The sequence below is a fragment of the Eleutherodactylus coqui genome, chromosome 9 (assembly GCF_035609145.1).
Source record: "Eleutherodactylus coqui strain aEleCoq1 chromosome 9, aEleCoq1.hap1, whole genome shotgun sequence".
Taxonomy (NCBI): Eukaryota; Metazoa; Chordata; class Amphibia; order Anura; family Eleutherodactylidae; genus Eleutherodactylus; species Eleutherodactylus coqui.
Window position 1 is genome coordinate 17,910,079 of NC_089845.1, and position 144,179 is coordinate 18,054,257.

Consider the following 144,179-nt stretch of genomic DNA (forward strand, 5'->3'; position numbering starts at 1 on the left):
TGATCTGATGCATTGGAATCCAATGCATCAGATGGTAGTGTATATTGGCTCTTAAAACGGCGGCCGATACACGTTCGTGTGAATAAAGCCTTAAGCAGCATGCTCTGTTTTGGGCCGCACCCGATACCCGCGTAATTTTGCGGGGGATTGAAAACACTGGCACTAAGTAAGCAGCACGGCCTTTTAAATCATGGCGCAGGTCTGTCCCACTCTGATGTGAACAGACCTCGGCAGCGCCACAAATACATTAAAGTGCGCAGATACGCACAATGTTCACGTTTTTGCACTCATGCCTGTGTGAGTCCGCCCTTACATGGCGTTTCACACATCTCCTAGTGTATTTTGTGCGCTTTTGCACATCCTCGTTGACTTCTATGTGGACTTTTGCTGTGCAAATACAGCATGGGGTGGGTATTTTCGTGACCAAATAACGCAGGTAAATATGTGGATGTGACAAAGCCATTGTCTATTTTCTGCGTATTGCGTGTGCAAATACGCTCGTGTGATGCCGGCCTTAGTAAAAACATTCTACAGTTAAGGTCTCATTCACACAAGCGTGCAAAAAATTGCATCTTCAAAACGTCAGATTGGCGACCTTTTCAGTTGCCTATTTTTCACGCTGCGTCAAAATATACATTTTGCCCTATCTACTGACGAAAATCACTGGAGGCTCCCATGAACTCCTACGGTGGCTGAAAAAAAGGGAGGGCGTGTATCTGCGTCCAGCGCTCATAAACGAAGTCATTACGAAAGTTTCTGCTGACCGACAGAATTCCACGTTGCAGTGTCTTTGTCCTGTGATTACCCCCATGTGAATGGACGAGAAAACGTTAACCTTGGGACTTCATCGCTGCTATTTTCCATTGATGTGATTTTCGGCTGCGACACGGCCGGCGTAGAAACGCATTGCCCGCGGTAATGCCTGCAGTTCTGTCCCTAGTATTATATATTGTACTCTGTAATACAGCCAGGACATCGATGTTTAGTAAATCAGCTCAGGGTTAAAATGAGAAAGTAAGGTTTTTTTCATCCACTAAATACTGTAAAAAGGGCGAATATACGAGCGTGCGGATATCACGCCGTATCTACCAGGACAATACAGTCAGAACAGTTAAACGCTTTTATTCTGCAGATCCAGATAAACGGTGTCAGCTCCTTCCATCTACACCTCCAGGGATGAAAAGAAGCCGCTTTTCTCTTTTAGATGGTTTATAGCATTATTTTGAACATTCAGTGCCCCCTGGTGGTTAAATGCGTGCAACTAACTATATTATATTTTCCATTTACTAACACCGTCTATGTGATAACACGAACAGTTTGGATAAAGTTCTGCTTATGTCATTCACAAAAAATAATAATCTTCTGCAATTAATTACCAAATCATATTTATGGCATTTCACCCAAATGTGTGTAAGGTGGAACGCTAGTGACACATCTTTTGATGACTCTCACCCTAGCCAGTCCGAGAACATGCAACTATTGTATGAACCGTTTTTTTTATACCTACAGAACCTTATTCCTTGGGAGCTTCAAATTTAATGTAGTACGTACATTCAGAAATGTGTATAAACACTAATCAAAAACAATCCCTCCGCTAGAAGTTGTCGGAATCAAATGTCACTTTCTCTGTGTGATTGTAACATTGATATAAGTGATTACAATATCAGAGCAAAAGGAGAATTAATTGTGGAGAACCGACCCCTTGTAGGGAGGCTCTAGTACCCTGTTGTAGCACCTCTGGTTTGGATACAAGATATAATAGGGGCAGGCATGGAGGCTTGAGTACCCTATAGGGCCGCCTCTAGCTTGGATAGAAGATGTGATACGGGTGGTATAGAAGCTATTGTACCCTGGTGTACCATCTCTAGCTTGGATACAAGATATAATAAGGGCAGGCATGGAGGCTCTTGTACCCTGTTGGGCCGCCTCTAGCTTGGATACAAGATGTGATACGGCCGGGCATGGAGGCTCTAGTACCCTGTTGTACCACCTCTTGCTTGGATACAAGATGTGATACAGGTAGACATGGAGGCTCTAGTACCCTGTTGTACTGCCTTTAGCTTGGATACAAGATGTGATATGGGCAGGCATGGAGGCTCTAGTACCCTGCTGTACCGCCTCTAGCTTTGATACAAGATGTGATATGGGTGGGTATGGAGGCTCTAGTACCCTGCTGTACCGCCTCTAGCTTGGATACAAGATATAATAAGGGCAGGCATGGAGGCTCTAGTACCCTGTTGGGCCGCCTCTAGCTTGGATACAAGATGTGATATGGGTGGTATAGAGGCTCTTGTACCCTGTTGGGCCGCCTCTAGATTGGATACAAGATGTGATATGGGTGATATAGAGGCTCTTGTACCCTGTTGGGCCACCTCTCACTTGGATACAAAATGTGATACAGGTAGACATGGAGGCTCTAGTACCCTGTTGTACCGCCTCTAGCTTGGATACAAGATATAATAAGGGCAGGCATGGAGGCTCTAGTACCCTGTTGGGACGCCTCTAGCTTGGATACAAGATGTGATACGGGTGGGCGTGGAGACTCTAGTACCCTGTTGTACTGCCTCTAGCTTGAATACAAGATGTGATATGGGTGGGCATGGAGGCATACAGGTTTAATTAAACTGAGCCATGAGGGGCACTATTACTAAATAGGGCCAAATGGGGCATTATGACATCTATATAACTTGGATGCATGTTGTGATATGGGAGGGCATGGAGGGATACAGGTTCTGTATCGCATTCTGTGGCATGTTGCTCCACATTTGCTGAAACTGGGCCTTTAGATTGCGCAAACTTGTTGGCTGTTGAAGTTGGTGTCCCAGATGGTCCCATACATGTTCTATTGGTGACAAATATGATGACTGGGCATCTACAGAAGTGTGACAATGTTGTGGTGGTTTCCTGTGACCCCCTTGTGTGTGTGGCCGAGCATTATTCTGCTGCTTCTTGGAAGCCACCATGAGAGGAACATATGTGTCTGCAGGATGTCCTGAACATATCGCTGAGCTGTCATTGTCCCTTGTACCATTACTAGGGGTGACTGACTGTTGTATGCGATGGCCCCCCAGACCATTACACCAACAGGGGGCAGTGTGCCGCTCCACAGCAAAGGCAGGATTGAGGCGCTCACCCCAAGGTCTCTAGACATGGACATAGCCATCGTTAGTGCCCAAACTAAACTTGGATTTGTTGCTGAAGACAACTCAGTTCAACTTCGTAGTGTTTAGTTTTGTCATTCGCAACACCACTACAAATGGAGATGGCAGTGGGTGACAAAAGCAGTACATGTGATGGGCTCCAAGCACCTGGAAAGTGTTCCAACAAACAGAGAGGCCTGTAATAATGGTGCCACCTGTTTTTTTGGAAGGCAGACAACAAAATAGTTGGAGATGCTCATACTTGTCGAATGATCGGAAAATTCTCTCTACTGGTAGTCTGTTTAGGTCATCCTGAACTCGGTCGCCTTGTGCGCCCTCACACATCAACTGGTCCCAATATCGTCTAACAGTCTGGTAAGAACAGCCAGGTAACATAGTATGTTAGGCTGAATGAAGACAATGTCCACCTAGTTCAGCCTGTTTCGGATCCTCCACCCCACCTTGTTGATCCAAAGGAAGGCAAAAAAAAAAAACAACGAGGCAAAAGCCAATTTAGCTCCTTTGGAGAAAAAAGTTCCTTCCCAGCTCCATAATGGCAGTCAGAATAATCCCTGAATCAACTTTTGACTTTTACCTGACTCCAAGACCCAGAACAACCACCCCACTGGTCACCTAATGTCTATATCCTGTAATATCATAGCGCTTTACAAAGACGTCTAGTCCGCTCCTAAAATCCTTTACTGATTTTGCCATCACCACATCCTCAGGCGGAAAGTTCCGCAGTTTCACTGCTCTTACAGTAAAGAACCCCCTTCTACTGTATGTTAATGATGAAACTTGCTTTCTTCTAGACGTAGTGGATGCCCTCTTGTTACCATCAAAGTTCTGGGTATAAACAGATCATGGGAGAGATCCTTGTATCGTCCCCTCATGTATTTATACATAGTTATCTGATCGCCCCTTAACCGTCTTTTTTCCAGGGTAAATAATCCCAGGTTTGATAGCCTCTCTGGGTATTCCAGTCCCTTCATTCCATGTATTAATTCAGTTGCCTTTCTTTAAACCCCGTCCAGCACTGTAGCATCTTTCTCCAGAACTGTACACAGTATTCCATGTGAGGCCTGACTAGTGTCTTATATAGTGGGAGGATAATGTTCTCGCCCCTCGCCCCTATACCTCTTTTAATGCACCCCAAGACTCTATTAGCTTTTGCAGCAGCTGACTGGCATTGGTTACTCCAGTTTAGTCTACAATCCACTAGTACCCCCAGGTCGTTTTCCATATCACTTTTCCCTAGCAGTACCCCATTTAGTGTATATTTGTGACATTTGTTCCTCCTGCACATGTGTATAACCTTACATTTATCAACATTGAACTACATTTGCCATTTTTCTACCCAAGCCCCCAGCTTATCTAGGTCCGTTTGTAGCCATGCAATGTCCTCCGTTGTATTAATTACCATGTATAATTTAGTATCATCTGCAAATATTGATATTTTACTGTGCAGCCCCTTTATCAGGTCTTTGATAAATATATTGAACAGAATGGGGCCTAGTACCAAACCCTGTGGCCCCCACTAGCGATGGTGGACCAATCAGAGTGTGAACCGTTTATTACCACCCTCTGCTTTCTATCTCTGAGCCAGTTCTTTACCCAGATACACACGTTTTCACCCAGTCTGAGCTATCTCATTTTATGTATCAGCCTCTTATGCGGCACGGTGTCAAATGCTTTAGAGAAGTCCAGATATACAAGATCAATAGACTCTCCCAGGTCCAGCTTAGAGCTTACTTCATCGTAGAAGCTGATCAGATTGGTCTGACATGATTGACCCTTCATGAACTCTTGCTGGTGAGGGGTTATACCATTGTTTTCCTTGAGGTATTCTAGGATGGCATCTCTCAGAAACCCCTAAAATATTTTTCTATTTGTTGAAGTGAGACTTACCGGCCTGTAGTTACCAGGCTCTCTTTTAGACGCCTTTTTGTATATTGGTACCACACTGGCAATGGGCCAATCTAGTGGTACAACCCCAGTCTCAATGGTGTCCCTAAATATAAGAAAAAGCGGTCTAGCTATCACATCACCCTTAGATTCCTTGGGTGTATTTCATCTGGGCCCGGCGATTTATCAATTTTAATCCTTCTTAACTGGCACTGCACTTCCTCCTGTGTTAGGTATGCAATATTGAGTGCAGGGTTAATTTTATTCCCCTGCATCTCGTGTGACATTTCTTTTTCATTCGTGAATACACATTAAAAAAACTATTTAATAGATTTGCCTCCCCCCCACATTGTCTTCTAGGGTTTCTCCTGCATTATTTGTTAGCGGGACAGTGTTTTCAGTGCAAATCCTTTTACTGTTTATATAATTGAAGAATAGTTTAGGGTTATTTTTGCTCTATTTGGCGATCAGTCTTTTTGCCTCCTCCTTGGCAGTTTTGATATTTTCCTTACATAATTAGTTTTTTTCCCTGTACGATTTTAGCGCTTCTTCGCTGCCTTCTTGTTTTAGTAATTTAAACACCTTCTTTTTTTCGTTTATTGCCTCTCTTACAGTCTTGTCGAGCCACATTGGTTTCTTTCTACTTGTAGTTCTTTTCTTTTTAAAGGGAATGAACTGCTAATTTTTAAACTTTTCCCATTTGATGTCTGTACTGATATTTTTGAGGATGTTGTCCCAATTAACCCTTTCCAATCCATTTATTTTTTCTCATCCATTCTCCCCAGCTCCAAATAAATTGGAGCTGGGGAGAATGGATGAGAAAAAATACATTTTCCCTGCACCCTCCTAAACTGACAGAGTTCAGGAGGGTGCAGGTGGTCACTATACCGTGGGGGGAAAGTGGAAGTAATACTTCTGCATTCTCCCTTCTGCCTCCTGGCTCGGCGATCATGTGACCACTCGGGTCAGGTGGCACCCAGCGGTCACATGATCGCCAGGCAGAATGCGGAAGTAATACTTCCGCATTCTCCCTTCGGCCTACTGACTCGGCGTTCATGTGACCGCTGGGGGTCAGGTAACACCGGTGGTCACATGATCGCCGTCCGGAATCGATCTACATTACATAGTGCTAATTGAGCGCTATGTAATGTGTAAAGGAGAAGGCAGAACGGGTTAAAAATCCTTTCTGCCTTCTCCTTGGGGGTCCTTGATGAGTATCAGTGCAGGAGTGCATCTGCACCCGATGTGTCTGATGATCGAGTGCAGATGCACTCCTGCACTGCAGTGTCGGGCCTGTCCCGACATCGGAGCTGTGGAGGGAAATGATGATGTCGGGGCAGGCCCGACATTGGATTGGAAAGGGTTAAAGTTACCGATAGCAGTTCTGAGCTGATCAAATTTAGCTTTACTAAAGTTTAGTTTTCTTTTGTTGCTCCCTGATGAGGCTTCTTATTGAATCAGAGCTAGAATTTAATTATATTGTGGTCACTATTTCCCAAGTGTCCCTCAACCTGCACCCCCATTATTCAGTCAATAATGGTGGGGGACAATTCATTGATACAACCAACCAGCTTCTCACATCCCAATAATGTGCCCCTCTCAGACTCTGGTAATGGGGTGAAATCTGTATATCTGTCTGAGATGGAACTGCATGCTGAGTTTTTCAGCCAAAAGAACAACTCCTTCTAGCGGCAGGATTGTTTTTAGATCATCAGTATATGGCCACTTTCGCAGAGGCGACAAAATCACATGATTTTCTCGCAATGCGACAGTGCTACAAATCACATGTATGTGAAGCCCATGCTTTCCAAAGGGTTCTTTCACATAAGCGGTGTTTTGTCGGCTGTGACATTGCGAGGAAAAAAAAAATTTGTAGCATGCCCTATAGAGCCGCGATTTGCGATGTTTTGTAGCCAGTGTTTCCATATGGAGCCTTCCTTTGTGTTGCATCGCACGAAAATGCGGTTTTAATGTGGTGTGATGCAACTTTAACAGTAGGAAGTCCTACATTTTGTCCCTAAAATAAGTCCTAGCTGTATTAAAAAAAAGCCAAAACAATACATTACCTAACAGGTGCTGTCCGCTCGACCGCACTTCTCCTGAAGGTCCGGCACACTTGTCTATAGTCTTCAGCCAGCGCTTCAAGGTCAGAGGTTTCAAAAAGTGCGGGGTTGGATTGGTATACAAGCGCCGTCGCTCAGCCAATCACTGCAGCACTTAATGACCCAATCACAGACATCGCAGATAAAATATCTTTAAAAAAAAAATTTACGTATTTTCTGCCACTGCGGCGTCCCAGCTTAGGTGAGCCAGCTGCGGGGTAGACTACGGGCACAAAGCAAGATGGTGGTCATGGGTGGCTCTGCAATCACTCTCCATAAAATGGTCATGACGGGACCTCGCTGGGTTGTGTGCAAGTGAGGTTTAGCTTGATTTGGAACTTAACTCAACCAATGTCAAGGGGTTTTGTCACGGGTGAAGCCAGTAGCTTTAGGTGGTGAACTCTTGGAAGGTGAGGCAAAAATAACTGAGACGAGTCCACAGTCTTTCTGTTGCAAACCAAAGGTACACAGTTTACTAACGGTCTCTTTTAAGAGCAAATGTGTGAGGCAAAGCAAATAAAGGTGTTCTTGTTTTTACATTGGACACTACGCTGAATTTAGTATTTTCCAAGGACAGTTAACAGAGTTATCTTCAACGCACTTTCTCTATGTTCATAATTATTTGTCACCAGGATCCCCGTCAGTCCCAGTTATGTGCAGGTGGGGCTCAGTGGATTGCCATGAGATCTGTGTCTGTGATGGAGGCTGGGGTGAGGCTATGCTTTATCTGTTTTTTCAGCATAACAGGGCCCCATAACACTCATTCTTACTGTAGTAGGATCCCAACCTATTCTCCTATACACTGCACTGGTATTGAGACGTATCATGCATTTTCTTCCTTCCGACTATGACTTTCCTTCTCCTCATGCGACTGTACTTCTCCTCATTCTCCCTCTGACTGACTTCTCGCTCAAACTGCTCTGATTGAAAAACTGTGTAACTCCTCCCCATATCCCGACTTGCACTGCTCTCCTTTCCTGAGCTTGGATCCCCTCTGCCATTCAATAATCTAGGTACAAGTAACCAATCAGGAGACAGTCGTTGCCGGGCAGATTAGGATGTTGTCTGTGAGGAAGGGGAAATTAGGGTATTTCTGACAGATTACCCCAGAAATGTCTCCTAAGGAGTATATAAACAGGTTTTAAGAACTAGTGTCTCTGTGACATCCTGTAGGACCTTCCAGGCCACTACAATGCCATCTTCTGACCGCCATAACTTTTTTATTTTTCCATCAATATAGTTCTGTGAGGGCTCGTTTTTTGCAGGACATCCTGCAATTTCTATTCGTATCATTTTGGAGTTTTTGTGACTTTTTCATTGTTTTTTATAAATTGGAGATTATATACATTTATAAATTGGAGATTGCGTGACCAAAAATGCACGATTCTGGCGTTGCGTATTTTTCTGATGACTTTCACGTGCGGGATAAATAATGCGATGCTTTGATAGATTGGACTTTTATGGATGCAAAGATAACAAATATGTTTTTAATGATTTTATTTTTTCTTAATATTGATATGTGAATTTTTTTAAAGTTTTTATTTCATTTATTTTTCCAATAATCAGAAAAAAACTTTAACTTAGTTTTACATTTTTATTTTTGTCCCCACAGGATATCTCATCATTTGATCGATCATACAGTATGATATATTACCCCAGTATTATATTGTATCGCATTTTAACAATCAGTGTATGAAGGCTTGCCACAGGCACTTGATAATGGGCATTCATTCATGGCCACCCTGGTGGTCTTTCGAAGGTCCCTGGCGGCCATGGCAACTGAATGGCATTTTGCAATCGCATCACTGGGGCCATACTGGATCTCTGAACAATGATCGGGGCATTTGGAAGGTTAACCGTCACAATTGGCAACGGCGCTGACTGTGGCTGTTGCAGGTGGGTGTCGGCTATCATGGACAGCCGGCACCCACCTTGTATGTATTCGGATTGGCCCGCGATTCTACTCCGCCCGCGATTCTACTCCATGTAAATCCCGCACACCCAGGACATGAACGTAAGCCTTCTAGTGTTAAAGGATTAATTCACATGGGTGATTTCTCTTTTGCAGCGCTACTGCGAGATAGAAATATTGTAACATGTTGTTTTTGAGAATTGCCCATTCTTCCTTGTGAGATGCATGTAGATGCTATTTTTTTTTCTACTATTGAAACAACATGCAATTTTCACAAGCATGAAAATCATGTGTAAAAATCACATATACCACAATGCGTTTTACTCGCAAAACACATCACAGTCGCATAGAACATAAGTTTGAGTGTAACATCAGTTCGAGTGCAACATCCGAGTAACGGGCCCCAGCCTAAAAGACAGCAGGGTAGAGTTTGGAACTTGTCACGGTGGCTCTACCGTCTCCCACCCGGAGAGTAATCGGTGACACATCCAAGGGGCCGAGGGCAGGGTATTAAACAGGGGAACCCAATGATGAATTACCTTAGTCCTTTATGTCACCCGTGACGCCACTGCTTCTTCTCTTGCGGGGGATTCCTAGCTGGTGGAGTAAACCCTCTCTCGCGCAGCTTCCATGGGGGAATTACTAGTTGGCAGAGTAAATCCACACACACGGGTACTTTTTAAGAGACAGCCTCCAGAAACAGACAGGCGACTGGTCATTTTATTAGAACATTGGTTAACAGAACTCTTTACATCTGGCAGCACTTTCACAACAACTTCACTAGTGGTGTGACAGGGAGAACTCATGGGTAGACAGGAGAAACCACTGGTTATCTGTAGGTCCTGGGCCCAGTAACACACTTTCCTTTTTTTCCATCTCTACGGGTACACACTCACTGTTGGTGGTAGACATGCTGGAGGGCGATTTCTCACTCGCTCTCTTTTGGCTGTGTACTCTTGAGGGTAGTAGTCCCCAAGCAGCCGTAAGGCCATTCTCTTGGCTTCTTCTATTCTGTGTCTGTGGGTGAAAGGTACCCACAGACAGCTGCCTTGCACTCCTCTAGCAAGTCAAGGCCAGTACAGAACTGGACTCACTGAACTCAACTCAGCAACTCTCCAGAACTCTCTCTCACACACTTTGCTTCCACGTACATATCACAAGTTCACATGACAAACAAACAGATACATTTTCCAGACAGTCAACTCACATACCACACCGCTAACTCTTTCAGTGCTGCAGCTATGCAATATACATCATTCATGCAACACAGAAGACACTGACATTACATAGACAAATGCATGCATACAGTTATGGAGGGGCCCCGTTGTTCTGGGCCACTACACGAGTTTCTCAGACGAATATCACACTCGTCCTTGTGAATGCACCCCAAGTGAATGCACCCTTATTATGGCTTAAATAGCCCATAATAAGCTGAAATTTGCTAAATGGTTCCAATTGTAGTATTAATCCTGCAAAAAAATCTGTATGATTGAGGCTCTAGGTCTGTTGGTTTAAAGGATATTTACACAACATTAAAATCTTGTTACTAGGCGCTAGCTGGTAAATTAAAGCCTGGGAAAATTTATGCAGTAATGTATCAGGAGATAGTCGAGGTCTGGTACACAATATGGTGGTGCAGCACAGAGAGTTTAAGTAGTAGAGTAGTCAGGAGATAGCCAAGATCTGCTGCACAAGATGGTGGTGCAGCACAGAGGGTTTAAGTAGTAGAGTAGTCAGGAGATAGCCAAGGTCTGGTACACAAGATGGTGGTGCAGCACAGAGGGTTTAAGTAGTAGAGTAGTCAGGAGATAGCCAAGGTCTGGTACACAAGATGGTGGTGCAGCACAGAGGGTTTAAGCAGTAACATATTCAAGAGAGAGCCATAATCTAGTACACAATATGGCAGTGCAGCACAGAGGGTTTAAGCAGTAGAGTAGGCAGGAGATAGCCAAGGTCTGGTTCACAAGATGGTGATGCAGCACAGAGGGTTTAAGCAGTAACAGTCAGGAGATAGCCACGGTCTGGTACACAAGATGGCGGTGCAGCACAGAGGGTTTAACTAGTAGAGCAGTCAGGAGATAGCCAAGGTCGGGTACGCAAGATGGCGGTGCAGCACAGAGGGTTCAAGCAGTAACATAGTCAGGAGATAGCCAAGGTCTGGTACACAAGATGGTGGTCGAGCACAGAGGGTTTAAGCAGTAGAGTAGTCAGGAGATAGTCAAGGTCTGGTACACAAGATGGTGGTGGAGCACAGAGGGTTTAAGCAGTAGAGTAGTCGGGAGATAGCTAAGGTCTGGTACACAAGATGGCGGTGCAGCACAGAGGGTCTAATCAGTAGAGTAGTCAGGAGATAGCCGAGGTGTGGTAATACAGGAGGGTGATCTAATTGTAGTGAGGCAGCTTGCTTGAAGGCGCAATAAACATGCAAGGAGGGAGGGGTGGGAACAGGGCAGGTTTATATAGTGTTCCCAATCATGGCAGGCTGGAGCCAATTCAGGAGCAAAAAACTGGAGCATGGTTTGGACAGCGGAACTGTTTAACAGGCTGGACAGCTCATTAGGAAAGCCGGTTGCTTGGGGAACAGGAGACCCCAGGTTCGAGTCCTGACAATGAAAATCAACTACAGGATATGCTCAATGTGCTCCCTGTTTCGAAACGCTAAGGCTATTCTCTTTTCCACATGACCTGGCAGAAGGATGCTGGATGTAGAATCCCAGCAGCTACCAATGTGAGTGAAAGTAGCAGAGAGAATGGTGAGAGTCCTACTGATGTGTACATTGGTACTAGTGAGCAGTTGCATATTTTGCGTAGTTCAGGCATATATGGAAATGGCCTGCATCTACATGGGCCTTGCTTCTGCCTCGTTAAAGAAACTGCAAAATGATTTTTGAGGTGTTATGCCGGATGTTTTAAACAATGTTTGGTTTCTAGTGCTTTAAAAGGATGGTACACAGTGTTATGATGACACGTTTAATTATAGCAAACCCTCCTATAGAGTGATATAAGAAAAAAAATATTTTATTTGTATAGCACCAACTTATTCGGCAGTGCTTTCATTCACCACTCACTACGTCTCTGAACTTGTTTCTCTAGCGGTATTCTTGCTGTGAAGGGGAGTGTGTGATACCATCAGCCAACTCCTTAACGCAGGATACGACCTGAGCTCAATTCCCAAGAGGGGATACTTCCCATGGCAATTGGCAAAAGGCCTGAGGCTTGGCTCAGGAAGCAGCAGCGGAGCCACCTGCTCACACGTCCTCCTCTAACGACTACATCCCTATTCTCCCTACTCTACACAACTACCTCCACCCCCAAGGTTTGAGAGACAGACACAGCAACACCATTAAGAATGGTGACACCAGCAAGAACACAGTACATAAACCACAACACACACAAAGACAATACTGAGGTAGACAAACACCACTTAGAGGTACCCCAATTCTGAGCCACTACACAGACACCTATATAATGCTAGTTATGGTGGGTCCTGCATTGTATCGAATGTTTCCTATTTGTTCTACCCACTGAGTTCTTACACTTTAGTTCTGCTTCTCTTTTAATGACCTACCTGACCAACATTGATGCCTTTGCTTCTAATATATTCTTAGTTTGATTCCCAGCTTTCTCTTGCTAAGGTGAGTTTTCCTACATCAGTTTTATTAATTTTGCACTGCGGTCTACGGAGCTGCAGAGTAGCAAGACCCAAAGAGAAATGGCAGAAAGTGGAGCTGTATCTTCTCTGCCATTTATATCGTTTAATCAGATTACAAGAGACCCAAGTTCAAGAAAGATAGAGTCTTATAGACACAATCAGGATTTGTATGAGCATCACTGTATACTGTTATTACTTTTGTATCAATTGTAGCAGAGTGAGAGGAGAGGTCAGGGATGTGAGCTATGTGTCATGAAGGTTGCTGTCCTCCATAATGTAGGCCCGGGTCACTCCTACTCCAGTCTGGAGTTTACACCTGAGACACCTTTTGGATTTTAACCCCTTCCCACTCCAGGGCGTAAGTTTACATCCTGGCAGCGGGGTACTTCCCGCAACAAGGCGTAACCTTACGTCCTGGAGATAGCACAAGATTACTTATGATCTCGCGCTATCCTGCAGCGGGAGCCGGCTGTCAGTCATAGCCAGCCTCCCGCTGCCCCCACTGTTAACCCCTTCCCTGCCGCGATAAATGTAGATCGCGGCATGGGAGTGGCTCACAGAGGTAGCGGGCTCCCTCTGTGACGTCACCGGGCTCTCGCGATATAATTGCAGAGAGCCCGGCTGGTTGCTATGGCAACAGGATACCAGACACTGGTATCCTGTATTGCCATAGCCTGTGATCGCTGTATAAGCGATCACAGCGATCATCAGTGCTGCACTGTAAGTCCCCCAGAGGGACACAAATGGTGTATAAAAAAAAAGAAAAGAAAAATGAATTAAAAAAAATGTGAAAAAAAGTAAAAAACCCCTTTTTTAATGCTTTTTCTCATATTAGCATAAAAAAAGGTAAAAAAATAATTAAACGCCCACATATTTAGTATTGCCAAGTCTGTAACAACGCGTACAATAAGCTACACATGCTTTTGACTGTGCAGGGAAAAAAGCGTTAAAAAAAACGCTAAAAACTGAGGCAAAATGCAAATTTTTAGCATTTTGCGTCCCTAAAAACGCAATAAAAGTGATCAAAAATGCCGTATGTACCCCAAAATGGTACCAATAAAAACTACAGCTCAGCTCGCAAAAAATAAGCCCTCATAGAGCTCCGTACATAGAAAAATAATAAAGTTACAGGACTTTAAATGCAGCGATTTAGAAAAAAAAAAAGATTTCCAAAAAAAGGGTTTTTATTGCAGAAAAGTGGAAAAACCTAAAAAAAAATGTAAGAATTTTGGTATCGATGTAATCGTACCAGCCTGCAGAAAAAATGGATTGTGTTATTTATTCTGCATGATTAACGCTATAAAAAAAAATCTATGGCAGAATTCATGCGTTTTCTCTCCCTGCTATCATATAAAAAATAAAAGTTTTGCAATATAGTCTGTGCCCAAAAATGGCGCTGATGAAAACTACAGTTCACCACGCAAAAAACAAGCCCTTATACGGCCGCATCGACAGAAAAATAAAAAAGTTATGACTTTTGAAATATGGAGAAGAAAATCCGCCAAAAATCGTTGCATCCTTAAGCCCAAAATAGGCCATGTCCTTAAGGGGTTAAAAAGGTGACAGGCTATAGAGGAGGGAGTGGGTGAGCGTGAGTTCAAGACTTACTCTTGAGGAAAGCTTTATGGAACCTGTCCTTGATAAAAGGTGTCTGGAACCTATCTTTGGGAAAACTGGGTGAGAGCTACTACTCCTGCTATTGCTACAACTACTGTTACTGCTAATGGTGTAAAGGGCATTTAAGTTCTTTTGTTTCCTAAAGACAAACCGTTTGTTCCTTTATTTTTTTAGTTCATGTGAATAAACCAACATGATTGGACTATTACTGTTTACCTGGTGATTAATCCTCAAACTACTACATATGGTGGAGGATGCGGGTAGGAAATGACCCGCTAGTAGATGTCCTGGGCTTGAACAGTAGTAAGGTTGCATACAAACCCTGCAAGCATGGAGGAGCTGATGAAGCAGCTGGTACAGATGTCTGCACAGCAGCAGGACACAAACCAACTCCTTATAAAATAGATGGCGATACTGTCTGAGACTGTTAAGGCTAAAGAGACTGTAGCTCTTCCCTGTCAAAATGCCAGTCTGGATGTACTGAAGTTAGTGAGAGGGTTGTTACAGAAAATGACCCCCGAAGACGATGTGGAAGCCTTCATGATGATTTTTGAGAGAGTGGTGGAATGGAAGAACTTGCCCTCAGAGCGGTAGGTAGAGGTATTAGCCCCGTAGTTAACTGGGGAGCCTCGGAGAGCACACTCTGATTTAACCCAGCAGGACGCAAGAGAGTACAGTAGGTTGAAAGTGGAAATCTTTGCTCGTCTAGGAGTAAGCATGGCGGTCAGAGCTCAATGGGTCCACAGCGGGAGATACAGCCAGGATATGCCTCCAAGATTCCTGTTACACCTGGTTCAGAAATGGGGTCTTCCTCACCTGCACAGATGGTGGAAGCAGTGGTGATTGTCCGATTTGTGGAGACCATGCCCAGGTCCTTGTACTGTTGGGTTGCCTAGGGGGATCCACGAAATGCAGATAAATTGGTGGGCCTGGTGGAGAGGTAAATCAAGTTAGGGGAGACATCTGCTGCTGTGGGACCCACTTGCTGTGGCGCTAACCCCAGGGCAGATACCCAGAAGAAAGAGTTAAGGTCCAACATGGGTTGCAAGACTAGGAACCCAGGTGGATCAGAGTCCACCGTGTGAAGCCAAGCAGTCCCGCTTGTCTGCTGGGAGTGTCATGCACCAGGACATATTGCAGCCCACTGTTCTGCACATACCGAGCCAATGGAGTGCATGTATAGCCGTTGCTGCTTGTTATTTGCGCATATCATGTGTAGTACTGTTCCTTCCAGAGAACTGCAACCTCAGATATGTCATGTGACCATGAATAGTGTCAAATAGGGTCACCTTGATAACTGCCTCCCTCCCTTATGTGCTAGTTCCTGAAGAGCAGTAGGGGGTGGTGTGTATTCATGGGGATATGAAAGGCTATCCAGTTGCCCAGGTATTAATAAGCACTGAATGTGGGGTTAGCCTACATGAAGTTGGGATGGTAAGAAAGTTACCTCATCTGGCAATAATTGCGAGAGACTTTCCCTTGTTCTGGGACATGTGGGCTAAAGTGTCATGTCCCAGTGGTCAGGACTGTACTGCAGGACCTAGCAATGTTGCTTCTGACAACCCCGGTTATAACTAATGAATTTTCTTTTGTAGGGTTGACTGGAAATGAGGCTGAGGAATTAGGACTGAAATACCTGATTTTTAGGTGACTCGGGGTAATTTTGGGTCTGCAAAAGCTAGCGACCCCATCTTAAAAAACTGCTTTGGAAAATGTGTCTATATTGAATGGTGTCCCATAAGATCCGGGGCGGAGTATCATTTTCATCTCAAAAATGTGAGACGAGGTAGTGGTACATATTCTGGTACTTGGTTGCTGTAGACGCATGGTGTTAGACATGGTCTACTCACTTGTGTTGGGAGGTCATTTGGGCGCAGGAACGCATCCTGCAGATTTTTTTTTGGCCAGGATGTTATAAGGAAATAACGGAGTTTTGCCAGTCTTTTCCCACCTGCCAGGTGACTTCCCTGGTCTCCCAATTTAAAATCCCATTGGCTCTATTGCCCGTAATTAAAGTACAGTTTCAGCGTGTTGCCATGGATCTCATGGGCCTCCTAGTAAAGGGGTCATTAAGTAGTAGTATTAAGGCCCATTGAGATAACACAGCAGCTGTTTACTACTGAACGGCTGCTGTTTAAATTGAACCATGAGTGATGAGCTCGTTGTTTATGCAGCATAAAGGTTTAGCGATAAAGTTCATCGTTCCGTTTAAACAGTGGTCGTTAACGGCCGCTGTGTTATCTCAATGGAGAGGGGTGGGGGAGCGAGAGGAGAGAAATCTCCTGCACTGCCCCGCCCCCTGCTGGCCACTCTGTGAGCGAGACAGCTCTGCTAGCTCCCATGCAACAGCATGGGAGCGAGGAAACACAGGGACGAGTGTTGGGCATCATTTGCCCGACATTCGTCCTGTGTAAATGGACCTTTAGTAGTAGACGACTATGTAACCAGGTATCCAGAAGTGGATCCTCTGAGAAATACTTCATTTAAATGTATTGTAAAGGAATTGTTTCACATGTTTACCCGAACGGGTCTTCCTAAAGAGATAATGACCGATCAAGACACACTGTTTTTATCTAAAGTTATAAAAGAACTGTGTAAACTACTGGAAATTAAGCAATTATGTACCTCTGGCTATCACCCCCAGACAGATGGGCCAGTGGAAAGATTCAGCAAAACACTCAAAAGTATGTTGAAAAAAGTAGTAGAGAAGGATGTTCGGGTCTGAGACTGTCTACTACACTACCTACTGTTTTCCAATAGAGAAGTTTCTCCAGCGTCCACTGGGTTCTTGCCATTTGAGTTACTGTATGCGTGCCAACCCTGTGGAATACTTGATATAGCAATGGAAACATGGGAAAATGATGCAACATAAGTGTTATTGAGCATGTGGCACAAATGCAAGAAAGGTTTACCAAGGTTATGCCCATAGTGAAAGAGCAACTCTTTAGGGCACAAGAAAATCAGGCCAGCATATACAATAGGTCAGCCAAAATCAGACAGTTCAGTCTGGGGGGACAGGTACTTGTTCTGCTAGCACAGTAGAGAGTAAATTCCTTGCCAAGTGGCAAAGACCATATGAAATTCTGGAATAAGTTGGGGAAGTCAACTATAAAGTACACCAAGCAGGTAAAATACAGCTGTATCACATCCATTTATTAAAATCATGAAGGAGCGAGTCACTCCTGACTCTACTTGCTTGGTAGGGGAGTTAAGGAGTGGCATCCAGGACGTAACAATAGAAGAGACACTATTAAAATCTCTGGAAAGCTGTTATCCGTATGTTATCCATATTGGGTTGAAAGGTACCCTTGCTACTTTTCAGAGAGCAATAGATAGAATATTAATTTCCCAGAAATACGCAGCGGCATGCCTATATAATATTGTCATATTTAGCTGGGATTGGGAGAGCCACCTGGGTAAAGTTCAGGCTGTGTTGAACTTGCTCAGAATGGTTGGGTTCACGATAACCCCCCCAAAAAGCGCCGTGGGCATGGAGGAGGGCAAATATCTGGGCTATATAGTAGGAAGGGGGTTGATCAAACCCCAAAACAATAAAGGTGAAGCAATACAGAACTGGCTACGTCCTCTAATCAAAAAACAAGTGAGAGCTTTCTTAGGGATGGTGGGCTATTACAGATGCTTTGTCCCTAATTTTGCCACGATGGCAACCCCACTAACTGAGCTCACAAAGGGGAAAAAAAGGTCGGTCCTGGCTCAATCACCAGAGGTTGAACAGGCTTTCACGGAACTAGGAGTTCATAGTTCAGACTGACGTGTCGGATGTAGGCTCAGGAGCTGTCATGTCCCAGGAAGTTAATGGAGAAGAGCATCCTGTGATGTTTTTAAGCCGGAAGCTTAGTCCCTATGAGAAAAATTAGGTCATCATTGAGAAAGGGGGATTAGCAGTAAAATGGGCACTGGACTCACTGAGATATTATCTTCTGGGAAGGAAGTTCAAGCTAGTCTCCGCTCATGCCCCCCTGAAATGAATGAGCAAGAAAAAAAAACAAGAATAAGGTGGTTTTTAACATTACAGGAGTTTGAGTTCTACGAAGAGCATAGGCCAGGGGAACTACATGGCAGTAAAGATGCTCTGCTAAGGATCCATTGTTCAGTTGCCGCTGGTGCCCTGTTACTCCCCTGGCTTGGGGTGGGGATGGGGGGGGGGGGTAGGTAGCAGGGTGAGAGCATAGGCCAGGGTCACTTCCACTCCAGTCCAGAGTTTTCACCTGAGCTCAGGCACCTTTTGGATTTTGAAAAGGAGACAGGCTGCAGAGGGGGTATGGAAGGGGGAGTGTGAGCTCAAGACTCTCTTGAGGAAAGTTGTGTTGAACCTATCTTTGGGAAAGTTGGGTGAGAGCCACTACTCCTGCTACAGCTAGAGCTACTGTTACTGCTAATGGTGTGAAGGACATGGTATTTTTTTGTTTGCTGGAGACAAACAGTTTATTCCTTTATTTTTTTGTCCATGTGATATACTGACCATAAATGTCTCAGATGGGAATACTCTTGTGTCCCTTGGAAGTGGTTCAGAATGGCAATGTGGCCCTCGGACCAGAAAATGTTTTGCATTCCTGTTCTAAATAGTCAACTGACCTGATAAACCTGACCCATGTCAACCTGTATTACCAAATTAAATGGGTTGTCCAGAGGTTAAAAAAAAAAAAGCAGTACTCCACTTTGCAATAAACCGACTGAGTGTAGACGCTCCGGTGGCCCATGCCAATGTGTGTTAACTGGCTGTATTACAATGTGGCCACTGCAGGGAATCCGTGGCCTCAGCGATCCCACGCTGTAGTTACTGGCATCGCCACTGAACTGATGGGGAACGTAAGAGCTAAGTACTATTATTTTTATAACCTTTAGTACATTTGCTTCTTCTTTTTTACCACTTTGAGACTCCTTATGGAAGCACGCCAGGCTACAGTATACCAGTCAGAATATGTATATATTATAGCAAGAGCTCCAGACATGTCCTTCACGTTTAACATTTTATTAAAGAAGTGCTAAAGTACTGGACATTCAGTACATCTTATTTCATTACCAAAATTATTGACAAATGTACAAAACTTAACTTACATTTTTTGGGAGATATTTCAGTCGATATATTACATGAATGTAAACAGTCCCGGGGAGAAATTGACATAAATACAATATATTGGGGAAATCTTTTAAAACCTCCATTAAAAGTTGAATATCTTAAATTAGTTAACTGTCATTAATAGCATCTGATATTGGCATTTGGCACACGTCAGTGACACGTCCCGTGAAATCCCATGCGGTTAAGCCTGCTTTCTTTGCAAGACATGCCACCGAATAAAAACAGTAAGAGTTCCTATAAAAAGGGAGAATATTAGTATTATTACGCTTGATATCTAGCTACTCAAGGTATCAGTGGGACACCAGAAAGTAATATAAGACCAAACATTGGTAATAGAAAGGTACTAAACACAGTGTTATGTTTTTTTTTCCTTTTTTTTTATACTTTTTAAAGTTTTTGAAGTGAGAATTTATAAATTATGAAACAATATTTTCCTTGCAAAGTTAATTGCAATTGTGTATATCTGAAACAAGGTGTAAAGATGTCACATGGTATAAAAATATATATTATTTTTGGACTTACAAGTCCTTCAAATCCAAGAAACATTGTGTCTTTCTTACAACAGTAGAATTTTCTTTATACATATTGACCAAATAAAGCTGATCCAAGATTCTCTCCGGTTACAGCGCCATCCGTGTCGATTGAATCAGTCGTTTTGAACTTCCGTTTTTATATTTTGCTATTAATGAAGTCCTTAAAGAAAATGGATCCAGATAGTGTGGGGCTTGGAGCCCTGCATAAAATCTCTCAATTCTCTCTTTGCTATCACAATGATGCATTGTTATCCTTGGCACCGTACATTTCGGCAAGCTTTTTAAACCGAGGACCCCAGTCATTGAGATAGTCATAGCTCTGCTCCGAGTCTGTACTGAATGACTGTAATGAGCTCAAAGACTGAGCCACCGATCCTTCGCCTTCAAACATATATGTTTGAAGAGAGTCAAATGGAGGCGCACAGACATCTGTATCGGCTTCGTAGAGCTTAGCCAACATGTAGCTGTGTACATTATTGTCCATGGCACACGTCTGAGGCACATAACGGGACAGGCTCTCAATCTCTGGCTGCATGTCCTGTCTACTTTTTCCAACATGTGCCTCCCTTGAACTCCATAGGGTTGCAATATCAAATGCTTCAGTGTCTTCTTCTCCCCCTCCTTCATCGTCGTACCTAACAATGTTTTCATGAACGTTGTCCTCCTCATCGATGGTGTACGGCTGCTTCCTCTGTCTTCTCATGGATAAGATAAGTAGGATCAGGACTAGAAAAAAAAAAAAAAAAACTTGATATATAACTGATATATAATAATAAGTGACAATAAATCCAGTGTAACCATTACAAATCATAAGGTTCTGCCACGGCATTAACTCCTTAGTCTCCTGCAACACATTTTCTTTGTATTTCATTGTGGCATTACACAAGCCATAACTTTATTTTTACACTTTCAAAGCCGTATCAAAGTTTTTTTTGTGGGACGAATGGCAAAGCCTACAAATTCTTGAACCTCCTTTGAATACTGCTATAGAATTCTGCCACAATTATAAATATTTGCTGATGTTTTTGCCTCCGGATGGAGTGGATCTTTTGTGGATGTTTTGTAATACCACTGAAACTTGTTGAGACGTCCTTTATCTGAATCAACCTGGGGATTTGCATTACTCTGACCGACCTGAGAGCTCTGGTTGCTCCACACCGTTGGTACTACTGATCTTCGTGATCTGCCTGGATCTGAGCGGGTGAGCTTTACCTAACACCATTCTCTCCCCCTGGATGTGTGAGTGCTACCATTACTACTGCTTCTCATCTGAATCCATCGGTTAATGTTTTGCCTTTTGAGTTAGTAACGTTTCCTTCCTTCAGTGACATTTTTTAAATGTTTTTGTACATTGATCTATTGCCCCTTTATGGGTTTAATAATGAAGAGGCGGCTTTCCTACAGGAGTTTACCGGTGGGGATCTTCTGGGCATACCTGTCCCATAGGATATTTAGGATTTCCTTGTATTTAGTGTGACACCACTGAACGCCGCACCCCCGGTGAGTCCTTATACTGAACACTTTTACACTTTTTTTCCTAAGTTGTTGGTGCCACTTAGTCTCCATTCTCACCTTTGTTTCACATGAGTGGCACAAGATAACCAACTTTAAAAAATATATTATTTGCTTTACTCTGTCAGCTGTTGGGGTAGCAAAGATTTCATTCTTTCAAAGTTGGTCATCTTGTGTCACTCGGCATAACTCAAAACTGTTGAAAAGGGAAGACTGATCTAAGGCTTCACTTGTACCATTGAGTTATGTGAAGTTTGATGAAGCAGCTGATGCTGTAAGTACGGTAGGTCTTAGGTTGTTTTCAGATGAGCTAATAATTGTTTGAATGAGCGAGTGATGTCGTCATTAACTTGTTCGTTCTCGTTCAACCTGTTTAGAATAGCAGATACATTGTTGGCTTGTTCAAAGGAGCTTCGTTCAGGCTTTCACATTTGCTGTAAAAGCGAATTAGTAGGATTGAATGAGCGCTGTTTAAACTGAACGAGCCAACAATTGCTACTGCCACCAATCCTTGACTATTCTGGGATCCCTCCCCAGCAGGGGTGTCAAACTCATTGTCATCAAGGGCCACATCATCTTTACGGTTGCCTTCAAAGAGCCGAATATAATTGTAAGACTGTATAGTAAGGGCTGGTTCACATATTTGCACAGTGTATTATGTGCACATTTGTTTTGTGCATAATGCACAATGAATAGAACTAGAGATGAGCGAACCTACTTGGCCACGCCCCTTTTCCGCCTGAGCGCCGCGATTTTCGAGTACTTCCGTACTCGGGCGAAAAGATTCGGGGGGGCGCCGTGGGTGAGTGGGGGGTTGCAGCGGGGAGTAGGGGGGAGAGGGAGAGAGAGAGGGCTCCCCCCGTTCCCCGCTGCTACCCCCCGCTCCGCCACGCCTCCCCCCCCGAATCTTTTCACCCGAGTACGGAAGTACTCGAAAATCGCGGTGCTCGATCGAGTAATTACTCGAAACGAGTATATTCGCTCATCTCTAAATAGAACCCATTGAAGTCAATAGGTTCGTTCACCTGAATGCATTTTTCCTGCAGATTCCGGCTGAGCAAAAAAATAGCAGCATGCTTTATTTTCCTGCACATTTGTGTAGCAAAAGTCCCCATAGAGGTCGATGGGGATGTGCAAATGCGCACAAAATATGCTAGATGTATGAAACACCGCTTAATTTTACAGGAAAAAGAACTCAGACTAATTAGCCATTTCAATTGGTGCATATTTTTTGACCATGCGCAAATAACATGTCTTGCAGGCGCCAAAAATACAGTAAAATACAAAAAAGCATGCAGAAAAGCATATTTCATTCTGCAAAAGTTATACACTCATGCGTGCACAAATACGCATACGTTCATGTGACTCAGGCCTAAGGATACATCCACATGGGTCAGCGTGATATCGGGCTTGCCAATGTGAGATTTTCACAGCCATGTGAAGTCTTTTTTGATGTAGCAATACCGCTATAGCCCCATTTATTGGATGGCAGCATTCCTGCAAGTCAATGTTAGACTTTTTGAACAAGCCTTGTAACAATGACTGGGGATTGTAAGCCAAAGCCAATATAGCCATGCACAGCAGCTGTTTTTGGGTTGTTTGCCTCTCATCAGTGTGAAGTAGGTTTCCGGCTTGGCTAGTGAGAGTCCTATAGACGTGGGTCAGGAAGGGTATGGTTTCTCCTTAGGTGAGTGAGGAGACTTATAAGGCCATTCATGCTCCTCTGGGAAATATGCAAATAAGAAGCTGGAACAATGCTTTTACAGCGCCACCTATTTTGACAGTGAAAGAGAATTGCCTTCCATATAAACACAAGACTGCTAAACAGCTGTACGGTAGTGGGGAGCGGGATATTGGAGGGTAATGACAGTCGCACCCACATTCTCCGCTTTGGAGTAGTCTAAAGGCTTCTATTATCCTTCCCCTTGTATGTATAATCGGGTGTTATTACAGGGAGCACCTTATTGGTATTCTGCATCCGGCTTTACACTGTATAAATTATATATCTCTGGTCCATTGATAATCACAGCTAGATACTAAAATGCTTTCTGCACTTTTCCGACGTGGCGTTGAGGTTCAGCGCACGTGAAATGCACCGACTGCAGGGACCAGCAGGGCCGGAGGGTCTGCATTGTGCATGTAATTATAAAGCACACAGTCCTGAAATGGTGAATTACAAAGGCCCCACTTCCATCCAATGCAGATCTGCAGAGAATATCAGACAGTACAATCACCTGCTGACAGCTCATTTACATGCAGGAGCAGAGGATGCGAGCCCACAGACTGCACATCCTGATCCAGCAGCTGCCTCCGAGCGCTAATAAGACCCACGGATGTCATGAAACTAATAGGACAATAAAGCCATCTGACAGCTCCGCTTCCAGCGGCATCTATTAGAAAGTGCGCATTCATGTTGCTGTACGGCAGCATCGCCCTTAAATATAGTATAAATGCCCCCTAAGGCCAGCTCCACCGTGGCGTAAGCACATTTGTGCTGTTGATGCGCATCGGGTGTCACAGATTTTCACACGCAACTGTGTTTTTGTGGAACTTCATGCATGTGCAAATTGTGCGCTCACAAAAAAACCTGCAGTCACAGTCCCATACATTAAGGGGTATTGCGAGACGTATATGTGCTGTGCAGGGCGTACGATCGCGGGCTATTGCACCCGGATCAGCGCATTTTACTGTACTTTTTTATTGTGCTGCCGGGACCATTCACATCTGCGAGATTCCAGTGGCGCCACGTTTGGGTAAGTGGGACAGCCTACTTAGTAGGCAGGTCAGCTGACTGGGTAGGCGGGTTAGCTGACCTAGTAAGCCCAGGTAGAATCTCTTAACCCCTCCAAATCGCGCAGCTCCGTGTGTGATTTCATACAGACGGGGGCCTTTAGTGCGCAATTGTGCCCAAAAATAGAGCATGTTGTGTTTTTCCCCCGTCCTCATAACACACGTCAAGGAACCCATTGAAGTTAATGTGTTCTACTTACAGGACATTGCAGGTGCAAAATACGCGCACAAAAAATATCCCGGCCTGTTCTATCTTGGCACGTAGCACGTGTGCATACACCCCATGATGGGCGGCCCACAGCAAAGACGCAATGTCAATGCCCACTTGCTGCGCCTGTGCCACTTGTAGGTGGCATGATGCGAATTACGGTCATGTGAGCCCGACCTCCATTTCGTATGTTCTACTCCCCTGCAAAAATGCGCCAGGAAATTGAACCTGCTGCATATTTTTTGGCGTGACGGGATTGCGCATGCAGAATATGCGCTTCTGAACATACCCATTGAAATCAGTGGGTTCTATTCCCTGTGTATCGCGCGAATCCGGTCGTTTAATTTGGTCTAAGGCTTGTGTCACACACAGTCTTTTTTCTAACGTGCTATGGGTTTTTTCCCCCGCATTGTTGCATTCTTCTGTTGCATTTTTCCCAACTTCTGCTGAAGTTGTTTGGGTCCACAGAGATTTTCATACTCTGGGCACGGTGCTTATTTTTCTGGTGAATAGGACTCATTGAATAGGACCCACGTTCACATGCGCGGATTTTGCGTGTGCAATTTCGTTGCACAAAAAAGTAAGCAGCATGGTCATTTGCGCAGGAGCTAGAACATATAATTAGCCATTTTAAGTTTCCTTTGTATTCACTGTATATTTGCGCCGGCCCATTCACCGGCCCGTTGCGGTGCCTATTATACATCCCAGTAGGCTGCGTATTTTTCACTTGATTGCACATTGCATGAAAAAAATATTCTCATTTGAACTAACCTCTTGAAATCAATGGGCGCTCTTCACTGCGCACTATACACGCAAAAGTTGCGAACGTAATACGCGGCACAAATACACCCGTGTGAACGAGCCCTGAGGCTTAAAGTTTGAGGCATTTTCTTTCAGCAGAGAACGCAGCGGCCACATGTAAGGCGGAGCCCACACGAGCGTATCTGACAGCGTGCAGGCTTACGCTCGCAGTACGCAGCTAGCACACAATGACAGCGTGTCATCCATAGTCATGTACTATCTTGGTGTGTATGCGCACGTAAAATGCGTCACGATAGAACATGCTCCGCTTTTTCTTGCACATGTATTTTGCGGAAGTGGCAGCAGGGTCACCTATGGCGGATTGGTAGAGATTATTACGTGTGCAGAATACATTGTACCTACATGCTCGTGTGAGCCCGACCAAAGCTGCAGGTCAGTATGCTTTTTATATAGAACCAAAGCATCCCATTTCTGTCCTAAAAATGGCGCAGGTCTGACCGGAGCCTTACACAGGCAGAAGGTGTTAGGATAACAGACCAATAAATCAATCTTACCTAGTAATACAAAAATGCAGGCGAGGATGGCAATCAGCGCGCCCCTGCTGAGGCTTATGGGTAAGGTGTACGGTTCAGCGCTACAAGACATGATATCACCATCCTCATCGCAGCTGCAGACCTGGATGGTCAGAGTGCCGGTGCTGCTCAGCATTGGTTGCCCGTTGTCCGCTATTAAGATTGGGATGTAAAACATGCTCTGTTCACTCTGCTTGAAGCCAGATTTCCGGGCCAAGATCCAGGCTGTGTTATCTATCAGACATAAAGACAGCGCAACAATTATTACATCACTGTAGATTCCAGTAATTACTCTTATTCCTCATTCACACAAAGTAGAATAATTTTGAGAGCCTATTTTGTGTTCTGGAAAGACCGTTAGGAAGTGTAGGGGCCAGTGGATGTGTGAGGGCACTCACACAAGGTGACCGGCTCAGGACGCCCCCTACAGACCATCAGTAGAGAGGAGTGTCTGACCAGACTGTTAGGAAGTGTAGGGGCCAGTGGATGTGTGAGGGCACACAAGGTGACCAGGCTCAGGACGCCCTCAGCAGACCACCAGTCTAACAAGCATGGGCAGCTCCAACTGTTTCGTTGTCTACCATCCAGAGACAGGTGGTGCCATCGTTATACCTCTGTGTCTGTCTAAACCATTTTCAGGCGCTTGACACCCATCATGTGTTCTGCCTTTTAAATCCATTATTGCAATTGCGTTGAGAACGATGAAACTGGACGCTACGGAATAGAACAGGAATACTATATGGAACCAGTACGCCTCCAGATTCAATATGGAGTCAATTTGTCTCTATGCCCGCTTGTATCGCATCTTGAATCCAAGCTAGAGGTGGCCCAACCGGGTATTTACTAGAGCCTTGCATATCATATCTTGCACCCAAGCTAGGGGCGGTCAAACGGGGTACTACAGCCTGCATATCCACCTGTCAAACAGAAAAAAGTGGAGTGCAGCTCAACCTTGTTAGTGAAGAAGTGTGGATATACTCTTGGTGCACGTTCCTCAGCAATGGATCCGGACTCGTAGATCCTCAGACCAAGCAGGAGAATTTCAAAAGGAGGACCAGCACACTGGATAACTTTACTTAGGAAATTCTTCTTTTATTCCCCAGTATAAGAGCATAAAAAGACTGCGACGTTTCGACCTCACATACTAGGTCTTTTATGCTCTTATACTGGGGAATAAAAGAAGAATTTCCTAAGTAAAGTTATCCAGTGTGCTGGTCCTCCTTTTGAAACTCTCCTGCATATCCACCTGTATCATATCTTCCATCCAAGCTAGAAGCTAGAAGTGGTAGAACAGGGTACTAGAGCCTCCATGCCCACCAGTATCACATCTTGTATAGAAGCTAGATGTGGTACAACAGGGTACTAGAGCCTCCATGCCCACCAGTATCACATCTTGTATAGAAGCTAGATGTGGTACAACAGGGTACTAGAGCCTCCATGCCCACCAGTATCACATCTTGTATCCAAGCAAGAGGCCGTACAACAGAGTACTAGAGCCTCCATGCCCGCCTGTGTTGCATCTGGTGTCCAAGCTAGAGGCGCGACAACAGGGTACTAGAGCCTCCATGCCCGCCTGTGTTGCATCTGGTGTCCAAGCTAGAGGCGCGACAACAGGGTACTAGAGCCTCCATGCCCGCCTGTGTTGCATCTGGTGTCCAAGCTAGAGGCGCGACAACAGGGTACTAGAGCCTCTATGCCCGTCCATATCACATCTTGTATCCAAGCTAGAGGCAGTACAACAGGGTACTAGAGCCTCCATGCCTGCCCATATCACATCTTGTATCCAAGCTAGAGGCAGTACAACAGGGTACTAGAGCCTCTATGCCCTCCAGTATTACTTCTTGTATCCAAGCTAGAGACGGTACAACAGAGTACTAGAGCTTCCACGGCTGCCTGTATCACATCTGGTGTCTAAGCCAGAGGCGTGACAACAGGGTACTAGAGCCTCCATACCCACCGTATCCCATCTTATATCCAAGCTAGAGGCAGTACAACAGGGTGCTAGAGCCTACATGCCCTCCAGTATCGCATATTGTATCAAAGCTAGAGGGGGTGTAACAGGGTACTAGAGCCTCCATGCCCACTTGTATCACATTTTGTATCCAAGATAGAGGTGGTACAACAGGGCACTAGCGCCTCCATGCCTGCCTGTATCACATCTGGTGTCCAAGCTAGAGGCAGTACAGCAGGGTACTAGAGCCTCCATGCCCGCTCCTATCACATCTTGTATCCAAGCTAGAGGTGGTACAACAAGGTACTAGAGCCTCCATGGCTGCCAGTATCACATCTTGTATACAAGCTAGAGGCGGTACAACAGAGTACTAGAGCCTCCATGCCCACCAGTATCACATCTTGTATCCAAGCTAGAGGCGGTACAACAGGGTACTAGAGCCTCCATGCCCCCTGTATCACATCTTGTATACAAGCTAGAGGCGGTACAACAAGGTACTAGAGCCTCCATGGCTGCCAGTATCACATCTTGTATACAAGCTAAGGGCGGTACAACAGGGTACTAGAGCCTCCATGCCCCCATATCACATCTTGTATCCAAGCTAGAGGTGGTACAACAGGGTACTAAAGCCTGCCTACAAGGGGTCAGTTCTCCACAATAAATGATCTATTTGCTCTGATATTGTAATCACTTAAGGCCCATTTAGACACAACGATTATCGCTCAAAAGATGTTGCTCAAGGGACTTTTGAGCGATCATCGTTGTCTCATATGCAGCGCAAGATGATTGTTCAAGATGAGCGTTCACCTTGCACTGCCAGCGGAGGATGCAGAAGACAAGCGGGGTGTTTTCTGCACGGAGCGCCCGGCTGTTATACAGCAGAGCGCTCTGTGCCGGGTATAGAGAACAGAGCTGGACCGTTGTGTTCTTCATACCCCGCCTGTCTTCAGGGAGCGGGATACAGCTGAAACAATAGTATTAGCTGTATCCTGCTGTAAATTCCTGATAACTGATCGCTGATCTTCCAGCACGCTGAAAGACAACCATGAGCGACGGGAGAACGAAAACTGCAAGATGTCAGTGCAGTTACACACAACGATTATCGCTCAAAAGATGGATTTTGAGCGATAATCGTTGTGTCTAAACGGGCCTTTACTTTTATAATGTTATAATCACACAAAGAAAGTATGATTCCATTCTAACATCGTTTGGGAGAGGGATCGTCTTTGACAATGAGCGTATTATTGTGTGTCACATCTAGGTAGATACATCAATAGATAGATAGAAAGGTTACCTTGATTATCCCTCAAAGTGAAATTTGGATTATTAGCAGCCTCAGGAGCCAGGCTGTAGTAGATGTGTTGGCCTTCCGGTGGATCATCTTGGTCTACTGCGCTCACAGTCTGAATCAGCTGAAATACAAGTAGAACATAAAACCAGTAAAATAATCCGATCCATTCTGAAAACGTGAAATAAATAAGAAACGGTGTGACTATAAAACATGTAAAGGACCAGCAGCCCCACAGTGAGATAATGTACTTGTATCTATCCGAGGACGTAGGAGGAGATAAGCTCATTCAGTTCCGCTCTAGTTTGAAGTCTGTGATCTTTCAGGACAGGCCGATGTCAGTTGTTGCTTTAGAGGAGCAACTTAGCATCTAGTTTTATTGTTATTGTTTCTATCTTTATCCTTTTTAGTTAGAACGACTCTCGGACACTTGTTCTGGATCGGCACTCTCTGCGCGGTTCTGTTTTGTACGGCTGCTTTCAGTTCGATTATTTGCATGTTGGTGTCAGCTCTTATAGTATCAAGTCAGCGCGTTCTTTGGCGGATGGGCCTTCTTTAGCCGCTGACCACTCCAAGCACTGTCGATGTTTCTAATGGATTCGCTCTCATTACGTGGCCGGAGTATAAGAGTCTCTGTTTCGTAATTTTGCCTTTAAATGACAACTTTGGTCTGATGCGGTCTAGAACGGTTTTCTTTGTTATCTTGGCGATCCTCCAGTACAAAACTTCGAAGGCATCAATCTTCCTTTGGTCCGTTTTCTTCAGTGTCCAACTTTCATAGCTGTTTTGATTGGGAAGATGACTGTGTTGAGTATCCGGCATTCTTTACTTTTGGTTGAACGTAGTTTTCGGCCTAATTCCTTCCTTGTCTGCCATGTTTATAATCTTATTAGATTCACATAGTCTGCATGGATTGTCATGCAGCCAAACAACACAGGCTGTCAGATAATGTCCAAGTTTATTGGCAAATGTTATGATTTTGAGCCATAGAATATTACTATGCTTGGCTAATTATTTTTTTCTGCCTTTCTACTAAACTGGAGGCCCTTAAAGGAAAACACTAACATTTTACAATATTCCACTGTTTAGGCCAAAATATAAATAAATATAGAACTTTGTACATGTTGGTTTTATCATTTACCATCTTTAATCCTGTGATATTAGATTGACTGTTCAGACAGAAAGGTAACTGTAGAATTGTGCAGGAGTCCTGTGACCAGACAGCAGTACATTTTTGGAGGTCAGGTGACTGTAGCACACGTAGGGCGCCTTCACATAGGACAGAAAACCGCACGATTTTCTCACGATGCGAGAGTGAGTGAAAACGCATGATTATGAAACCAATGATTTTCAATGGTTTTATTCCGATTTGCGATGCTTTCACTCCTGCGATGCTGCGTGAAAAAAAAAAGCAGCATGTCTTATATTTTTGCGATATCGCCCATTGTTTTCAAGGGGGTCGACAGCAGCAGCGCCGGCCCCCTTGCAAACTATGGGAGAACATTGCGATCTCCTGTCGTGGATGTGACAGCTGCGATGGGAGATTATATCAGCCCTGCAGTGATGCAAGGCTGTCTCCATGTGAAACCACCCTTCATCTGGGGGTGTTCAGAAAAATTGAGCGGGCGATATCGGGCCGTGATTCAAATGCGTAATTGCCCACAACTCAGCGCTGTGGTTTTGCGTAACAAATAATTTTTTTTTAAGTGCGTATTACCATAATTTACTGTACTTTTTGTGCTCACAGGGCATGTATTTTTCTGCATGGAACACTGCCATGCTCCGATTTCAATGGCTATTTAGCCTAACGAGTTCCAGATGTGTGTTTTTTTCCGCATAGACTTATGCTGTTTTCCACACATCTGTTTACGTATTGTGTGCGCATTTGCACACCCCGTAGACTTTTATGGGGACAAAAGTGGAGCATGCTGTTACTTTTTTTCTGTGCAAAAAAAAAGTGAGAACGAACCTATTGAAATCAATGGGTTCTATTCTCTGCATATTGAGCATGCAAATGTTGTGCATGCAAATACATCTGCAAAGACGCCCATATGGAGGAGCCCTTAGACCACTTTCAGGCACACATAATTTTACTCTATATTTGCCATGATGTTGGGTAGTGGTGATATGCAGCTTATAAAAAGCCAGTAGTTGGCGCACTGATAGTAGTCTGTGGTGCAGAGAGAACTCCTTGATGCTGAGGATAGCTGAAATTGCCCAAGTGTACTGTCTTGGCAGTTGGAGATGAGTTCAGACTCCTTGGGTTGTGAGTATTTGTTAGATGGAGATTGGAGTCTCCGTGCGGAGAACCAAAGTAGGGTCAGTGGGTGGAGGACGGAAGCTCCCCACAAGGGATAAGGAAAGTGTAGTCTATAGATGTGTTTGTGCCTTTAAAGACTTGCTTGAGGACTATGAATTGTGACTAGCTACACTCGTTACATGGTACCCCTCTTGAGGATGGCACAGTGAAATTTCATGGGCTCAGCAAGGTTGAACAGCAATTTACTGAGGATCAGGTAATGAACATACTGTACAGCTACTTTTGTAACAGGACAGATTCCTAAAATATAGCTTTTATTAAATCCTTTGAAATTATGGCTCCAAAAATAAACAAATAAACATATGACTACCCCCTCCCCCACATTATGTCCAGTCTTATTGGCTAATAAATGCCACAAGATTTATACACCTGAATATGTGTATATACAGAGATACAATAGTCCCCAAATCAGTGATCAGAACTCATCAATGAGGGTCTTTTATCAGTGGTAAATAGATCCAAGATGTGAGCTTCCTACTAAATGGCAGTTTGGGGTCTGTGGGAGTTCACCACATAACCATATACCTCCATAACCTATAAACGTTGTATGAATCAAACTTTCTAGGTCCTTCATGAATCCATTTACAATGTGCAGGTGGTATAAGCACTGGTATATTGAATTCCCCGGAGGGATAAGCACTCAACCTGGATAGTGTCTGGTAGTGGTAGCCAGAAATCAGTTTATGTGGGGTCCTGGCTCTTTGGAGCTGGGCCCAATCCAGAGGAGCCGTATATCACCCACATCTACGGTCCAACCTTAATGATGGTTAGTGTCGGCTCATAGATGATTATTAGCATCTAATAATATGCATCAGAACCAAAAAATGGAGAGGCAGTTAGGTCAAAGAATTGACCAGAGTGCCCTCAGATTCTGATGTTGTAATTGGTAATAGAATTTGAAAACTGCTGTTGTAGTAGTTGGTTCAAGAGTTTATTTATATGGTTTGGTTCTATTCTTTTGAAGACATTGGCTCATGGATAGGTTTGACGCGTTTCTGTCAATTTGGGCGACCCATCAGGAACCTAACCTCACTCCCATGGCTTCGTTACAACACCACAAATTGAGTGCTGCAACTAATAAAGTGAAAATTTCTCAAAAACTACAGAACAGCTACATATAACAGATAGAAGGCTGCAATAAGTGTGCCTGTCATTACCATAAAAATAATGACTGATTCTCTTTAAGCCCTGCCCCTGAGGACCTAAGACATGTACTAAGTTGGCTGATAAGTGCCATTCATAAGGCTCTTGGTTGCCATGACAACCCAATGGCACTCTGCGATCAAGTTGCAGGGATACTGATAGGAGTATCTGTCAAACCCCTTAGATGCCATTTCAATATTGACCACAGCACCATGCTACGAGTACATGTAATTGGAGTTATTTCCGATCCAGGCTGTTGCATCACAATTTTGGCTGTGATACACAACTGACACCCACTGCATACTCTCCCTGCAGTATCCACCATGTTAGGAAATAATAAAGGGAAATCGCATTCGGCTGATACGGCATGTGATTAAAGGGGTTTTCCAAGCAGTGCCGACCGTCAGTGCCAGGAAATACTGGGGTTGCAGTGAAAGCTGCTGCTCCAACCCCTGTGTAGTGGATGGAGCAGCTCTCATTTAAATTCATGGGAGCTTCGCCTGCAATTACCAGTGCCGAATCACTACACATGGGTCGGAGCAACAGCTTCCATTCCCACTTAGGGAATAGCCCGCCACCGACAGCGAGCGCAGCCTGGAAAACTCCTTTAACCCTTTCCAATCCACTGTCGGGGCTGCCCCGACATCATCATTTTCCTCTATAGCTCCGATGTCGGGGCAGACCCGACATGCTGTTTCCTCCCACGCTCTGCTGACAGAGGCCACCCGACACACTTATGTGAATAAGTGAGATGCAAACAGCACTGAACAGCGCTAGATTTTTCATTTACTGAAAGCCAGATGTTCCTTCTCCTCTGCCCTGCTGCCCTGTATTCTCCGACATACAGGAGGGGAGAAAGAACATTGAGTGCAGTCAGTAAATGAAGAGCCCAGCGCTTATCAGTGATGATAGTGAATGTCCGAATGTGCTTCCCTCCCCCTTTCTGCTGCCGGAGAACACCCGACACACTTTTATGTGAATAAGTGAGCTGGAAAGAGCACTGGACAGCGCTCCATTCTGCATTTACTGAGTGACCCCGTTTCCAGCTCACTTACTAACATAAAAGTGTGTCGGGTGTTCTCCGGCAGCAGAGAGGGGGAGGGAAGCACATTCGAGCATTCACTATCAGCACTGATAAGCGCTGGGCTCTTCATTTACTGACTGCACTCATGTTCTTTCTCCCCTCCTGTATGTCGGAGAATACAGGGCAGCAGGGCAGAGGAGAAGGAACATCTGGCTTTCAGTAAATGAAGAATCCAGCGCTGATCAGTGCTGTTTGCAGCTCGCTTATTCACATAATAGTGAGCAAAAGAGATGAGAAAGTGGGAAGGAGAGAAACCACCTTTTAGGGCTCCTGCACACTAGCGAAAATTCCGCGGCGGAATTTCCGCCCCTGGAAGCTGCCATAGGATTGCGTTAACAAACGCAATCCTAGGCAGACGGCCGCGATTTGGCAGCGCGGCAAACAAATCGCGGCATGCTCTATTTCTGTGCAGGGCTCGCAGAGCCCCGCATAGAAACGTCACTCACCGGCCGCCGGCCCCGCTCTGTGCATGCGCCGGCTGCCCAGCAGCTGGCACATGAGAGAGCCGGGGCCGCGGGAGAGGTGAGTGCCCGCGCTGCTCTCTGCAGACACTCGGGTCCCGCTGCGAGAATTCTCGCAGCCGGATCCGACCCGGCCGTCTGCAGGCGGCTTTACTGTGAAACATGTACTAGGAAGCCTGGACTTCATCCTGCAATGTGTTTCAAAAAGTATCACGCGCTAAAAAATTATAAGTCAAAATAAATAAAAACCTTTTAATTTATCTAAAAGTGCTAATAAAATCATTAGGTAATTTATTTGTGTGGTTTTCTATGTTGTTCCAAGTAATCCACCAACCTCTTTCCCGCACAAAATAAATTGGAGCTGGGAAAAATGAGCGTGGCAAAAAAATTGGATTGGAAAGGGTTAATACAAGTGCCTATTTATTACACAAGCAGTCAATTATAAGGGCACTATGTAATATTTAATTGGTTGGGATTGGAGCAGAAGAGGAACTGAGGCTTATGGTTGGGAGACTCTTCTCAAAAAGGCCAACCCCTAAAGCAGATCTCTCCGGTGACAGTTCCCTCTCACCACTCATATATTTTCTACTGTTATAAAAAACAACAACAATAAGTATCAATAGAAGGCATAGCTGGACCTTCAATACGGTTTTTGTGTTCTTACCTGCCCCGTCTTCGCGTTTTCACACATGAATGTCTCAAAAAATTTGGTGAAGACTGGAGCATTGTCATTAACATCTAGTATTCTTATTGTAACAGGAACACTTCCAACTTGTGCAGGATTATCTGAAGGGTTAAATAAGGGGGCACACTTTGAATATTTTTGCTATTACTGTATATCTATATATATTCAGCATTTATTCTCCTTTCTTCTTACATTCTATGCATACTTAAAAAGGTTTTTCGACATGTGTAAAATTGGTGAGGTGTGTGTAAAATGAAAACCACACATACTCACCTCCCGCTATGCGCTGTTACTCCGCCTCCACTCCTCTGTTTACATTGGTGGCAGTGTTCACATGGGTTGTTTACCCACTTGACTGCTGCAGCTAATGAACAGCTGGCAGGGACTTCATCAGCGAGATTCCATAAACCTGCCTTGGGGATTCTACATTAGAACCCATGTGACAGGTTTACGGGATGCCACCAGGCCGGGCGACGTCGCCCGTCAGATCCTGCATAAGCTTCACATGGGACAATGATCAGATGAACAAACATTCAGGAATGACCTCAAGCATGTGCTGTGTATGTGTGTGTGTATATATATATAATATATTGTGTATATACACTAGTTAGGAGTATTTATAGCACTAATGTTTCTGTTGGTGCAATACACCAGTTATAATGCAATATGGTGAATGACATCACATGTAACTCAGTGAAGGACCCGTGATTACGGTGGGAGTTGGTCAAAAAGATCGAAGGACCTGTGATAACATCACCATCATGTGATCAGGGGCGGAGCATGTACAGTAACTCACTCAGTCACTCACTCACGGACAAGTGGTCGTTAGTATTTTAAGATATATATATACACACACACACACACACACATACAGTGGATATAAAAAGTCTACATGCCCATGTTTAGTGGAGTCTTCTGTCTACGATGAACACACTGCAGCAAAAATGATAACTTTATTCTATGGGTCGGTATGATTACTATGATACCATATTTATGTAGTTTTTTTTCTTTGCTACTTTTAAAATCTGAAATATCTTTGGAAAAAAATGTTATTATTTTCTGCCGCCTTCTTCTGACAGCCAAGACCCTTTTTTCTGTCGATATAGTTGTATGAGGGCTCGTTTTTTTGTGTGGGACGTCTGGTAGCTTTTATTGGTATCATTTTGACAGCTTTTTATCACAGAACATTTTATTACCTTCTTGGAGACGGATTGACCAAAAAAGCACAATTGTGTGTTTTTTTTCTTCTGACGATGTTCACTGTGCAAGGTAAATAATGCGTTGCTTAGATGGATCAGACTTTTATGTATGCAGCAATACCAAATATGTGTTTAGGTTTTTTTTACTTAGATTTTGTTATTATAAATATGGCCAGAGGGGTTTTAAACCTTTATTACCTTTTATTTTTTTAATAATTAATAAAACTTTTTCCAACTGATTTTTACATATTTTTTTTTGTTATTAGGGGGACAATAACATGCGATGGTTTGATCGTTTTCTGCAGTATGATGTAATACCATAGTATTACATTATACCACAATTTGCAATGGCAGCCCTGGGGGCTTTCAGAAGGTCCCATCTGCCATGGCAGTCGAATGGCACCCCATAATCTCATCGTGGACATTTAAACACCGATCGGGGCATTTAAATGCCACTGTCAGAATTGATAGCGGCATTTAAAGGGTTAACACCTGTGATCAGCAGTGCTGTTGATTGGAACTGTTGCGAGCTAGGGTTGACTGTAAGAAACAGCTGGCACACACATTTTATGGAACATGATCAACCCCCAATGCCCCTCCATACAAACCCCGAACCTCAATGAAGTAAATAGTCGTCCTGGATTGTTAAGGGGTTATTGACTACTGCGGTCTCAGAATTATTCAACCCTACAATTAGAATTCCAATTACAAATTAGGTATCTCAAGCACACCTGATGCAACTAATCAAGGGCTTCAGCATAGGTATAACTTGAAGCTCCTGGGCCCCAATGCAAAATCTGCAACGGGGCCCCAAACTATAATGCTTTAGTCATAGTACTGGACTCCCTATATGGAGAGGAGATGTCGTAAGGGCCCCCTTAGGCTCTTGCACCTGGGTGCAACCGCATTCCCTATAGTTACGCTCCTGGCTTCAGGACTTCAGATAAAACACATCAAATTTACATCCCATTCCAGCACTATCTCGCCTCCTCAGTAGCTGCACTACTACAGTATCCACAATGTCAATGTACATTACTTTTTGGGCATAACATTAGTAAAATAATGCCAAATGCGCAGAGATAATTTCTAATATTTATGTGTAAATTTTACTTACTCATCTCCATTGCTAAAATTGTGATATTATGCCAAGAGACTTCTTCCCTATCTAGAGGCCTTGCTGTCATCAGTGCTCCTGTGGTAATATCAACATAGAAATATCTGCCAGGATCGCTGTTTCGGTCAATGGAATACCTGCAGGAAAAAAAACAAAAATAGCATCAGGAACATAAAGGGGGCTACTGACCGATAATGAAGAGGAATGTTCTCTCTTGTGTGTGTGCAGTGCATGGGACACATCATGACAGCTAGTCTACACCCGTCTGCTCAGGGAAGACTGACAATTACATATAGAGCATTGAAAAATACTGTTAAGCTGTCACTTGAAATTGAGTTGCTTTATTCTTTTGCTCAGATTTAAATGTTGTGAGCCACTTGTGATTTCCATTTATAAATAGTTGTTATGCAGTAAGGACGGCTTCACACAAAGGGTTTTGTGGCAGACGAAGCCAGAAATGGGTCCAGCAGGAAGGAGAACAGTAAGGTCTTCCTTTATATTTCTCATTCCTTTTAAACCCACTTCTGGCTTTAACAAAAAAAAAACTGGATAAAAAAACTTCATGTAAAGGCGCTTCAAAAACCTGAGTGTCTAACCGCTCTAAGGGAATGTTTACATGGCGGAGTCCGTCGTGAATTCTTCCTGCTCGGAATTAGCTTGTAAAACTGCGAAGGAAATTTGCAGCTATTCTGATGTGTTTTTTCTCTGTGGATCTGCATGCGGGTTCAGTCCTGTCAATGGGAAATTTCCGATGCATTTTTGCACAGATGGGCATGAAGAAATGGTGTCACTTCTTTCTGTGAACTGGCGCAGAGACGTGTCAGAAATTCCACAGGCGGATTTTGCCCATTGGCACGACTAAATCCTTGTACATTAGTTCTACAGGTGGATTCTGGGTGGAAAAGTCCGTGGTGAAAGCCGCTGTGTGAATATACCCTAAGAGTACACTATGTTCACACAGGTCAGAATTAGCTGCTGAAAATCCACAGCATTTACACTGCAAGCAGTGTGGATGACATTAGAGATGAGCGAGTGTACTCGGCCACGCCCCCTTTTCGCCCGAGTACCGCGATTTTCGAGTACTTCCGTACTCGGGCGAAAAGATTCGGGGGGCACCGTGGATGAGTGGGGGGTTGCAGCGGGGAGTGGGGGGGAGAGGGAGAGAGAGAGGGCTCCCCCCTGTTCCCCGCTGCTACCCCTCGCGCCACCACGCCTCCCCCCGCCCCCCCGGCACCCCCCGAATCTTTTCACCCGAGTACTGAAGTACTCGAAAATCGCGGTGCTTGATCGAGTAATTACTTGAAACGAGTAGGTTCGCTCATCCCTAGATGACATTTAAAAAAAATTCAGTCCACATGCAGAAAATCTGTAGAGTAAGTTGACGTCCTCTGTGGATTTTAAATCCACAGGATGTCCATTAGCAGTGCAAATTTTCACCACAGATTTCACTCCTTAAAATGAGGAGGTGAAATCCGTGGAGAATCTGTACCAAAATTTGCATTTAAATCTGTACCATGTGATGTGGATTCTTTCCACTGTGGATTTACTGCTGCAGAACATCCGTCAAAAATCTACAATTAACTTGAAGTGGGGTCTGTAAATGAAAATAGTTTTTTGCTTGCGCATAGTAGCCGGGCTAGTGCAGATACTGTGGGGTCTAGCATACTATCCTAAGCTTGCGTCCCCTCAGAAGTGCCCATTTGCCCCTAAATCCACAAATCAGTCTAAGATATTTGACATGCTCTTAGGGCCTGAACTGTAGATCAAGTTAGCAGTAGAGAAGAGACTTCCATACACATATAATAGGAAGTTATAACATGTCTTAATATACATGTATTTGAAATTCTTCCCATCTACCTTTCATCTAGCAGCCACAGATTAGTTCTGTGTAATCCATCCAAGGACTAACTGATTAAAACTAAATATGGGGTCAGTTATGTGAACGGCAGCCATACGAAATGTGACCCCTGACATTCAGTTACTCAACAGGTAAGTAGTAGAGATGAGCGAGCATACTCGCTAAGGCAAACTATTCGTACGAGTAGTGCCTTATTCGAGTACCTGCCCACTCGTCTCTAAAGATTCGGGTGCCGGTGAGAGGTGAGTTGCGGGAGTGAGCAGGGAGGAGCGGGGGTGGGGGTGGGAAGAGAGATTCCCCCCACCACGTTCCTCCCCGCTCTCCCCCGCAGCTCCCCCGCAGAAGAGTATTAAATATTTGAGATTTTGAGATTTTAATAATATTTGAACTATTTAAAAATGTAAAAAACTTTCTAAAATTTTTTTGAAGTAACCAAACATTAAAGAGAAAATGTAAACTGGAAAACCTGTTCAAATTAAAGAACTTAAAATATTTCAGACGGGAAAAACGACCCTGCTCCTGAGTGAGTCATTTCAGACGGAAATGCCAAGAAGGTTCAAGTTGCACCGCTGACTTCCGGCTTCCTCACGCGTATGTCCATATTATAGTACTGTACAAGCTCCAAGTACGGGGCTGTAGTAGGGAACATACGGACCTCTCTGTAGGCATATTGTGTTTTTTCCCCTCACAAATTCTGTGTAAATCACGCCATGTTTCATTGAACGTTGTATTTTGGAGGTGTTCTTCCCTAGATGAAAATCTCCAACATGCAGGCCGGTATGGACACCGTACAGCTGCGCAGAGCTCTGTGACAATGGGTGGTATTCCATTTCCTTTTTAATAAAAAAACTGAAGCAAACTGGAATTTTTTGCTCTCAGCTTGTGTTCAGATTGACTATGTTCCATTTGCTTTCATTTTTTCTGAATGGAGAAAAGTATGAAAACTGCAATTTTATTGTTCCTATCCCAAAAAAAAAACGGAAAGTGATCAGAAAGCACTTCAAAGCAAACCAATAGGTGACTTTAAGGCCTTTTTAGATACGATTTTCGCTCAAAAATCGCTCAGACGCCGTCTTTTGAGCGATAATCGTTTTGTCTAACTGCACTGACATCGTACACTTTTCATTAAGCCGTCACTGATCTTTCAGCATTCTGAAAGACAATGATCAGTTATCAGGAATTCACAGTGGGATACAGCTGATACTATTGTTTCAGCTGTATCCCGCTCCCTGAAGACATCGGGGTATGAAGAGCACAGCTGTCCAGCTGTGTTCTTCATGCCCCGCTCGAAGCACTCGGCTGTATAACAGCCGGGCACTTTGAGCGGGGAACAGCTGGATGCAGAAGGCAAGCAGCCCCGCTTCCCTTCTGCATCCCCTGCTCGGAGCGCTGTAAAAAAAAAGCACACAGCGATTATCGCTCAAAAAACGCTCAAAAGATTTTTTGAGCAAAGATTGTTGTCTAAACCAGGCTTTAGAGGGAGATGGAGGGGGAGGGAAGAGAAGAGAAGTAAAGCCCTGGGAAGAGGAGGGGGAGGGAGAAGCCCAGCCACCACCCACCAGCCAGGAGTGGGCATTGTCTGCATTGTGCTGGCTTGGAGGAAAATGATGGCCATAAAAGTTGTTCAAACTGGTCATGCATGCTCCATAGGCGACGGATGAAAGATCTCTCTGAGAACATTCTTTCACCAGAAGATTGATCATATACAAAAATGAAAGATCTTTTGTCCGACTGCTGGATGAAAAATTCAAGCAGAGCCAACCTATTTCCGGACAATGGTGGTTTTTAATCTGTCATATAAAATGATCGTTTGTCGTTAAATTTAATTTGACTCACAACCATTTTAGTTGAAATCGTGCATTTCCATCTACTTGAGTCTTATGTCTATGGGGACCCTCAGCCTACTGTACATGGATCTGCATAAGGTCTAAAGATATGCATCAAAATAGTAATGGTTTTCAATTCCTATGTGTCTCCCACGGTAGTACAGAATGTTGATGACTATGACATCATTACAACATAGAGCCTCCATCTTGCATCTCTTCATACAGCAAAACTCTTCTCGATTCCTTAGAAGCTGGCCAGTTACCCATCAGAAATGAATGCCAGAGTTTGATTTGTTAGGAATCTCTTGCCTGTTCTTTCAACACATTCTTATTTTCTTGTCATTTGAAGGTCAGATCAGCATTAAAGAGGTCGTCCGAGTTATAGCTTATCTGTAAAAGTCCTTCTGCATCCACTAGAATAACAAAAAGGCTTATGCTCCCCTCTCCCGGTGCTTGCGCCTGTGTTTGTTTACAGCTTACAGTCCTGCCTGGTTTACTGGACATCACAGTCACTGCAGCCCAAACTAGAGCCCAGTGATCAGGCGAGGAGCTCTGTTATTGGCTGTGGTGTCTACGACCTCCCATAAACTGACGGGGGCAGCCTGTAAAGAGGGGAGACCTGGAGCAACACCGCAGGACATGGCGGGAGTGGGGAAAGGCGAGCATATCACTATTTGTTATTTTACTGTATGCAGAAGGGTTTTACAGGTTAGCTACAACTTGGACAAACTTTGACGATTCTGATCCTTGTGCTGGATTACTCACTAATGTTAGGCTTCTCAGGTGATACCTGAGTTCTGAATTCTCTAATAAGAAGCAGGCTTGGAGCTTTCATTACTCCCCATCCTCAGGCCACAGGACAAGTCTTACATTCTATATAAAAGTCGGGTTCTAAAACTTTAGCTGTTACGTTTGATGCACTTTTTCTGTGTAAACAGAGTGAAACTTTTCCCTAGAATTGCCGGTATTGATGTGAATGAGCTACAGACCAGTCCACAGAGTGCGCTGTGTGGGTAACACTTACATCCAGGATTCGTTGTCCTCTGCTGTCATGTAATCAGGTTTTTAGAAAAAAAGATATCTCAGAAAACTCTTAAGGGCGGCTTCAGACAAGCGTATGCGCAAATCCCTGGCCTCAGCGCAACGTATTTGCACAGTGAGGGTGGCTTCAGATGGGCGCAAAATATACGTGAGCAATACGCAGACAATAGAAACCAATGCGCTTGTTCTCTATCTCTACCTTTCTGCATATTTGCGCACCCCATCGAAGTCTATGCGAGGTGCGCAATCTATCGTGCAATTCCGTGAAAAAGAGAACACATTTGGAACGCTTTATGCTAAATAACCTTGTAAATCAGGATGGAGGAGTGTCCCGCGCCCATATGAACAGTCCCTGTGTGCGCAAAAAAGAGCAGTAAAATACGCTGACACTCATGTAAAAGTGCCTTGTTAACTGCCAAATACATTGTGCTGAAATGCGCATATTAAAGCACAGGATCATCTGAAGCCGTCCTGAACGAGGCTTTTTTTTGCGCCAGTGCCTGCGTACTTTACGGTACATATTTGCGCCGGCATGGCATGTTCACATGTTCCCCCACCCTGATTTATATGGCTATAGAGCCTAATAAGGTCCCGGTGTGTGCTTTTCCCGGTGGTTCTGCGCATTTCCTTGTGTATTGTTCTTTACATGCACTTTTTGCATTTGTCTGAAGCCGCCCCAAGTACTGCTATATTATTTCCCGATCACTTCACAGTGAAATATAATTTTTTTGCAATAAATATTTTGTACCTTTTTTGTTTCTCTTAAGTGCAACCGCTTCTTGTCTCCAAGGTGCACCAACAGTCCAGAAAAACATGGTCCATCCATGAAACGTGCTAAACTAGCGTCTAGCGATGCATCACGTGACCACATCATATACATCACCTGATGCCCTCTAGTGGTGCAATAATTCAGGGCTGAATTGAAGGAGGTTGCGCCACAAGAGGCCATCATGTGACTCCATTGTTAAACCATATATTCAGAGCCGGGGTGTGGAGGGGAGCAGAACACAATGATAGTTGTAACTAAGTTTAACGACATTTAGTGCATTCCAAAAAACTGTGACACTGAACGATTTCTTGCCCTTTAATAACTTTTCAATCGCTTTTGTTGTGTTAAAGGGGTTTTGTCATTAGAACAAAACCCCATCCCCTAGGTCGGCCATGTGTAAACTACAAAACAAGGGTATACTCATCTCTCCTGGAGTCCTGGAATGCAGCTGACAGTTGCCACCGGTAGTCGGCGGTGACTTTCCGGTAGTTGGGTGGTGGAAATACGTGACCTTTGCAGCCAATCAGAGGCTGCAGTGTCACCGTTGTCACTCCTGGCATCAGCGCTCATATCCTGGGTGCCATGATGCCAGGAGTTTGGGGACCTGATGCTGCTGCCTCTGGCTGCAACGGGCATGTGCTTCCTTCGTACAACTACCCAGAAGTCTCCGTCGAATACCGTGGTGACTGTCAGCTGCATCCCGAGACTCCAGGAGAGATGAGTGTGCCCTCGTTTTTTATTTTACTAATGACAAAACCCCTTTAAGGTAAGATAACATGCTGTAATAAGTTACTACCGGAGCTTCGGGTTAAACGTTGCTATATCTGGATTGCCTACAGGTTTAATGAGCCCATGTTGGACACTGCTGTCATGTCACATGATGCTTTCTTGCAGCGCGACCTCTTACCGTCCAACACGGAATCCTTAGAGTAGGACGTGATCCTGCAATATGTGGCCTGAGCATACCTTGGGCCGAAGGCCGGAACACCACTAGACGTCATGTGACTGCTCATGTCAATAATGTGTATCTTCCCTATGGATGATGCAGTCACATGATGCCCTTGTAAAGATGATTTAGGATATTTAGGCCACCTAAAGCAACGGCAAATATGCACCAAGTACACAGTAGACAATTTTGCAGATTTAGTGTGGAAATAGTTCAGATTTGGGCAAGTTTTTAAAGGTGGATGAGCTGCAGGATTTAACTCTAGTATTGCAAGGATTGGATTCGGCAGCATACACAGACTTGCTGTGGATTTAGAATCGGCAGCATTTTTCAAAAATACTGTGCATTCGTTATGGAAACCTTCCACACTATTTTAAACCCCCCTCCATGTACTGTAAATGCTGCGGACTTTATGCAGCGATTCTACCTTTGGAAATTTTGTAACATTTCCAGCCTGTGTGAAGGGGCCACAATGGGCAGAATATCCTTTTCTGGACTGCGGGTGGACGTTGGACACAGGATATGGGTGCACTAAAGACAATCATATTTCACTTGTAGGCAGTTTTGGTCTTCTTGACCAGGCCCTATTTTTGAAATCGGACATGTGTCACTTAATGTGGTAATCTAAACAGAGAGAAAGATTCCCCTTCTTGTGTGCACCGAAACAACTTCCCTCCCTCTTAAAGCAATACACAACATATAACTTGTATAGCACCTGAATACATAGGGGCAAGTAATATATTTGTAGGGGAAACCCAGAGGACACGCCCTTACAAGACGGCCAACAAACATGTATGATATTAGTGTTTTTTCGTTACATACCTGATTGAGTTATTGGTTGCATCCGGGTCCCGAGCGGACACAATCTGTATTGTTGTACCAATGTCTACATTTTCAGAGACTTCCACAAAGTAATGACTAGATTCAAATACAGGAGGCTCGTCCACATCTTCAACACTAATGTGCACGGTTGTCGTATCACGGAATGGACCCAGGTTAAAAAAACGTACTTCGATGTGTGGGTTTGAACCTTCAATTTTCAGTGTGTAGCTTTTCTTGCTTTCAAAGTCCAAAGGCTGAAAAAAGAATATTGTCCTATAAGAGCGCAGTCTATTCTACAGGGTAATAGAAGATAAAACGGACATTAACATAAACTGCTATACTTTGGCGCATTTTATTTGCTAACATACATACACATTTTACACTGAGCTGCCTCCCTGGAAACACTTGTTGAAAAAGCTCAAAGAAGGATATAAAAGAATATAAATCTTTTTTAGTTAGAACCCGTTCCCGTACTTTATTTTAGCATAAATATACTAATTAAAAAAAACAAAAAAAAACTATAAATGTTAAAAATCATTTTTTTTAGCTTCTTACACCCAATAAAACTAAAAAATCTAGAAAAAAAAGTCAGTGAAAAAGAGATTTTTAAAAAATTGCCCCATATGTCACGGAAAAAAAAACGCAGCAAAAATAATTTTGGTAGCTAAAGGAAACAAAATCCGACAGTAAAACCGCCACATGGGTAAAATCCCTAAAGAGTGTCTGGTCCTTTAGGTGCAAAACAGCCTGGTCCTTAAGGGGTTAAGGTAACTCCCGCAGCGGTAACGTGCTCGCTCCCTAGCTACCCCCCAGTGGAAGAGATAGTAGAGCCCCGTGACAAGGCCTTTCTCTAACCTGGGTCTCCTCTGCTATGGGCCTGCTCCTTGACGCTGCAGCACCCACGTGATGTGCATGCGACTACAATGTGATATCCGTCCCGCCCGTGGACCGGCGGCCTAACAGAATATATGTTTAGAAAACCTGATACATTGTAGCTGCATTTGTTTGTATAAGTGGACAATGTTATTCTTCAATAAAACGAGTACATTTTTACTGTACGCCTCTGTATGTACAGCATAGATGACAACACTATTCCATACAGCTAAAAGGTAGTATAAAGTAAAACAAACCCTTTTCACTGCGCTACAATGGATCAGCCTCTCGATGACGAGAAACGGAAGTTACCTTCTGCGCCTGATTGGCGTCCCATCCCGGCGGTTCCGAACAGATGTCTCCTATGTACACTAATGATATGGTATGTCCTCTATACTATTTATAGCAGGGTTGTAATGATACTGTATGCTTGACAAAGGCGTCAGACACCGAAACGCGTTGCATGTACCTTGCTGTCTTTTAAATAGAGGTAATGTATTGCCTCTTATTTTCCTTTTTATGTAAATAAATTTTGATCTAATTTATCATAAAATCTACCTCCTGTTTTGAACTTCGAGGCTGATCCTTTGCAGCGCAGTGAAAAAGTTTTTTTTTACTTTATACTATTATTTATACCCGTTTTTTGTGCCAAAACCTGGGGTATCCCCTAAAAACTGCAGCTCTCCAAGAATTTGGATAAGTGGAAGAAACCTCTAAAGATACCATCTTTAAGCCTTCCTGGACTCGAGGTGCAGGCGGGACATTCATGCAGATGTTCCGCCCAGCACCCGGTTGAGCTAGATTTCCTATATTTTTGGTGTTCGCGCATGACGTGTGAGGCGCTCTCCCTGATTTTTTTGATACAGCTTAAAGGAAGATATACAATGTTTAAGAGCTCAGTAGATGCCAAAAGGGCATTATTTTGGCATCCCCCTGTTACATGGGACACTATGGATATGCTTGGTGCATTTGTTAGGAACTTTACCCAATGCATACATCAGACAGTAGACTTCAAGCCTCTTCATTATAAGGCAGTCATTACATGTGAAGTCTTTATTTTACCAGTGATACAATTGATGGAAATGTTAGCACTGCACTCTTCGTACCATATTATAAGTCCTGTTAAAAATCATGAAAATCAAACTTCCAAATGACCCCAAAAGAAAACGTGGTTTAACCACTTCCTTCAAGAGGGCCTGCAGTGTATGCAACAGGCCTGGGAGCGGAGCATGCTCCATAACTACAGGTGTCGGCTGTCTTTGATAATGGACTCCTGACTGCAGCGGCTATGATCAGATATAGCTCTGGTTGTAGCTGTTAATCATTTAGATGCCGCTATCAATTTTCACAGAAGCATTTGAAAGGCCCAACAGAGAGAGGAGACTCCCTCTGTTTCCTCAACGGCCTCCCAGCAATGAGATCGCAGTGTGCTACTTGGATATTATGGCAGCCTGGGGCCAGGTGACGGACTTCAGGTCTTCAAGCCTGCCATGCATTTCTGTCTATTAAGCCGTGCCTATGACATGGCTTAATGCCTGCAGAAATACAAGACAATGCTGATGTATTGCAGTATATAAGCGATCAAAATCATTGTTTGTTCAAGTCCCCTATTAACTAGAACTAAAAAAAGTGAAATAACATATCAACATAGTATGCTAGGCTGAAAAAAGACAATGTCCATGAAGTTCAGCCTGTTTCCATTTCCCCTTGTTAATCCATAGGAAGAAAAAAAAAAACCAAATGAGGCAGACTGCAATTTATAACAGCAGTCAGAATAATCCCTGGATGTGTTAATTATTACAAAAATTAATATAAAAAATTAAAAATAACCCCCTTTTCCTATTCTTAACAAAAAACAAACCAAAAAAAACAACTATTTGGCATTGCAGGGTCTGTAACAGTTTAATCCATAAAATAACTCCCTATTTATTCCCTATAGTGGATGCCATCAGAGGAAAAAATATACAGGATTGTGTTTTTAGTCATCCTGCCTCCAAGAAAAAAAATGTAATAAAGAAGCAATCAAAAGTTGTATGTTGGCCAAAATTGTACCAACAGGGATATTCCCCAAGTAACAAGACTACTACAACAACAAAAAAAACTATGAATTTGGACACGATCGTACTGACCCTCAGTATAAAGTAAACATGACACTTTTGTTGTACCGGGTAGTCCGTAAAAATAAGACCGCCTCCAAAACAGCGAAAAATTGTGTTTTTTTTCCTTTCCACGCCCCACCTTTTAACCCATTAAAGACCAAGCAACGTAAATTTATGGAATTAAAGCCTCTGCTCCTGCAATCAAGCAGGATCAGGTCGGGTTGTCAGCTGTTAGTAACAGCTGAGGACCCGAAGGAGAAGGAAGAAGCAGATTTTAACTACTTTCTGCCTTTTCCTTTCCCGGGTACATAGCGCTCAATGAGCACTATGTACTAAAAAGTGAAAGTGGAAACGTTTCTTTCACTACACGAGCTGGCAGTCGCATGACCGCCGAGTGTCCCTTTTACACGATAGCTTCAGGGACCTAGCAGACCCTGATTAGCTCTGTCAGTGACTATTGTTTTCCATAGGGGCTCCTATGGATGCTCCAGCTACAGTGGGAAAGTGTAAAAAAAAAGACAATGTGAATGACTCCCAGAGGTCCTACAAGACATCATGGGGGACACAGATGGTAAAAACGACCTCAACCAAAACCGTTGCCATATGCACCCTGTAATCCAAAGCTATAGATATTATATATCAAAACATCCGGAATGAAATGAGGAACCCATTCCCATGCTTTATGTTAGTGTAAATGTAATAATTAAAAAAAATATATATGCAAATGTTAAAACATTTTTTTAAGCTTTTCATCCCAAATAAAACTAAAAAATGAAAACAAAGTCAGTGTGAAAAAATATTAAAATCCCTAAAGTGTGTCTGGTCCTTTAGGTACAGACCAGCCCCGTTCTTCAGGAGTTAAATTATTTTGGTATGTTGCACTACACTTTAAGTAGTCTTCTGAAAAACATAACTTGTCCCACAAAGAACAAGCCCTCTGATGGCTTCGGTGACACAAAAATGAAGATCAGATTTTTTGAAAGCGGGGTTGAAAGACCAGAAGTGGCTCGGGAGTGAAGGGGTTAAGCACGACAGTCATAATTAGACTATTTTTATAGCATTTTTTTTTTACATAATTCACTTTTAAATATTCTCAGTGTGATCCGCCTGTGTGATGTACGGCTTCAAGCTGTCGGTGTCAGCCAGTTTGTGGCTCGCTCTTGCAGAACAATATACATGTCTGTGCTTTTACTGTTGGCTAATGTGGGACAATTTATTAGTATCTGTGGAGTGACGGCCCGATCACACAATACTTTACTTACTTTTATACTTTATGCACAAGCAATTCTCCATCTGCCTTATCTAAGACAGCTTTGTCTAAGCATAATTAGCATTTATGGATCTTCAAGCTCCAATTAAAACAACACAAGTTTTATTGGTTTATAAATAATCCATCCTCTTTTTTTATTGTTCTTTATAGTGGAATAGAGTGAAAAATGTGCGGTGAGCGAATGCAGCTATTGATGGAGGCAGTCAAATGGGCCAATTCATTTCCAGAATCTCTCCGCTCAGATACACCGCAGGATGGAAGCCTTACAGGAAATATTATGTCAATAGCATTCTGCTTCCTCATTACAGGTCTGCCTACTTTATGTGAAATAACAGAATGCGAAGCAAATACAAAGTAGGCTGAACTTGTGTCTTATGGAGGATGCATAGGGCCAATTCTGGTGAGCCACTTTACAGATGGCGTTTTTAGATTTAGTGCTGTTCTTCATCTCACGTTTCTGTCTTCTATGCAGTATTGGGACTCTAGCAGTGGACATGGCATTTGTGGTTGACACTAACATAAGGTCATCTGATCTGTTATAAGGGGGCAACTCAAATATAAACCTGTGAAAAATGTAATGGGCTTATTCTATATATACCACGGAGGTGGGGCATAAGTAACGAGAAAAACGCAAGAAACTCCAGCACACAAAGAGTCCGTCTCAAAAGGGTGTCTAGAATTTGGTCAAATGAAGAAAACAGGTACTTATCTTAGAGAGAGGTCTGATGGACACCCAGACTCTTATAGGCCAAGGATGCAGTGGAGGAAGACCTTGTTTGGTTTCCCATAAATTATTGGATCAGGGCCAAGAGTTATTTATTTAATGACAAGCAATAAACAATCATACGGGGACAGTGCGACGCATTTCGGGGTATCGGTCTACTTTCTAAAGCACAAAAAATTAGAATGACTAAGAGGTAATATATAGAGAGAAGAAGTTGCATAGAAGATGGCCCTAATTGTGTATGCAAGATCAGTGTGGGCTTTTGCAAGAAACATGGTGCCCCGGCGTGCATTTCAGTGGAGAGAAGCCAGCATCAGTCATGTGTTCCAACAACTGGATGTGACCGTAATGCCGTGCTGAGAGCACATCCCCCCCATGTGCAGTTCAATGACATGATTCATGTCACATACCGGAAGTGGACACAACCATGCTATGAAAACTTTATATGTACTTGAGGCCTTAGTCACATGGGTGTAAATACGCGCGTATATACGTGCATAAAAACCCACGGGCGTATATACACGCGTAAAAACGTACCTACAAAAGATAGAACATATTGGTGGCAATGGACATGGTCACGCGTTTTTTTTACGCGCGTATATACGCGCGTAATTTACGCCCCGTGTGACTAAGGCCTTAATATGAAGAAGACAAACAATGCACTCAAAACAAAAGACAGTCTAAAGGGCATTATAAAAACTTAATACAAAAGAAAGTAGAAATGAAAACAGCCAAAATCTAAGGGGATTTTTAGGCAAATCATAAAAATAGTAAATTGGGTTGGGGTTTTTACATAGCTATAAAAATAGCTATAAACGAGGTTTAAATAAGAATAAAAGTAAAAATAAAAGGAGTTGTATATGAAAAGGTGTCATGTATGAAAAGGAACCCATGCACTAAAAGTAAGCATATAGATAGTATAATAAACAGTATAAATACAGTGAAATAAGATAAAATCAAATGAATTAAAACAAATTTGCCAGGAGAGATCAGGAAAGGAACCACTGAAAATGTATAAAATGTAAAACCTTTAAAAAATGTATTTTAAAAGTGTGTAAGAATTGTATAGACATATTTTAGTATATAAGACCTATAAAACACAATTAGGAGTAATCAGAATTAATAAAGTATAAAACTATAAAAGATGGAAAATAAAAATGGTAAAATAAAAGGCTGGGGAAATAAAAAAAAATTACTTAAAAAAAAATCAAAAAAAGGGGGAAGAGGGCTGCACGTGTTGTCCTGCTAGAGCCTCATTCAGACCATTGGGTACAAGTGTATCAATATGAAATATCCAGTACATTTCTTCGTATAGTATAGTTCGTAGATGTGTGAACCGACCTTGTGCATCTTCTTCCAAAGGCTTATTCACTGGCGAGAATTTTGCTTGAGTTTTGTGCGTTGCGAGAAGCACAAAACTCACAGGAATATGAACTCCATTATTTTGAATGGACTTCTCCCCATGACCAACACTTTTCCTCGCAGCATGTTCTATCCTTGGGCATTCCTGCGTAATACCTCGCTATGTTATGTGCATGTGAGTGCAACACAATGTTTCCCATTAAAATCAATAGGAAACAACTGCGATCCCTAGACATGCCTGAAACGCGCCTAAGGATCGCAATTTCACAGAAGCGATGCGAGCAGTTTCGGAATTAAAAATGGCTCGCATCGGCATAAAAAATGTATGTTGGCAAGTGCAATATTGGGCCGTGTTCCTTGTTCGGATATCGCGCTCGCCCGTATGAATGTGGCCTAAAGGTGTGATTCGCATCAGGGAGGCATCCATATTGTGGACACTAGAGAAGTATTTTGACGCACACTATGTTTTAAAAAGATATTCTGAATATTTGCACAGTGTTTATTAGCTCTGGCTCTTAGATTTGGCATTGCGATCACATCAGATCATTAGAATGCACGCCCAATGGTGGCGACTTTTCTCGCTAAAACGCACCTCGGGCACCATGTTTCTCTCAAAAGCACACGCTAATTTTACGTACACAATTACAGCCATCTCCCATGCAACTACTTCTCTGTATATATTATCTCTGTCATTATAATTGTATGTGCTTGAGAATAGAGAACGCTTCTCCGAAACGCGTTGCACTGTCCCCATAGGATTGCTTATTGTTTTCTATTAAATCAATAATTCTCTAAAACATAAGTGGACCTGATTTAGTAATTCCTGGGAAACCAAACAAGATCTTACTTCACTGTATTCTTGGCTTAAGCGAGGGTCCAGGGAGCCCATCAGACCCACCTTTCAAGTTAGTACTGGGCCTTTTTTTCATTTGACCAAATTCTAGACACCCTTTTGAGCTTGACTCCTTGAGCGCTGGAGTTTCTTGTGCTTTTCTTGCTACTTATATATCTGCGGAACCGAGATCTCTAGAATCTTCTTGGACTCTTCCTGTTGCGCTGTCTTACTGATGGTTTACCGGCAGGTTAGGCCGCCCACGCCAGGTAAGTCCTTTCTGGTTTATTTTTTGGATCCTACTCTCTCTCTTCCAAACCCCTGAGGCGTTGTCCATCTTTTATCTGAGGTGGGACAAACGCTAATTGAAAGCATGAGATACGTCACCACGTATGTTACATTTCTTGTTACGTCTATGCACAAAGAGTAAAGTGGAGTAATCACAAGCTAACCTATGAACCTCAGACTGGTATTTCATGCTATAGGAAGTAGTGCAGTATACGGTGTATGACTGGTATCACAAGGTGGTTGTAACATAAAATGTTCTTGCTGCTCATAAAGTTTTGCTTTATTTAGTATCTTTGAATAATTTACCTCTCAGTAAACTATTGTGACAAGTGACTTTCCTCTGGAGTTCTCGTTAGCGTGTTAGTGTAATTTCTATAAAATTTATATTCACCATATGGAGGATGTTGTCAGTCATTGAAAAGGTGCTAAAGTACAAATAAAAAGTTGCCACTTTCCATTAGCATCTTGCTGGATATGCAGACCCACAAACATAAGTACGAGTGACACTTGCTATTTAGGGACACACATACTAATAAGCTGAATGTTGGAAGTATGCAAATTGTTCTAGAAAAGACTTAATGGTAGGAAAGGACTCAAAGATCAGTCCATGAGTAGAGATCTGTTCCTAAGGCAGGCCTCACGCCAGCGCATGCGTATTCGCATGCACATGCGTGTATGTGCATGAGCATAGATTTTTTCAGGAATGAAGACTGCTTTTTTTGCGCGCACATTGGCAGATTTTACTGTACTTTTTGCACCCACAAGACATGCTAATTTGCGCGTGGCAAACAAAGATGCACCAATTGAAATGGCTAATTAGTCTTAATGAGTTACAGATGTTCTTTTTCCTGCTCAATTATGGAGTGTTTCACACATCTCCTTGCGTACTATTGCGTACCTTTGCTCACCCCCATTGACCCCCGCTCAGCCTCCATTCACTACTGTGCCACCATTCAGTCAGCGATGCTCATTCCTGGACAACAGGAACTATTATCGCTTGGCCTTCAGGGCGGATCCAGATGAACGTGGTTTTGTCCCCTTATGATCACAGCCGTATAACGGGACAAAACAAAACCACTGATCCCTATGACATTTCAGTGGTTTTGGTTTAACCACCTCTTTCGTGGCTGTGATTTGTACGGCTGGGAAAAGATTGGGCCTGTCCTGTTTGAGGAAGTGGGACATGGTTAGGTAATTTATTAAAGAAACCTCAACTTTTCCAGGCTTCACTCATTGAAAGTTCAAGACTTCATGTCTAGTTGTAAACTACTGACGGCCTATTCTCATAATAGGTTATAAGTAGTAAATCTACAAGGCTCAGTCACCTTTGACCCACACCAATGAATTGTTTTACCAGGCCTGTGTCCTTATACGAGTTGATTGCTGCAGGAAGCAAACAGCTCTGTTCTTACTGCAGTGGCCCAGCATGGTACTGCAGATACATTTCTCATTCACTTCAATGGGAATTTTGCCTGCAATACCAAGCCTTGCCACTGCAGTGGAAATAGAGCTGTCTGCTTCCTGCAGTAATCAGCTCAGCACACTGGCACAGTAAACAGGTGATCAATGGGTTCTCTTACAAAGGACCTTGGGCAATCTTCTATTGTTGATCTATCCGAAGGATACCCCCATAACATTTCCACATGCAGAATTGAATATTTGAAGTAGTCATGAAGACGTAGGATTATGCTTTATCCAGTGGATATCTTATCTAATCAATAACACACTGACCAATCCATTCACCTCTGATAGTTATATTAAACTATACTATATTCTTTCAATCTCATCTTCTTTTTCTCCATTTTATCTCTTGACCTCTACTTCATTGGTTGTCATTGCCAAAGAACTGTCAAATCTCTAAGAATGTCAGCATAAACTTATACTTGATGAGATGCCTCCTAAGTTTGTTGAATGATGGATCATTATCATTAAATGAATTACCAACTGCTCTGGATGGGTCTGTACTCGCGGCCCGCTGGTGAAGTGCCTCACTAAATAGGAACATTTTCTCATTATCCATTAGCGAGGGACAGTTGGGTTGACCTTGAATAAAATCTAGTTCATACTGTTTCCAAATCTGCTTGTATACACAAGCGCTGCCTGCTTTCATGAAAGTAAGGATTACCTTTTTTACTGTGATAACTCCAACTTGATACGTTGGGTCTGTCGAAACATCAAACATGTCAGATCCATCTCCATCTAAAATGGTGTATTTCATTTCTGCATTCTCTCCTTCATCTAGGTCCATGGCCAAAACTCTACCAACAGTGGAGTTTACAGGAGAAGATTCCAAGACGTTCATTTGATAATGTTCTGATTGAGAGAAGAGAGAAAAAGAAAATGAGAATGAGAGAAAGTGGAGAAAGAAGGTGAAGAGAGAGACGGAGGAAAAAAAGAAAAGAGAGCAAGGAAGGAAAAGGGTGAAATAGAGGGCGAGAGAAAAAGAAAACAAGAACGAGAGAGAGTGGAGAAAGAAGGTGAAGGGAGACGGAGGAAAAAAAGAAAAGAGAGCGAGGAAGGAAAAAGTGAAATAGAGGGTGAGAGAAAAAGAAAATGAGAAGAGGACAGAGAGAGGAGCGAATGAGAAAACAAGAGATAGAGTGCGGGTGGGGAGAGAAGAGAGAGAAAGAAAATGAGAACGAGAGAAAGTGGAGAAAGAAGGTGAAGAGAGAGATGGGGGAAAAAAAGAAAAGAGAGCGAGGAAGGAAAAAAGTGAAACAGAGGGTGAGAGAGAGTGGAGAAAGAAGGTGAAGAGAGAGATGGAAGAAAAAAAGAAGGTGAAGAGCGAGATGGAGAAAAAAGTGAAATGGAGGGCGAGAGAAAAAGAAAACGAGAAGAGGACAGAGAGAGGAGCGAAAGAGAAAACATTAGAGAGAGCGCCGGTGGGGAGAGAAGAGAGAGAACGGAAGGAAGGATTAAAAATAATTGCATAAGAAACACAGATCTTATCAGATGATTCACTAAACGGTGCGTTTACACCAAACGATATATCACTTAAACGAGCAAATGACGTTAGAGTTTTCTCGGGCATTTTGTTCATACCGGCAGATACATCGTTGGCTCGTTCAAAGGAGAAACCGTTCAGTCATTCACATGTGCTGCACAAGTGACTGAGAACAACCCAACGGTCGGTATTTAAACTGAGCGATCCGCGAACGAGCAACGAGGATTTTTACTCCTGCAGAAAATGAACGATGAACGAAAAGCAAACGACTTATCATTCGTCATCCCATCATTGGCTGCATTTACACAGAACAATTATTGTTCATTAGAGATGAGCGAACCTACTCGGCCACGCCCCTTTTTCACCCGAGCGCCGCGATTTTTGAGTACTTCCGTACTCAGGCGAAAAGATTCGGGGGGCGCCGTGGGTGAGTGGGGGGTTGCAGCGGGGAGTGGGGGGGAGAGGGAGAGAGAGAGGGCTCCCCCCTGTTCCCCGCTGCTACCCCCCACTCCGCCACGCCTCCCCCCGAATCTTTTCACCCGAGTACGGAACTACTCGAAAATCACGGTGCTCGATCGAGTAATTACTCGAAACGAGTATATTCGCTCATCTCTATTGTTCATACTTAAAGGGGTTTTCCGGCACTAAGCTATAGAATAGGTCATCAGTAGTTGATCGGTAAAGGTCTGCTGCAGATGAGGATCCCTGACCATCAACGGATTGGAGAGGCCATGGTGCATGGGTGAGCCCTGTGGCCTCTTCTCACGCCTATGATGTCACGTTCATCAGCCTAAGAGCGGCTCGTCCTCTTGAAGTGAATCGAACTCAACCATTATGTGGTGCTGTGCCTGGTAGAGAGAGAAGTGAGCGGTGGAACCCTGATAATTAACTATTGATGACCTATCTTGAAGACAGTTTAGTGCTGGAAGACACTTTTAAACCTCATCTAATTAGACAGTACTTAATAAGGATCACTATGATATGTCAATGTATTGAATGGAACTATGCCCCATGGCCGTCATCTACTGGCTGCAGCTGGACAGCAGCTACTACGGGCTGAGGGGGACCCAGCACCTCCTTGCAGCTTATTGTTGCAAGCCCTTCTAACAAGAGACTATCCACAGGCATGTGTACTTGCTGCATGCATCCTTGTGCACTATCTGGGCGTGTATTTGCATGTAATACGGGCCAAGATAGAAAATGCCACAATTTTTTTTTGCACAGGTACATCCACAAAATAAAGTGGCCCAATACAAATCAATGGACTATTGGCATCGTGTGTTGCATGCAGGAAAATTGTGTACCTAGCACACAATGCCAATACGCCCATGTGAGACCGGCCCAATTCAGTGGGGTCTGTGAGGTGCGGGCGCTGTCATACCGGGGATCTACTCCGCATCATGGTGTCCATATAGAAGAGAACAAAACTTTTTATTGTACTTTTCCCACAAACTGATTTTTGTCAAGAAGAGTTGATGAAGATGCCAGACCCCGCTCTCTGCAATCTGTTCGACTCAAAAACAAAAACACTTATTTCTCTTAATATAAGAGAGATTTCAGGAAGGAATTGAACCGCATAACAGAACTTTGGAATTTCTTCTTGATACTGAAGCCTTATGTCAGTGTGTTAACTTGGCACTTGATGCGCCTGCTTAGAAACAAGTCATGGAAGAGCCGATGATACAAGCCGATGATGGCGATAATACACTTACTTTGAGGGAATCTGGGTGGATTGTCATTCACATCGCTGAGAGTGATATTAACTGTGGTCGTTCCAGCTAATCCCCCCAGCTGTCCACCCATGTCTTTGGCCTGGATAATCACTTCATAATACTCTCTTGCTTCTCTGTCTTCATAATACTCTCTTGCTTCTCTGTCCATGTTTGTTAAAGCTGTTCTAATTATGCCTGGAGGAGAAAAATAATTTTGCTTACACAATATATTACATGGAAAAAGTTAGTTTAAGCTTTTAAATGAAAAAAGTGCGTTTTTTAAATGGGCGAAGATATTGTAGTAATGTCCTGCAGAAACACTATTGATATCCTTCCATATGGCAGTAAGTATGTCATTTAGAACGGCAGAGGTAATTGTCCAGATGCTAAAACTACCCAATCAATGTAATTTCTCTACTACATCCAATTAAGCAACTCAAAAGTGCTGTATATACTTAAGTAGCACCATAGAGTCATAAGGACATTTCACATCATTTTGCAACGTAACGATCAGCTCTGTAATGACAGACTAGCTGGATGTCGGCAAACTTCAACTTCACTTTATTGTTGCAATGTTGTACGAGTAACAGGTAAATTCTTTGCAAGAAAATAACTAATTTGGACCAGCAATACCAGCTGTGGCCAACAGGTGGCAGCAATACTTCTTGAAAGAACTGTGGATGCAAGTTGGCCCATACAATTAGTGCTTGACTGAGTTGCTTGATTTTGCACTGCAGCTACTGAGATGCATTTGCTCTTCCTGAAAAGACTATCATGAGCCTGACCTCTTCATAGGATATTTCCCCAAAGATCACGGTTTTTTGGGATGTCTGCTTTCGTTTTGTATAAGAACATTAAACTAGTTTCTATGTTGACATCTTGGACTGTGGAGAATTTCAATTAGATTGCTCCACAGTACGATGAGAGCAGAATGTCTGAGTGCTGAAGCGCATTTGCCTGAAAGATATGGATGGCACAAACACAAATGCCGTTGTAGAATTACAAATGGCGCAAAACAACAACATAAAATCGCAGTTCCCACTTTAATTATTTGTGGACTATTTTTGCATCGTAAAAAGGGAATATATTAGAAAAAGTTATGAAAGAACTTCTGTAGTTTCACTTTTTTTTTTACGCAGCATGCTTCTATAGTTTCAGAAGCGTACGTGGGGCGGTGAGCGCTACAAAAACACGAACGTTTTAAAATCAACATGATTTCTAGTCAACCGGTATGAGGAGAGTGTTAAATATTTCATTTTACCCAGCAACAAGACTTTGAGCGCTGTATGACGTTATCGGGGGATGCAATAGCGCCATCATCTTGAGGAACTAAGATCTCTGTGCAGTTAAGAAAAAGTGTACTAAAATCAGCGTGCGTTGTGTGAGGTGTCGTCTGATTCGTCTCAGTGAGTTCTAGAAGTATCCCGTGAAAATAAAGCAAATTGTTGGAAAAGGATGTGGAACTCATGGATGGGGATGGGGATCTCTCTGGTGATGATGATGATGAGGCTCTGGTGCCGTTATCACGAACGTACAAGAGAAGCGGCGATTACAATAGGATTTGGTGTCATTTAGTTTAGAATTAAAGGGGTTGTCTCGCGGCAGCAAGTGGGGTTATACACTTCTGTACGGCCATATTAATGCACTTTGTAATGTACATCGTGCATTAATTATGAGCCATACAGAAGTTATTCACTTACCTGCTCCGTTGCTGGCGTTCCCGTCGCCATGGATCCGTCTAAATTCGCTGTCTTCTGGCATTTTTAGACGCGCTTGTGCAGTCCGGACTTCTGCCTGGTGAATGGGGCCGCTCGTGCCGGAGAGCTGGTCCCGCGTCGTCATCGTAGCTCCGCCCCGTCACGTGTGCCGATTCCAGCCAATCAGGAGGCTGGAATCGGCAATGGACCGCACAGAGCCCACGGTGCACCATGGGAGAAGACCCGCGGTGCATCGTGGGTGAAGATCCCAGCGGCCATCTTGGAGAAGGAAGAAAGAAGTCGTCGCAGAGCGGGGATTCGGGTAAGTAATATATATATATTTTTTTTTAACCCATCCCTTGGGTTTGTCTCGCACCGAACAGGGGGCCTATTGAAAAAAAAAAAAAACGTTTCGGCGCGAGACAACCCCTTTAAGAAATAAAATGTCCAACCTCTACTGAGGAGACAATTTACCTTGACAATACCCATCACGGGGTTCGTACTCTACGCCCGTAAAACTGCTTACTGCTTTCTGATGCGTGCGGTAAAAATACCGGCCCCTGACAACGGAGTGTTTGCATGCATACTTCCATATAGAATAGAGGCCTATACAAACATAGCAAACATTAACTTGACATTTATTACGTTATGATAACTAGTTAAAAGGGTTGTCCGAGATAAAAAAAGGTATTTTTTTCAGAAAGGGGTCCCCCGGTGTACACATAATTAGCAGCTCATACTCCCCTCTCCCTGCTCCCCGCTGTCCCTCACTCTGTATCTTACAGACTGCAGTCAGCCTGTGACATCCCATAATAATTGCTAAGTTTAAGCCACTTCTAGATGGCAATCGTCACTGTGCCCCATGGTATATGTGATGGCTTGGAGATGTCTTGGCCCCTTCTCCTGACTGACACCTTCCAACAATCAGACCCCTTTGATGTTCTGTAAGTTCTTGATGGACCAACTAAGAAAATGTCAGAAAAATCCTCCTAGAAGAGCCGAACTTTATATAGGGGAATCAGAATCCCTGTAAGTCATGGCAGCGCAGTGCTGACTACTATCTAACATGAGTCTAAATGTGATTCTGAACACAACCACATCCCCAAATATAAGAGGGTGCTTACATTTAAGCCTCCTGCACACGGGCGGGCCAGATTCTGCATGCGGAACACTACAGCGTACTCTGGCCCTGGCAGCAGTGGCATCCGCATGTGCCTGCTGTCTTTTTCTTTTTTCTGTACTGCGGATGGTCCACACAACTCGGACATGCGCAGTACAGATTTTTTTTCTTAAACTCCTCCCTTTCCCACAGAATCCGCAGCCGGACGGCTTCCATTGACTTCAATGGAGGCTGCTTCTTCTCACAAAAACATCGCTGCCGCTTGCAATTTTCTTGCACATTTTTCTTGCGATTCATCACATTGCACGAACAACGAAGGCTCCATAGGGAAACATGGGCAATGAAAAAGAGCAAAACACAAAGGCAGGACATCTATGTCTAGGCTGAGGATTTAGAGCTTTGTACAATGGTGAAGATCCATCTCATGGCGGATTCCATCGTGTGTTCATGTGCAACAATTGTACTTCATAATGCAAGGGGACAGCGGCACAATTTGCACATAGGTAGCCACTGGATAGAGATGAAGAGACACTATATCGACATAGCGAGTTCCAGCCTGGCCTCTGTCCATGGATGTCTCTTCTGGATGCCAAATAACAACATTGTGTCAGGATCAGTGGATGCGGATCCGCTGTGCCATACGTTGGTTTGACTTTGCGCCTGATCTAGAATCGACCCCTGACGAACCTTGACCTTCACTTTTTCACCCCAACAGTTGGATCAGGTCTTCGCTGTGGGGTCCCCAGGCCATTATGCTGGAAGTGGTCCCAGGTACGTGGCTGCTGAGTATGTGAACAGCGGCGCAGAGAGAGAATGATGGGAGACCAGAGCGCGGCGCCTACCACGGACAGGTAGAGTGCACACTGCAGTCAACAGCAGGGATGGGTAAAAGAAGATGGCAGCAGAGATTGTGATTCACAAAACACTGTTTATATTTACAAGATCCAATATATCAAAATTCAAAACTTGTGACTGTTTCTAAAAGTTAATAAAAAAGTCTAGTACAACAGGGTACTAGAGCCTCCAAGCAGCCCGTATTACATCTTGCATCCAAGCTAGAGGCGATACAACATGGTACTAGAGCCTCCGTGCAGCCTGTATCACATCTTGTATCCAAGCTAGATGCGGTACAACAGGGTACTAGAGCCTCCGTGCAGCCTGTATCACATCTTGTATCCAAGCTAGAGGTGGTACAACAGGGTACTAGAGCCTCCAAGCAGCCCGTATTACATCTTGCATCCAAGCTAGAGGCGATACAACATGGTACTAGAGCCTCCGTGCAGCCTGTATCACATCTTGTATCCAAGCTGGATGCGGTACAACAGGGTACTAGAGCCTCCAAGCAGCCCGTATTACATCTTGTATCCAAGCTAGAGGCGATACAACATGGTACTAGAGCCTCCATCACATCTTGTATCCAAGCTAGAGGCGGTACAACAGGGTACTAGAGCCTCCGTGCAGCCCGTATTACATCTTGTATCCAAGCTAGAGGCGGTACAACAGGGTACTAGAGCCTCCATGCCCCCGTATTACATCTTGTATCCAAGTTAAATGCGATACAACAGGGTACTAGAGCCTACCTACAGGGGGTCAGTTCTCCACAATAAATAATCTATTTGCTCTAATATTGGAATCACTTACTCATATCAATGTTACAATCACACAGAGAAAGTTCCATTTGATTCCGACAGCTTCATAGAATCATAGAATGGTAGAGTTGGAAGGGACCTCCTGGGTCATCTGGTCCAACCCCCTGCTCAATGCAGGATTCACCAAATCATCCCACGCAGATATTTGTCCATCCTCTGAACCTTCTCTTGAAGGAGAACTCACCACCTCCCATGGCAACCTGTTCCACTCATTGATCACCCTCACTGTCTAATATGTAATCTGTGTCTCCTCCCTCTCTAAGTTTCATTCCATTGCTTCTAGTCTTTCCTTGTGCAGACGAGAATAGGGCTTCTATTCTCTAGGGAAGGGATTGTTTTTGACAATCAGTGTGCTCACACCTCCCCAGTAGGACAATGGGGTTGGAGTTTTCTTGTTTAGTCCTGTTGTAAGCAACTACATTCTCCTCTGGGTCTTCGCTACCTGTAGAAAGTCCACCATGCATGTAAAATGTTGGGCTTTATAATGTTAATTTTTGTCCAAAGCTTTTTCTGCTGGCAATTATCCTATGTCTATGGGAGAAAAATAAAAAAAAGCCTTTACTATAGGGTCAGTGAACACTCAATGGAGTACCCAAGCAATAAGGTAGTCATGTTCCAAAAAATGATTGAAATCACGTGCGCCTGATTGGTTGGGCTGTTTAATTAAGCGGGCTTTTCGTTCTATCACAATAATGCGCTGGACAGGAAGCGTTGTTTCCATGGTACCTGAGAACAGATGTTGTTCATGCTCTGTAAGGATACGAAGCGTCAGTGATACATAATGATACAGAAGAGAGGTCTCCGCTCGTGAAGGATTTTCAGTGCACGGCTTAGAGAATAAGTGCCTAGCACAAATATGTGCGCCATTTTAAAATTCACACCTCTTAAAACAACCAGCTTCTCCATGTTTTCCATTTATCATACTAATAGCACTGCAAAGCTGCGGCCATGGAGAAGGCGCCGCTCCAAAAGCAATAGACAAGAGCTTTACAGCCGGGTGACATCTCCGGAGATTTGTCAAAATCCCAAGTCAAAAATCAGACAATTTATGTGTATGAAATACGAATGGCCTCTCAATGCGGACTAAATGACATGACTAAAGTTCCATCCACAAGGCGCTGATCTTGAAGAAGTGCTTGTCAACGTAAGCAGATTTTATATATAAAGTGTCATATCAATGCAGAGATAATCTTTAGTTTAGCACTGAGCATTCCTATTTGTGTAACCAATGGCAAGCAGTCCGCATGCTGGTGAGATAAGGAATGGAAGCAATAATAAAACCTGGTAGAAATTCTTATCAAGATGTTTTATATGGCAGTATATGTTAGCGAGCAATAGTCAGCCAAATGTCAGTAGGGATCTAAGGGAAAATCCTGGAATCTTCAGTACAGAAAAAAAACCATGTTCCTTTCACACGTTAATCATTGAGAAACTGTCCGCTCTAAAACTTTTTCGAAATGTCACCAAAAGTTATGAATTTGCAACTTCTATCAAAGGTTTTGTCCGCCAACAAACTGGAGTACAACTTATGAATTCAAACTTGAAATGGAAGCAAATGGCACTCGCCAAATGGATAAGAAAAACGTTTGACCGCATTTTCTGTATGGTAATCAACAGTGCTCTGCCATTATAAAAATATCCTAAATCTATGAAGTGGAGAGAACAGGCAGCACTGGATCATAGCAAATTCCAAAGCACTACTTTATTCCATAGCTAAAGCGCAGGAGTAAAATTGAGGACGTGGTTCTGGAATAAAGTACTGCTACGGAATGGGATATTGTCGAGTGCCACCTGTTCATTCTACTTTGTCAACTTATGAATTACTTTGATATTGAATGTCTTGCTGGGCTTTTGAGCCTGTGAATATTTGATAAGCTAAATACACCAGGATTCTGGCCTGAATTGGCGCCAAAAAACTGGTTTACATGCCTTGCACTACATTTTTTATGTCTTTAGGCTGGCGTCATATGAGTGTATATGTACTGGCGCGTGCAAGAACGCAGTGTTTTTGTGCAAAGAATGATGCTTTTTTGCGTGTGCATCGGCATATTTGACCATACTTTTTCTGTGCCTGAGACTGGGTGAGGCTCTAGTATAATGTGTGTTCTCTGTGCAAGCATTGGATAAGATAATTGCCAATTTCAGCATTTAAAAATTGTATATGTTTCCAACAAGCCCAAGATAATGAAACTGCTAGCTTTAGCATTTATTAATTGTATATGTTCAGGGGCGTAGCTAGAGGCTCATGGGCCCGGGTGCAAAAGTTTAGCTTGGGGCCCCCTTCCAGACCTGTCCACCCACCACTCCTTTTCACAGCTACTCCTTGTATATCACTTTTAGCTACATTACTGTTTTTTTTTTAATGACCCATCAATGGATCATTAGTAATCAGGGGTTTTAGATTTTTAAAACATCCAGAACACAAGCATCAAGGCAGGCTCTGCTTCCCCAAGAAAAAAATAATTATATATACACATACAGGCACACATACATTGGGGACAGCATAAGCTAACTTTTATAACATGTTAGGGCTCATGTCCACGACCAGGTTTTCACCACGTATTATGCACACGTGGTAATCCCAGCATGCTCTCTCTCTCTGCGTACCAAGTAACGTGAGCCCTGTACACTTGTATCGATACACTGCCCATAGACATTACATTAAAAGATTCACACTAAGCAGATGTGCAGTGACTTACACAAAGCCGTATGTGGTCCTGCCGGAAGCGTGCATGGCTGGGAATGTGAGTGATTGCTGTGGCTCCCGCGGACAGTGATGTAGGTGCTTCGAGCTGTGGGGCTGTGGCATTGAGCCCTTAGTCACCAATACAGCGGCTCGGTTCTAGCATACCTCTAATAGTGAAGTCAGGTGCCGGCTCGCAGAACCCCCCTCACCCACCCCCACTCCCCATCACACAGAACCCCCCTCACTCACCCCCACTCCCCATCACACAGAACCCCCCTCACTCACCCCCACTCCCCATCACACAGAACACCCCTCGTCCCCCCCCACTCCCCATCACACAGAACACCCCTCGTTCCCCCCCACTCCCCATCACACAGAACACCCCTCACTCACCCCCACTCCCCATCACACAGAACCCCCCTCACTCACCCTCACTCCCCATCACACAGAACACCCCTCGTCCCCCCCTACTCCCCATCACACAGAACACCCCTCACTCACCCCCACTCCCCATCACACACAGAACCCCCCTCACTCACCCCCACTCCCCATCACACAGAACCCCCCTCGTCCCCCCCACTCCCCATCACACAGAACACCCCTCACTCACCCCCACTCCCCATCACACAGAACCCCCCTCACTCACCCCAACTCCCTATCACACAGAACACCCCTCGTCCCCCCCACTCCCATCACACACAGAACCCCCCTCACTCACCCCCACTCCCCATCACACAGAACCCCCCTCACTCACCCCCACTCCCCATCACACAGAACCCCCCCTCACTCACCCCCACTCCCCATCACACAGAACCCCCCTCACTCACCCCCACTCCCCATCACACAGAACCCCCCTCACTCACCCCCACTCCCCATCACACAGAACCCCCCTCACTCACCCCAACTCCCCATCACACAGAACACCCCTCGTCCCCCCCACTCCCCATCACACAGAACACCCCTCATTTCCCCCACTCACCATCACACACAGAACACCCCTCACTCACCCCCCTCCCCATCACACAGAACCCCCCTCACTCACCCCCACTCCCCATCACACAGAACCCCCCTCACTCACCCCCACTCCCCATCACACAGAACCCCCCTCACTCACCCCAACTCCCCATCACACAGAACACCCCTCGTCCCCCCCACTCCCCATCACACAGAACACCCCTCGTTTCCCCCACTCACAATCACACACAGAACACCCCTCACTCACCCCCCTCACTCACCCCCACTCCCCATCACACAGAACCCCCCTCACTCACCCCCACTCCCCATCACACAGAACCCCCCTCACTCACCCCAACTCCCCATCACACAGAACACCCCTCGTCCCCCCCACTCCCCATCACACAGAACACCCCTCGTTTCCCCCACTCACCATCACACACAGAACACCCCTCACTCCCCCCCCTCCCCCCTCTTAATCATACCGAGGACGTTCCCTCTCACTGACTGCACTTACTTTCACTATGGTCTCTGCGCAGGCAGGCAGCCTCTCCTGCACATCGGTGCTTCCTCCCAGGACCTCCGCTCAGACTCCTCCCCTCTGATGATCTCAGTGCTGGAGAACCAGATGGGGGAGGAGTCTGAGCGGAGGTCCTGGGAGGAAGCACCGATGTGCAGGAGAGGCTGCCTGCCTGCGCAGAGACCATAGTGAAAGTAAGTGCAGTCAGTCAGTGTCGTGGAAAGTAAGCCCCGTGGGCCCCCAGGGGCTCAGGGGCTGGGTCGCAACCGCACCCCCAGCACCCCCCTATATGTACGCCAGTGTATATGTTTACAATTACTGAGTGTCAGGGCTCGAACCTAGGAGCTCCTGTGTTCCAGGCAGCAGCTCTACGTGTTGAGCGATCCAGCCCTTTAACAAGCTCCCCTGCTAACCTTTGTTCCTGTCCCTTGTTCCTAGCTCTTATACAGTCCATGTTTCCTTGATTGCTCCACCCTCTTTCCCGAAATGCACACCCTATATAACCTGGTTCAGCACATCCCATCCTTGCATAATTATTGTGCTCACAAGCCTGTAGTCAAGCTCCGCCACCTGCCTGCTCCTCCATACTGCAAATGGATAAACTTTTGTACCTACCTCTGGCTTCCCCTGACTATGCTACCTGTCTGCTCCTTTGTACCACAACCAATACTACCTGTTTACTGACATCCCCTGACTATGCTACCTGTCTGCTCCTTTGTAATGCACTGCAGCCAATACTACCTGTGTATCGACCTCTGGCTTTATCCTGACTATGCTACTTGTCTGCTCCTTTGTACCACAACCGATACTACCTGTGTACCAACCTCTAGCTTTACCCTGACTACGCTACCTGTCTGCTCCTTTGTACCACACTGCAGCCAATACTATCTGTGTACCGACCTCTGGCTTCACCCTGACTATGCTACTTGTCTGCTCCTTTGTACCGCAACCGATACTACCTGTGTACCGACCCCTGGCTTCCCCCTGACTACGCTACCTGTCTGCTCCTTTGTACCACACTGCAGCCAATACTATCTGTGTACCGACCTCTGGCTTCACCCTGACTATGCTACTTGTCTGCTCCTTTGTACCGCAACCGATACTACCTGTGTACCGACCCCTGGCTTCCCCCTGACTACGCTACTTGTCTACTCCTTTGTACGGCAACCGATACTACCTGTGTACCAACCACTGTCTTCACCCTGACTATGCTACCTGTCTGCTTCTTTGTACCGCAACCGATACTACCAGTGTACCAACCTCTGGCTTCCCCCTGACCACACTACCAACCCATACTGGTTGCAACAAGAGGCTCCAAACCTGCACTTGATCATGACACTGAGATAATATAACTACTAACTTTAGCATTTAGCAATTTTCTATGTTCACATGGAAGTTTGAGATAATGTAACTGACACGTCAACTGTAGCTTTTAGAATAATTTGATGGCTATTGCTGAGTTGGGAAACCCAACTCAACTGTCATACGATGATTGGATGCCCGGCGGGCGGTGTCGGCTCATGATCAGCTGGTGCTACAGTGTTTTCTATATATATTTTTTACTCAATAAAGAGCTTTCAAAGGGCAAGGGAATCGGAAAAACGCCACTTGTCTGTTGCACACTGTATTCTTCTTCGATGCATCGTCGAATTTGGCATACCTGACTGATGAGGCCACAATACCCTTTAAGTATCACCTAAATGAAGTGATTACTCCAACACTGGCGTCTACTTATTTTATAAGTCAGGGAAGGTTTATACAGGGCAGTCACTTAGAAACTTCCAGTACAGTATAATGCTGTATAGCTCCATCTAGTTAATGACATCCCATGACACAGGTGAGTGCTGGGGAAATACAATAATGAAAGAAAATAAAGTTCCTTTTATGCAATCTGCCAGCAGGATGAGACACATTCTATAATTCCCCTCTACGCTGCACATCTAATGAGGACGTGATGTAATAATCCCTGAGACATCTGCAATAAATGTTCATGTTTTAGGCAAATAAACATTTCTGAGTGTTCCTCCTCATAAAATATCCTGATCAGTCTATGCAGCTCAATCTTCTACCTCTTGAAGGTGATATAACCCAATGTCTGGCAAAAAGTGAAATCCATTAGATTTGAAAAAAATAAAACTTTTTTTTCTACATCTATTTATTTTGTTTCTATAACTCTAACATATTCTGCCGTTCTGTACATGGATGATCACCAAGTCCTATGCCTACATTTTACTCTCTCCCACACTAAGGCCAACTAACCTATCGGCAACAGGTGTGGGAGGAAACCCATAGAAAATCCAGAGCAGCTCCATGCAGGTATTACCCGTGGCCAGACTTAAACCCCAAGCGGTAACACTCCACAGCAATATTATACTGATATTACAGAAGTTTCTTAGGTTAACTCTTTAGGAGTCTTGCTAAAACTTTTGCAACTGGCAGTTTTCTGAAAAGTACATTCTGGAAGTTGATGCACTTCTGTCAATCTTAAACTAATGATGATCAGACAGATTATTTATAGAATCAAAACAGAGACTTGGAAATAGATTGTAAGAGAGAAGTGGGACTTAGATAATTACAGGGACAAGACTGCCAGTAGGATGCATCGCCAGGAAAGTAATTAGAGTAGAGAAGGAGGGAGAAACAATAGTGAAGAATAGAGTAAATGATATGGAAATCTTTGATGATAAAGGGAGAAGAGGCATTATGTGAGGAGTGGGCCCTGCATTCTAGTGGGGGCATACACTAGACGAGGTAAAGATTGTAGTAGGTTAGAATTAAATCACAACCCGACCATCAGCATACTTAAGGAACCAAAAAAGGGAGAATAACCGAAGTCTATAGAGACGTACTTAACGGAAGTCTGCAGAGAATACTTAAACAATAAACACGATAAAAGGCCAAAGACTGGAGATGCGTGGGATGTGCTCATGAGATAAGTAGTTTAATAATACTATTCATGAAAGCACAAAGCAGAGAGTCCTCAACTAAAATGCACTTATTCATTTCATGTGCAGATTTTTATATGGGAAGTTATTGGGCCTTCTGACTGGCAGAATGAAGAGTTATTATGGGAAGAGGTGGCTTAATTGAGCAATATCCAACCTAGTGCGATGAGTATGAATGTGGAAGGCAGGCCTTATATGTGCTCATCCAGCTATTGTTGAAGACTATCGAGAGGGACGGAATATGCTACTTCTGCTCCACTGCTGAGTCCCTTTGGGGAATTAGGGCCCCTAGCTCTCAGTAATACTGGATGGGGAAGGGGGGGATAGATTGAGATTGGACAACAACTTAACTTACTTTTTTAAAAACCTGTTATATTGGGCTTCAATTGCATGTGTGTTGTGCGCATGTTTGGCATAGTACTGTACTTTTTGCGCATGCAAGACCAGTTCACACACGCGATTGACACACACTTTTCGTGGTTTTAATGGCTAGACACTCCCTTTTCTTGGATTTCATTTCTATTTAAAGCCTAATGAGCTCCAGATGTGTTCTTTTCCTGCATTTTGTGCAGTGCTCCATAGACTTCTATGGGACTTTGGCTCCGCAAATCGCAGGAAAATAGAGTAGGTCCAACTTTACTGCGTGCGCAAAATGCACTTATGGGATCAAACCCATTAAAGTTAATAGGTTCTACACTCTGTGTTTAGCGCGCAGATTTTAGTATGCACAAATACCGGTGTAAACACAGTCATGGGAATAAGCCCTAAGACTTAGTTTTTAGCAAGAAAAAATATTGCTAAAAAGTTCCTATACTCCAGGGTTGGGAGAAAGCAACAGTACCAGACCCCCTGACTACTTGCTTATTGTTTGGGCAGAGCATTCATAGAGCATTCTGCCCAGCGCAGGAAACAAGAGCTGTCATGACTCGTGCCTGACTGCCTGGAACTGCCATCTTACTTCACTGGCACTCCGTTTATTAAAACACTATCCAGACTCCCTGTCACTATCAGCCAACAAGAAGCATCTCCTGGAGGTACCTACCCCATTGGAGGTCTCCTGCTGCCCTTCTTGGGCGAGCCATCAGTGTAGCATCTGATCCTCCTCCCTGGATTTCTCAACAGCAGCCCAAAGGAAGTGAAGCTTCCCAACCCCAAGGTGAACCGTTCCATGGCGTTCCTTCTCTTTGGTTGTCTCTTTCACAAACTCCAGAAACAATGGGTGAACTTGGAAATAGAGCTAATCTGACCCCACATCCACATCCACCTGCAGTGGGTGTGAAGGGGGTGTGAGTCAGACCTGCCCCCTGATTGGCTCAGCGCTGAGCCAATCAGAGGCAGGTCTCACTCACACCCATTCAGTGGGTGTGAAGGGGGTGTGAGTCAGACCTGCCCCCTGATTGGCTCAGCGCTGAGCCAATCAGGGGGCAGGTCTGACTCACACCCCCTTCACACCCACTGCAGGACGGCCACGCGGAACTCCGGCTGCCGGGAGCAGGTCAGTATATATATATTTTTTAGTTTAACACTTTTCTGGATGAATTGCAGGGAAGGGCTTATATATTTAAGCCCTTCCCGACAATTCATCCCACACTCGCCCGCAGCGCATTGCTTTCAATGGAGCGGGCTGTATTGCCGGCTCCATTGAATGCAATGCGCTGGACAGCTCCGCCCGATTTTCGGGCACCGGTCACACGATTTGCGGATGCGCATCCGTCATGCGATCTGCAAATCGCGCGAAAAAACGCCCGTCTGACTAAGGCCTTAGTCAGACAGGCGTTTTTCGCACGATTTGCGCATGCGTCCGGCGAATTTTTATCGGACACATGAGCGCTTTTTATGCGCTTGTCCGATAAATTACAGAACAGAAATTGCAGATCGCACCTATCTGCGATTCCTGTTCTCTTCTGTATATGCGCTCAATGGGGCCGGCGGCAGCAGCGCCGACCCCATTGAGAACTTATAGAAGAGAAATCATTCTTCTCTGCCACAGCTGTAACAGCTGTGGCAGAGAAGAACGATGTTAGCCCATTGAATTCAATGGAGCCAGCAATACAGCCGACTAAATATATAAGCCCTTCCCTGCAATTCATCCCGCGATCGTCGGCAGCCCATTGCTTTCAATGGAGTCGGCTGTATTGCTGGCTCCATTGAATTCAATGGGCTAACATCGTTCTTCTCTGCCACAGCTGTTACTGCTGCGGCAGAGAAGAACGATCTTTATGCTGACAGTGCGGAGGGGGGGGGGGCCCACTCTTGCCGCTATTGTGGCTTAATAGTGGGACCTGTGAACTTGAGATGCAGCCCAACATGTAACCCCTCGCCTGCCCTATCCGTTGCTGTGTCGTTCCCATCACTTTCTTGAATTGCCCCGATTTTCACAAATGGAAACCTTAGCGAGCATCGGCGATATACAAAAATGCCCGGGTCGCCCATTGACTTCAATGGGGTTCGTTACTCGAAACGAACCCTCGAGCATCGCGAAAATTTCGTCCTGAGTAACGAGCACCCGAGCATTTTGGTGCTCGCTCATCTCTATGTACGATAAATAAAATATTTTAATTGTCTGGTTTATTAGGAATGTGTTAATACCTATAATATGTTGCTTTTTAAAAATTTTCTTTGATATTTTATCTATTTAGAAATTGATTTTTTGTTTGGGAAAAATGCATATTTATTTAAACTGGATTTTTTTCTGCTTAAATTAAGCTATTTTTTAGTCCCTCAAGGCGACTTAAGATGTGATTCTTCAATCGCTTCAATAGTGCACTGCATTACTTATGTAGTGCATTCTATTAAGCCTACGACAGCAGCCTATTAGACTCTACCAGAGGCGCAGTCTAATAGTCTGAGCTACATAGCAGACATATAGGCCTTTGTCAGACCTCCAGCTTCCCTGGGGACCCATTGATAACTTTCAATCACACTGTGAGTTGCCAATGAGTTACACAAGGACCCCCCTATCCCTGTCATCTGCCTAAATGCTGCAATTGCCATGGGTTAAACTGCCAGGATCTGATGTTTCTCCACATCTGGTGGTTAGAGCAGGAGCCTGGCTGTCAGTAGTCATCTAAGCCACCACCTTAAACATATGTATGTGCAAGTTAAAAAGCCCATTAATGAGGTCAGTAAAAAGGTGTATTGGCTGTCACTAAGGGGTTAGGGTAGTCATGCCCTCTAAATGACTACGTAGCCATATTATCCATTTTACTAGTTAACAGTTTTAGTAGTCCTTTATCAGCCTTGATTTAGGAACTTTTCTACAGCGATCCAAAGGTAAAGAGCAAGTGACAGCTAATGATGTAATGTAATCAGCAGGCTCCTATAATATCCACTGAATTAGAATTGCCGGAGATGTGGAGGATGACAGAAGACATTATTGAACACAGACGGCATTGCTTCTGCTTGCTACAGTTCCTATAAATCTACTTATTTATCTATTTTATCACACTAAAGAGATCCAATTAACTTATATAGCAAAGTTGGCAGTTCTGCAAAATGTAGTCCTCATTTATTACCATGAGTGTGATCTCATAGATGACTGTTGCAACTACTTTGAACTACAAGAGGCCCATTGGTGGTTTTAAAATGAAACGGCCTATAAAACTGCATCCAAGTATTAAATAGCTGGTCCAGCAATTATAAGTTGGAACAGAAACAACCTTTGATTTCAAGGCATATAATAGGATATATAGATTTTCTGTCAATCGATTTACATTTGATTAGGGGACAGGACATTTAGTGTTATTTGTCTGTTGGGTTTTATTGAAGTTTTGTATTTGGTCTCTGGAGTAAAATCAGACAATCATGAACTATATATATATATATATCTCACGTTTTAACGATTTAAAGGCTATGGGTAGTGAGTTTATAAAAAGAGTCATCTTTACCATCAAGACGTCAAGAACTAAAATTAGGAGTTCCTGCCATAGGTGAACATATGTAGCATACTTATTTGGCACAACATAAATGCAGTCTTCCATTATACAATGTGAGACCTCAGACCCCATACAGAATCCCTTCACCAATCTCATCAATTGGCTTATAGCTTTCACTTTCGTAAATATTGCACTAACTTAAAGGGTTTATCCCAACTATTGTCCAGTGAATTAGACTTGCTATTTCCACCATCTTTCTAACATACTAGTTATTAGTAGTATTTAAAGTACCAGTGTTTCTGGTGGCGCAATACACCACTTATAATATAAATATATAGTGAATGACATCCCCACATATAATTCACTGAAGGACTTGGATGATGGATGATGGTTGGAGTTGGTCAAAATATTGAAGGACCTGTAATGACGTCACAGTCATGTGATCAGGGGCGGAGCATGTAACTCACACACAGTCACTCACAGACAAGTGGTCATTAGTACTTTGACTACGTAGTAATTATTAGGAAATTATAGTACCACTGTTTCTGGTGGCGCAATGCACCACACAGCTCTGCTATATGTACGTCACACACAGAGCACTGCTACATGTACATCACATACAGCTCTGCTACATACATTCCTCATCCCATACAAGAGGGATGACAAAAAGCACAGCACTCGGGATGAAGAACCTGTGATGATCTCACCGTTATTCTCCACCCCTGATCACATGACAGTGACGTCATTACAGGTCCTTCGTCCTAATTGAGTGAGTTACATGATCTGCCCCTGATCGCATGACAGGGACATCATCACAGGTACTTTATCCCTGGGCAGATTACAGGTGGACTACATTGCCTACAAACCCACTGCGGTCTCAGGTGCCGGACAGCAACCATTTGCTTACAGGACCTGTATTGACATCCCCATCATGTAATTCACTCACTGGGAATGAAGGTCTTGTGATGACATTATTGTCATGTGATCAGGGGCGGGGCATATAACTCACTCACGGACGGACAGGTGGTCATTAGTATTTTGTTTGCATATCCCATAGTGTGTAGATTCCGAGATAGAACCTGTGATTATGTTATTCTACCCAATAGGTTTTTGGGAATTCCACTGGTGTCCAATTTACTGAAATAAACCTTTTTCCTCTGGCCAGGGCAATGTACAGCTTGTCACTAGTGACAGCACTCATGTACAAGGATCATGCTAATCTTTTTGCACGCATGTGCAGTCTCAACCAGACACAGTGCATTCATATAAACATGTGCAGGCAAGCAGTAATTAAGCCTATACTGGAGTTTAAATATGGTCATTTTGGGCTTAGTGGATGGTATTCAGGAAAGAAAGGGGATGGAGTGTCCCCCCCCCCACACTCCAGTGCTGGCTGAAAAACCAGTGCTAGTAATGACCTCTGATGAAAGTGTAAGTGACACGGCCAGAGCTGCAGGACACCATAAATCAGGCTAGCAACAGTGATACCGAGAAAGACCAGTGGGATGAATAAAACACAATGGAAGGTACTTGTGAACATTTGGTACAGTGTGTGACACAATGACAGGCCCTAATAAAATACCAATTTGGAGTAAGTCAACTACTTTAATGAAAAGGCACATAGCCATGAACTTCAACTGGTCTATCAAGTCTAATATAGGAAAATGTTATATAGAAATACATAGAGATGATCTCTTTGCTGGTTTAGAAAAATTCTCATTTATCCATCTGTCTACCATAGATGCAATGTTTCAGCGCTCACACTAGGGCCATTCAAAAGCTTGAGGGCTGACACATTGCATCTATGGGCGAAAAAATACACAGATTATTACCAGCCTTGGATGTGCTGTGTGGTAGTGAAGTACTAAAAGGACCTTCATCGTGGTCATGGTGCTGGCACTCCTCTAACTTGTCACAGTGCTGCGTATATGTCTATCTATCTATCTATCTATCTATCTATCTATCTATCTATCTATCTATCTATCCCATATCTATCTATCTATCTATCCCATATCTATCTATCTATCTATCTATCTATCTATCTATCTATCTATCTATCTATCTATCTATCTGTCTCCTATCTATCTATCGCATATCTATCTATCTATCTATCTATCTATCTATCTATCTATCTGTCTCCTATCTATCTATCGCATATCTATCTATCTATCTATCTATCTATCTATCTATCTATCTATCTATCTATCTATCTATCTATCTATCCATCCATCTATCTATCCATCTCGTATCGGTCCATCTCGTAGCTATCTATCTTGTATCTGTCCGTTTATCTATCTCTCTATCTATCTCATATCTATCTATCTCTCTCCTATCAATCTATCTCATACTTATCTATCTAATATCTATTCATCTTGTATCTATGCATCTATCATGTATCTCTCTCATATCTATCTATCTTGTATCTATCTATCTCGTATCTATCTATATATCTATCTATCGTACCTATCTATCTATCTTGTATCTATCTGGCTATCACATATCCATCTAGCTATCTATTGATCTTGTATCTGTCGATCTCGTATCTATCTAATTCTATCTATTTATCTTGTATCTATCTATCTATCTATCTATCTATCTATCTATCTATCTATCTCATATCTATCTATCTATCTCATATCTATCTATCTATCTATCTCTATCTATCATCTATTTATCTCTATCTATCATCTATTTATCTATCTCATATCTATCTATCTATCTATCTATCTATCTCATATCTATCTATCATCTATTTATCTATCTCACATCTATCTCATATCATCTATCTATTTTGTATTTATCTCATATCTATCATGTATTTATCTCATATCTATCCATCTCATATCTATCTATCTATCTATCTATCTATCTATCTATCTATCTATCTATCTATCTATCTATCTATCTCCTATCTATCTATCTCCTATCTATCTATCTATCTATCTATCTATCTATCTATCTATCTATCTATCTATCTATCTATCTCATATCTATCTATTTTGTATTTATTTCATATCTATCTATCTATCTATCTATCTATCTATCTATCTATCTATCTATCTATCTATCTATCTATCTATCTAGTATGAGACTGGATAAATTTGGTGTGATTATGGAAATGTAACCACGTCTTCTTTAGATCAATAACACAATATCACAATCTGTCTAAACAAGCAGTGAAGTTCCTTCAGTGTCGCCATGTAAATCTAGCAACCTCAGTAATTACCTGTTTTAGAGTCCACAGAAAAATATGGCTGTCCTTGCAAAATACTGTACACAACCCTTGCACTGCTTCCATAAGTAGGATCATCTGCATCGGCTGCTGACACCTGGATAATAGAGGTACCTGACAAAAATAGAAAACATTGACCTTATTTAAATTAAGAGCTGAAAATCTAATTTAGCCTCTTCAATAAAAGTAAAAAAAAACTTCCAAACTTTCCATAATGACAGCAGCACTAAGTGTTTAACCACCTGTCAGTGGAAGATTAATTGCCAGACGCATCCTCCATTCCATTAATGTACCCTAACAATATAATGAAGAAACCATTTTTAGAGATAAGCCACAGAAGGCTATTAATGCTGCTCTGTCCTCATATTGGATAGTTGACATGTGATGACTGCTTTAACCAATTGTTTTCTGGGCTAAGAAAATCTTTAGTTCTACTCTTTATATATTATGCACGTAAATAATCTGCATTATCATAAGGATAGAAAAATCCACAGCAAATCCAACATCAGTTTTTGTCGTAAATCCACAGAAAATCCGCAGCAAAATCCATGTTACACATGCAGATTTGGCTGCAGGAAGGGTATTGTTTCTACTTAGGGAGAGCACCTAGAAGGTATGTAGGAGGACTTATAAGGCCATACATGCTCCTCTGGGAAATATGCAAATGGTAAGATGGAACAATACCTCTGCAGTGCCACCTATTGGAAAGCAGCATTCCTGCAAGTCAACATCAGACTTTTCAAACAAGCCTTATAACGATGACTGAGAATTGGATATGTGGAACAGCTGCCTGTGCATGGTTATTCTGGCTTTGGCTCACAAATCATTGTAATAAGGCTTGTTTAAAAAGTCTGACATTGACATGTAGGAATGCTGCCTTCCAATAGGTGGCGCTGCAGATATACTGTGGATTATACAGAGGATTTCCCCCATTTACAGTATGTGCAAATCCACACAGAAAATCCATAGTATTTCCATTATATGTGCATTTATCATAGGATTCCACATATATCAGTCAAATATATTCTTGAAAGCGTTACTCTCAGGCCTCTTTCACATGATCGTATGTGTTTTTACGTTCGGCCGTATGTGCTAAAAAAATCACGTGAATGAAGAATAGCCACGATCATGTCCTGATCTTTAGCCGTGTATTTTCTGCCATTCACATGGCAAGACCTATCTTTGGATGCAGCGTATAAAATAGTCGACTGAAAACAGACGCCAGAGTTCTATTTTTGACAGCGCAATTTTTTTTACGCAGCAAAAAATCGCTCATCTGAATGAATACAATAGAATCCAGAGCTTCAGATGGTCACAATTTTTGCCCAATTTCTGGATGCAGCTAAATAGCTGCGTATATGCGGTCATGTGAATAAGGCCTTAGGGCTAGTACCGATATTGCATACAGACCTAAACTATAGATTGCAGTATGTGCCACAGAAAAGTGCTTTCCAATCATTAATTCACCCATACTACATTCATGATACCGTGTTTTCCAGAAAATAAGACCCTGTGTTATATTCATTTTTGCCCCAAAAGAGGCACTAGGTTTTATTATACTTACCTAGCAGGCTCGTGCCAGGTGCCTTCCTCTGCTCTCCACAGCTCCAACACGCTTCCCCTAGTCCTCGACCACTCATACAACATCACTTCCCAGTTATGGGATTCATAAACCCCGTCTCCAGCAAGCGATAGCTGTGATTGGTTCTTTGACTTCTACTCAGCCAATCAGTGCTAGATTAACCAATTCGATGGCTCTGATTGGTTCTTCAACCACTGCTCAGCCAATCAATGCAGCGCTGGATAAACCAATCAACAGCCATAACGTTGTAGAGGCGGAATTTATAAATTGGCTGAGCCACAGCCAATCACAGCCATCACATTGGTTCACATCTAGCACTGCATTGGTTGGCTGAGCAGCTGTCAAAGAACCAATCACAGCCATTGCTTCCTAGAAGTTTGATTTATGAATTCCGTAACCAGGAAGTGGTGATGTACGAGCGACTGAGGACTGTGTGAACTGTGCCGAACCTTTAGAGAGCAGTGTGAGGGACCTAGACCGAGCCTGCTGGGTAATGTATTCTTTTTTTAAAATGTAGTGTAACTAGGGCTTATTTTCAGGGTAGGGGTTATATTGCAAGCCTCTTTTAAAATTAGGCTAGGGCTTATTTTTGGGGTAGGTCTTATTTTCAGGGACACGTGGTAGTTACCAGGTTTTACCTATGCAAGGAATAATAACCAAGCAATTGTTCCCTTATTACCAGGATGTAAGTTAGTGGCTTTAAAGTTCCTATGGCTTTTGGCAAGCCTTTCAGTAAGTTATAGATTGCTTTACAACACACTATAGTTGACTTCACATATACTGTTGGAATCAGTAGACCTTCATGGTGATATGGGTAGACTAAGATGAATCCAGGTCCCCAGGCATTAAGGATCACCTTGGGACCCATCTAATATACCATGCCAGGGTTGGATGGGCCTATCCGTTTTCCAGTGGATCCTGTTTTGGGACAGACACAATTATGTTCTGCTAGAACAGAACCATAAAGATCCAGAGCAATTAAAGATTACTTTGAAATTAATCACTTACCTCTATGGTCTATTTTTCATGGTCTGAATCTCAAACAAACGATTAGATCTTATAGGGAACACGTCCTCTATGTGAAATGGTGACTGCCAAGCTTACAATGCAATTAAAGGGAACCTGTCACCATAATCTTGGACAGGTATACAGAACAAACGCACTTTGAAGTTTGACTCAGAATGGAGTTCTCGAGTCAAAGAGGCGGGCCGCACCGGCGTCTCCATGCCCTGTCATGTAGACAGAAAAACTCTCTTCCTACTTGTTGGCACCCTGCATGCTGCAGGTGGGAAGGGGCAGGCCGCCTCTTTGACCCGAGAACTCCATTCCGAGTCAAACTTTAAAGTGTGTTTAATATGAAAGACTCACTGTTCACATGGGGGCACAGTATTTACTCCCTGTGGTTTGGGCAGCAGATGACTGGTTCCCTTTAAAAGTAGATGTTCATATCCTGCATAGCTGTAGAGTGGCACTTAGTAATTCTGTAACTGCTGACTTACAGGAAAACTTATCCAACAATTGAGATACTCCGAAACACTAATATTCTGTAGTGTACATAATGATGCAGTGATAACAGTAGATTGCTCTAAGGCCTTAGTCAGACGAGCGTTCTTCGCACGATTTGCGCATGCGCATGCATCCAGCGATTTTATAAAACCATTGCTTTGCAATGGTATCGGACACATGAGCGCTTTTTATGCGCTCGTTTGATAAATTACAGAACAGAAATCGCAGATCGCACCTATCTGCGATCTGCGATTCCTGTTCTCTTCTCTATATGCGCTCAATGGGGCCGGCGGCAGCAGCGCCGACCCCATTGAGAACATATTCTAGACAAATCATTCTTCTCTGCCACAGCTGTAACAGCTGTGGCAGAGAAGAACGATGTTTGCCCATTGAATTCAATGGAGCGGCAATACAGCAGGTTCCACTGAAAGCAATGGGCTGCCGGCGATCGCGGGATGAATTGTCGGGAAGGGCTTAAATATATAAGCCCTTCCCTGCAATTCATCCAGAAATGTGTAAAAATAAAAAAAAATTATATACTCACCTTGTCCCGGCAGACGGAGTTCAGCACGGCCGGCTGGCAGTGGGTGTGAGTGAGAGCTGCCCCTGATTTGTCCCTGCACTGAGCCGCGCTGAGCTCCGTCTGCCGGGACAAGGTGAGTATATATATTTTTTTTATTTTTACACATTTCTGGATGAATTGCAGGGAAGGGCTTATATATTTAAGCCCTTCCCGACAATTCATCGTGAGATTGCCGGCAGCGCATTGCTTTCAATGGAGCCAGCTGTATTGCCGGCTCCATTGAATTCAATGCGCTGGACAGCTCCGGCCCGTTTCTATTGAAACGTAGCTAGGAGCAGTTTTTTGGGGCGATTTTTCGGCCCCGGTCACACGATTTGCGAATGCGCATCTGTCATGTGATCCGCAAATCGTGGCAAAAAACGCCCGTGTGACTAAGGCCTCAAGGAGAAGGAATGGTGCGATAAGTATTGTCAGAAATGTCTAGTCTTCTCATGTCTATTTTTTGGGAAATTGTTAAAGGGTTAGAGTTAGGGTATAGGGTTAGAAAAACATGGCAACTTTTTTCCAAGCACAACGCCACCCTTGTCTATAGAGTTGTGTGTGGTATTGCTGCTCAGCTCTGTTGAATTAATTGGAGCTGAGCTGCGATACCAGACACAACCCACGGACAAGGGTCGCAATGTGTTTAGAAAAAAAAAAAACAGCCATGTTTTTGTATCCCAGGACAACCCCTTTAAGTCCTATTTTAAATGAAAATAAGGAACGTGCTTAGACCAGGGTTCCCCAACTCCAGTCCTCAGGGACCCCCAACACGGCATGTTTTCAGGATATCCTCAGTGAAGCACAGGTGATGTAATTATTGTTGCTGCCTCAGACATTGCCAGAGCGGTTCTTACTATAGGATATCCTGAAAACATGACCTGCTGGGGGGCGCTGAGGACTGGAGTTGGGAAACACTAGTTTAAAGGCATGGGAATAAGGTAGAACCCCGAGAAAGAGACTATTGTGCTATAAAGAAACTATTGGATCTTTGCTTTCTACAGAGAGCATCAATGTTTTACCATATTCTTGTGTTCATTCTAAAATAGAACCCTTATAACAATATTATATTTATCAGCGCAAGAAAATCTTTTGATATTGGCAAAGAAAAATGTATCTGCAGAGTAAATGGTGCTATAGGAAGATGATGATATCATCAGAGCAACCTGCCGGAAGACAAAGCAAAGCCATGGTGGTCTAATCCCCTGTGCAATCAGATGCATTACTCTTGCAATAGCAATTACCACAAAGTACCATTATGCAGCTGTCTGTGGTGTAATTATTGCACCCTCATATGAAATAAATGGGATTTTTTTAGCCTTGCAAACCATCTCAGCATGTATATGCCTTATGTGATGGAGCGGATGCGTCTCTAACATCTCTAAGTGTCCGTACCTGTTAATATATCACAAAGACTAAAGATATATAGGCTTTAATCACAGAATTCTAAGAAATGAAAAAACATATAAGAGGTACAGAATAGAACATCGAAGATGCCATAACACTGTATAGGCCATTTCTTACCAACTGGTGACATCTCTGGTACAGAAGCGGTGTAGGGTCCATCAAGGAACTTTGGCTCGTTGTCATTTATGTCTTGGATTTTAATAATGAATTCAGACTCTGGCTCCATGGGTCGGTTAGTCCTTCTATCCAGAGCCTGGGCCCTGAGGGTATACTGAGCCCGCTCTTCCCTATCCAGTCTTTGTATAGCGTGGATGTCACCTGTTGTATCATCAATTGTGAACATGGTTCCTGCCCCGTCACCAGTGAGGATGTATTTTATTGAGCCATCTCCTTCGTCCATATCTGAATGAAGCTATGAAAGAAGTGACAAACATATATAGTCAAAATGTGTATGTCACTTAATTATATGTCATTGCTATGAAGACCAGCATCTGACCATGTACAAGCAATTGAGTTCATTCTCTGTTGCATCTTTTGACTTGTAGTGTAGAGGGTACAGTTTTTAGTTGCATAGCAAGTCCTGGCATGCCTAACGATGAGAAGTTTTCTAGATTTACTAATATAATCGTCGATCCATAGTCTATCAATGTGTCATTGGTTCAGCTCCTGGTACCGCCACTATCAGCAGAAAGAATGAGCCAGGCTCCTTTACCCAACTGGCTGATATGTTGGCTCAATGGGCATACAGGGTTTTACAGTTTCTATTGAGTTTTATACTAGCTCCATAAATTCATATGCCATAAGCTCCTCCTAGTGAAAACTGCAGACAGAAGTAGGAGATTCAAAGCTCTATCACAGAAAATCAGAGCAACAGATTGTACATTTTGGTATGTAGGGCCCATCCTGAGTTCTATCATGGAGCGAAAGAGGCCTATCCTCACCTACTCAGTTATATACAGGGGAGGTAAATACCCACTGACTAAGGGCAATACATTTTACCTACATTTATGTACTGGAACAAACTGTCAGTTGTGCTGCTACTTATGTGTTTAGTTCACAGATCATTATCAAGAATGGATACAATTGTATCCACGTCTCAGCTGACAACAACAATACTGCATATATAATGGATAGATTTTCTAAGTAGTGAGAAATTGAAACATTATAGGTATGGCCAGGACAATACTTGCTTAGCAGTGCTCCATCACTTGGGGTCCCCACTGATTGCCAGGCCTGCTATCAGTGCTAATAGCACTGGAAGCAGATATCACTGTCAACATTGCAGTGCCTAGCATAGGTACTACAGGCCCAGAAACTCAATGGGGATGTGGCTACAGTACCAACTCGGACTGCTGTAATACGGACAGCACTGTCTGCACAACCTCTTTAGGAATACTAGGAAACTTCAGAACTGTTTATCGCGCAGTCATTAAGCCCTACTTACATAAACCAGAGGGCGGCTTTAATATTATAATTTAAACAGGGAGAAAAATAGACAGCAAACTGGCTTAAGACTTCCATACAGAGAAAGTAATTGTAAAATAGATATTTTGCAGAGCTTGTTTTTTAGACAATGGAAAAACACATTTCTTGAACATTTTTCATGTATTTTTCACTAACAGTGTATTCTAGACATACTCCCACCTAAAAAGCATGGGAGGAATTTGGCACATTCCCTGAAGTCTGTGAACATAATTATTGCAAAATATAGGATTGTCCATATAATTAAATAGAAAAACACATAAAGTGAATAGATTCTCACAAAAAGCCGAAAAAACAAATAAAAACAAGAACATTAATAGTAATAATACATTATAATTATTAATAAAGCCGGTAATAAGTCATAAAACTAAAATTATATCATTTACATAGTCAGAAGCCCCCTAATAATAGTAATAAACATCTTAAAGGTAGAAAACAAGAACATTAGCTAAAACTTCCATTAACCCATTAACCTTTAAACATGTAATATGTGAAAATCATATATCTTGATTTTTTTCCGAAGCGTGTGATACTGTGCCGCATGAATGGTTGGTATATAAAGGAATGTGTGTGAGGCTTCATTCACACGAGCGCATATACGGCGTGTTTTTATGGCCGACCGATATACTCGACTATCTGAGGCATTAATTTCCAATGCATTCGTTCACAGGAGCGAATATATGGTGCGTAAAAACGTTTTACCGTAAGAAATGGAACATACGCGACCGATATATATGACGGCGACGGATATATGGTGGGTAAAAAGATAGTTCTGGAACTATCTTTTGACCAATATACAGTGGTGGCTCCCATGGACTCCTATGGGAGCTGGGAAAAAAGCGAGGGGAGGTAGTTTAGCAGCGTCCAACGCTGCGAAAAGCTTACAGGTGCCTCTATTTAGGCATTTGAAGGCATGCCGGGGATTTGGGCAGAGCGAGGGTTTTCCAGGGTGCGATGTATATTTTAGCTAAAAGCAACGCTCACAATTGTGTGAATGGACGAGAAAACACTAATTCTCTGCCCGTGATCACGGAAAAATGTCAATTCATGCGACTTTACAGTGCGGACGGGAAGACGTAAAAACGCATTAGTGTGAAAGAGCCCTAAGTAGGTAAATAAGTGGCTCAGTGATAGAAAGCAGAGGGGCCTTTTAATGGTCCTCTCATTGGATTATTGTTACTAGTGTGGTACGCCAGGGGGCAGTATTGTACCCTATTCTTTTTAATAGATTTATTAGTGACCTGGTAGAAGGATTGTACAGTAAAATATCAACATTTGCAGACGATACAAAACTATGTAAAGTAATTTTAATTAACTGTAAACTAGAGATGAGCGAGCGTACTCGTTAAGGCAAATTACTCGAACAAGTATCGCCATTTTCGAGTACATGTCTGCTCGTCCGAAAAGATTCTGGGGCCGGTGGGGGTGAGTTGCGGGAGTGAGCACGGGGGAGTGGGGGGAGAGAGAGATCTCCCCCCCATTCCCCTCTGCCGCCCCCTGCCAGCCTCCGAATCTTTTCGGGCAAGCAGGCATGTACTCGAGAATGGGGATACTCGCTCGAATAATTTCCCTTAACGAGTACGCTCGCTCATCTCTACTGTAAACCTAACTTGAGCAATCAGTGTCAGGCAGTTGCTGCAAAGGCAAATAGGGCCATGAGGTGCATCAGAAGAGGCTAGGGGCGCATTACAAGAACTTTGTTCTTCCTCTTTAGAAGTCACTGGTCAAACCACACATGGAGTATTGTGGACAGTTTTGGGCACTGGTACTCAAGAAGGACAAATCAGAGCTTGAGTGGGTACAAAGGCGGGCAACCAAAGTAATAAATGGGAGGGTTCGACTACAATACCCAGAGAGGCTATCAAAATTGGGGTTATTTATTGTAGAAAAAAGATGGCTGCGAGGCGACCCAATAACCATGTATAAATATATCAGGGGACAAAACGGAGACCTTTTACTGTGATTTGTTTATATACAGGACTGTGACTGTAGCAACGGGGCAGCGGAGCGCCCTCTAAGTCTAGAACAGGGTTATTCAATTAGTTTTTGTTAAGGCCCACTTACCTGGGTCTGCCGTCAGGCAAAGGTTTAGGAAACTCTACATGAAAGTTTAATTTGATTCTAACAACTCCTTCTGGGTGCTTGATTTGTTTGACAATGGGTGTACAATACATACTAGGGGCACTACAAGGGAAATGTATGCCAGGCCATTGCTGCCCCTGGCAATGCCAGCTGATCACTGAGGTTTAATCAAGCTGGATGCACAGCGATCATCTGATCGCCAAGTTGGCCTCCATTGTAAAATGCTCATCTTTTTGAGATCTCCTCCTTAACTATGTGGAAGGGAAGTCAGACGTGGGATTGCCACGTTATACTGTCCAGTCTGAGGTGCGTACCCTGAGCAGCGCTCGAGCAAAAATATAGAAAGAGCTTTTATAAACTCTAAAAGGAAGAAAATAGTGATTTCTTCCATATGTGCAGTAGGCATCGTACAGAATCTGTCGCGGACAGTAAAGACCGCATCACGTACGCCACTGCGCCGGAACAAAGCAACAGGTGCAGCGATATTGGCTGTTCTAATAAACGACTCCTGTGTCAGTTCTTTCTGCTGGCATTTGGAGTAGTCACTTGAAATTGCCCAGAGAACAATGCATCCTTCTGTAGTGTGTGGCTTATTAAGTGAAGGTTTTAATTAGCAACTTGTAGTGATTAAGATCCGATTCTAAACAACTCACTAAAAAAAGCAAAGCAGAATTTTTTCATTAATTTATGCGCTCAGGAAAAAAAAAATCTGCTTTCACAAAGTAAACCAACAAATTAATCCTTCTCTGTTGGAAACATCTTCATTATTACAAGAGGAACTGCACTGACATTCCACTAGTTGGAAATTACCATGGTAGTAATTAGCAACTGTCATATACAAATAGCCTGGAACTATAGTTACTGCTGCATACCTTAACACATTGTGGAGCCTATGAAGAGGACATTATAATTGCATCATTAAATTTAGAAATGACTGTGTATATGATATACTATCCTGCCCAAAGTAATTGCACACCTCAACAAGAATCAAAAGTGGTATTTATTTACATATGTTAATACCTAGTGGGGCGTCCTTAATGATATGACATACTTTCTACTTACATCTGATACACTTTAGCTCATATTTCCCTCCATTCATCCTCCAAATGTCTGGCAAGATCTCTCAAAGTAAAGCATCGGCCTGTCTACAATGGTGCAAGAAGCGATATCATTGGAGGGTTGAGCAATGGAAAAATGTTCTATGTAGTGAGGAATCATGCTTCTCCATCTCCAGATTCGATAGACATACCTGGGTGTGGAGGACGCCTGGGGAAAGCCTTTTGCCGAGTGTCTTGTGCCAACAGTTAAGTACAACAGAGGTTCTGATATGATCTGGGGATGTTTTACACAGCATGGTCTCGGTTCGTTGGTTGTAGTGGCAAGAACCATGAAAACTCACCAGGCATTTGCAAGACATATGGAGGGAAATACCAACAGAGGTATATCAGATGTCAGTAGGAAGTATGCCAGGAAGAGTATCTGATGTTATAAATAGTGATGCGTGATTAGTGGAATTAAAGGCAATGGGAATAAAAATCAGATTCACTAATTTGCCCTTCAGAAGGTGTCCAATGAAGCTAAAGCCCCCTAAATTGCATGGGAATACAGCCACACATTTAGAGAACACTTTGTTCCTCCCACAAAATGGTTAAAGCGGTGTACATGGGTGTAAGGGTCAATCATAGCACAGGAGTGTCACTGAAAACAATAGAAGGCCTATATAGGGTCTTGTAGATCAAAAATTGTGCCAAGGGAGACAGCAGGTATGATGTTTGCTATAAAAGCAATGTCATGAATTTGAAGAGAACACCCAAGCACAGGCCTGCTCCAAGGAAACGCTCTAGAGCGATCAGCAATTATGTTAAACAAGACAGCAGGTGTGATGCTTGTTTTAAAAACAATGACATACATCTTCAAAGGACAAATCCTGCCAAGTGAACAGCCAGGCATGGGCCTCCTCCTCCATCAAAGAAAACCAGTAGAGCTGCCAAAAATTGGTATTTCCAAGGGAGCAGCAGGTGGGGGTCTTGTTTTAAAAGCAATGTTTCAAATTTTGCATAGGACAAATTCTACCAAGTGAACAAAACAGCCAAGCACGGGCCTTCTCCAAGGAAAAGATGTAGAGCTACAGCTGTGTCCAGCAGGCGGAGGCAACATGGCAGAAGCAGGGAAGGAGACAAGTAGCAGTTGCACCACCAACAGCAGCAACAGCACCTTGAGGGCAGAATGCACTCCTCATGGGTACATAAGAGCTGTAGCTCTGTATTTCAGAATGGCTGGGGTTAGGCCACCTGAACACAGCAGAGCCGGATTCTGCATGTGGAATCCCGCAGTGGAATCCGGCCCTGACCATGGCCGGCGACCCTGCGTACCTGTCAGTCGTCTTCTTTTTCTGTACTGCGGATAGTCCGGACGGCTCGCCGTCAGACACGTGCAGTACAGATTTTCCCATGCCTTTTGCTAGGTGATGACGTGGAATCTGCAACCTTTCCACAATGTTAATTGTGGAAGAGACGTGGGCCGGATGGCTTCCATTGATTTCAGCAAAAGCAGTCTGTGCTAGATCCGCTCAAAAATAGAGCATGCTGTGATTTTTCCTCCGTGAGCGGAAATCACAATTAATGTCCGCTCGTGAGCAGGAGGAACCACTTTTCTATTTGACTGTATTTGCTGAGATTCTGCAATCCAAATCCGCCAGTGTGCAGGCGGCCTTATTGATAGAAGCTATTTGCATAGCTTCCTCCCCTACCTCTGGACCTATATTATCCCCCTCCTCATCTTCCTCTTCCATACTTCTCCCAAGGGTGGAGAAACAAATTGAAAAAACCTCCCCTTTCTTGCTTGAAGCCACCCTCCCTGCGGTGTTGAGTAATGACCAGACAGTTGGGAGATTGGTATCCCTTCCACCTCCTCCCCTTGTGACACAATTTGCTGTTTCCCTGTTTGAGATTCTTTTTATTCATATTAACCAAAAACCAACCAACAAGTAACTGGGTGGCAATCCCTCAGTGACACAATATGTAAGAAGGGAAGGCCATGGAGTATAGATCGCATCTTTGTAAACTGTCCCTGTTTTCTGCAGTAAGTCTTAGGCCTCATGTCCACGGGCAAAAGAAGAATTAAAATCCGCAGCGGATTTTAACTCTTCTCCTGCCCGCGGATCCGCACCCCATAGGGATGCATTGACCCCCCGCGGGTAGATAAATATCCGCGGATGGTCAATAAAAGGGAATGAAAAAAAAATGGAGCATGAAAAAAAAAGGACATGCTCCATTTTCGTGCGGGTCTCCCGTGGGGACGGCTCCCGCCGGCTTCTATTGAATCCTATGGAAGCCGTCCGGATCCGCGGGAAACCTAAAATAAGAATAACTTACGCGCAGCGGACCGGGAAGTTCTTCTCTTCTTCATGGCTGGAACTTATTTCTTCGGCCAGGCGGATGTGCCCGGCGCATGCACGCGGCACGCAGCCGGCGTGCCGAGTACATCCCCCAGCCGAAGAAAGAAGATCCGGCCGTGAAGAAGAGAAGACCTTCCCGGCCCACTGCGGGTAAGTTAATTCTTATTTTAAGCGCTCATGTCCGCTGGGCAGGAGGGACCCGCTACGGATTCTCCATGGAGAATTCGTAGCAGGCCTGATTTTCCCCGTGGACATGAGGCCTTAAACAGGACAGCGCCTTTATAAATTCGGATGGCCAGTGCAATGCTACAATGTAGATCCTGGAGAATCTTTTACTTCCACATGGAATCTACAAACATGGAGAGCAGCATATAAGAAAGAGCCCCCAAATTAATGATACAATGGGGTAAAGTAATAGGTTAGAATACATGTATGTGCCCATTTTAACACTGCATGAGTGCATATATCTCTTCTAACCTGTTTTGTGCAGTGTAACTTAATTCCCCAATCCCCACTGCTGGCTGCATAAGGCCTGCAAATATTTTGCAGTGGTTGGAGTCACGACTTTGAGCATCTGAGGCCACAGAGAACTGCAATAATCCCCATACCAAAGCATAGTTTGTCTGTCTGCTCTGCTGCTATATACAGTAACAGCAGCAGGAATATACCCTCTTCAGAATATAGCGATATATATTCCATCTGGTCCAGAGTACATGGCTTAGGGCCTTTTTACTTGGAGCGAATATTGTTTAAAATATTGTTGGATTGTATGAATTTGAACGCTAACCGCTCAGTGTAAACATGGCCGACGAGTGAACGACAAACGAGAATTCATCAGCTTCTCATTCGTCATTCATGCATGCATAAAAACCATTGTTCGATTGTTTACACATTGTTGCGTGTAAACAGTGATTTTTTTTAGGCATTCACACTCACGTCTCAAGTCCCAATCTTCAGCCGCATATTTTCTGCCGATCACTCGGGCGCCTGCTTCATATCGGCAAAAAATATCACTGTAACGCAAAATCTTTCGGTTGGCAGAAATCCTCAGAATAATTTCTAAGCCTTTTCAGCTCCCTTATGGGTCTATGGGAGCCTCCTGCGTGTCTCGGTCAAAGATAGAGCAAGACATGTCTTTGGTTGCAGTGTAAAAAAAATCGGCAACTGAAAAGGCCGTCGATGTTGTATTTTTGACGGCGCAATTTTTTTGCGTGCCTAAAAGTCACTCATCTGAATGAATAGATTAAAAAAATCCAATGCTTTAGATGGTCGCAATTTTTGGATGCATCTAAATAGCTGAGCATATGGGGTCGTGTGAATAAGGTCTTAGGCTAAGCTCACAGTCAAGATATAGGTCTGTGAATCACGGACCGATTTCGCGTTTGCCATCATGTGAATGTCCCGTGGATGTAAGGCTTTTTTATGTCAAAGCTGCCTCACATCACTTCTGGGGACTCCGCCTCGGCTGTCAGCAGGATTACACAGTTACTCCCATTGCTTTCTATGGGAGACCTCGCATCCATCGTGAGCACCTAGCACGTAGTACGATATTGCCGCCGGCCCTATGTAAACACACCAAATATACGCAAGTGAACTAACCCATTGAAATCAATGGGATCTATTCTCTATGTACTGTGTGCGCCTTAAATGTCAAGTTCACATTTTCTACATCGGTACCTAATGTGTATGGATAGCCGAAGGCCTTACTCACATGACCGTATATACGCTGCTATTTAGCGGTGGCAAAAAAAAAAATTGCCCAAAAATCGCGACCATGTGAAGCATTGGATTCCGATGTATTTATTCACATGGGCGATTTTTGGGCTCATAAAAAAATTGAGTCGGGAAAATAACACGTTTTACACGCTGCGTCAAAAGATATGTCTTGCCCTATCTTTTGCCGAGACACGCTGGAAGCTCCCATAGACTTCTATTGAAGCGTAAAAAAAAGGGAGGGGAGGGAGTTGAGCTGCGTCCAGCGCTGACATTAGCAGTCATTCTGAGGATTTCTGCCGATCGAGGGATTTCCGTGTTTTTTCGCCGATACGCTGCAGCCGACCATGTGAGCTGCAGAAAATACTCATCTAAAGATCAGGACTCAATCGTGGCAGTTGTTCATTCATGAGATTTTACAGCGCATACGGGTGACCGTAAAAACACATACAGCCGTGTGGAAGAGGCCTAAGGGTCCGTTTAGATGAGTCAATTAATGTTTGAATGAGCAAACGAACAAGTGACATCACCGCGAGCTCGTCCACCCGGGCAGCCCGTTAATCCATTCATACAGGCAGATACATTGTTGGCTCATTCACGCAAGAAATCATTAAGTCGTTCACATTGTAATTGTGTATTGCTTGCCTTTCTCCCATGCTGGAAAGCGCTGCGGAATAGGTTGGCGCTATACAAATATTATTATTTACACTGAACAATTATTGTTCGCTTTTGATTGTTTGAACAATTTGTTCCATGTAAAAGGGCTTTAGGGCGGCTTCACACGGGCGTATGTGCAAATGCGCACTCTTCAGCACAACGTATTTGCACTACGAACAAGGTTGATTTGCGCATGTATACGTGTATTGCACCGCACTTTTTGTGCCCGTAGGGCATACTCATGTGGGGCAAAGACCATGTGCACGGCGGATCATGTGCGCGGAAGATCATGTGCGCGGAAGATCATGTGCGCGGAAGATCATATGCGCGGAAGATCATGTGCACGGCAGATCATGTGCACGGCAGATCATGTGCGCGGAAGATCATGTCACGGCAGATCATGCGCACGGCAGATCATGTGCGCGGCAGATCATGTGCGCGGAAGATCATGTCACGGCAGATCATGTGCACGGCAGATCATGTGCACGGCAGATCATGTGCACGGCAGATCATGTGCGCGACAGATCATATGCGCGGAAGATCATGCCACGGCAGATCATGTCACGACATCATGTCACGGCAGATGAACACGTCCCAATTTAAATAGCCATTTAGCCTAATGAGGTCTCTTTTTCAGTGAATTGTGCAGCGTATTGCGCCTGGACTTCTGTGGGGACCTTTGGTGCACAAATGGGCACAAAAATAGAGCAGTTCCTCATTTTTTCTGCAAGCAAAAAAGGAAATGGGAATAAACCCAAAGAAATCAATGTTTTCTATTCTCTGCGTATCACATGTGCAAATTTTGCGCACGCCAATACGTGCGTACTTATGTCTGCGCCCTTCAACTGAGCAGTACTGTACTGTAGATAGTTATATCGTCCTCCTGCTCGGATACCAGATGCCGGTTAACAACCAGGAGACATTCCAGTGAATGTAGAGGTGTTGAGACTAGAGGTTAAGACTCCCACTTACTGCGGGACACACTAAAAAACACCGAAAAATGAGGCTAAAAACTGCTAAACTGTACGAGCGAGAAGAACCGCGCTTGATATTGTGCTGCAATGACTGGAATGACGGAAGGACAAAATACTGAATCAATTATCAAATGTATTCAAACATGGGATTATCATCATTCACTACTGGAATGGCTGTAAAACTCTAATAGGTTGTCACATTACTGGAACATTTGATGTGTTTGGCACCTTAAAATGGGGAGCTGCCTAGTTAATGCAAGATTTGTATTCATTTCATTGGATGTTAAGCAGCTGGAATGCACTCCAGATATCTCAAGGTGACACCGATTCTGTGTTCTATTCAGGTGCCATAAATTCATTCGGGACAGGGCTATTGTCTGACGGAGTGAAGAAAGACGGTTTCTGTAAGCACCTTACCTTTCCAACATAGAGAGGGTCAGTGCCCGTATACTCCTCCAAAACAAAAAACTGGTTCCAAACCCAGCTCCTCTTCAGCCGGTTGTGCAGCAACTGTTTGTTCAGGGATTTATCATCTAATTCTCTGATTAGCTGACTGGAAGATCCAAAAACTCCATTTGTCAAGTCCAGTAACACCATGTAGTAAATGTAGAGGCCTTGTCCGGGATAATTCTTCAGATGTCGCATTCTCTTGGGATCTCTTTATAGTTTTAATTAATAAAAAGTAGTGCAGTAGACGCTGATGTCAAATAAATAGAGTGTTTGATCCTTCGTCTTTGATAGCAGGCCTAACGCGGATACCTAGGAAAGAAAGAAGAAGCGTAAAGTCAGATGATGTCTTCAGTGGAAATAATGATATTTTCTGCTCCCAGATCTGGAGTCTTTCACATGGCTTGCATGATAATAAAATATGAACAGTATGTTTAGGAACAAAGAGGCCTGTTATCTTGCGATGTACAACAAAGTACCTTTGGACACAAGCACACTGGGGGTTGTAGTTAGTGGGGAGGATTACTTCACTTTGGTTACTTTGATTACAACAGGGTTCCACTGTAATATTGATTTGCTGGAGCGAACAGCATGCTCTCCGAAATACAGTATTTATGATCTAAAGAAGCCCTTTGAAATTGCTGAATATACGCATTCACTTCCAGAAAATAGAATACCTACCAAGCAATTTCCAAGGACAGCTGTTTTTTTTTCTCTCTTCTAAATATATATTTTGTTGACACACAAAAGCATAAAGCGGTTATTTTTATGGCAAATCCGTATCACTCCTGACCTTAATTATTGTTTTACGCTTGCTGTAGCATTCAATGACACTCGCAGGAGACGCATATCAGAAGTGATAATGCAGGGAGTGGGATCTGAATGGTCAGTTAATCATGATGTGATCCACATGGGAGATTGGCGCTTTGACAGTCACATGCCATTGTATGATATTGTGCAAGTCAGACGGACAGATTTTCATTCTTCGCCTTGTTTAGGTAAAGGAATGTCGACCTCCGATGTAGGAAGCGTTCTCATCAATCAAGGTCTTTTGTTGCCATGAAGTCAGATTAGCTGGTGACCTCACTCGGGGCTATTGAGTAGGGGAACTTTTTCTTTCAGAGTTTTGTGGGGCTTAATGAGGTGCGTTGCACTCAAGTTACTCTGTCACAACACTCCGAACATCCTTTGTAGCATTAGCGCTGAGCAGCTCAGTTTAAAGGCCCTTAAGTCTCTTTCTCCCTCTGCTTCCTCTCTTGTCCTCCCTCCATCTGGCTCACACAAGCAATTATAGCCATGTTTATTTATGATTTGGCAACGTTGTGACAATACATTTTACTACTTTTTTTTGTTACTTTTAATTTATTAGTAGCGACTGAACAGCTGCATGTCTCCGAGAAAGTCATAATGTATACAACTTCCCTTTACTTCCCTCTTCCTAAGGATTCAACACAGCTGGACCGCAGGAAGAAAATACTATTAATGCCGGATTGACACGAAGGTTTTTGTGCAGCGTCTTGTGGGCGCAATTTTTTTTTTGCATGGATGAGAAAATCGCATGAGATTTAGGCCTCTTTCAAAAGGGCGATCGTGATTTTGCTGCAAGAAAAACGCGTCTTTGTTCCCGCAATTTTTCAGCGCTGCTTTTTTTTTTTTAGAATAATCTCGCATCGCATCCGCTTGTGATAAAATTGCATGATTTTTTATCGAAAAAGCCAATAGGTGTTTCTAATGCTTAAAAACTCATCATATGAAAATCGCAAGTTTGTGCGATGTGATGAACATGGAAGCTCCATAGGGAAACATGGGCAACAAAAACAACTTAGCATCATTCAAAACATCTCTAATGTGAATGAACCCATTGAAAAGCGTGGGCTCCACAAACATACGTTGTCTTTTGTCACCTGTGTGAAAGCGCCTTATGCATTGCAAGCACACAAATCTCGCGCAAATATGAACCCCAATTTTTGAATTGAGTCATATACATGAGCGACTTCTATTCCTGCACTGCACCGCAGCATCTTCTAACTTTTCGCATTCCGTGGATCGCATTGCCCATCGTTTTCAGTGGGACATGAAAACACATCCCACAGCATGCGAGGTGCTCACCAGTGTGATGCGAGGTTTCCCATTAGTAAAGACTTGCTGAAAGCCACGTCAGAAGATTTACTGATGGGAGGCGTTTTTGAAAATGCCTCATATCACTGTGCAGAACGCACGCTCATCAACGCAATATCAGGGTGAGTTTCACAGCCCAGTATCACACCCGACTGTGCGCAGGTATTTTGCATGGAAAAACACATTTGTCTGAATGAAGCAATTGAAATCCAATGCATCGCATGGTTGAAATGTGTGCATAAATGTGGTCATCTGAATAAGCCCATAGGCCTCTTTCCCACGAACGTATATCGGCCCGCCGTTTTCACTTCTGCAGGCAAGAAACCCCCTTGCCACACTGTATAAACAGGCTGCTTCAGCGAGTGAACAAACTCTGTCATTGTTCACCCGTGTGAACAATAAATCACTCAGTGTAAAAGCCCTCTTAACAAGTATATATATTAGATAGGCATACAATGCCACGCCCGCTCACGATGCCCTTTTCTCCCAAACCTTCCCAGTGACTCAGCCAGCATGGCATCTGCAGTCAACTCCATCCTCCTCCTCTTGTCTACACGCATGGAGGATTGAGACGGGGCCGGACACACATCACTCAGCCATTCCCTTACGTGATGTGGTCCAGTAGACTCCTTCAATGGCTCCAATTCAAGGAGAAGAAGGAGCTTCTGGCTTGAGAAGGACACTGGTTTCTCTTTACTTCCAAAATAGGGCATTGGGGTTGGCACTGACACTGCATACTTTCGTACCCAGTTGGGGCCCGTGGCCCAGAAGTTGGGTGCCTTCCTGCAACTCTTTAGATAAAAGTTGGGAATCAAAAGCCAGATAATGGCAGTCCGGACAGTCCAATCTATGACCAACACAAGCAGCCCACCGGTAATCAATCTGTGCAGTGTGTTTTGGCCCTAATAGTAATAAGGGCAATATATAAGAGAGAGCCTAACATCCCCTACGGTAAGGGCTTAGGGCATATATTTTTGTCCTGTTTTGTAGCCATGGAAATCATGGCCATAAAATGGGATGAAACAAACAATTTATTTCAATGGTTTCATTTTCACTATTGGGATTTTCGCGCATTAACACTACTTGTGAGAAAGGTAGGACGTATCTTCCGGTCACCTGTCTTCCTGCTTTTTTTGCAAACGCACGCAATAGTGCTGAGTTTGAATAGTCAAAAAAAACACAGTTTATGCACTAATCAAAATACTAACGATCACCTTTCCGTCCATGCCTGAGTTACATGCTCCGCCCCTGATTACATGACGGTGACGTCATCACAGGTCCTTCATCACTGTGCAGATTACTGGTAGACGGCATCCCCTACAACTTCTGCAGCGTCAGTTGCTATGGAATACTAACGACCACCTAGCCAGACATCAGCCATGTGCGTACAGGACCTGTGATGATGTCACTGTTATGTCATCAGTCACCTGTGTGGGAGGAGTCCAAGTGTTAGGTTGTGTGGTTGGGACCTGTGGTTTTACAGATTTTCAAGAGCACAGCTTCACAGGCGGGGGATAATTGAGCTGGCTGGATGTGGTATTCGCCAGCCAATCTGCTGCACATAAATATTGGCTTTTCTTACCAGACAATGCTGGTCATTTTATCATATTTATGCATTCTGTGTTAATCCCACTCTGAGCTTAGTTTTATTCATGTCTAGTCTGTAATGTGTCTCTTACTTTCCCTGTGGATGGTCTGGACACCTGCAGTCCCTGTCTGCATCATATGCAGCCCCCCTCTTCCCTTCCCTTTGGTAGGTGCGGCCTCCAGATGTCTGAAGTCTTATGTGTGTGTCAAAAGGGTAATGCCTGACACTGTTCCCTGTATATCAGTACATTGTCTGACTCTTTCCCCTTGGTGTGAGGACACTTGCGCTAGCAATAATTTATCTATTTGCATGTGAGCTCTCAGTGGGGTTTCTGTGTTGGGTTTCTATGTCACCCTAGGGTTTTGCACTTATGCATGATGTGTGGTGCATGTCTGTGCAGGTGGCCGGACATGTGTGTGAACAGTGTTGTGTTCATTGGGTCTGTGCAGGTGCCAGATAAGAGGTATGAACAGTCCTGTTCTATCTTGCCTGCAAGTCCCTGGGGTGTTGGTATGAACAGTGACATGTTCAGTGTCTGTGTAGGTTTACAGACATCAGGTGTGACCAGCCCTGTTCTGTGAGTTGGTGTGTGAGCTGCGTCCTGTCCTGCTGTGGTGTATTTGCCATCCAGAGATAGGTAGGTCACTAGTTTCCAGTGCAGGGTCGTCCTTAGTGGGACAATTACCCTGCTTGTTGGCAGGTTTCACATAGTTGTCTCCTTTGGAGTAGGGATATGTTATGTCTGCCCGTGAGACCAGTTCGCAGTCCTACCTTGGTGTTCAGCATGCATTTTGTGTGTGCTTATGGCGTTTGTATGAACATTGCCTTGCGTCCGTGCTGAGGTGTGGTGCCCTGGTGTGCCCTGCAGAAGTAACGATCAGGGGGTGATCAGTGTGTGCAGGACTCTGCAGTGCTGTTTGTGATCCCTGTTGTATGGGATGAAGAAGGTATGTAGTATGTGATGTACATGTAGCAGTGCTGTGTGTGTGCGTGCATGTAGCAGAGCTGTGTGTGTGACGTGCATGTAGCAGAGCTGTGTGTGTGTGACGTGCATGTAGCAGAGCTGTGTGGCGCATTTCCCCATCAGAAACACTGGTACTATATAATTTCCTAATAATTACTAGTATGCTCTGTAGCAGGAGTGTATTGGCGCATGCTCCCATCTGTTTAACCCCCAAGAATGTAATTGTCTGGTCTGGTGCACTTTCTATCTAGATATAGATTATGCTGACAGGTCTTTATCGTCCCATCAGTATGGCTGCAGCAGTGTTGGGGGGACATGTTGTGCACAGAATGTGAGTTTGAATAGACGGCATTAATCAGCGACCTCTTACATGCTGTTTTTTTTCCAGATTAAATGGCTAATCCAGCCGCCCGCACGGCCGGCCACAGGACGCTGAGCGCTTTGTGTTGTAGATGCCATCTCTCTTGTGCAGTTCCACTAGTGCGTTCCCACCCACATGCTGAGACCTGCTCATGCACCGACCTGTCTGCCCGCAGGTCACCGTCTTCCTTCCCCTCCTATCTCATATTCAAGTACTCTGCTGTGATTAACCCCAAGACTGCAGCGTCTTCATAGGACGGCTAGGATAAGAAGAAGCGCTAATAAACTTTACTTAGAACAGAAAATAAACTTTTCAACTTTTCTACCAGGTAATATTGACTGACAATATATATATATTGGAAAGACAGAAGTCCGTGAAGCCCAACCTGATATTTGTTGCCTTCATGGCAAAACCCCCCAACGTTATATATGCGTCCGAGGCAGGATTGTCGCAGTTCATGGTGTTATTATGGTGTGTTGTCTGTGGAATCGCATTGAACAGCAGACATAGTGACTGCGTTATTCCAAGGGCTCCTCCAGATCAGCGCATGGCGAGTGTATCTGCGTACTTGAAGAGCCACGTAATCCGCCTGTTGCCCATCAGCGAATATCACTGTGATACTTGTGTGCACAGGGCCAGTTCACACACGCGTTTGACACTCACTTTCCATGGAATTGGCTATTAAAGCCTAATGAGGTCCAGCTGTCTCTGTTTCCTGCATTTTGCGCAGTGTTTAACCCTTCCCCTTCCCATAGACATCTATAGGCCATTGCAAAACGCAAGAAAATAGAGCAGGTCCTATTTTTGCACACACACAAAATACGCTTATGAGAACGAACCCACTAAATTAATTGATTATATTCTCTGTGTTTAGTGCACATAGATTTTGCTGTGTGTCCGCAGAAATGTCACCTAGTGGGAGAGATAAAAAAAGATATCGCACTCGCAAGTACACGCGAGTTTCACGTGAGGGCGATTTAAACTTTTTTTCTTTTGAAAACACGTGATTTTCATACACATGCAATTTGCATGTTCAGCTTTGTGTTTTTCTCACAAATTACAATGTACTCACAGTGAACATTGTAATTTTACAAACGCAATATAGGACCAATATTTCGCTTGCCCGTGTGACTGCACCCTGAGAGGGAAGGCACTGCCAAGTGAAAAAGTTTCATGTTAAATACTGCTCAACTGTATCTGTATATGGGGTTGAGATAAATCTTAGGGCTCCTTCACGTGTAGGGCACAGAGTGTTAAGGCAACAATATGCAGTCCTAAGCTCTCGCTCACGACCTGAAGGTTGCGGGTTCAATCCCCGCTTGGTTCAGGTAGCCGGCTCAAGGTTGACTCAGCCTTCCATCCTTCCGTGGTCGTTAGTACCTAGCTTGCTGGGGGATAATAAATAAATTACCTGAAAGCGCTGCGGGATTAGTTGGCACTGTACAAATAACAAGTCCCTTTCACATGGCAAGGGAGGAAAGGAAAAGGACTTGTTATTTGCGCATGCAATACGCAGACAGTAGAACCCATTGGGTTCATTCACATTTCATTTTTTTGTGTGCGCACTTCTCTTACGTGCAAACAAATAGAACATGCTCTATCTTTCTGTGCATTTGTGCATGAAAGGTCCCCATAGAAGGCTATAGTGGTGGACAAATGTGTGCAATACGCAAGGGGATGAATGAAGCACTGCGCAATACATTGATATAAAGAACACACCTGGAACTCATTAGGCTAAATAGGCATTTAAATTGATGTCTGTTTGACTTCCGTGCGCAAATGAACATACCCTGGGTGCACAAAGATGACAGTAAAATGCACCAAAGCGCATGCAAAAAAACCCTTGTTCATAGCGCAAATACATTGCACTGAGGCATGCACAGAAACACATAGGCCTATGTGAAGAAGCCAACTGCTACCTGTCTCCCCTTACTAATTTCTGCATATCTAAATGGATCTACCCCCTTTCTTATACTCCAGTTTCCAATGTTCCTTCCATATATCCTCAACCCATAGCAATCCAATTTGGGATTCAGGGTTTCCTAGGGGGGCTTTCTTTTAGCGCCATTATACAATGGTGCCATCTGCTGGCTAGAGCCAATACTGCAGTATGTGATATGCCGGAGAGGCCCCCGACAACAGAGCGGACAGTAATATACAATAAGAATACCCTGCCGGACGTCTGGTGAATATAAAAAGCTTGACTCTCCATTGCCTTACCCTTGAGCCCCATAAATACATTAAGGTGATGACGGATTGCCTTTAAAGGATATAAAATACAATAATCAACCAACTCAATAATTCTTGACCATAGTATGCAAATCCACGGATCTCATCCCCAATATGTTTTACTCTCTTACTACTTACAAGTAGAGTTCCCGCCCTAGACTCCAGACTACCAATAGGGTGGCAGAACTGTTAACCATGATAGCCGGAATTCAGAACTGGTAAATAAATGCATCAGTGGGGAAACACATCTGGGAGTTTGATGTCTTGATTGAAGTTTATTGTATTCTCATAAGGTGCGGACATTCGAAGGACAGCTGCTGAGAAGTGGGGTTGTCCTTGTCAGAGCGGGAGCTCTACTTGTAGGTAGTAAGAAATAGTATCAGAGCAGGGACAGATAGAATTGAATGATCGAACCTCGCTTACTGATGGTGATGTGGCTTTTCCTTTGAAGTATCTGCTTTGGAGAGCGATTCATCTAATTGCAAGTAAAAACATCTCTGAAAGTAGAACATATTGTGGAGATAAAAAAATCCTGAAAAATATTGCAATACTAATAAAACTTTAGCCCTCTTCCCTTCAAGTTAGATTTCATCTCTCCAGCAGAGAGTTATAGACTAACTTTAAGAAATACCTAAAATCCATTAAACATGCACTCAATAGATTGACTCTAACTATATCTAGTGCAGTGTAAGAATTACCCTATTGTCCTATAGGCTATGTAAATATGTCATACTCCATATCACCATAAATAAGTAAAGCTCATGTGTGAAGACGAGTGGTGACAGCCTAGAGGTCCTATCATCCCCATCTGTTCCACTGCTTTGTTATTTCACCATACTATGACATTCTGTAGCATATTTCCTGACGGAATCTAACAGAATGCTTTACCTATTGTTGTGTAAATCTGTGTAGTCAATATGAGTAATAATGTTGTGAATTAACTTATTGTACTAATGACTTGAAACACTAGACATGTTCTTGTGTTCACTGAACCCTAGACATTTAATAGAGATCTGAATAGGACATATTGTTCCTCCCATAGTAATATTCTGCTCATTGTATGCCACTGGGTATTGGATTCTGCCCCCTCCTTTCCTAATCATATGTGCACCTGTTTGCTTCCTACCAGGCAGGCGTCTTGAAGTAAAATTTAGAACAAAACTCATCATGAACACCGCTGCCTGGGCTGAAATTTCTTTTTGCAGCTCCAGAGAATGTCTGTTATCAGAAATTGGTCATTTATGGTTCAAGTTTACTTTTTATATCCCTTTATTACATTTTAGCTTGTTCATGCACAGTAAGCTTAGACAAAAGAGAAAAGCAAATGCTGGAATTGAAGGAGTATGTTCAGGTAGAACAGTAAATGAGCAAACCCAACTGTACAAGTTACGGTATAACCTGTTAAGATGTATAAAGTATCATGCAATTACTGACATTGATTTGGCTGGGACACAGCTAGGTCGCTTTACTGGGATGGCCAGGTCAGATAATGGTCTTGGAGGCTACAAAATGACAAACCTCCATTGGGAATGGCCATTGAGACAGGCAATGGCTCTCCCATAGGGCTTGGTAGAAACAAGGCGCCAACACTTTCCACAAGAGCTGGTCCCCACTGGCAAAACTGGTTGTTGGAGAGTAAAATTATGGAATCAAGTCCTCTTTTTTCAATGCCCCAATATATGCAATGCCCCTTTTAAACAGGCCGATTCTTGCCTGAACGAGTGAGTTACATCAGAGTTAACTCCTTCAGCCAGGCAGATCCTTGAGAATCGCTCACTTCTCGTTCAGTGTTTCACACTGTAGGTCAAGAACGCTATCTTTTCTTCTTAGGGAGAGCACCTAGAAGGTGAGTGAGTGAGCAGACTTATAAGGCCACTCACACTCCTCTGGGTAAAATGCAAAAAAGGGGGATGGAACAATACCTATACACTGAGTGTGGAGTGTATAAACGCAAAGAGTAGTGACCAAGCCAACAATGGTTTTTATGCCGGCTGAAGCGGAAGGACGAATGAAAAGTGAACGATTCTCATGTGGTCATTGGCTCATGTTTAATTAGAACGATCATTCACTTTTGCTCATTTCAATGAGTATTTGCTGAAACGCGCCTTAGGATATTGCATAACCCCAATAAGAGTGCCCACACAATGGGGGTGATGTCGATGTTGCCAGTTGAAGGTGAATGGCCCAGGCTATATTTCTCTACACAGGAAAGATATTCAATTTTTGTACTTTAATTAATTTTCCTAATGCCGTCATGGTATATAACAGAATTTTTTTTTTAATAAGAAGACATTTGACAGCCAGAAGGTATTTTCCCAGAGGTCTTCTTTAAGATAGCTCACAAAGTCACACTTTAGTCTTAAAAAAAAATTTAAAACCTTGTGGAATTCAATACTGTACGAGTATATGTATGTAGTTGTATATGCAACATAAGATGCACTGCATTCTATTCATTATATCAAGTTCCCAAAATTCCAGTTAACCTCATTAACAAAAAGACTCTAAAATCTTAATTCTATGTGCTATGAATTAATACGATCACCATAATTTTTGCAAGTACTGTTTAAGGCAATGTCAGATTTAATATGGTTATATATGCATGCATGTCACTTGGGATCTGCAACAGCAAGGACTCGTAGGATTTGAAAAAAAAAATAATTAAAAAGAATGAATTCAGGGAGATATTATGCTGTAATTTAAAGCCGTGTCACTGAAGAGCTACATGTTATGCAGTAATTAGAATATCCTAGAGTTACCGGGAGGGTTTGTACAGTAAACCTAATATAGACTGCAGATTGTTTAGAAAAACTAACTTCTATCAATGGCTGTAATTTGCTCAGCATACTTACACACATATTTCTTGTTGTACACTATATGTAAATGCTAATACACTCATTGTCCAGAGCAATCACATGCCTAGAAGTAGTTGGCATTTTGCTGCATAACCCGGCATGCAATTACATCTCAGGGAGAAATCCAAATGATGAGAGTTGTGGTGATTAGATGAACGGTCTTGCCATCTATGGCCCTAATAGTGGTTCCCCCCTTGGTCTATAAGAGGCTCTCGGAGGCTCCTTGTGACCTCGTCTTCCGCTTGTGTAGAGCTTGTTGGCCACTAGACGCATCTATGGCATATTCAAAACAAGTATTCCAGTTTGAGAGGGGGTGCATAATTGGAATGCAAGAAGCTGGCTGTTGTATCGACACATTGCCCACCACCTGGGTTGTTGTTCACCAGTCTGTTAGGAGGTGTTGCGATCAGTGGAAGCATGAGGGCACGCACACAAAGTGATCAGGCTCAGGACGCCCTCAACAGACCAACAGTAGAGAGGATTATGTTATCATCCAACAAGCACAGGCAGCTCCAACTATTTCATTATCCGACATCCAGATACAGGTGGCGCCATGGTTACAGTTACATGATTTCTGTCAGAACCATTTCCAGGAGTTTGACTGAATGGTATTTGGTCTCATGGCGCCTATTATGTGTGCTGCCTTTAATACCCCCCCCTGTCATCTCTGTTTGCAGTGGTGTAATGGATTACAAAACTGGACTGCTACAGAGTGGAACTGGGTTGTCTTCAGCGATGAATCCAGGTTCGGTTTGGGCACTGATGATGGCTGTAGTCATGGCTGGAGCCTTCGGAGTGAGTGCCTCAATCCTGCCTTTGCTATGGAGCGGCACACTGTCCCCTGCTGGTGTGATGGTCTGGGGGGAACATCGTGTATGACTGTCGGTCATCCCTAGTAGTGGTACAAGGGACAATGACAGCTGACCGATATGTTCAGGACATCCTGCAGCCACATGTGTTCCTCTCATGGCATAATAATGCTCAGTTGAACACACCAAGGGTGTCACAGGAATGTCCCCACAACATTGCCACACTTCTGTTGCCTACATGGTTGCAAGATTAATCACCAATAGAACATGCATGGGACCATCTGAGACACCAACTTCGACAGCCTAAGACTTTGCAGAATGTAGAGTCTCAGTAACAGCAAATAGGAACAGATATGCCGCAGGACAATGTACGGAACCTGTATGCCTTCATTCCTGCCCATATCACATCTTGTATTCAAGCTAGAGGGGTACAACTGGGTACTAGAGCCATCATGCCTGTCAGTATCACATCTTGTATCCAAGATAGAAGTGGCCCAAAAGGGTACTAGAGCCTCTCTGTCTGCCTGTATCACATCTTGAATTGAAGCTAGAGGCGGTACAACAGGGTACTAGAGCCTCCATTCCCACCCATATCACATCTTGTATCCAAGCTAGAGGTGGTACAACAGGGTACTAGAGCCTCCATTCCCACCCATATCACATCTTGTATCCAAGCTGGAGGCGGCATGACAGGGTACTAGAGCCTCCATGCCTGCCTGTATCACATCTTGCATTGAAGCTAGAGGCGGTACAACAGGGTACTAGAGCCCCCACCCCCATCCGTATCACATCTTGTATCCAAGCTAGAGGTGGTACAACAGCATACTAGAGCTTCCCTTCAAGGAGTCCCTTGTCCACAAAAAAGCTCCTTTTGCTCTGATATTGGAATCACTTACTTATATTAACGTTACAATCACACAGATACAGTTTTATTCCATTCCGACACTTTCTTCTAGGGGATGGTATTTTTTCTGATAATGAGTATAGATGAACAGCTATTTATTTACGCAGGCTAACACGTGTTTGATTTTTGGGTGAGCTGAAAACCAAACAATTCTGACCAGTGAGCGACTCTCACCCCCTTGCCCTGTCGGGCCCATGTTTACGTTTATTTAACGTGTTTATCTTTTCGTACATAGTAGTGTGCAGACAGTCCTGGAGATGTGGGACCCTCATAGCTGCAATAAATGTTGAGGTTCTCGCACTAGCTAAATGTCAGACCTTCCAGTGCTAAAAGAGTTTTTAAAAATTAATGACAAATGAAATGTTAGAAGATTATAAAGTTGGAGAGACAGTCCGGGCCGTTCAGTCTGTACTATGATTATTTTATCAGTGATGGTATCAGAGGTATAACCTGAAGCTCCTAGGCCCCAATGTGGAGGCAGTTTCAGGGCCCATCAGCTTTCATACATCATTCCTAGTACCGCTTCCTTATATAGGGCAGAACGATCTTTCAGGTTGTCTGATTTTCCAATTGTGATTTCCCCTGAAATACATCTTATTATCTGATGTACAATAATATCCCGTCTGCATATTTACCCTAAAAATCTTATTATGACCCTTAAAATATTTCTTCTTACAATAACTAAAAATTGCAAGTCTTCAATTAGTAAAAATGTCTTTGTAAATGCTTGTATTTTGCCAGAACTAATTGCCATGCATTGATAAACACACACATATCCATATATATACCAACAGGGACATTGCAGAATCAGCATGACCGATTCAAACCGCGACATAATTACCAAGCCTCGGCCCGTAACAGCATATATTATTAAAATGCCATAGTTCGGGAGAAGTGCACTCATAGCATCTGTGTGTCACTTGACATAAAGCTGGCAAGTACAGAGAAACCAGCAATCTGCTGATCAATAATATTCTAGAACTTTTTTTGCCACTTCAACTCTCGTGAATATACTTTCCAGCTCTTGATGCTCGCGCTTACCTGCTGATACCCACTCTCAAATCTCAGCATGGCACGTCCCCTGCTAATGCTGACTGAAGTAAAAACAATTCACTATACAGTTTAATGTTTAAAACAGTATTGTTCTGTTGAACTCCAGCCAGAAGTGCCTCTGAATTGCTCTTAGTGAATGTTCAATGTAACCTAGTTAAGCACAGTTATGCATTGCACGTCGTATTAGCAAGAGCCCCTATAAAGCTTACAGCATACCTCAGGCCAAAAAGAAAAATTAGATTCTGCTCCTAAATCAATATGAGCATTAATTGTGCTCAATAACTGTAATGAGCTACACATGGTGAAGAGCTGGGAGTGACCCATAATCCCAAGCGTGGAATAGATGAGCCTAAAGAATAAGAAGTTCGGTATTTGGCCTACGTTGTTAAACTGGGCCTTGGTCTTCCATGTAGTTGGTATCCCAGAGATGTTGGTTACAGCTGTTGGAAGCATCGGAATTGGTTGCCTTCACTGGTGAAACTGCTTTGCAGCCACAGCTGCTCTAGATGTGAATGTTAGCCCCAGCTAATACGGGCTGCCTGAGTTAGGGACCCCCTCTTTATTGGCTGCAACATGCTCTTAGAGTAGATAGGGGCAAGTGGAGGGATGCCCAACACAAACCTTCTTACACATATCTCTAGAAAACAGCAGAGGATCAGATCCTTCTTCCAATATTGTTCAATGGAATATGTAACTGAGACTGTGCAAAGTAAAAGGGAATGTCCTCCCGCATTCAAAAATAACCAGAAATCATGAATTATAGAAGCAGTCAAAGTTTGATAACTTCTTCATGACCGCGCGTCATTGATGCTCATGTGTCCTGGTCACATTTTGCAGTTCTAGTATGCCAACTCCATCCCCACTTTCAAACAATCATAGCTTCTTTTTATTCTTCTGCTGACATAGCTACATTGGGGTTTAGTTTTTTTTGTGGTATAAGTTGTATTTTTAAATGGTGCCATTTAACATACCATATAATTATTGAATGGTTGAAAAACATTTAAACATTTCTAAGTGGGTGAAATGGAAAACAACCCTGTCATTGGGCCTTGGTTTTGACATTTTACTTTTATTCTGTGATAACATAGTATGTTAGGCAAAAAAAGACATACGTCCATTTGGTTCAGCCTATTAACCCCCCGCCCCACCCCAATGTTGAAGGCAAAAAACCCATGAGGTAGAAGACATTTCTCCTCATTTTAGGTGAGAAAAATTCCTTCCCGACTCTAATATGGTAATCAGTATTAATCCCTGGATCGACAACCCCTCTGAAGTAACCAGTAACAATAACAAGTACCATAGTTAAACTCTTTAGTTCCCCATCACCACATTCCCAGGCAGAGTGTTCCACAGTCTCACTGCTCTTACAGTAAAGAACCCCTTCTATGTTGGTGTAGAAACCTTCTTTCATCTAGACTACGCTTTAAATCAACCACCCTTGCAAGTTTCCAAATATTACTTTTTCGTTTGCTTTAAGTAGCTCTTATTAACTCCTTCAGTGAATCCTCTGTTTAGAAAGGACACAGCAAGTTCAGCAGGTGCAGTCTATCACACAATAATTAGGTAACCACTCCCTTATTTAATCACCTGTGCAAGGCACTGGAGATTGAACACACTACTAACTGTATGTGTTTTTAAATATAAAATTTTCCCAATATACCCCTTCAGCACAATGTATTACTCTCTAGAAAAGACAAATATAGCTACGCTCTGCTAACGAAACTAGACTGAGCGCCCCTCTAATTTTAACTTCTCATTCCCGCCTCCAAGACTTCTCCAGAGCAGCACCAGTCCTCTGGAACGCACTACCAAAGGCTATCCAGGCAATCCAGGACTCACAGAACTTCAGGCATGCTCTATAAACCCACCTCTTCAGGGAGGCATACCGCATTCCCTAAACAAACCCCTCTGTACTCCGCCTGATAACATGCTCCCTGACCTACTGACTGCAATCCCTGCCAGCCACCATCAACTGCCCCTGCAGTCATACCGACTTTGCTGTCACATGGCTAAATGTCTGACCATTGTCTATGTGTATAGCATCCGTCACTCCCCACCCCACCATACTGCGCACACCGCCAGCCCCTTTACCTTCTGTATCCCCCCCATTACTTGTAGTATGTAAGCTCGTTGGAGCAGGACCCTCACCCCTACTGTCTCCATCAACTGATTACTATGTAACCGTGGTTCTGTAATGTTTGTACTTTTGTCTTTCTGTATTCCCCCTGTCTATGTAAGCGCTGCGGAATATGTTGGTGCTATACGAATAAAGATTATTATTATTACAATGGTAAAGCTATAAGACCGCTGTGACTTGATATGAAACACAAATAAATAAAGACAGATAAAAATAAGCAGAGATTCCACCTGATTTTAAGTCACTAACACTTAAAACAACCACACTTTACATCAACCACACCTGCAAGCTTTCACACTCGCTTTTCTGTTTTCTTTCAGTTATCTCTATATATGTCCTAACTGTATGGGGCATAGACAGCCAGGACATACAGTATATAGCCGTATGGCGGTCGGGAAGGGGTTAATTATGTTTCTTTTACTTGCAAAAAATGGTCATGTTTTTTAGTAGTGGACATTTTTGAAAAAATGTGCAGCCACATCGGTTGTCACCTTTAAATTGGCAACTCAGAAAGTAACGATCTACTGTCATTTTGTCAGCAAGTTCAAGTTATAACAACATGGTCATTTACAGAGCAGCTAATTCCAAGGTGGCAACCAATATATCTTCAACTTTTGCACAAATAGCTGCCTCGGTCGCAGTCCAGGGAAATCATAGTCCTAAATATCAGCCTGCTTTGTAAAATGGATTACAGACACCTCACTCCTTGAAATCTATAAGGGGAGATAAGTGATAGGCAAGCCTCGCACAATAGGGTGGAAGATGGTCATTGTAGGCTACATGTGTCATCCGTCATCCATACTCTTTATGTTATCAGAACCCAACTTCACACTTCTTGAGAGGGCTACCTTTTCTTTTATCATTCATTATTTTAAGATCAAATGATGAAGTTCTAAAGCTGCGTTGATCAAACGCGAGAAAGATCAAATAGTGGAGTCAAACGATGAACTGCTGAAACTGCTGTACTATACAAAACAATACTAGAGCTGCACTGAAGAACTTACAGAATGTATTCTTCTAAGACATGATGGCTACAGTTGATGTATGATATTGAAGTCATTTGTGACAGGTGGAGAATCATTAATGAATGTACATTATTACTGAATGGAAATCAATAGGCTTTAACACAGAAGTACAAGAGACATCGGGGGATAAGGAGTTATTGCCATTCTATTCTGTACAATGTTTGATAAATTGTAGTGCTGAGTGTTAGGGCAGCGGAAATGCAGTCCCAAGCTCTCGCTCATGACCTGAAGGTTGCAGGTTCAATCTCTAGGTGGTTCAGGTAGTCGTCTCAAGGTTGACTCAGCCTTCTAGCCTTCCAAGGTTGGTAAAATGAGTACCCAGGTTGCTGGGGGGTAAAGGATAACTGGGGAAGGCAATGGCAAACCACCCCACAAATACAGTCTGCCAAGAAAACGTCACCATATGATGTCACCCTAGGGGTCAGTCATGACTCAGTGCTTCAACCAGAAAACTTTACCTTTACCTAAGCAGATTATACACATGGTTTTAATTATGGTTGATGCTTTGACGATCCTTATGAAATGTGTGTTGAAAATCGGGAAATATGTACGAACCTATTGACATCAATGGGTTCTATTCTGTGTATTGAGCGCCCGTGTGAAGGAGCCCTTAGTCTGACCCTACAGTCATCTTACTCCTCTCCATTTTTTCCTTACTTCTTGCTAACCTACCAAGTATATGGTAAAAGGCTGCAGCTCCGTTATGTCTAACAAAATAATTCTGTTAAAATAAACAGTCATTAACATTATCCCCGCTCCCCCCTGCTCACTCCTGCAACTCACCGCTCTCCCCGCCGGCACTCAAATCTTTAGAGACGAGCGGGCAGGTACTCGCATAAGGCACTACTCGCTCGAGTAGTTTGCCTTAGCGAGTACGCTCGCTCATCTCTAATTATGAACTTCTAATTTCTAAGCCTGAGACTATTTCTCTGGGACGTTTCTGCTGGGTCAACATAGTAACATAGTATGCTAGTCCCAAAAAAGACAAATGTCAATCCAGTTAAGCCTGTTTCCACAATCCACCCTTGTTGATCCAGAGGAAGGGAAAAAAACTGTGGGCAGAAGCTAATTTACCGTCATTCTAGGGGAAAACACCTTATAAATCTGTTCTGTAAAAGATGCGTAAGGGTCAAGAACAACACAAAAGACTGTTCAACTAGTAGCACACAAAAGGGCCAAATATTAACGATTATTTGCTTTTCGGTGGGTTGAGTTGAAAGTGAATGGAAACATTTACATGTACAAAACATGTCTTTTGACTCTTTAAGGTCCCACGAAGACCCAATGAACTCAAACATGCTGGTGGTCTTGGCTGGAAGGAGATAGATCTCTCCACCCTACGGGCTGGCATCCTTGTGAGACGGGCAGTTTTTGAATGCCAGTTTACTTTAAGAAAAAGGAAAATAAAATCTCATAGTCTGTTCGCTCTCGAGACGTAAAAATCTTCCTCCAGCATCGGTGATACTCTGCTTATTTCAATGAACTGCATCAATTATTACGCTAAGGCCCTTTCTAGCAATACATGGTTTGTATTATAAAAACAGTCCACAAGATGATTTTCAATTATATTATGTTTTTAAGTATTTTGATAAGAGGATTACAGTTAATAAAACCAAGATAAGTGTTAAACTGTGACAATTAACAGTGTTTTAACCATACCATTACAAGAGCTACAGTCCTAATCCGCAAATAAAAGAGCAGAAAGTGGTTTAAGGGGATTTATCTCTTCTGAGATGAATAACCAGCATTGGATTATGACTTTGCTGACAGGATGGCGCCTACAATATGCTGTGAATGACAATGAAGAAGTCTATCAGCACGTTAACTGAAAGGAGACTGTTTTCATAAATTCAAATAGCATTTTTATTTCTGAAATATGTAAAGTGCCTATCTCGTTAACGACATCGGTGATACATTACTAGTTATGCTGATTAGTAGGGGTCTGTCCCCCAATAATCGCTAGAACAAAGTTGTAACACTGCTAGGAAAACGATATGCCACATTGTCTACTGTTGGCTCTGTTGGCGTCTTCCAGGTGGGAAATACTGAGCGAAGCCAAGAGCAGACAAGGCTTTCCAAGCACTGATGCCTCTTCATTCTAGTCATTAGTGGACGTCAACTGCAGAAAATGGTGCTATGTTCTAGCCTAATAACACCAAGGTCGGGTGAGCCAATCCCTTCAAGTATAGTGACTTATCCAAGGAGTTATCAAAGATCGACTTTTATCACTAGAGATGAGTGAGCACCCAAATGCTCGGGTCCGTGTTATTCGAGTCGAGCTTTTCGTAAAATTCGAGAGCTCTACTCAAGTAATGAACTCCATAGACTACAATGGGAGACTCAAGCATTTTTGTATGTGGGACGCCGGGTGCCGAGCTTTTTTTTTTTTTTTCTTGGTTCGTGTTCTCTCTCTCTCTCTCTCTAGTAACGAGCACCATCGAGTACGCTAATACTCGAACGAGCATCAAGCTCGGCAAAGTATGTTCGCTCAACTCTATTTATTACCTATTCACAGGATAGGTGATAAAAGCCTAAGGCTCCCTTTAGATGAGCCAATTCTTGTTAGGGTTGGTGGCGCCATCGCTAGCTCATTCGCTCTCGTGCAGCCCACTTGGTTCACTGATGGATATGCAGGGCAACCCGCCAAATTATCATGGTGTTATTAATAGGTTGCTGGTCTGCATGGTGAACTACATATATCAGAATGGTCTGGCACCCTGTATCCACTATGTGTGGGAGTGTACACCAAGCATCCACCCCCCTCATTATCAGGAGGCAGTGTGAGTGGGTGTTTCATCGGTGTCCTGCACAGGTGTTATTGGCTCCTCCATTCGGCAGTCAGCTACCTGCATGGTGAGAGGAGGATGCATCTATATGCACTCCTCATTCAGTAAGTAACGGCCATTTTCTGTGATTGTGCTTAGACAGGCAGATTCATTGCTGACTTATTTAGCAAGAATCGTTCATTAGTGTTCAGTCTTTCACATTAACGAATGTGAAAGACTGAACGATTGCTGTTTAAATGGAACGGGAAGTGAACGAGCCAACAATGATTTTGTTGAACAACAAGCTAGAAGTGAAGAAGGCTCGTTCGTCATTGGCTCGTGCTTAGACTAAACGATTATCGCTCACTTTCGCTCGTTTGAACGATTTTTTGAAGTCTTTCCATCTAAAAGTACCCTAAGTAGTGATGGTTTCTCTGCTGAGACTGCCATCAATCCCGAGAATGGGGTTACATGTTCCCCTTTCCTCCTCACTGCACCCTCACAATAAGGAGATTGGATGCAGTAGCGACTGAGGATGCTCACTGCTGCTTCATTCTTTTTAAAGGGGCTGCCTGAGATAGCCAAACACAAGCAGTCGGCTTCCTGTTTTTATCTTTTTGAAATAAATGGAGCATCAGTGCACATGCTTAGTCTATGTTTCATTCACACTCACCCTCATTGAGGGAAGTACAGTGAGGAGTGGGGAGGACACAGGAACCTCATTCTCAGGATAGATGAATAGGTCATAACAGTCGATCTTGGGAAAACTCTTTTAATCAATTATGAAGAATTCAAAGAGACCCAAAGTTAGATACTTTGTTTGGCAAAATTCAGGAGAACAGTTAAGGCCCTTTTACATGCAATAATTATCGCTCAAAATTCATCCAAAAGGCTGAAAATCAGCGATAATCGTTACATGTAAACGCGGGCATCGCAGATTTTTCGTTGGAACGATAGTTTTTACTTCACATACAATCCACTATTCAGCTGAAAGACTGAGCAAATACGTTCCATTTGAATGCAATTCGCTCATCTTTCAAAGACTGCAGGATATTCTCCTCACGGCATGTTTACACTAGCCGGGAGGAGAACAACGGAATGTGTTGGCAGCCACAAGGAGAGCAATGGAATGTACCAGCAGCAGTTTGCACAGCTGGGGATAAGTTTACACACAAGCCTGACTCAGCAAACAACTTCTGGGGGTCCTTTTACATGTAAATAAAGATGATAAAGTGTTAATGGCCATTAACACTTTATGTAGCTAGATCGCTAAATCTTTCAATCTTTCGGCCCTTTGAAAGATTATCTTTGTGTGTAAAAGGACCTTTAGACAAAAACTTCCAATAACTGGTTTGGCTGGAGAATGAACCTGTTTTTAGGTCTTACAAAAGATTTAAGGAACTATGCACAAAACATGTTAGCAAAAGGCACAAAACCACTTATGCTATCAGGGTCCAAAATAAGCCCTATACATGAGCTCCTTATTTCTAAGTCCTGAGCTTGGAAATGAGTAGCTCACATATTAGGCTTCATTCACACGGACATCGTTTTTCATGCATAATAGGCCTGTGAAAAAAATTGCATCTATTAGAACCAATGGTTTCCTATAGAAACGCTCAGATAAAGGAATTTTAGACACGCAAAAAACTTGCACTTTAAAAAGATAGGGCATGCGTGACTATAATTCCCACATCTAAGGGTGCCTACCCACTGGCAATTTTTTTTCCTGCGATGCTAAATTGCGTTTTGCGTTTTTTCTGAAGAGCAATTAGCATAGAATGTGTTCTTGTCCATTTGGTTTTTTTTTTTCGTTTCGTTGCAATTTTTCACATAGGAACTGTCAGTTGCATATGTCTCCTTATTTTTCTCTTAATGCACCCATGATTGTCAATGGAAATTAACGAAAAACGCCGCGAAAAAGGCGCGGAAAACGCGCAAAAAACGCTGCGTTTTTCACGCACAAAAAACGGCAACGCCAGTGGGTAGGCGCCCTTAGGTCCGTGCTGCATGAAAAGATAGGACCTGACCTATCTTTGTTACGTGATGCCCAAGAGTCTCCGCAGACTCCTATGGGAGCAGGAGTTTAGCTGTGTCTGACGCTACGAATAGAAGATTACAAGTCTTCTGCCGACTGAGGGAATTCCAAACATTTTAAATGTCCCGCTGTAAACTCCTGTTAGTCTCTGCGGGGAATCCCCAAGGGTTCTGTTCATCTCCCCGGGATTTCCCTTAATCCTCGCAGGACTAAGAGGAGTTTACAGCAGGACATTTAGAATATGCTTCTATGCAGCAAGTTTTAAATGTGCCGCAGTAAGCAGCGAGGGGCAGCAGGGAGCTCCCTCCACCTCTCTCCTGAGCATCAGGTTCCCTAAGGGATTTGCCTATAGTGGTGAGACAGAGAAGCAGGGTTAGAGGGCTTCCCCAAGAGCATGGGGGAGATGTCGGGGTAAGAGGGATCCGCCCTCTAGCCTTACCCCTATAGCCCCGCTTCTCTCTCCTTGCTACGGGGAATCCCTGTGAGAAGCTCTCTATCTCCACCCTCTCTCCAAGCCCCCCTCTCTGCACAATGGGGATATCCCTTGGGGATACCCTGTAACCCTGCCCTCTCTCTCCCTGCTATGGGGATCTTCAAGGCATATCCTCACCCATAGCAGGGAGAGAGAGCGGAGCTATAGGTTAAAACCCCCTTAGCCCCGCTTTATCTCTTCCTGCTATGGAAAAATCCTGAAGCCCCGAGAGGCTTCATCTCTCTTTTCTCCTGGAGCAGCTGTGCTTTTTAGAGGCAACACATTGCTTCAGTAAATGGGCGATTTTCACGCTCATGAAGCTTGGGTCTTCCGCGTGTGAAAAATTGCCCATTCAGTGTAGTATAGCCACGTTTTTTCATGCGCCTATACTGCGCTAAAACCACGCCAGTGTGAAAGAGCCCCCAAAAAATTCTACCCTCTTCAATTCTTTGCTTAATGTCTGTGACCAGGACTATTCAGTATATACAATTTAGAGCTACATAAGGCATACAGAGACTAATCTCCTCTAAATCCTGATCTTGGAAATGGGAATTCCCTACAGTATAATATGTGTCATTGGTAGTTTGAATCATTAGTCAGAACTGAGAGTACACCCCTTCCAGGTGAAGGGCTGCAGAAGACATAGACTGGTACACCACCCTGGATATCGCTATCGCTGTTATGGTATGCCTACAGCTCACTTACTTTGAGTTCTAATTTTGAAAATGAAGGATTCTCGTATTACGACGTGGAAGGGTGAAGGTATGAATCGCCTGTCAGACTCACGATTTAATTATACAGATAAAGCATGAGGGATTGCCCATTTTGGTTCACAGTCCAAGAGGATTGTGGGTCTTTCTCTGCTGAGAATCTACTTGATAAGTTTTTATTGGTAAAACAAACTCTGTAACTCATAGCAGAGTCGCTGGGAGAACGTATAGGTCAACCATTAAAACCAACTGATATCCATTGCCTTGGTGAACAATTGTGGTCTTCCAGAGTTGTACAAAATACCCCAGTTATCATACGTTAATTCCAATTCTAACTGCGGGTAGCCTCTATATTAAGTCAAATGCCTCAACAGGTGCTTAAAACGCATTTTATAGTGTGTGTGGGAATTCAGAGCAGAGCATGCTGGGTGTGCCGCAATTTATCAACATTATTAGAACTTTGTTGCTAGTTAAAAGGAAGTCAGTTACAGTAAAACTCCTTTAAAGGGAACCTGTCACCAACATCTCGACCCTTAAAACTGACTCCACTGGCCGGCAGGGGATGAAAAAAATCAATCACTTCTAATGCTTTTTTTTCCCTAATAACCCCATGTGCCTCCACAATTTGGTTCCAAAGCTATCGTGCGCCATATGCAAATCAGCAGAGAAGAGTCATCTAGCCAAGAACAGTCATGCCGATTCGTGAGCTGTTGGGCTAACTATGCCCCCTTTCTAAATGGACAGGATTTCTTGTATAACAGGAATGGGATGAGCTGTCTATCAAGAGTAAGGCGGTGTGGTTAGCATGGCTCCTCATGAATCAGCTTGACTCTTCTCAGCCAGGTGACTCTTCTCTGCTGATATACATATGGCAGGGAATAACATTGGAACCATGTTGAGAAGGTACATGAGCTCATTAGGAAAGAGAGGGCATTAGAAGTGATTAGGTTTTCATGCCCTGCCGGACAGTGAATTAAGATTTGGGGGTGAGATGGTGATGACAGCATCCCACACTCCATAAATTGTGGTAATCTACCACCTGATTTTGGAACTTAATATATAATATTATGTACAATTTCACAAGACCAGAAGCAGAAGAACCAATTAAGCAAGTCAAATTAGGCCGGTTTTACACAACTGGATTTCTTTCGCCGAATCCGTGATCGTCACAGGCGAGGATGATCCGTGGTATTCTGCACACATTGAAAGAATAGAACATTCGCATATCCGATCAGATGAGCAGATAGTGATTGTGATTTCCGCGAGCGGATTTCAAATTGTAGCATGTTCTATTTTTCAGCGGGAGCCATCTGACCCGCGATCCATCCACAATTGACACTGTCGATAGGCCGTGGGTACCTGCGTCATCGCCCAGTGACGACACAGGAATATTAAATAATCTGTACTGCGCATGACCGACAGTCGGCATCCGCGGTAATGCGTAGCACAGAAAATCAAAGGTACATGGGGTCACCAGCCATGGTCAGAGCTGGATTCTGCTGCCGGCTCCCGCATGTGAAATCTGGATCGCCCATGTGCAACCAGCCTTATAGTAGTAGTTTCCGGGTTCACTACTAATCTGCTCCAATTAGATTTCATTGACCCCGGATTAAAGAAATGATAAGTATTAAAAATTGTAATTTTATTAATTAGTCAATGGATTAACATTAATAATTTCACATAGAGAGAACTCAATGCTTACCAAGTCATTCCATTAACAAGGCTGTGCGGAAAATCAATGCTTGCTGCTTCCATATCTATTATAATCTGTGCTCTAAATCCAGTAACTACATGCTAAAATGAAGCAGTGTAGCATTAGGAAGTATTGACTTCCTTGTGTAATTACTCTTAGGAAAGCTTAGACTAATCTGGGAAAGGAGTATGGTGAAGGAAGAAATGAAATTTGAAATAGATGAAAGGTTTATCACATTAGCATTTCTACATTACCAGATCTGAACTTCTGAGCTAAAGGGAAAAAAAAGCTGTTTCTTTGTTCCAATATAGCAACACAAGGAGCAGCGCCTTTCTCAGAACACCAGCCTCGAAAAGGCTTTGTTCTATCAGGAAAAAAAACTGACTCCCTAAATTGTGTTTGAGCGAGCTCAGCAGAGGCAGCGGTGGGTGAATGGGCACTTGGCACAGGACGCTCATGCGCCCCCCTCTCTGTGCCAGTAGACTCTTTTGGAACAGTGAATCTGCTTCAAAGAGATGCTGTGACATGATCACCCTGAGCAAGTACCCAGTGCTCCTCTATTCACACAACCAACAGCACCGCCGCTTTGTACTGGATTCAGACGGGTCCTCTGCTTTTTGCAAATGAAAAGGGACAACCTCATTGATACCTTGTTAGAGGGTGTGTTGGAAATACAAAACAGATACCCAGTGCAATGTCCCTGCAGCTATTTGAAATGAATCCAATTAATAATCTGGATTTCTGCATAGAAGTGAAGGAACACTTTCTCATTAATTTCTGCCTTGGAGCTTGGGTTCATAGTCAAAAGCACATATATACATAAAAGAAAGTAATGAAGTGCTTATTTGATTTAAGTACAGTACACACGTAACAAGCAATTCCGTCCTGAAATATCTGAATCTCCAAAGTAATAGGATGTAATTTAAGTGGGATATCTGCTGTCTAACATCCCCTCCAGCAAAGCAACATTTTTTAATCCCAATTAGTATTTCAGGGGAAGTGTTTTCTCCCTTCTCAGCATAGTAAATCGACATTATGTGTACATGAATGGAAAACAATCAGCCTCATTATTCAGGCTCGGTAAAGATAACAGAAGCAACCTTTTCCATCATACTGTCACAAAAGGTGAGAAGAAAATTAAACCCAGGGAAGGAAAAAAACGGGAGAGATTGAAAAGTCTCTTTAATGACTTATTAAAGAAACCGGAGCTGCATACTTCTTGGGTTATTAACACAAAGTCAGTAACTGCTGTCCACCACCTGAAGAAGAACACTTTATAAAGACCTCTATGGGGGCCTCGGTCCAATGCACATTTATAGACGCAGGCGCACGTGTATATGGGAATGTGGGGACCTCACAGTCTTTAAAAGTAGATAAGCATTTCATATGTTTCGTCTGATGTAGCAGTTAGTGAGGTGTAAGGGTAATGGAGGTTGGCATTTGCCCACCATTATGATATCACAGAATGCATGTTGTCCAGGGATAACTTGGAGTACAAGTAAATCCATCGACCAATCAGAGAGTTAGGAGTTATCACAATGCAGAAACTACGCTGCACCCCAAAACACATCAAAGTTTATAATGTATTATTTACAGTATATGTATTACTATTCTGCGCAAGAGTTTTAAGCAGGTGGGGAAAACATTCTACAAAGTAGGAGGTTGACATTTGGTCATTATTATGACATCACATCATTCATGTTGTCTGGGGATACCTTGAAGTATAAGTAGATCTATCAACCAATCAGAGAATTATCAGAATGAGTAAACTCTGCATACACAAATATCTTGAGAAGTATCAGCAGCGTAAAGAAGAACAAGGAGTCTTGGAAGTGATGGCATAGAGCCACAGAGCCCTGATCTCATCATCATCCAGTCTGTCTGGGGTTACATGAAGTGACAGAAGGATTTGAGTAAGCCGACATCCACAGAAGATCTGTACTTAGTTCTCCAAGATGTTTGGAACAACCTCACTGCTGAGTTTCTTCAAAAACTGTGTGCAAATGTACCTAGAAGAACTGATGCTATTGTGAAGACAAAGGGCTATCACACCAAATACTGATGTGATTTAGATTTCTCTTTTGTTCATTCACTTTGCATTTTGTTAACTGACAACAATAAACGAACATCACTTGTATTATTGAAGGCATTCTTACTTTGTAGCATTTTTTCTGCAGGATTGTATCACTAAAGTTATGCACTAAACTTAGACAAGTTACAGGTGTAGCAGAGCTGAGTTTGTGATGTTACAATGAGCTGTCTGCTATTGCCTAGGACTGCAGTTAACTTATAAAGACAGTTCTAACTAATGAAATGCTAAACTCAGCCCTGCTACAAGTCCTAACACAACAGTCAAACATTGTCATTAGTTTAATTGCATCGCATCTCCTTAGCAGTGTCTCAAAAAAAATCATAATGCAATTGTGTCCATCTCCATTTCCATCCCATTAATATCCAGATTATATTACCATACCTCTTTCCTACGGACCAAACCGTTTGCTGTCATAGAGATCCTTAGTGAACCCCGGCCGGATGCCTCAGTTGTCGTAAAAGGAGCAGCGTAGAACGTCACCCATTATTTTTAGTTCCCAGTGTCCAATTCTCACTTGTGAGTCTGGCAACTTTCACTCAGAAGTGAAGAACTCCAATTTTAAAAGGACACACCAATCAGTGCCTGGGCTTCAGCCTGCTACCCTCCCCTCCGCCTCCCTCCCTCCCTCCCCGTCCATGCTGATTCAATGAAACAAGCCCGGAGAGGTTTCCATAAGAAGAAGTCATTCATAAGTAAAAGTCTGAGAAAAACAATATAAAGTCACCGGCACAATTTGTAATACGTCAAAGAAATTCGACATTGATCAAAAACCCCCATTGCATCTGTTAGTTGAAATGCAAAATTGGGCAAAATCGAGAACAAAGAAGAAAATTGCGTCTGTAATAAGCGGCTTGTTTCATTAGGCTGACAAACAACATGCATACGAGCTGTGATATAAGAGATCCCCATAACCTTCCTTTACATTTCTCTCTTTAATTGGACGCTCTATGTACCTAATTAGAAGCTGCGGTCTTTTAATGTTGCATCTCCTTTTATGCAAATAAACAATGCATCTGGGCTGGCCTATTAAATCATTATTAATTAGGAATTACCGTACTCCCGGAGAACGCTGTCATTATTGGAAGCTGCTCGCTTCATTTTTCGTTTGCTTTAGGCTGCTGACAGGCTACTAATTGTGAAGAGATTATAGTGTTGATACTTGGCTGCCATCTGAGCAGCAAGTTTTATGAGTGAAACTTATTGGGGTCTTTAATCCTGATGAGTCATGAGGACGAGCGGATACCATTCTGTAGCGTCTCCCTCTCCGGGGAACGGCACAACTATGGTTTTGTTTGCTGTGCAGTATTTAATATACCTCTGATTAATTCTATTTCTTAATTAGCAGCTTCCAGTACACAAGAGGAATGGATTTTAATGCTCATTTCAAGTACATGAAGTCATTTGTTACATAGATGATGAGGAGGATTCTGCAAAGAGCCATTTGTTCTCAGTATTCAAATAGAACCATCTGTCCTCCGAATAGAATAGGTGTGGGACTGCTACAATATATCTAAAGTGCATTGCATCCCAGATAATGGGGCTGTGAGCCACAAAGTTGGCCTCTCATGTAAAGTACTGCAATATTCTCTTCGGTCAAGCACGGTAACTACTGATAAAGAGGTAGTGCCAACAGGGGGCGTGGGATAGCTTTCTGCACACGCAATGGTATATAGAGATGTAGCATAATGTATTTGTTAGAGGTCATTCGCACTCACGGTATAGTATGGCTTCATATAATCTCTTTAGAGCGGTTTTCTAAGACTTTACTACTGATGATCTATCTAAAGAGTTGGTCTACAGCAGGGTTCCCCAACTCCAGTCTTCAGGGACCCCCAACAGGTCATGTTTTCAGGATTTCCTCAGTATTGCACAGGTGATGTAATTATTGTCGGTGCCTCAGACATTGCCAGAAGTGTTCTTACTATAGGAGATCCTCAAAACATGACCTGTTGGGCTCCCTGAGGACTGGAGTTGGGAAACACTGGGCTACAGGGTCTGCTGCTTGGGACCATGTAGATCACATATGTCAAGCACAAGGCCTGTGGCTTATTTCGGCCCACCACCTCATTTTATGTGGCCCGCCGCCCGTGCAACGGCCTAACAGGAATTCTAATCACCCAGCCTGCAGTTCCAGTCTGATGGCGGCAGTGCAGAGTCTTTGACCGCTGACCTTTCTTCCGCGGCGTCTGCCACGCCATCCTGTACTCAGCGCTGACGCAGAGGTGAGAGGTCAGCTGTCACAGATTCAGCAGAGGCTGGCGCTGGAGCAGAGCTGCAGGTTGGGTGAGTGGAAAGCCTGTAGGGATATTGCCCTGCCAAAGGCCAATAGGGGGGTTTCTATTACTAATGGGAATACTATGGGAGTCGCTTATTACTACTGGGGCCACCAATAAAGGGGACACTTATTACTGGAGCCATTATGGGGGCCATTATTACTATCGGGGCCACAATGGGAGTCACTCTTACTACTGGAGCCACCATGCAAGTCACTGTTAGTACTGGGCCCACTATGGGGGGCACTTTTACTACTGGAGCTACTATGGGGGTCACTTACTACTGCAGCTACAATTGGGGTCACTTTTATTACTGGGGCCACTATGGAGGTTACTATTATTACTGGAGCCACCGTGGGGGGTCATTGTTACTACTGCAGCCACTGTGGGGGTCACTATTACTATTGGGGCCACTATGTGCGTCCCTATTTGGGCTTGTTCACATGGTCATTAGCACATTTTGGTCGTGGAAATATGCTGGGTATTTGCACCACCATAAATCGCTTACACTGCATTTTATCAGCTCCAGCATGTTTATATGTGCGCAAATACACAGTGTATTTGCGAACACAAAAATGAGCGCGGACAGGCTCACTGAAAAGGTGCGCAAATGCGCAGTGAGGGCTTCTTTACATGGGAGTGATTTTGTCCTGTTATGTAGCCGTGAAAATCACCGCTGCGTAATGGGACAAGAGGAAGCCATTGGTTAACAGGTGACAAAAGATAGGGCTTGACCTAACTTTCCTGCATGTAGTTAATACTACCTTGAGAAAGATAGGGCAGGACTTATCTTCCCGCTGTTTTCTTCAAAATCGTGCGCTATGTCATGGAGTTTGAATGGCTCAAAAAAAACAAAACAGTTCATGCGTAACTATGCTCCGTAGCGGCGACCGTAGTTGCGCAGGCGCCCGTGTGTTTTTGCCCTGAATACACAGATTTCTTGCATTTTCATTGCATATTTGCACCTGCCAATTGCAGTGTGTAATATGCAACAAAATAGGTCATACTGCGTGATTGCACATCTCATGAAAAAATCTGCTCATGTGAACAAACCCAATGAAATTAACGGGCTCTATTTACTGCATATTACGCATGTAAAAGCTCTGCACATAATACGCTGTGCTCATGTGAATATACAATTACAATCGGCCTTTTGAAAGCAACCATAAGACTGATGTGGCCCTTGGTAAAAATGAGTTTGACCCCCCTGCTGTAGACAATGGCCATAAGTTGTACTTGGCCATGCTGTCAGTGAATGAAGCTGGAAGCTGACAGCTCGGTCCACATTTCAGCGGCCCACGTTGGTAATTGTAGGCAGTGACCCGGGCCGCTGCAACGGGGATGGAGCGGTCAGCATCCAGCTCTGTCTCTAGTGATAAGTCATCTGATATCAACTCATCCCCAAAAGTCCAAAGCTGATGTTTCCCGCTGATCAACTATTAACTTGTTCTGAGAATAGGTCATCTATGGTAAAGTCTGGGAAAAGCCCTTTAAGGCTGGGTCCACACAGAAGTTCACCTATGCTTAATCCATAGGGGTCCATGAGTGAGATAAAGTCTAGATGAATTTCCCTTTGGCCTCTGTCTTGGTGAAAGGTACTACCTACCTCAGAAGGATGGAGGGCTGAGTCAAACTTAAGACAGCTACCTGAACCATGTAGGGATTGAACTCAGGTCATGAGCGAGAGTTTAGGACTAGAGATGAGCAAACCTACTCGTTTCGAGTATTTACTCGATCGAGCACCGCGATTTTCGAGTACTTCAGTATTCGGGTGAAAGGATTCGGGGGTCGCCGGGGGGCGGGGGGAGGCGTGGTGGCGCGGGGGGTAGCAGCGGGGAACAGGGGGGAGCCCTCTCTCCCTCTCCCCCCACTCCCCGCTGCAACCCCCCACTCACCCACGGCGCCCCCCGAATCTTTTCGCCCGAGTACGGAAGTACTCGAAAATCGCGGTACTCGGGCGAAAAAGGGGCGTGGCCGAGTAGGCTCGCTCATCTCTATTTAGGACTGAATTCTGTGGCCTTAACACTCTGCACCACACAAGGTAGATAGGTTCCAAATCTTGACAGAAAGGACATTATGGAGGCATTCTACGCTTGTAGCACTGCTTCTAGGGACGATGATCCCTGCAATATGCTGTTGTATGCTGGCACCATATAGCTGCCGATGGAGTCTAGGCTCCATGCATAAGACATAATACTTTGACTTGGAGGTGCATGAAAGAGGGCTTGTCAATGTAGTGCTCTTCCAATCCCTGTGACTTCCATTGCCCCCTTATAACTACACTAGAGGTAATTCCATGTTTTGTCCAGTTTTTTTTACATATGTAGAGAACATTAATTTCACTCTTAACATATAATATGTTACAACAAACTTAATCTTGATTTTTTTTCCGTGGCTTTTGTTGTGTTAAGTGTCAGTTTAACGTTTGCTGCATTGGTGTAGTTAACGGATAAAGCGGATTGTGGGCGCTTCCTACATCTGTAACCCCTTATTCTACTGCTGCTTACAGTATGTGCGCCATGACAAGGCAGCGGATTAGATTCTGCTCACATTTGTATTTGGCCTTTCCGTCAGGGTTCAGTAGAAAGTTGTGTCTCTATGGACAGGAAGAATAGCATGCAGTGACACAAAGCTAGATGGAACCCTGATGGACCTTATTATAAGGCCGCTGCCACATAGGCAAATTTGTGTACACAAAATTTGGGCATGCCATATGCAGAGAATAGAACCCATTAATTTCAGTGGGTTCCTTCACATCCGCATGACTTTCCTGAGCATTTCGTCCGTGCAAAGAAAAACGCAGCATGCTCTATTTTCCTGCACATTTGCACATCAAAGTCCCCATAGAAGTCAATGGGGATGTGCAAATGTGCACAAAATACTCTAGGAGAGGCGTGAAACTCTGCATAATTGCGCAGGAAAAAGAGTACATCTGACACTCATCAGACTAATTAGCCAATTCAATCGTTGAGTTTTTTTTCCTGCGCTTAAATGGAAATGCCTTGCACACGGAAAAAGTACAGCAAAATACAGTAAAGTGTATGCAAGAAAAACATTGTTCATTCTGCAAAATCGCTACATTCCTGCACGTGCGAATACACATCCGCTCCTGTAACCCCGGCCTAAGATATCACATGAGTTGTGGCAAAAAGACAAGCTGGGCTGTACTACATCTACAAATCTGAACCGCTATTTAGAGTTAGAGTACATTTCCCTCTTGCCCTCTTTCCCCATTTCTCCTGTCACTTACAGTACTTGTTACTGTACTGACAAAATACTGTAATGGGGGAAGGAGGGGATTGGGAACTTAAAACGGCCCTGGAAAAAATCTAAAAGTGGCCTTATGTTGTAGTTGGGTCCATATTCCTCTTAGGTGGGGCCAACACAGGCACAAGAAAATGGGGTCATTAAAATGTCATGTATAGTGCAGAAAGTGTGTAAGGTCGTGGTACTGGCCCTTTAAATTATGCTGTCTTCATCCCTCCTCGTTGTCTGCCCCCTCCTCATAGGAGAGCGGGGTCCATAGCAGGTGCTCCAGTAAGACTATGGAACTCTCTGCCCGAGGACAGGGTGATGGCAAATTCGATAAAAGAGTATAAGAGGGGCCTGGATGCCTTTCTTGAGCGATACAAATATTACAAGTTATATCACTAATTACTTCAGAAGGGTCGGTGACCCGGGGATTATTATGATTGCCAGATTGGAAGCAAGAAGGAACTTTTCTAGAGATGAGCGAACGTACTCGGTAAGGGCGATTTCGCAATCGAGCACCGCGATTTTCGAGTACTTCACTACTCGGGTGAAAAGTACTCTGGGGCGCTGTGGGTGAGCGGGGGGTTGCAGAGGGGAGTGGGGGGGAGAGGGAGAGAGAGAGGGCTCCCACCACCTGTTCCGCGCTGCTACCCCCCCGCTCCACCACGCCTCCCCCCGCCCCACAGCGCCCCCGAGTACTTTTCACCCGAGTAGTGAAGTACTCGAAAATCGCGGTGCTCGATTGCGGAATCGGCCTTACCGAGTACGTTCGCTCATCTCTAAACTTTTCCCTTGAATGGGAAAAATTGGCTTCTATCTCATTGGGGTTTGTTTTGCCTTTCTCTAGATCAACATTGGGGGGTAATAAGCTGAACTGGATGCACGTGTCTTTTTTCGGCCTACGATACTATGTATCTTGCATCAACCCTACTTCAGTAGCAGTGCGGTGGGTCACGGCATCTGCCCAGTTGCTGATGCCAGCCCTGCCTGACCAAACCAGCCCCTGACCCGACCAGCCTTTCTCCCTGTAAAACCTATGGCCAATCCGCACCTCACTGTAGTTCTTGCATTATATTCATGAACCAGGAATCACCGGGTGAATATTGCAATGTGTTCTTCGCATAGAGGATAATACATAATAAAGTCAAATTAAGACAAGTTTCTAAATAAAACATGATTTATCATCAATAAAAGTAATTTATGAGCCTCCGCTCACGGGTTTTCTTTCAGCCATAGGCCCTACAATACAATGTTACGCTGACTGTCTACAGATGCATTACTAATACACATTTCAATTTAATACATGCCGTGAATTTGTGATTGGAGCGCCCAAAGTTTTGTAACAATCCTACAGAATTATAATCCACGTTGAAAAAAAATAATGTTGCCTACGGCCAAAGAACACAGAGGGATAGTAAAATGGGGCATTGTCAGAAGCTATTTTGTCTTATTTCAAGAGTTGAGCTCTTTGGAGCTTCATGTCCCTCCAGCGGTGAGGAGGATACCTTTGTAAAAGGCAGTAGTCTATAAGTAATGACAGCAAACGGTGGGCAGTGATAGCAGGCTTACACAGAAAATAAGTCATAGCATGCATGGCTTCAGATATACCTACTGCACATATATAGGCTATGCTCTGATGGCTGTCAGCACACAATACATGATTGCAGATGACAGTTTAGCTATTCCGTGATGGGTTACAAAGCCTGACACTAGATGGGGAAACCAACTGCAGAGCCCTGACTTTATCAGAGTGTACAATGTGAACTTTCTGGGTAACTGGTCAGATATTCTGATTCTGCTCAATATACTGAATATCTTTACTGCTTGGTCAAATGGGCTAATAGATGGAGAAGTGTGTAATGCGGTTAGTGCTACGTAGAATCATGTGTGCTGGAGTGTTCTACACTAGAGATGAGCGAACGTACTCGGTAAGGCCGATTTCGCAATCGAGCACCGCGATTTTCGAGTACTTCACTACTCGGGTGAAAAGATTCGGGGGTCGCCGGGGGGCGGGGCGTGGCGTGGTGGAGCGGGGGGTAGCAGCGCGGAACAGGGGGGAGCTCTCTCTCTCTACCTCTCCCCCCCACTCCCCTCTGCAACCCCCCGCTCACCCACAGCGCCCCCGAGTACTTTTCACCCGAGTAGTGAAGTACTCGAAAATCGCGGTGCTCGATTGCGAAATCGGCCTTACCGAGTACGTTCGCTCATCTCTATTCTGCACCCATTCATTGCCTAAGAGCAGACATGGTGATCATCAGAAGGACTTGTATTGTAACACATTCTGGAGCTTTATAGAATGAGGTGAGACATACAATATCAGACACACCGAACAACAAGAATGCACTTTGACATTTTTTCCCTTCTCAAAATAGTTAAATTACCCTAATTTTGGGTCGATAAACACAAATATGACATTAGGTTTTGCTTATTAGTTCTGGTTTTTAGATATACTAATCTCAAATCAAAATAGTAAAAATACGCTTTGAAGTTCTTTCTTTTCTCAAAATAACTAAACTACTCCAAATCACCGAGACGGCAAACGGCACTGAATTGTTATGTTCAACCGTCCACGTAGTTCACAGCGCATGAACTGCAGACAATATGCGGTGCTCAGTGCTTGTCCTGATCTCCTCACTGGATACCGAAATGTTGGCGAGTCGCAGTCTTTATGATTGGAGTAATTTGACGTCTCTGGGCAGAAAATGTCACCTCACCATACGTAACAAACATTTCCAGAGGAAGTTTTACAATTAAATGGCATCCTGGATTCTAACCTGAAGTTACGGAAAAAAAAAACCAAGTTGGAGAACACTTAATGGCATTATTTTATTGTAATATATGCATATCGATTTTAAGTTTTAAGCATTACGGTATCTGATTTACATTTTAGTCATTCAACTATTTTACTATATATACACTGTTGTTTATTTAATGATTTCACTCATCTAACCTTTTGGATCTGAATAAAGGTGTTATGGATTTACGGAATGTGGATCCACTGGACCAACCCACAAGGCCAGTCCTGTAGAGGTTGGTAGCGGACTCCTCAGATAGACTGACTGCTGTCAGGAAAAGGGAGACTTACCCTTGGCAGCAGAGGGAATGGCAGACCCCTACCTATAAGCAAGGCAATCGCCCCGATAAGGGCAGCCCTGCGCCAGAAACTTGGATCTGACTATCCCTGATGGGGTAACAAACATAGGAACAGGCAGCAAACAGAGGAGCATACAGATGCAGGACAAACCAAGGGCAAACCATTACCAGGAATTGGAACTGATAGAAGATAAACGTACAAACAGATCAGATATGTAAGAAGCTGCAGTCAGAACAGAAGGCCTGAAATAGACCCAACACAGGGAGGCAGACAAGACAGAGATCAGACAGAACTCAGACTAGAAATGCAGAACTAAGACAGAACAGAGTGACCAAAGAAGGCTGAGTGTCAGGAACTAAGAAACACCAATTCTGAGGCAACAAAGAAGTCCACCAGCTCAGCTTAAATAGGGGAGTAAAGCCTAGTTAGTCCCTCAGGTGAACTGAGCGTCGGAGAGCTGGTTAACCCACTCAGTACTGATTAACCCTCTCAGTACTGGACGAAAGCAGACATAGAGCAGAGGAATGCTAACAGCTGCCTAGAACCGCATAAGGGTAGCAAAAAGAGCAGCAACCTTACAAAAGGTACATATATTTAACTTAAATGGGCTGCATCTCAGAGCCAAGAGCTAACTCAAAATTTTCAATGTCATTTTTCTTTCTTCCATGATGAAATGATTAAGAAATACCCATTTCAAGTCGGAAAGATTGACCAGTGAATTGGAAACAAATGAACATCTACTCTCGTTGGGACTATAACATGATGGGGTGGTTTTATATCTGCGCCCGGGGATCCATTTTCCTGCTCGGTTTGTGGAACTGGAAAGGGGAATCCTCATGGTCGAATGGCTCTGTCTCTGGATGGAACCGAACAGTGCTGGACAGTCTCCATTGACTATAATAGGGTCTATTTGGTTTCCACCCAGCTTCCTAGCTTCAGTATTCTGAGCCAGATCTGAAATGGAGCCTCTAACTGGAGGTTCCAACGCAGTTGTGAAACCGGTCTTTCTTGGAGCTTACAATCTAAAGCCTCATGCACTCCGGAAGTGTAGGGCCATAGCACACTGCGAGGCATCATATGGTGCCTCTGTATGACTAGTATTATAGAGTGCAATGCTTCTAGGGGAGAACGATTCAATAATATGGCATCCGGTTAAACAAGCCTCTCTTTTTTTTTTTTTCTTTTGGATTCCATATAAATCTACAAGGAGTTTATAAGTCCAAGTCTTAATAAATCTCTCCCATTGTGTTGATTTTGTCCCACCACTTGAAAATACAAAGGAAACATGTTTAAAATGTATCATGAGCTGTTCAACTGCCCAGTTTCTGTGACAAAACAAATAAAGATGCGAGAAAAAGTAAGTGAACCCTTTGGAATCACCTGAATTGCTTGCATTAATTGCTAATGAAATGCAGTCTGAATGTTATTTGTCATGATTATAGACAAACATCACTATCTAAACTACTAACAAACAGATGTACTGTTCATGCCTCTTAGGTCTCTTTCACATGAGCAATATCTTTCTCGGCTGGGAAACGCATGAACAAGAAAGAGCCGTGACTAAATCATGGCTAAAATTCACATTTTCTTGTGCATTCACATGGCCGGGTGCAGCGTATATGCGCCACAGTCTGGAAATCTTCTGAAATACTTCTAATGGCTCAATAAAGCCAGCTGACATAGTTTAGCAGAGCTAGCCACTTCTAAACCCCCTCCCTTTGCCGACAGTTCCCATGGAAACCTATGGGAGCCGCCAGCTGATTGCAGCTGAAAGATAGGGCAAGACCTATCTTTTCCGGAAGCATCAAAACATCAGCGAGCGTGTTCGGTGTCCTATCTTAACCAGCGTGTTCGGTGTCCTATCTTCACCAGCGTGTTCGGTGTCCTATCTTAACCGGTGTGTTTAGTGTCCTATCTTCACTAGCGTGTTCGGTGTCCTATCTTGACCAGCGTGTTCGGTGTCCTATCTTAACCAGCGTGTTCAGTGTCCTATCTTAACCAGCGTGTTCGGTGTCCTATCTTCACCAGCGTGTTCGGTGTCCTATCTTCACCAGCGTGTTCGGTGTCCTATCTTCACCAGCGTGTTCGGTGTCCTATCTTCACCAGCGTGTTCGGTGTCCTATCTTCACCAGCGTGCTCGGTGTTCTATCTTCACCAGCGTGTTCGGTGTTCTATCTTCACCAGCGTGTTCGGTGTTCTATCTTCACCAGCGTGTTCGGTGTCCTGTCTTCACCAGCGTGTTCGGTGTCCTATCTTCACCAGCGTGCTCGGTGTTCTATCTTCACCAGCGTGTTCGGTGTTCTATCTTCACCAGCGTGTTCGGTGTTCTATCTTCACCAGCGTGTTCGGTGTCCTGTCTTCACCAGCGTGTTCGGTGTCCTATCTTCACCAGCGTGTGCGGTGTCCTATCTTCACCAGCGTGTTCGGTGTCCTATCTTCACCAGCGTGTTCGGTGTCCTATCTTAACCGGCGTGTTCCGTGTCCTATCTTCACCAGCGTGCTCCATGTCCTATCTTTACCAGCATGCTCGGTGTCCTATATTCACCAGCGTGTTTGGTGTCCTATCTTCACCAGCGTGTTCCGTGTCCTATCTTTACCAGCATGCTCGGTGTCCTATATTCACCAGCGTGTTCGGTGTCCTATCTTCACCAGTGTGTTCGGTGTCCTATCTTCACCAGCGTGTTCGGTGTCCTATCTTCACCAGCGTGTTCGGTGTTCTATCTTCACCAGCGTGTTCGGTGTTCTATCTTCACCAGCGTGTTCGGTGTTCTATCTTCACCAGCGTGTTCGGTGTCCTATCTTCACCAGCGTGTTCGGTGTCCTATCTTCACCAGCGTGTTCGGTGTTCTATCTTCACCAGCGTGTTCGGTGTCCTGTCTTCACCAGCGTGTTCGGTGTCCTATCTTCACCAGCGTGTTCGGTGTCCTATCTTCACCAGCGTGTTCGGTGTCCTATCTTCACCAGCGTGTTCGGTGTTCTATCTTCACCAGCGTGTTCGGTGTCCTGTCTTCACCAGCGTGTTCGGTGTTCTATCTTCACCAGTGTGTTCGGTGTTCTATCTTCACCAGCGTGTTCGGTGTCCTATCTTCACCAGCGTGTTCAGTGTCCTATCTTCACCACCATGTTCGGTGTCCTATCTTCACCACCGTGTTCGGTGTCCTATCTTCACCACCGTGTTCCGTGTCCTATCTTCACTAGAGTGTTCGGTGTCCTATCTTCACCAGCGTGTTCGGTGTCCATTTCTTCACCAGCGTGTTCGGTGTCCTATCTTCACCAGCGTGTTCGGTGTCCTATCTTCACCAGCGTGTTTCGTGTCCTATCTTCACTAGTGTGTTCGGTGTCCTATCTTCACCAGCGTGTTCGGTGTCCTATCTTCACCAGCGTGTTCGGTGTCCTATCTTCACCAGCGTGTTCGGTGTCCTATCTTCACCAGCGTGTTCGGTGTCCTATCTTCACTAGCGTGTTCCGTGTCCTATCTTCACTAGCGTGTTCCGTGTCCTATCTTCACCAGCGTGTTCGGTGTCCTATCTTCACCAGCGTGTTCGGTGTCCTATCTTCACCAGCGTGTTCGGTGTCCTATCTTCACCAGCGTGTTCGGTGTCCTATCTTCACCAGCGTGTTCGGTGTCCTATCTTCACCAGCGTGTTCGGTGTCCTATCTTCACCAGCGTGTTCGGTGTCCTATCTTCACCAGCGTGTTCGGTGTCCTATCTTCACCAGCGTGTTCGGTGTCCTATCTTCACTGGCCAATTTTCGGCCAACATTTTATCGCAGCAAAATTGCCACGATTAAACGCTTATGTGAACGAGGCCTTAGGGCGCCTACCCACTGGCGTTGCCGATTTTCATGCGTGAAAAACACAGCGTTTTTCGCGCGTTTTCCGCGGCGTTTTTCGTTAATTTCCATTGACAATCATGGGTGCATTAAGAGAAAAATAAGGAGACATATGCAACAGTTCCTATGTGAAAAATTGCAACGAAACGAAAAAAAAACCCCAAATGGACAAGAACACATTCTATGCTAATTGCTCTTCAGAAAAAACGCAAAACGCAATTTAGCATCGCAGGAAAAAAAAATCGCCAGTGGGTAGGCACCCTAAGGGTGCGGGCAGACGAGTGTAGGCGTATTTACGTTCGCACGAGCGCAACGTATAATCGCCCGAGCGATCGTTTTTCACCGATCACGACCAGAGCTAGAAAGCGTATTTTCGTTTGTTCCTACTTTGCAAACGGTCTTTTCGGCGATCGAATATGCGTTGGCGCGTATTTCGGTCGCATATGTTCCGGTTTTTTTCGAATTGCCGTTTTTACGCGCCGTAAAATCGCCCATGTGAACGAATACATTCGAAACCATTGCCTCAGATGGTCACGTATATACGTTTGGTCGCAAAAACGCGCCGTTTATGCGCTCGTCTGCCCGCACCCTTAGGGTGGTTTCACACCTGCATTGTTCAGGGAGCAGGAAAGGGGAATCCCCAGGCTGAATGGCTCCGTCTTGGGATGGAACCGAACAGCCTATAATGGGGTCCATTTGCTTACCGCTCAGCTGCCCTGCTTTTAGCATGCACCGCTTTTTCTTCTGTTTTGCACTGGATCTGATAGAGAACCTCCAACCAAAGGCTCCGATGCAGATGTGAAACCACCCTTATTGAGTACATTCAGTATACAGTACATCCTCAGTGTAGAGAGAAAAGGTGAACACCGGTATTAATGTATTGCCTGTTTGGAAATGTTTTATTTTATTGCCTGTACATAACTTTACATGGAACAACTATTGCTTTCAGCAGCTCAATTAACTGATTATTTAGACAATAGTTGTTCCTTGTAAAATCACCCTAAAAATGGTTGAAAAAAGCAGGGTGTGTATAGCTAGAATTATCAAGTCTTTATCAACTATAATCCCTTAGAAAATAGAATCTTTAGGCAAGAATGTAGCTTAAAGAAGCTCTAATGTTCGAAAAAATAACTCTTGCCTTATTAATTCTCTAGTTATGTGGACGTCTATTCGTGAGCACGTTTTTGCTTTTTTAACCTAAATAAGTGCAAAGATTTGAGAAGATTGATTTCATAATGTAGCTGTTTGGCATTGTTTTTAACTGGAGCTCCAAATCTCCTGCAAAGCATAGAGTTAAATGATAACATTCTGGCTGCCTGCAGTTACCACTAGGGGGAGACTAGGAGTTTACCGCATACTGTTTATATATTGAATCCAATAACTGAAGACAACCATAACGTCATTATATAACTATGTACGGGTATATGCAGAGGATTTGAAACTTTGTATCAAGGAAACAAAACTCCAAGCTATGAACCTAAAAGCTACATGATATAAAAGTATTTTTCTACTCCACACATTAACCCCAACCCACAGTATAGGGAATAACTGAGTGCTGCGGTTCAACTGCTGGAACCCCCAATGGATCATTGGAACAGTTCAACCCAAACCCCATAGTGGATGAAGTTGCGATGTGAGGGTATGACCAGTCTATCACTTGTATAGGACTGAAGGAGATAGCCAAGCACGCCACTCAGCTTTTTCTATATACAGTAAGATATATACACCTATGTGCACCACTACTCCATTCACTATGAGGATTCACAGCAGAGTCACATGAGTTTATGCGTAAGAATGCTCACCACAGCGCGGCGTATTAAGCGCTGTAGAATAAGTTGGCGCTATACAAATAAAGATTATTATTATTATTTGCACAAGAACGAGGAAGAGGTACATAATCTGCATGTTGCAAGCAAGTCTGCGCATATTACTGCCATTCTTATGCACGCAAGGCCAGTTCACATGCATGCGTGACACATCCTTTCCGCAGATTTCTTGGCTAATTAAAGACTAAAAAGGTCCAGCTGTCTTCTTTTTCCTGCATTTTGCGCAGTGTCAAACCTTCCCTTTGAATATTTTTTCACCTCCCACTTTTGATGCGCAAAATGCAGGAAATAGAGCAGGACCTGTTTACTGCACGTGTACAAAATCTACACGCAAAACGCGCTTATGAGAACGAACCCATTAAAGTCAACGGGTTTTATTCTCTGTGTTTAGCATGCGCAGATGTCACGTGCGCAAACACAGTCATTTGACTCTGGCCTCAGGCTGTACTGTTCTCACAATACCTGGGGTTCCAGTCGTCAGACCCCCAGTGATCCAATGTCACCTATCCTGTGTATAGGTGATAGATTTTCTTGGTAGATTAAGCCCTTTAAAAGCTAGATATTTAGGGTGGTCTCATGTGAGAGTAAGTGCATAGGCACTCGCAATAGTGCTACTTTTTGTGCACACTGGAGCTGTTTACTGTACTTTCTGCACTGCCGGGGACCATTCACATCGGCGTGGGACACACCTGCACCCTGATTTAAAGGGCTGTGCAGCCTAATTAGTTCCTGTGTATCAATTTCCCTACAAAATTCTGCAGTTCTTGCACACCCCTATAGACTCTTATGGTGCCTTAGGTGTGCACCAAAATAGAGCGTGGCGTGCTTTTTTTGTGCGCGCAAAAGCAATGATGAGAATGAACCCACTGAAAATAACGGGTTCCGTTCTCCGTGCAATGCGCGTGCCGGCACTCATGTGGGAGAGCCCTACTTTGAGGGTTCAAACAGATGATTGTGCAACGGTTTCGCAGGCATGGCAAAATGCGATAAAACAAACCCATTAATTTCAATGACTTCGTTTTCACTAGCATGATTCAATTTTATTAAGTGCGAGAAAAAATAGGCTTTGCCCTTCTGTTCTCTTTTTCCTGCGTGCGAAGTTAAAACTGTCAAAAAAATACTTTAGGCTGGTTAATACACAAATATGCTCCGCAGCTGCGAGCGTATTTGTGCATTCACCTGTCTGAAGAAGACCTGAAACTTATAATACCCTTCCGATGAAAATGAATTCCCTGAATGGGATCCTTGTGCTTGCATCTATATAACACATACGTATTAAGAAGCTTCATACATGAAAGTCCATACTTTCTGCAGTATGGTATAAAAAGGCTTATAGATCTATAGAACCCTTATAAGCCCTAGGGCGCTGGTGCAAAAGTTAAGTTACAACAGGTCACAAGTCAACATGTATCATTATGCCATACTGAATATCCCTCGCATACATTATGATAATGAAGCATTAATATGTATACAGAAGCAACTCCCCCCCAGAGTGATTACATCATTGTCAATTAGCATAATGTGTCATTGTGTTCTCCCCTTATCACCAAATGTTCTGCTACTTTGTGTTCTTCTATTGCAAACCTATTCCAGGCTTTGTGATTGTTATTTTACTACATTAAATTTATGACTAAATAACCAGGAAAGTAGACCCGGCTTTCACATATGTTTTTGCCAATAAATTGGACATTACATGCCGGTGGTCACAAAAAATGAAGCGGCACAGAAGTTCGTTGTCACTCAAGAACAGCTATTTATTTCTTGCTTTTACTTTTCTACAGTTCAGTACACTTTCAATAATTCTCCTGATACAGAGGCTCTGTCATTTGTAGGCTTTTCAAAGAAATAGTTTCACATTACCGAGAATGTCTTACAGAAGTGAATCATTTCTTATAAGAGAAAAGCCCCAAAAACCCACCAGACCAAAGATGTTGTGATGAATTATGTGACCAGGTAGTCAAAACAGCTCATCCACATCACTTGTCAGATTCCATTTTACTGTCTTTCAGTTTCTATATCTCTTTGTCCTCCACTAGAATTCTAATGGGCTGCCACCCCCAGCCAATATATCAATACATGCTTCAATTCACACACAGAAAAGAAGATCTCCTTTTGTTTGTGCCCTGGATAGCTGGGTGGTTTTATGTATCAGCAAGCAGTGGCTTCCCTCACAGTAGGAGCTGCGCAGTAATTGCCAGAACACATTATACTGGGGCAATCTGTTCTTTCTTCCTTTTCAAAGTACAAAACATGCATGGAACTTAAAGACAACACCGATGTTGTCGGCTTACAAAGCAGCGTAGAAATAGATTTGATATACTACAAAAAAGATCATGTTGGGAACAACAGTTTCCGGGAATGTAAATTCCACGGGTGTCCACTCTATTTCCATGTTCTGGATACGGTAAGTTTCATGCTCCAACTACAAGGAGAATCAATAAATGTTGCAAAAAGTTGTGAAAAGTTTTTTACTGCATAGGCAAGTATCAACCGTAAACTAATAAAAGCCCTTTCATAAAGCAGTGAGACGACTATGTTTAAAAGGGCTAAAAAGTATATATCTAGCACTTATTGGGCGCTTTTATCATGTTTACTAATTTATTGAGTTAGTCATACAAAGGCTTTGAAAAAGTATAAACAACAATACAAGCACAATACATTCTTTTAGAGGGTTTAAAGTATTGATTACGGTCAGGAAGGGTATGGTTCTTCTTAAGGAGAGATATTTAAGGCCATGCATGTTTCTCTGAGAAATGTATACAAATAAGAAGATTGAACAATGCCTCTGGGAGCCAATATAGCACTAGTGAAGATGAGGGGGTGTAGGCGCGCTATGATAGGAGGCAACATTTATTCTGGCTATGCATTTTGGTACCAGAATGGCACCTTTGCCCTGCTTGACGAAGGTGCCATTCTGGGACCGAAATGTGTTGCGAGAATAAATTTTGCCTCCTATCCTGGGTCTCCCGTCATAGGCGGCCTACACCCCCTCATCTTTTCTTGTGTTATACCTTTTAGAAGACGGCAATCCTGCAAGTCAATGTCATACCATTTAACAAGTCCTGTAACACTGACTGGAAATATGCGCCAAAGCCAGAATCGTATCCAGAAGGACAGGAGAGCTGTGCACAGACTGACTGTTTCGGGGTTGTATTGACTTACATGAATACTGCCTTCTAATTGGTGGCTCGCAGAGGTATTGTTCCATCTTGCATAAATGTCTCAGAGGAGCATGGATGGCCTTATAAGTCTCCCCACACCTTCTAGGTGCTCTTCCTAACCAGAAACCATACCCTTCCTGACCCACATCCACAGGCCTCTCAGTAGCCAAACCAACAACCTACTGCACACTGATAAGGGGCAAGAAACCCCAATCAGTTTGTCTGAGCATGGTTTATCTGTACCTTCTGTTGATTTATATTCCCAGTCATGTTACTAGGGTGGTTAAAAGGTCTGACATAGACTTGCAGGAATGCTGCCTTCCAATAGGCAGCGCTGTTTAGGCATTGTTTTATTTTCCTATTTGCGACAGTGATTATGTAACTCTCTTCATTGTTACCCAGACACAGTGCAGTAAATTTGGTTGTGACTATACCTGGTACTACAGCTCAGCTGAAATGCACTACGGGCCACAGCCACAACTACTGACTGCTATTTATAATGAGTTTTTGGCCTCATTCACACGAGCGTTGCGATTCCACGCCGGCCACAACACTGAAGAATAGCTGTGAACGAGACCCAAGATTAATTAGCATTTTTTAGTCTATTCACACGGGCGTATCAAATGAAAAATACGCTGCAGCATGAAATTCCGTTGGTCGGTAGAAATCCTTGGAATGACTCCTAAATAGGTCAAGGCCTATCTGTTGACGCAGCATGAAAAATCGTTGTCCAAAATGGTGCAATTTTTTCACGCACCCGTAATTCGCCATGTTAATGAACGCACTGGAATCCAACGCTTCACATGGTCACGATTTTCGCCCAACGTTTTATCATGGCAAAATAGCTGAGATAAGACGCTTGTGTGAATGAGGCCTAAATGTGATTGGCTAATGCTACCCCAGATATAAGAGGCTGTTCACACTTATGCAAGCACATTATTTTAGTTTTATTGTTCCACCCTTAATGATTTCAGTTTGTCTTTCAATGGATTTGTACATAAAACGGGTCACATCAAAGGAGGAAATAAATCTGAAGTTTATTGGATTTTTAACAAAAACAGGGGATCTTAACAGAGGTGTGTAGACTTTTGCTATCCGCTGTATACACACACGCATGCATTATCATCTATCTTTCAATTTATAGGATATGAGGTGCAGATTTGAAATTACAGTTTTATTACATATCATACTTAAATATTATGTCTGGATTTTGTGGTCCCACTGTAAAAGTCAAAGTGTCCACAGCCTTCTGTTAGCCAAATATATGCCAAAAGAGATATACGTTAGTACTAGAGATGAGCGAGTATACTCGGCTAAGGCACATTACTCGAGCGAGTAGTGCCTTAGCCGAGTATCTCCCCACTCGTCTCTAAAGATTCGGGGGCCGGCGCAGGTGACAGGTGAGTTGTGTCGGGGAGTGGGGGGGAGAGAGGGAGAGAGAGATCTCCCCTCCGTTCCTCCCCACCGCTCCCCGTTCCCCGCCGGCCCCCGAATCTTTAGAGACGAGCGGGGAGATACTCGCCTAAGGCACTACTTGCTCGAGTAATGTACCTTAGCGAGTATACTCGCTCATCTCTAGTTAGTACACCATTATTCAAACTGTACTGAAAAGTATAGTCATCTATAGCTTCAAAGCAACTAGTGATGAGCAAACTTTACAAAAGTTCGTTTTGGCCAGTTCAATGATTTTGGGCAAAAAGTTTGGTTGGGTTCGAATGACTTTGAACCGAATCGGCGCTTCACCAATATTCCTAAAGGAAGAAGATGAATGTTCGCATTGACGCCAAAGTAAACTTTTAGCAAAGCTCAACCTGAAACGGGGTTGGTCTCTTTCAGTTCGCTCAACATTAAAACCAGCTGTATACAATAGTAGTTAATAGCATATGCAGGCCAGTGTAGGAATGTAGCTGAATACGTCTAGACTAGAGACATCTTTTGTGGGGCCTTCCTAATGTACTCCTCTGGAGTCTAATGTCTAAGCTTGGTGTGAACTTAGCTTTGTCTGTGACTTCACTGGAGGTAACTGAGCAGTTTTTCTAGCGCACAGATGATACATTCAGCTGTACAATATAGACTCACACAAGGATATTACGTTGTGTGAGGTGTTGAACTGGTATAATTTGGGAATTACAGGGGTTGCTGGTAGCTGAACTTATTAAACAAGGTGCAACGAAACATTAGACAACCTTGAGTAAGTGAGAAGACGCATACTGTGGCTGGAGGTCAGAGTCTATGCTGAGCGGAACAGAACTAGAAATGCATGCTGGAAGAAAAGAGTCTCTTACGGGAACCTGTGGTGTGAGAACCCCCAGCAATAGGTAGCAGCGCGTCACTGCAGAGCCAAGTGGATTATTACACATCTACATACTTAGAATCAAAGTACATAAAGTGAATAAATCATACACGCAATTACAATAATACAGATAGAATGGTAAGTCTGATATATAAAATACTAGCTGACCCGTCGCGCGGTGCTGCAAAGACAGACAGACAGACATTCATTTTATATATACTGTGTATATATATATATATATATATATATATATATATATAGATTACTTTACCTCATCAGTATAATATATAACAACCAATCACAGCACAGCTTTTACTCTGCCTCAGCAATATAAGAAATAGCAACCAATCACAGCGCAGCTTTCATTTTACCTCAGCGGTATAATATATAACAACCAATCACAGCGCAGCATTAATTTGACCTCAGCGGTATAATATATAACAACCAATCAGAGCACAGCTTTCATATTAGCTCAGCAGTTTAAGGAATAACAACCAATCACAGTGCAGCTTTCATGTTACCTCAGCAGTATAAGAAATAGCAACCAATCACAGCGCAGCTTTTATTCTGCCTCAGCAATATAAGAAATAGCAACCAATCACAGCGCAGCTTTTATTCTGCCTCAGCAATATAAGAAATAGCAACCAATCACAGCACAGCTTTCATTTGACCTCAGCGGTATAATATATAGCAACCAATCAGAGCACAGCTTTCATATTAGCTCAGCAGTATAAGAAATAACAACCAATCACAGCACAGCTTTCATGTTACCTCAGCAGTATAAGGAATAGCAACCAATCACAGCGCAGCTTTCATGTTACCTCAGCAGTATAATATATAACAACCAATCACAGCACAGGTTTCAGTATACCTCAGCAATATAAGGAATGACAACCAATCACAGTGCAGCTTTCATGTTACCTCCGTGGTATAAGAAATAGCAACCAATCACAGTGCAGCTTTATTTTACCTCAGCGGTATAAGGAATAGCAACCAATCACAGTGCATCTTTTATTTTACCTCGGCGGTATAAGAAATAGCAACCAATCACAGCGCAGCTTTGATGTGACCTGAGCAGTATAAGAAATAGCCAGCAATCACAGCACAGCTTTCATGTTACCTCAGCAGTATAAGAAATAGCAACCAATCGCAGCACAGCTTTCATGTTACCTCAGCAGTATAAGAAATAGCAACCAATCACAGCACAGCTTTCATGTTACCTCAGCAGTATAAGAAATAGCAACCAATCACAGCACAGCTTTCATGCAACCTCAGCAGTATAAGAAGTAGCCACCAATCATAGCACAGCTTTCATGTTACCTCAGCAGTATAAGAAATAGCAACCAATCACAGTGCAGCTTTCATTTTACCTCAGCAGTATAAGAAATAGCAACCAATCACAGCACAGCTTTCATGCAACCTCAGCAGTATAAGAAGTAGCCACCAATCATAGCACAGCTTTCATGTTACCTCAGCAGTATAAGAAATAGCAACCAATCACAGTGCAGCTTTCATTTTACCTCAGCAGTATAAGAAATAGCAACCAATCACAGTGCAGCTTTCATGTTACCTCAGCAGTATAAGAAATAGCAACCAATCACAGCACAGCTTTCATGTTACCTCAGCAGTATAAGAAATAGCAACCAATCACAGCACAGCTTTCATGTTACCTCAGCAGTATAAGAAATAGCAACCAATCACAGCACAGCTTTCATGCAACCTCAGCAGTATAAGAAGTAGCCACCAATCATAGCACAGCTTTCATGTTACCTCAGCAGTATAAGAAATAGCAACCAATCACAGTGCAGCTTTCATTTTACCTCAGCAGTATAAGAAATAGCAACCAATCACAGTGCAGCTTTCATTTTACCTCAGCAGTATAAGAAATAGCAACCAATCACAGCACAGCTTTCATTTTACCTCAACAGTTTAGAAAGTAACAGCCAATCACAGCACAGCTTTCATGTTAACTCAGTCAGCAGTATAAGAAACAGCAACCAATCAAAGCACAGCTTTCATGTAACCTCATTAGTATAAGAAATAACAACCAATCACAGCACAGCTTTCCTTATACCTCAGCCGTATAAGAAATAACAACCAATAACAGTGCAGCTTTCATGTTATCTCAGCAGTATAAGAAATAGCAACCAATCACAGCACAGCTTTCATGTTACCTCAGCAGTATAAGGAATAGCAACCAATCACAGCGCAGCTTTCATGTTATCTCAGCAGTATAAGGAATAGCAACCAATCACAGCATAGCTTTCATGTTACCTCAGCAGTATAAGGAATAGCAACCAATCACAGCACAGCTTTCATCATACCTCAGCAGTATAAGGAATAGCAACCAATCACAGCACAGCTTTCATTATACCTCAGCAGTATAAGAAATAGCAACCAATCACAGCACAGCTTTCATTTTACCTCAGCAGTATAAGGAATAGCAACCAATCACAGCGCAGCTTTCATTTTACCTCAGCATTCTCAATATCCAGCAATTGTCTTGCGAATCGTTCGGCGGATGCATTATTTTGTAGTTGAACACGCATCCCGTTGCTTGTAATGCCTTTTGCTTTCGTGCTCGAGATGGAAATCAAACGATCTTTGTCTGGGGGGCATAACTGTTGACGACGCTCGCACACGCGCCGCCTATCGTAGGATAGTTGTACTATGCCTATAATCTTCCCAGGAGTGTACTCAACAACTTCCCAAAGTTTCATGGCGATCGGATGAATGGTGTAGTAATGCATAAAGAACAGACAGACAGTCATTTATATTTATATAATATATGACATAGGAAAGAATTGAATGGTGGTTCGTTGCATTCACTGTTTTTACATGCAAGGGTAAGACAATTAGAGGTACAATACTGTGCAAACGTTTTAGGCATGTGCGATAAAATACCGCAAAGTAAGAATGCTTTCAAAAACAGAACTCAAAAGTAGAAGTTTGGTCAATTAATAAATGCAGAGCGAATAAACTTAAGAGAAATCTAAATAAAATCAATTTTTGTGTTCTTGTCCTTTACCTTTAAAACAGCATCAATTATTTTCGATACAGTTGCATACAGGGAAGCATAGTAGAGAGTGGTACAATAATCAGTGTCTGCAGGCAGCAATGAAGCATGGTGGAGAGTATCACAATAATGAGTGTCTGCAGGCAGCAATGAAGCATGGTGGAGAGTAGTGCAATAATGAGTGCCTGCAGGCAGCAGTGAAGCATGGGGGAGAGCAGCACAATAATGAGGGTCTGCAGGCAGCAGTGAAGCATGGTGGAGAGCGGTACAATAATAAGTGTCTGCGGGTAGCAGTGAAGCATGGTGTACAGCGGTACAATAATGAGTGTCTGCAGGCAGCAGTGAAGCATACTGAAGTGTGATACAATAATGAGTGTCTGCAGGCAGCAGTAAAGCGTGGTGGAGAGTGGTACAATAATGAGTGTCTGCAGGCAGCAGTGAAGCATGGTGGAAAGCGGTACAATAATAAGTGTCTGCAGGCAGCAGTAAAGCGTGGTGGAGAGTGGTACAATAATGAGTGTCTGCAGGCAGCAGTGAAGCATGGTGGAGAGCGGTACAATAATGAGTGTCTGCAGGCAATAGTGAAGCATCGTGGAGAGTGGTACAATAATGAGTGTCTGCAGGTGACAGTGAAGCATGGTGGAGAGTAGTACAATAATGAGTGTCTGCAGGCAGCAGTGAAGCATGGTGGAAAGTGGTACAATAATAAGTGTCTGCAGGCAGCAGTAAAGCGTGGTGGAGAGTGGTACAATAATGAGTGTCTGCAGGCAGCAGTGAAGCATGGTGGAGAGCGGTACAATAATGAGTGTCTGCAGGCAATAGTGAAGCATCGTGGAGAGTGGTACAATAATGAGTGTCTGCAGGTGACAGTGAAGCATGGTGGAAAGTGGTACAATAATGAGTGTCTGCAGGCAGCAGTGAAGCATGGTGGAGAGTAGTACAATAATGAGTGTCTGCACGCAGCAGTGAAGCATGGGGGAGAGTGGTACAATAATGAGTGTCTGCAGGCAGCAGTGAAGCATCGTGGACAGCAGTACAATAATGAGTGTCTGCAGGCAACAGTGAAGCATGGTGGAGAGCAGTACAATAATGAGTGTCTGCAGGCAACAGTAAAGCATGGTGGAGAATCCTTACAAGTTAGGGCTGCATTTCAGCATTTGGAGTTGGGGATTTGGTAAGGACTTGTGGTGTCCTCAATGCTGATAGATACAGACAGGTATTTATCTATTATGCAAAACGATCAGGTAGGTGACTGATTTGCTCCAAATCTATTCTGCAGAAGAGCATCAACCCCAAATATCCAGCGAATGTCATTAAGAACAGGGAGTCCTGGAAGTGCTGATATGGCCCCACATAGCCCTGATGTCATCATCATCCAGTCTGTCAGGAGAGAGAAGGATGTGAGTAAGGGCGAGCACCCACTGGCGATTGCGTTTTCCGCGGGGAAAAAACGCAGCGTTTTCGCCGCGTTTCCCGCGATTTTTCCGCGCGTTTTTCGCGGCGTTTTCGCGGCTTTTCCGTTAATTTCCATTGACATTCATGGGTGCATTAGGAGAAAAATAAGGACACATATGCAACTGACATGTTCCTATGTTAAAAACGCAAACGCAACGCAAAAAAAACGCCAGTGGACAGGAACACATGTTATCTCTATGCCTGTGCAGGAAAAACGCAAAACGCAGGTAAAAAAACGCCAGTGGGTGGGCGCCCTAAGGCTACACACACAGAAGACCTGTACTTAGTTCTCCAAGATGTTGGGAACTATCTCTTTCTGCTGAGTTCCTTTAAAAACTGCATGCAAGTGTACCAATAAGAACTGATGCTATAGTGAAGATAAAGGGCGTCACACCAAATATTCATTCGATTCAGATTTCTTTTTTGTTCATTGACTTTGCATTTTGTTAATTGCCAATAAAACCCTGAAAGCATTCTTATTTTGCAGCATTTTTTCCAAACTTTTGTGCAATATATGTATATAGCTAAGTACCCCCTCCCCCTCATCTCCGCAGTCTCCACAACCCCCTATGTTTTCCACTAAGTGTAGTTCCTCTAATTGGTCAATACATAGCAATGATCTTCAAAGTGTACGTTTCCTGCTGTTGTATGACCACAACTCCCACCATTCCCTGACCGTCATGCGGTTTTACAACAGCCATGGAGCCACAGGTTGGAGACCACGGGTATACAGCATGGCTATAACATGCTCGGTGGTAGTGCCCATGCCATCTACCGCTATTTCACAGTGATGTTATTTGTGTGTTCAGACCCTTGTAACAATACTTGCATTATTATTTTGACTTTCAGGTATCTTGTCAGGCTGTATCAGCAGCAGCACTTGAAGCATTCTTATATATTTGGAATATTCCTCTGGTTCTTTCATCTTTCTCAGGATATGTCAACCACAGCTAGCTGCTGCCCATGGGGACTTTGGTTTCTGCTTCGAACATCACATACCAGTTACTTCTGCTTTTATCAACCCCCTTAAGCAAAGTATGTGGCATTTGTTTAACTTAACCCTACACTAGTCGCTGCGTGCGCCCCGCGCTCATCAGACGTCTGCTTCACACAGCTACATTCTTTTATTAAACCGACTAAAGTAAGATTCCTCATCTGTGTTCTCATTTGTACCTCAAAGTAAAAACCAAATTGATGTTGTTTAACACGGAAATGGGATCAGTAGGAGAAACCAATTACTCTTGTAGATATGATACCTTTAACAGCTAACAAAAAGACATGCTGTTATAGCGAGCTTTCAAACCTCTCAGGGTTCTTCCTCAGGATGGGAAAGGTCGCTATGACATCATGTATGTTTGTTAGCCATTAACCCCTTAGGGATGCGGCCCTTTGTTTCCCCATTTTCGGTTTTTCTTCCCCCTTTTAAAAAAATCGTAACTCTGTTATTTATCCATCGCTGCATGAGGGCTTGTTTTTTGCGGGATGAGTGGTATTGTTCAATGGTGCTATTTACTGTACCATATCATGTACTGAAAAACTTAAAAAAATTCTAAGTGGAGTAAAACGAAAATAAAAACTAAATTCCGCCATCTTTCAGTGCGTCTTGTTTCTACAGCATAAAAATGACATGATCACTTTAATCTTTGTGTCAGTATAACTACTACAACACCAAACTTATAGTTTTTTTTTTTGCTGTACTACTTTCAGTTTTTTCAAAGGTATTCAACTTTTTAAAATTATTTTCAGAATAATCCGTTACTTTGATAGATCAGACTTTTACGGATGCAGCGATACCAAATCTGTATTTTTGTTTTATTATTTATATTCTTTTATTATAAATATGGCAAAATGTTGTTTTTTTTTAACTTCTATTAATTTTTTTTCAATAATTAGTAAAACTTTATTAATCTTATTTTTACTTTTTTTCTTAGTCCCCAGAGGGGACAACAACTTGCAATGCCTTGGTTGCTCCTGCAGTATGATGCAATTCCATAGCTTTACATCATACTGCGATTGGACAGGCATTCTATTAAGCCACCCAAAGGGTCTGGTTTGACAGGCATTCTGCCATGACAGCCCTGGGGCCTTTCAGAAGGCCCTCAGCTGCCATGACACCTGCACGTCTCCCTGCGATTGCATCAGTTGGGGCATTTAAAGAGTTAACAGCTCCAATGAGCGTCGCGGCTTATCGGAGTTGTTGCCGGTGGGTGTCAGCTGTAAGAAACAGCCGGGGCCTGCGTTGTATGAAGGTAGATCGCTCACACGAGCGGATTCTAATTGTGGAATCCGCCATCGGCATCTGCGCGGATGATCCACACCAAGATGCAGGCATTGAACAGCATGAACTTTCGCTTTTTCATTCACATTCGCGAATACAAATATTCCGGTAGTGAAAAAAAATTCACAGCGTGCTCTATTTTGCCGTGGGCGGTCTCCAATGAAGACAATGGAGACCATCCGACTCACAGCCCATACACAATCAACATTGCTTATGGGTTGCGGGTACCCGCGTCAGCGCTTAGTGACGGCACAGGAAATACGAACGCTGAAAAAAGAAACTGTACTGCGCATGAACAACGGCGAGCATTACAGAAAATTCAGGTAGGAAGGGTTGCCGGCCGGGCTCACAGCCAATAACTGCTGCGGGCCTTTCACATGTGGAGTCCGGTTCGCCCATGTGAGTCCGGTCTTAGGGGGGTTTTTACCACTGATGTGGCTGAAAATAAAAAGCTCTATGCAGTGCTTTCCTTCCATCCAAAAGCCAGGTAGAAAGTGAATTGAGTCCAGCTGGCGCTGTTCGATTGCGTCCAGGAACGAAGCTGTTTGGCCACGGGGATTCCCCTTTCCTGCCCGGAATGAAATAGGAAAGCAGAATCCCCAATGCAGATATAAAACCATCCTTAGTTACTATTCCATTTATTAAATGTACCGAAGTGGTCGATAATTTTTCAAACAATTTGTGCTCATGCGATAACCAGGGTGATAACTACCAAAACCACAATTCACTTAAATTACCTAAAATTATTTTTGGGGCGAAAAAAAAATCACAGTGGTATAGCGTGCAGGTTTTGTGATCGAAAAATGCTGTACCAATATGGCATAGCCTCCCATGCCGCCGATCCCACATATTGCACGTAATAAGCATTGCAGAATGGTAAATGTTGGTGTATATTAGGGTGGTTTCACACTGGTGATCGCGATATCGCCACGTGAAAATCACTGCAAAATCACATATTTTTTCCCAGGTTTTCTGAGCGTCAGTGCT

General features: G+C 43.5%; 1 protein-coding gene across 1 annotated transcript; it reads right to left on the reverse strand.

The window, feature by feature from the left end:
* Positions 1–19,339: 19,339 nt before the first annotated feature.
* On the reverse strand, positions 19,340–117,193 carry CDH20 (cadherin 20). The gene is made up of 12 exons (XM_066579183.1): positions 117,093–117,193; positions 90,875–91,216; positions 80,270–80,564; positions 75,090–75,209; positions 56,418–56,612; positions 53,887–54,074; positions 44,314–44,567; positions 37,052–37,188; positions 34,718–34,839; positions 29,052–29,169; positions 25,789–26,040; positions 19,340–20,688 (listed from the first exon to the last, which is right to left on the reverse strand). Exons 2-12 carry the CDS (start codon positions 91,100–91,102, stop codon positions 20,195–20,197), a joined length of 2,403 nt encoding a protein of 800 aa, XP_066435280.1. The 5' UTR covers positions 91,103–91,216; positions 117,093–117,193; the 3' UTR covers positions 19,340–20,194.
* Positions 117,194–144,179: the final 26,986 nt, after the last annotated feature.

Coding starts and splice junctions, on each gene's coding strand:
- CDH20 (XM_066579183.1), bottom strand. CDS start 91,102: ATGCGACATCTGAAGAATTATCCCGGACAAGGCCTCTACATTTACTAC. Junction 80,565..90,874: donor ACCCTCTCTATGTTGGAAAG/GTAAGGTGCTTA, acceptor CTTCTTTCATAG/CTTCATTCAGATATGGACGA. Junction 29,170..34,717: donor AAAACGCGAAGACGGGGCAG/GTAAGAACACAA, acceptor CTTGTATTTCAG/CTGATTCAGACTGTGAGCGC.